This window comes from Rhinolophus hipposideros (genome assembly GCF_964194185.1).
Source record: "Rhinolophus hipposideros genome assembly, chromosome: 7".
NCBI classification, from domain to species: Eukaryota; Metazoa; Chordata; class Mammalia; order Chiroptera; family Rhinolophidae; genus Rhinolophus; species Rhinolophus hipposideros.
In genome coordinates, this window is record NC_138053.1 from 9,373,469 (window position 1) to 9,499,591 (window position 126,123).

General features: G+C 52.0%; 10 protein-coding genes across 21 annotated transcripts; 3 read left to right on the top strand and 7 right to left on the bottom strand.

The window, feature by feature from the left end:
• The first annotated feature begins 2,862 nt into the window (after positions 1-2,862).
• Positions 2,863-9,951, top strand: ACHE (acetylcholinesterase (Yt blood group)). Of its 5 annotated transcripts, none has more exons than XM_081053274.1 (5): positions 2,863-2,978; positions 5,732-6,818; positions 7,141-7,625; positions 8,408-8,577; positions 9,428-9,951. In XM_081053274.1, exons 2-5 carry the CDS (start codon positions 5,754-5,756, stop codon positions 9,547-9,549), a joined length of 1,842 nt encoding a protein of 613 aa, XP_080909400.1. In that variant the 5' UTR covers positions 2,863-2,978; positions 5,732-5,753; the 3' UTR covers positions 9,550-9,951. The 5 variants fall into 5 exon arrangements, with proteins under 5 accessions (XP_080909400.1, XP_080909397.1, XP_080909398.1 ...); XM_081053271.1 differs by lacking the exon at positions 2,863-2,978 and adding an exon at positions 4,030-4,157; XM_081053272.1 differs by lacking the exon at positions 2,863-2,978 and adding an exon at positions 4,040-4,157 and having other exon boundaries at positions 5,729-6,818.
• Positions 9,952-10,215: 264 nt separating this feature from the next.
• UFSP1 (UFM1 specific peptidase 1) lies at positions 10,216-10,848 on the top strand (the record flags this gene model as incomplete). Its single annotated transcript, XM_081053276.1, has 1 exon — positions 10,216-10,848. The coding sequence occupies one exon, from the start codon at positions 10,216-10,218 to the stop codon at positions 10,846-10,848; it is 633 nt and encodes a 210-aa protein (XP_080909402.1).
• Positions 10,849-11,033: 185 nt separating this feature from the next.
• SRRT (serrate, RNA effector molecule) lies at positions 11,034-22,457 on the bottom strand. 4 transcript variants are annotated; one of them, XM_081053269.1, is made up of 20 exons: positions 22,134-22,457; positions 21,736-21,895; positions 18,303-18,431; positions 17,938-18,084; positions 17,505-17,693; positions 15,477-15,646; positions 15,159-15,343; positions 14,862-14,960; positions 14,664-14,778; positions 14,312-14,469; positions 13,912-13,973; positions 13,717-13,795; positions 13,235-13,423; positions 12,730-12,903; positions 12,483-12,636; positions 12,172-12,365; positions 11,835-11,991; positions 11,551-11,640; positions 11,308-11,434; positions 11,034-11,222 (listed from the first exon to the last, which is right to left on the bottom strand). In XM_081053269.1, exons 2-20 carry the CDS (start codon positions 21,855-21,857, stop codon positions 11,147-11,149), a joined length of 2,616 nt encoding a protein of 871 aa, XP_080909395.1. In that variant the 5' UTR covers positions 21,858-21,895; positions 22,134-22,457; the 3' UTR covers positions 11,034-11,146. The 4 variants fall into 4 exon arrangements, with proteins under 4 accessions (XP_080909395.1, XP_080909393.1, XP_080909396.1 ...); XM_081053267.1 differs by having other exon boundaries at positions 11,551-11,652; XM_081053270.1 differs by having other exon boundaries at positions 22,271-22,399.
• A 1,196-nt stretch (positions 22,458-23,653) lies between these two features.
• TRIP6 (thyroid hormone receptor interactor 6) lies at positions 23,654-27,264 on the bottom strand. Of its 4 annotated transcripts, XM_081054546.1 has the most exons (10): positions 27,215-27,264; positions 27,019-27,130; positions 26,630-26,757; positions 26,413-26,538; positions 25,747-26,136; positions 25,329-25,422; positions 25,048-25,217; positions 24,409-24,587; positions 24,031-24,151; positions 23,654-23,918 (listed from the first exon to the last, which is right to left on the bottom strand). In XM_081054546.1, exons 2-10 carry the CDS (start codon positions 27,125-27,127, stop codon positions 23,787-23,789), a joined length of 1,449 nt encoding a protein of 482 aa, XP_080910672.1. In that variant the 5' UTR covers positions 27,128-27,130; positions 27,215-27,264; the 3' UTR covers positions 23,654-23,786. The 4 variants fall into 4 exon arrangements, 3 of the variants coding, with proteins under 3 accessions (XP_080910672.1, XP_080910671.1, XP_080910673.1); XR_013993706.1 differs by having other exon boundaries at positions 25,048-25,113; positions 26,630-27,254; XM_081054545.1 differs by having other exon boundaries at positions 26,630-27,254.
• Positions 27,265-27,586: 322 nt separating this feature from the next.
• On the bottom strand, positions 27,587-36,694 carry SLC12A9 (solute carrier family 12 member 9). 2 transcript variants are annotated; one of them, XM_081054544.1, is made up of 14 exons: positions 36,568-36,694; positions 35,651-35,969; positions 35,275-35,409; positions 34,668-34,799; positions 33,962-34,270; positions 33,200-33,307; positions 32,957-33,068; positions 32,298-32,455; positions 32,107-32,189; positions 31,813-31,937; positions 31,478-31,670; positions 31,133-31,307; positions 30,779-30,925; positions 27,587-28,866 (listed from the first exon to the last, which is right to left on the bottom strand). In XM_081054544.1, the coding sequence occupies exons 2-14, from the start codon at positions 35,829-35,831 to the stop codon at positions 27,977-27,979; spliced, it is 2,748 nt and encodes a 915-aa protein (XP_080910670.1). In that variant the 5' UTR covers positions 35,832-35,969; positions 36,568-36,694; the 3' UTR covers positions 27,587-27,976. The 2 variants fall into 2 exon arrangements, 1 of the variants encoding a protein (XP_080910670.1); XR_013993705.1 differs by lacking the exon at positions 36,568-36,694 and adding an exon at positions 29,126-29,305 and having other exon boundaries at positions 27,589-28,866; positions 35,651-35,945.
• A 12,261-nt stretch (positions 36,695-48,955) lies between these two features.
• On the top strand, positions 48,956-64,464 carry EPHB4 (EPH receptor B4). Its single transcript, XM_081053705.1, has 17 exons — positions 48,956-49,399; positions 52,113-52,183; positions 52,411-52,698; positions 53,352-53,748; positions 54,488-54,643; positions 54,816-55,148; positions 55,476-55,600; positions 55,993-56,158; positions 57,251-57,353; positions 57,561-57,625; positions 57,741-57,854; positions 57,953-58,200; positions 60,537-60,752; positions 61,028-61,177; positions 61,586-61,779; positions 61,963-62,118; positions 63,342-64,464. The coding sequence occupies exons 1-17, from the start codon at positions 49,348-49,350 to the stop codon at positions 63,469-63,471; spliced, it is 2,964 nt and encodes a 987-aa protein (XP_080909831.1). The 5' UTR covers positions 48,956-49,347; the 3' UTR covers positions 63,472-64,464.
• A 2,253-nt stretch (positions 64,465-66,717) lies between these two features.
• On the bottom strand, positions 66,718-98,810 carry ZAN (zonadhesin; the record flags this gene model as incomplete). The annotated part of the gene is given in 52 exon segments (XM_081052861.1): positions 66,718-66,758; positions 66,841-66,884; positions 66,978-67,015; positions 67,017-67,081; positions 67,905-67,956; positions 67,960-68,004; positions 68,008-68,045; positions 68,935-69,106; positions 69,181-69,264; positions 69,268-69,371; positions 69,811-69,950; positions 70,210-70,280; positions 70,282-70,321; positions 70,451-70,605; positions 71,118-71,177; positions 71,180-71,305; positions 71,308-71,348; positions 75,781-76,091; positions 76,442-76,566; positions 76,908-77,072; positions 77,169-77,416; positions 77,825-77,969; positions 78,202-78,410; positions 79,239-79,415; positions 79,733-79,824; positions 80,207-80,318; positions 80,623-80,803; positions 81,043-81,290; positions 81,586-81,727; positions 82,831-83,033; positions 83,733-83,902; positions 84,023-84,130; positions 84,442-84,585; positions 85,173-85,318; positions 85,561-85,685; positions 86,181-86,297; positions 86,465-86,606; positions 89,110-89,294; positions 89,993-90,604; positions 90,607-90,609; positions 91,090-91,174; positions 91,488-91,756; positions 92,267-92,413; positions 92,525-92,603; positions 92,776-92,867; positions 93,174-93,338; positions 95,652-95,804; positions 96,510-96,597; positions 96,751-97,022; positions 97,189-97,335; positions 97,803-97,855; positions 98,734-98,810. Coding segments are annotated over 52 exon segments (7,053 nt in total).
• Positions 98,811-102,572: 3,762 nt separating this feature from the next.
• On the bottom strand, positions 102,573-103,395 carry LOC308499422 (small ribosomal subunit protein eS1-like; the record flags this gene model as incomplete). Its single annotated transcript, XM_081052862.1, is given in 2 exon segments — positions 102,573-102,963; positions 102,965-103,395. Coding segments are annotated over 2 exon segments (807 nt in total). The 5' UTR covers positions 103,381-103,395.
• Positions 103,396-106,982: 3,587 nt separating this feature from the next.
• EPO (erythropoietin) lies at positions 106,983-108,815 on the bottom strand (the record flags this gene model as incomplete). The annotated part of the gene is made up of 5 exons (XM_081052863.1): positions 106,983-107,141; positions 107,316-107,495; positions 107,760-107,846; positions 108,116-108,255; positions 108,668-108,815. The coding sequence occupies 5 exons, from the start codon at positions 108,813-108,815 to the stop codon at positions 106,983-106,985; spliced, it is 714 nt and encodes a 237-aa protein (XP_080908989.1).
• Positions 108,816-118,247: 9,432 nt separating this feature from the next.
• POP7 (POP7 homolog, ribonuclease P/MRP subunit) lies at positions 118,248-119,444 on the bottom strand. The gene is made up of 2 exons (XM_081053724.1): positions 119,175-119,444; positions 118,248-118,926 (listed from the first exon to the last, which is right to left on the bottom strand). The coding sequence occupies exon 2, from the start codon at positions 118,914-118,916 to the stop codon at positions 118,494-118,496; it is 423 nt and encodes a 140-aa protein (XP_080909850.1). The 5' UTR covers positions 118,917-118,926; positions 119,175-119,444; the 3' UTR covers positions 118,248-118,493.
• Positions 119,445-126,123: the final 6,679 nt, after the last annotated feature.

The window sequence follows — 126,123 nt, forward strand, 5'->3', positions numbered from 1 at the left end:
CAGACAATGGCTGCCCCATATCTGCTCCCTCTTCTTCCTTAGTATTAGGACAGCCAAATTTTACATGAGTACCCAGTCATGCAGAACAAAAACTACATCTCTGAACCTCCTGCATAGCCAATTATAACCTTAGGTTTAAGTTCTGGCCAGTTGGATATAAGCGAAGGGCTGTGTGTGTGATTCCTTTTTCAGTCCTTCCTCCTTCCTGTTGGATGGAATGCAGATGTGATGGCTGATGCTCCAGCAGCTGCATTATACCATGAAGTTGAAAGTACATGCTGAAGATAGTTAAGTAACAAACTTCTGTGGAAAGGAACCTGGTCCGTGGCATCCAGGGCACCCTGCAAACCTTGCATGGCCAACTTCTGGGTCTCTTTTCTGTAAAAAATATATATATGTCTGTTATATTTCATTCAAGCCATTTTTGTTTGGTTTTCTGTCTGACATAGATGAACTGAATCCTAACCAATAAACAGAGGAGATGAGAATCTTTTTTATTGGCAGAGGTGGGGTAAGGACTGTAATAGAAGTAAGGGGTTCCATGTTGGCAAAAGTGGGAGACAGACATGCAAGAGAAGTAGGAATGTTCCCTGAATTGGCAGGACTGGTGGTCAAAGAAAGATTGATTTCTGGGTAAATAGACATGGAGAAGGAAGAAATGGAAGAATCCAGGACATCCCTGTAGTGATGGCTGGGGAGGGTGCGGTCACAGAGGATGTTGGGGAGGTTGGACTGTGCAGGGAAGTGTCATGGCGAGACAGGTGAGATCCCTGGGTTGACTAAGGTTGGGGAGAGGCTCAAAGTAAAAAGAGGAATTGTTCCTGGAAGTTGTATCCATTTTCAAGAATAAGCTCAAATCCTTGTCCATCTCCCTTCGTGGCCGGAAGTGTCCGTTAGCTCTTGTACCTTCTGACTGCCTATCACATCTCGTGTTGACCCACACAGTCTGTTGGTCCTCAGGACGTCAGTTTGGACTGACTGTGGGGGCACCTAGTCCAGCATTTCTCCCCATTTCTCCTCAGACCACCCTCATAGAACTGCCCTGATGACGTGGTAAAAATGCAGACTTCAGGACTCCACCCAACACCAATGGGATCAGTTCCTCTAAGGGGTCCCCCGTGATTCTGACATACACTCAAGTCAGGACCGCCAGTCCAGGGTTTACTCCAATGCACTGTGGATCTCCCGACACCTGCACCCTTTATGCTCAAATGGTCCCCTGCTCATTTACAAACTCTCTGAGATGGACACACAGTCTTCATGGTCCCCTCCACCCTCACAATCCTGGAATAACCTGCAGGCTGAGCACACACCCACCAGCACATCTCCCAAAGCCGCTCCAGCTGCAGAGCCCTAGCCTCCCGCAGCACCTGCCTCGCAGGCACAGGGCCTGTGTGCCCTAGGACTCCGTGCAGACTTGCAGATCCATCTGACTGGACACTGACCCCTCCCTGACCCAGGGTCTGGGGAAACACATCAGGGGCTCCAGGAGTAGGACACCCTCCTCAGATTCCAACCTATCCTGCTACTGGGCCTGCCTGCCCTTCCTCCCATCTCCTCAGGCCTGGGGAATGGGGAGGAGGGTACTGACATCAATGGCTACATTCTCTTCCTGCCCCAGATTCTTGACCATCTTTGGAAACTCCACTTCCCCTTCTCTCTCCTGTTCTGATTGGCTTCAGAACACTCCAAAAAATGATTGATTTCCAAAAAAAATGTCCTTAAAGAGGAGAACAATGCCCTTCTTTAGTCCTTCCTGCTGGCTGGAATGCAGATGTGATGGCTGCCTTCCCCTTACCTCCCACAGATCCCTCACTGGTACCGCCCTGCTGATGCCATCCCTAAGCAGGCAGGAACTGCTCTCCACTCCAGCCCCCGTAGACACATCTGGTCACTTTTTCTGGCTAAATCCACTAACCACAACCCAAATGAATATAGGGTCTGCCTCCCCGGGAGAGTCCAGCCAGCCTGGGTGTCCTATCCTTGGCTCCAGTGACAAGTCCTGCCTGAGATCGGCACTCGGAGTCTCTGCTGGGTCAGCTCCTAGAACACTCCATGCTCTCTCACCTTCTAAGCTATCTAAGCATCACTAATTCATGATAACCCGGGGCTATATAGGCTGTCCCCGCCCTATCTTCACGGTTCAGGTGTAGGGACTCCTCAGTGGAGACGTCAGGTAAGGCGCCCGTGTGGCACAGCTCCTTTGGAGGAGTGGCAGAGAGGCCACTCCCCCGATCACGACCAGGGTCTTTACAGGTCAAATATCCCTTCAGCCTTTGGCTGGGGGCAGGCCTCTGCTCATTCATAGTTGTTTTTCATCATTCTAATAATTCATAATTACCACGCTGGGAAGCCCGCGTCATTTCCTTTTCTCCCGCAGCTACACTGGCTGACTGTTCATTTTTCTGTTCTCCATTCCCACCCACAGACCTTATGCCTGCTCTTCAGGGAGCTGGACTGGGGACGTGGTCTGATCACTGGCGAGCCCTCCACCAGTGGAGCCCGGACGCTGAAAGCCGGAAGCAGGGAACCTCCGTGTCCGTGCAGGGGATTTGGGATGCCTGAAGAGTGGAGCGCGGAAAGCCGGAAACAAGGGGAAGAGATGGCGCGGGGTTAATCGCCCCTAACCCCTTCCCAGTCTCCGAGGCCGCTACCTTCTGCGCCACCTGGCGGCCGCCTCCCGCGACCGGAGAGCAGACTCCGCGCGGGTCCGCGGGCCTGCGGGCGCGCGAGAGCGCGGGCGGGAGGGCTGGGGGGCGCCCAGCTTGAAGAGCCAGGACTGCACGGCCCAGGGAGGGTCACGTCTCTGGATTCCGGCGGACCCCACGACCCTCACGAAGCCTCGAAACCTGGTGCCCTTGGGCCCTCACTGCGGCAGACGCGGTCCGAGACCCTGCGGGGCGCTCGGCAGCTGAGTGCACGTGCGCGTGCGCGCCCACCCCACGCAACGCCTCGCACCGCCGCGCGCGCGCACGCACGTATGTCCGCACGCTCTCCAGAGCCGCCGGGTACTCCACGCAGCGGGCTGCGGGCTCGCGAGCTCGCCGCCGGGATAGGGGTGGGGGGGGGTCCCTTGATGCGGTGCACTTGTGCGGGCACTGCTGCACACCTTTCCGCCCTCACCTCGGGCGTGAGACCCCGCGGCGGCCGCACATTCCCAAAGGTGATCCCCCAGAGGGCGGGACGTGGGGGGGTCCGTGCGAACCCGGCCCCTCGGAACTGGCTGGGGGCGCTGGGGCCAGGCCGCTCCCACCTGCCGGCCGCGGCGGCCAATGGGAGCCTGGCCTGGTGATGTCATGCCCCGGCCGGACCCTGGTGACGAAGTCCGAGGTCACCCGTCAGGGAACCAGAGATAACCTACCCGCGGGGGTTCCAGAAGTTTCCACTACGACAGCGGAGTGCGGCCTCGCACCGCAGCCTTTGGCTTGCCACCACTTTGGGCTTCCTTCTGGGATGTCCTCGAGTGACTTCTCCGGTCCCCTTCCTCTTTCAAGGCCCCCTTATTTCCACTCGTGATCTCATATTCACATCTTTATTCCCACAGGAGTGTCCCACGTCACCTTTTATCCACCAGTGCTGCCCGGACCTCTGAGGAGGTCCTCAGCTACACTGTCTTGTGCCGGTCCCTCAATGCCACCCCTGCTGTGTCGTGGCTAGGGATGCTAATTTATTCCGCACCCAGCCCCCACAGAAGCTGTCACTGTGTCCGAGTGTGTCCGTCCGTATGTGAATGTCGGTCGCTGCGTTTGGGGCGGTTACTGCAGGAGACCATCGGTCTGCGTTGTCTGTCTCCGGGGAATTCTGTCCGTCTATCACTGTGGGTGGCTGCCCTGCCGCTGCCGTTCTTTCGTTAGTGTCTGTCACCGCGTGTCTGTCCGTCTGTCGGCGTCTGTCACTGGCATCCGTCTGCGCTCCCGGGTCTCTACATCTCGGCTCCTAGGAAGGGAGACAGAGTGGAGGTGGCAGCCCGGGTCGGCGGGGAGGGGCGGGGGCGGAGACAGTGGGAGGGGGCGGGGGCGCCGTGTGGCCCGGAGTGGGTGTGTGCGGGGGGCCGAAGGCGGCGGCTGTCAGACTCGGCTCAGCCTGCGCTGGGGAACCTCGGCCGCCTCCAGCCCCCGGCGAGGCACGCGCGGCCCGGCCCGGCCCGGCTGCCTCAGGTGAGTCTCCCGCCCCTCCTGGGACCCTCCCTCGGCCCGTGGCCCATTCCGCGTCCGGCGGACGGTGCACTCCGGAGGGATCCAAGCCCCCAAACCGGACGCCCGCTGCGCCCCCGGGCCTGCCCAGCGACGCCCTCCACCGCCCCACACTCATCCTTAACTCTTCCCTCGCCGCCGCAGACTTTCGGTCGCCCGCATGGGAACCGGCACCCCGCAGGGCTGGCCGCCGCCTCTGTTCTCGATTGTCTGTGGGGACCCCGGAGCCCCCCTTCCCCCGCTCGTCCCCAAGTCTGGGGCCACTGGAAGATGCCCCCTGCTTGGGGCAGAACCCGGGCTGCGCAGGTTCCTGGAGCCCAGCTGGGCCCACCTGATCCCGCGACCCCAGCGCACCGGCGCAGCGCCCAGCCAAAGCCCCCTCCCAGGCCCAGGCGTCTCCTTTCCACAGGGACTCCGTCTCTATTTGGGGGCAAGGGGAGGCTCAGCGGAAGCCCTGAGTTATAATTAGCCCCACTCGGGTTTCCTAGTTAATCTCAGCACCACCACCACCACCACCCCAGCTCGGGGCACCGGGGACTGGGTGAGGGGTAACCGCCGCGAGAGGGGGTAGTTCCGACCCGGGGAATTTTGATCCCTTGGCTGGAGATGCCGGAACCGCAGCAGCTGCTGCCTCAAAATAGCGCCCCCGCCCCTGCAGCCGGGGATCTCTGGAGCTCCGGGAACACAAGCGTCCCGGCTCGCCCTTCAGACCCTTCCGCAATGCCTGCAAGCCCCCAGATCCCCGCCCCAAGTTCCCGGCTCCCGGACTCGGGGCGGCGGGCGCCGTCCTATTCTCGGTCTGTACTGCCCCCGTCTGGCGGCAACGTGCGTAGCAGCATCAGATGGATGGGGGGCTCGAGTCCTGGGGTCCAGGGCTAGCTAGGTCGTTTGCTGAGGCTAGGCGACTGGGATGCGCAGCTGACCGGCACTCGCGGGCACCAGCGCCTGTGCCACACAGTGGATGAGGCAGGACGGGGGGAGGGTGTGGAGTAGGCAGGATTTGGGGTGCCCCAGGACCTGCGGTTCCCACACCCTGAAAGCCCAAACCACCCCCAAGGGCCCTGGCCCTGACCAACGGAGGAGAGGCTTCTTCACTCCACCGAAAGCGCCCTCTTCGGCGCCTCCCGTCAGCGAGGGCCCGCCCCTGTCGGGTGGCCTGTACGTTGACTGCGGCCTCTAGTGCCGCTGCCCGCACTGCTTGCACTGGGCCCAACCCCGTCCACCCAGCTGAGGCAAGGAGGTGAGGGCGGTGGGCCCTCTGCGGGGCAGGGGAGGGAATTGCTTGGCAGGTCCCATCTCTGTACCCTACATTTGTCTGCTGGGTGTCTATGTGCCTGGTCTCTGACCCATTTTGCTTCTCCGTCTGCCTGTGTCCTTGTCTCTATGTCCATCTCCCTCCCTCTATTTGTCTCCTCCTCTCCACCAACCTGCCCCACCTCTCTGCAGCTCAGCGATAACCCCTGGGCAAGAATGTTACCTCATCTCCTCCCTCCTGGCAGCCTCAGGCCTTTACCCTCTGCCATTCTTTCTCCCAGCAGCTGCCTGCCTGCCCTGGCAGCCATGAGGCTCCAGTGGTGTCCTCTACACACTCCCTTCCCGATGGCCCCACTCCTCCTCCTCCTCTTCCTCCTGGGAGGAGGGGCAGAGGCTGAGCACCTGGAGGACCCAAAGCTTCGGGTGATGGTGCGTGGGGGCCAGCTGCAGGGCATCCGCCTGGAGGCCCCTGGGGGCCCTGTCTCTGCTTTTCTGGGCATCCCCTTCGCAGAGCCACCTGTGGGCTCCCGTCGTTTTCTGCCACCGGAGCCCAAGCAGCCCTGGTCAGGGGTGCTGGATGCCACCGCCTTCCAAAGTGTCTGCTACCAATACGTGGACACCTTGTACCCTGGCTTTGAGGGCAGCGAGATGTGGAACCCCAACCGTGAGCTGAGTGAGGACTGCCTCTACCTCAACGTGTGGACACCATACCCTCGGCCTACATCCCCCACCCCTGTCCTCGTCTGGATCTATGGGGGCGGCTTCTACAGTGGGGCCTCCTCCTTGGATGTTTATGATGGCCGCTTCCTGGCCCAGGCCGAAGGGACTGTGCTGGTATCCATGAACTACCGCGTGGGAGCCTTTGGCTTCCTGGCCCTGCCAGGGAGCCGGGAGGCCCCAGGCAATGTGGGTCTCCTTGATCAGAGGCTGGCCCTGCAGTGGGTGCAGGAGAATGTGGCAGCCTTTGGGGGGGACCCAATGTCAGTGACTGTGTTTGGGGAAAGTGCAGGTGCCGCCTCTGTGGGCATGCACCTGCTGTCCCCACCCAGCCGGGGCCTGTTCCACAGGGCTGTGCTGCAGAGCGGTGCACCCAATGGGCCCTGGGCCACAGTGAGCATGGGAGAGGCCCGCCGCAGGGCCACACTACTGGCCCGCCTCGTAGGCTGTCCCCCAGGTGGGGCTGGTAGCAATGACACAGAGTTGATTGCTTGCCTGCGGACACGACCAGCTCAGGACCTAGTGGATCACGAGTGGCATGTGCTGCCTCAGGAAAGCATCTTCCGCTTTTCTTTCGTGCCTGTAGTGGACGGAGACTTCCTCAGTGACACGCCCGAGGCCCTCATCAACACTGGAGACTTCCACGGCCTGCAGGTGACTAATGGCTGGAGGGGGTGAAGCTGGTTCTTCTAGGCCTGTTCTCCCACCCGCCCTCTCCCTGGGGTCCCAGACATGAGGGCTTCTCAAGGCCCACTCCCAAAGGCCCAGGTTTCTCTTCCTTGAGGGCTTGATCCCAGGGTGGCCAGTGGGACAGAGGAAAGTAAATGTGGGTGTATTTTCTCCTCCTCTCCATCCCCAATCTTGTACTCTTCCTTCATGGTTCTGGGTCTGTAACTGTTCATCTCTCTGGCTCTGTCTGTCCATCTGTTTCTGTCTGCCTGTCTGTCTGTGTCTCCCCCACCTCCTGTCCCCTCAGGTGCTGGTGGGTGTGGTGAAGGATGAGGGCTCCTATTTTCTGGTTTACGGGGCCCCAGGCTTCAGCAAAGACAACGAGTCTCTCATCAGCCGGGCCCAATTCCTGGCCGGGGTGCGGGTCGGGGTCCCCCAGGCAAGTGACCTGGCTGCCGAGGCTGTGGTCCTGCATTACACAGACTGGCTGCACCCTGAGGACCCGGCACGCCTGAGGGAGGCCATGAATGATGTGGTGGGCGACCACAACGTCGTGTGCCCTGTGGCCCAGCTGGCTGGGCGACTGGCTGCCCAGGGTGCTCGGGTCTATGCCTACATCTTTGACCACCGTGCGTCCACACTCCCCTGGCCCCTCTGGATGGGGGTGCCCCACGGCTACGAGATCGAGTTCATCTTTGGGCTCCCTCTGGAACCCTCGCTAAACTACACCGTCGAAGAGAGAGCCTTTGCCCAGCGAATGATGAGATACTGGGCCAACTTCGCCCGCACAGGGTCAGCAGTGCTGAGGGGAGGACGGCTTCAGGGAGCCAGGGAGGTGGGGGGGGGGGGGAAGAGAGGGGGAAACAAGCAGAGACAGTAAGGGCCAGAGAGAGCAGAGAGAGAGGGGAAAGTTCACAAAGGAGATAAAGGGGGAGAGAGAGAATGACAGGATACCAGAAGAGGAAAGGAGGAGGAGGGAAAGCAGGGTGGCAGCTCTTGAGAAGACAAGGACAGCAGCAGAGGGAGGCGAAGGAAAGAGATGGACAAGGAGAGACAGACAGAGGAGTTACCGTAGTAGTTCCATGCGTCAGCGGCAAAGCTGATCAGTTGGAGCAGGGATGATTTTATTGGCTGTGACATGCGCCCGTGGACACACGGAGAGTTTTACCTGTCTGAAGAAGGGGGGCAATAAATCCGGTATCGCATGGGCGTTGTCAGAAGTAAATGTGATGTTTTGTAGAGATAGGACTGAGCCCAGTTACAGAGTAAGGGCTCAATAAATCATCCGTTTTTTAAAATGAGAGAAACAAAGACGACGATGGAGTAGAAAAACAGAGAAAAGGAGAGGAGAGACAGAAAGGGAGGGCAGGAGGAAGGGGAAGACTCCGATGTTGAGGGATACTGGAGAAGATAAAGAAGGATTAAGCAGTGGGAGGGAGGGGATGGGGCTCCCCTTGGAGAGGAGAAGGCATGGAGTCTGGAAGCAGCCTGCCTCCTCCTCCTCTCTCTCCATTCCCCAGCCCCCAGGGCGGGGCAGGCTTGCGTGAGGCTGAGCCTTACCTTTCCTTCCGCAGGGACCCCAATGAACCCCAGGACCCCAAAGCCACGCAGTGGCCACCGTACACCGCGGGAGTGCAGCAGTACGTGAGCCTAAATCTGCGGCCGCTGGAGGTGAGGCGGGGTCTCCGCGCCCAGGCCTGCGCCTTCTGGAACGGCTTCCTACCCAAATTGCTCAGCGCCACCGGTACGCAGGGGGCAGGGGGCAGGGGCTTGGCGGAGGGGGAGGGGGACGGGGCGAGGAGAGAGAAAGGGGAGTGGAAGCCGGCGGGGTGTAACCCCTCTCTTCTCCCCACCAGCCTCGGAGGCTCCCAGCACCTGCCCAGGCCCCGCCCACGGGGAGGCTGCCCCGAGGCCCAGGCCCGGCCTTTCCCTACCCCTCCTACTCCTCCTCTCCCGGCTCCTGCAGCTGTGACCACGGCCTCTTACCCCTCCGGCCTCAGGGGACCCTCCTCTAAAGAGTGGTGGGACCAGGGGAGAAGGGCACCACTCAGGGATCTCCGACCCAGTGCCCCTTCCCTCCTCAAACCGAGAGACTCAAACTGGACAGGGAGTGGGGAGGAGTGACCTACAACCCGTCTCAGGGACCCACACGCCTTTGTTGTTTAAATAGAAATGCAAAAGCCAATTTTCTTTTTTTATAAAATTATTCCTTAGGGCCTGAGCCTGGAGTTTGGGGGGAGAGGGAAAACCCGGGCTAGATAGCACCTCCCAGAGGGGCTATAACCGTCAACCATTTCTGTCTCTTCTCTTTTCCCCGTAAACCTCCGGATGCTCCCCCTTCTGATGCCTTCCGTCCCCGTCTTCCGGTCATTTTCTCCCCCTCCCTCCTTCCCTGGCCCCGCCCCTACCCTCATCCTCCCTCTGGACTGTCGTCTTTCGCATGTTCTCCTGATCCTTTTTCCATCCCACGTGGCCTCCTATTTTCTCCTTGTATCCTCCTGCACTCACGCTCCCACCCCCCGTATCCGTTCCCTGACCTTCCCCGTGTCCTTCCCCCCCCCCACGCACCCACTTGCCGGGCGGCCTGGCCGCAGACACGCTGGACGAGGCGGAGCGCCAGTGGAAGGCCGAGTTCCACCGCTGGAGCTCCTACATGGTGCACTGGAAGAACCAGTTTGACCATTACAGCAAGCAGGATCGCTGTTCAGACCTGTGACCCAGGCGGGACCCCCACGTCCCGCCGCCCTGCCCGCCCCTCCCGGCCCACTAGCTGTATATACTATTTATCTAGGGGCTGGGATATAACCGAGGAGCCCTAGACCCTCCCCACCCCGACTTTGCCCCTGGGTTCCCGGTCCTCTGCATGTCTCGGCCGAGCCCCCTCCCCCGCGGTGCCTTCGCCCCTCTGGGCTGCCAATAAACTGTTACAGCCACAGGCGTGTACGCGACTGGGAAGCGGGGGTTGGACGGACTACCTAACCACTGGGCGGAGGGAACGGAAGGGCAGGCGCTGGAGCCCGCGGCCTGGCAGACTCTGAGCCGGGACGCCGCGCGCCCGCCCCTGCGTGGCGGAACTCGCGCCTGCGCAGAAGGGAGGTGCGGGCTGGCGGAGGGGCCCGCGGCGGTGCATTGTGGGAAGCCCGCGGGTCGGCGTAGCCTGCACGGTCCCCTCCTTCAGCTGCTGCCTGGTTCCCAGCAAGAAAGTCGCCAGGTCCTCTGTGCCTGTTCTGTCCGCAGCTAGCCCAAGATCCAGGGCCAAGAGTAAGCTCTGGAGCCTGAGTTCTCCCTGGAGTTTGCTCTGCGCCGCCAGGACGCAGCACCTGCCCGGCCTCGGCAACCTCCGCTCCAGCCGACCGCCCTGGATCTGCTGAAGGACGTCCACATGGGCCTTGCCCCACCCGGACGTGGCCCCGATCGCCTGGCTGTCCTCTCAGGTCACTACCTCTACTATCACTACGGTTGCGACGGCCTGGACGACCGAGGCTGGGGCTGCGGATACCGCACTCTACAGACTCTGTGCTCGTGGCCAGAGGGCAGGCCCGCGGGCGTGCCCGGGCTGGCCGCCGTGCAGACTGCCCTGGAGGACATGGGCGACAAACCTCCTGGGTTCCGGGGCTCCCGGAGCTGGATCGGCTGTGTGGAGGCCAGCCTCTGCCTCGACTACTTCGAAGGGCCCAGGGGGCGCCTATGCCATGTGCCCCGTGGAGCGGGGCTTCAGGGGGAACTGGAGAGGCTTTACTCCCACTTCGCAGGGGGTGGGGGTCCTGTAATGGTTGGGGGGGATGCAGATGCCCAGTCCAAGGCCTTGCTGGGGATCTGCCTGGGGCCAGGCACCGAAGCCTACGTCCTGGTATTAGACCCTCACTGCTGGGGTGCTCCGAAAAACCCCCGTGAACTACAGGCTGCTGGGTGGGTGGGCTGGCGAGAGGTAAGCACAGCCTTTGACCCCAACTCCTTCTACAACCTGTGTTTGACCAGCCGTAATTCGGAAAAGCAGGGGCAAGCCCTGGACTGAGGCCAAGATCCGAGCACTAAGACTGTCAGCTGCCCCTCCCCACCCGCACACACAGCTATCCTTTCTCTAAAGCAGAGGCTTAGAAGCTGGGCCTTTGACGTCAATAAAGGGGCAAGACTCAGCTAACCACTGCCTCAGCCAATGTTTGGGAGGATCTGCGGACATAATATATATTCAGTCAGGAGTCACTGTGGAAGTGTTTTTATTGGCAGTAGGGCTGGACATACAAAAACTTCTCAGAGCTGGGACAAGGCAGTCACAAGTATAGATGATCCCAAGAGTGAGGAAAGTAGATGGCTCAAAAGAAATCCACGTCATCTGGAGCATCCAGGTCACGGTATTCCACAATGGCCCGTGGGTCTCCACGGACCATCCTGTGAGATAAGAAAGAAGATGGGATGAGAGTTGGTCCCAGTCTGAAGAGGGCAAGAAAGCCTGGATATCTTAGCTCGTTCTTACCTGTTGCGAGGTTTCCCAGGATAACCTCCCTGGCCTCGGAAGGCATCATAGTTCCCTCGGCCAGCACCATAGGGGGCATGGGGATATGGAGGCCCTCCTGTGGGGACTGCAGGACGGACAGCACCAGCTGTGAAAAAGATCAGTGTCGAGTTGAACATCTATGACCTCAACTACACCTTGGCTGTTTTCTTTCTCCCAGCCCCTCACAACCACCAAGCCCTTTCAAGTCCCTCCTGTACTTACCTCCATAGCCCAAGATGGGGGGCCGGGGTTGACCATAGGGCATCAGGCCCTGGGGAGTCTGGTGTGGGTAGGGGAGTCCCGGAGTCAGGCCTGGGGGGAGTACAACACGAATAGGGACATGAATTACTGCGGGGGGGGGAGGGGGTTTGCAAACAACTGACTTAGGAATATGGCCTGAGAGTGGAGCAGACACTTTTTGCAGGGTGAAAGAGGATATAGAAACAGGAGTCCTTGCATAGTCAAGGAAGAGGGAGAGTGGTACACCCTCATGGAGCATATCTTACTCTGGGCAGGGCCAGGTGGCTGAGCTGGCTTGATCTCAGGCAGAGCTGGGCGCTTGGCATCAGTGAGAAAGTTGTTAAAAAATGCCACCTCCTTCTTCACTTCCTCAATTTTCTCTGCATGTTTGTTGAAGATATGTTTGCGTACAAACTCAGGGCCCTGGGTGGAGAGAGGAGAGGGTCAGAACAGAGCAAGCAGTTCCCTAATTCCACAGACCCCATCTGGAAGGATAATCACCTTCCCCTTCTACCAATCACAAATGAGCAGTATCCTGGAGGTAGATTCCTGGCTCCACCCCCTCCTCCCACCCATCTCACACACAACTCTAACATCTCAGACCTTGAATTTCTTGCCACTGAGAGGGCAAAGCCACTTATCCTTGCCCAGTTCCTGGGTGTTAGAGGTGACAAACTTTTCCACTTCCTGCTCAGGGTCTTTGCGACCCATCTTCTGGGCCTCTTCCTCTGATAGAGATTCCCGCACACTCAGCAGTGGAGTCAGCTTTTCCTCAAATGTCTTCTGCCACTCTAGTACTGTGGTTTGGGAACAGAGACAGACAGCAGGTTGGAGAAGGAATAAGCGAAGAGGGGACAGAGCACTGCTCCAGAGTAGAAAGGGGAACCAAAGGGGACTCAGCCAGGGGACCTCACCTTCTCCATGACTGATGCGGTTGGGTGGCATGGGCCCCCGAACATGGATGATGCCACATCGGTTGGGCATTTCATCCTCATTGGGATACTCGCATGTGTTATAATAATCCAGGGAATGCACAATGCGCAAATAGAGGAGGAGTTTGTCCAAAACCTGAGAGAAATGAGAAGCCGTGAGTTCACCACTCTTGCCCATTTACCGCTCCAAGCCAGGCTCTTGTTCATCACACACTGCTCTCACTGGCACCTTGATCAGCTTCTCATCCCGTTCCACGTTGATCTCTGCTGGGTTCCCTTCCTTAGGAGGCTCCTCAGGCGGGGGGCCCCCACTGCTCCCCAGTAGCTCCTCCTCCTCAGCACTCACTTCCTCTATCAGGTAGTCAGTGATATTCTTCAAGATTGGGTTCTGAGAAGGCAGACTCTGGTTGGGAGGGAGAAGAGAGACAAATGAGGCAGAGAAAGCGTCTCAGGGTAGGGAGCCTAAGAACCTCTTTTGAAAAGGCAAGGTGAGGGGGAAGGAATTCAAGGCTCACATGGTCCGTTACTGCTGCCTTAGGATTTATCTTCATGTTTATATTTGTTCTACCCTAACCCACAAATAATTATACCAGTCTGTTCTGCTGGAAGATAAAGGTGCTGCACAGAAAGGCCACGAGAAGGTGGGTATAAGGGGTCAATGCTACAGATCATGTAAGACCAGAGGTGCCCACAGCAGATGAGGGGATTAGCTGCTTTTTGAACAGTTCACTGACTGTTGGCAGAGGAGGTGTCCCAGGCTCGGAGGCCCAGAGCTGGGTCCTGTCATCCAGCGTATGGATCAGCTTGGCTGCCAGTTTGATGTCGTTGCGTACTATCTGCTTGTGTTGGGTAATGCCGTTAATATTGCGGACACGACGGGTCAGGTCTCTATTTACGCCAGGACTCAACTCACACTCCCGGAGCTGCAAGGAACAGAAAGCTTACCAACACACTTGCCCAAAAAGAAGCAACTCAAAGACTGGCCCTATGGAGAGCACCAGTGATTAAACTGGGAGCTCCCTGAGGACAGGAACCAGGTGTGGCCACCGTCATAGTCCCGGGACCTAGCCCAGAGACAACAGTCCAGTCCGCGTGGACAGACTGAATGGATGAACTGGGGCAGAATGAATAAAGCAATTCATGAAGAAAGGAATCAGAGGTTGTGTGGCGAGCCACACCTTTTCTTCCCCAAAACAGTCCCACTCCCAGCACTCACTCGGATATTCTGCAGGTTCCAGCAGATCTCTTTGATGTTAACACTGCGGTCAAATGTCACCCAGCCACGACGGAAAAACCTAAACAAGGAAGAAAACGTCAGCATCATCCTGGTGTTGAGGTGACGCTGGCCATTAACTTTCCCCTGCACCTTTTCTCCAAGGTATCCAAGGTCACACTGCACTCCATTCCTCACCTCCTCTCAGGCTGGGGCTCCGACAGGGCCACACGCATAAAGCCTGGATATCTTTTACAAAGCTGAAAAGCAGAGAAAGAAAAACCATTAGTGATTCAAAGGATTTACTCCTTCCTTCAATCCCCATGTCCTCAGAACCCTGAGGAGCTGCCTTTGAGTCTTTACTTGTACAAGGGAAAACCAACAAAGAACTTAACAATAACAGCACTTGAAAGCAAATGGTTCAACCAGGACCAACCCTCAAAAGGCACTGGCCCAGGGGGGGGAACCTATTAAAGAAACAGGAGTGTGTGTCATAAACAGTGCCTGTTTATCTTCTCCCCACCTCGCACCTCCCGACTCCACCCAAGGATGGAGCCGGAGTGTCATCGCTGCCCACAGTGCCATCTTCCCCACTCACAGAAATGATCTCAGCCCGGGAGATGTTGGGTGCGATATTGCGCATGAAGAGAGAGCAAGTCTTATGCAGGGGCCGGGGTTTACATTCTGGCCCTGGAACATCCTTGGGCTTCTCTCTTTCCTCTTCCTTAGGCTTCTCCTTTTCCTTGAGTGCTTCTTCTGTACAGGAAGTGGGGGGAGTTGATGAATTTTTATTGATTTTGGAGGAGAGGATAGAGAAGCTGTCAAACTCCCACCCCACCCCAACTGTGTCTCCCAAAAGGCCACCCTCCCGTGCATTTCACCAACCTCTCACTTCTCCCACTCCTGTTCAGTAGGAAGAGAATGGACTAGCAGCAGAAAATAAAACCTACCAGTCTCCTCCTTCTCCTCAGCTTGGCCACTCTCAGACTCTGACTCCGACTCGGACACGCTGCCTTCGTCAAAGCTGTCGTCACCACTGTGCTTCCTATTCCGCTTCTTGCTAGTCTGTGGGAGTCACGGCAAGAGGAGGTGAGCCGCATGACCAGGACCCTCGCCCTGACACTGACCCCATGCAAGAGATTCCCTACCTTTTTGGCTTCTTTCTCAGAGTCTTCTTTCTTCTCTTCCTTGTCCCCATCACCCTCAGATTTCTTCGTTTTGTCATCACTAGAACTGTCGTTTTCAGCCTACAGGTAGACGCAGTCACTGGGATGCCCATTCTCCCCACTTTGTTAGGGAGCCCCTCCCACCCTCCACAGCTGAGCCCAGAAGTTCACCTCTCCCACATCCAATACACAACCCTCTAGTTCCAGCTCCTGGGGACCCCACCACCAAAACAGCTGTCCTCCCCCCGGCCCCCCAGAGATCACAGGCAGCAGCCAGACCTGTTTGCCATCTTCCTTCTTGTCCTCCTTCTCATTGGCCTTGCGCTCTCCATCTACCAGGCCTGGCCCTGCCCGGCCTTCCTCTTTCTTGCTGGGTTCCCCAGGCTTTCCTGCCTGTTCTTCCTCTTCCTCCTGTTCCAGGATGCGTAGATCATTCTCTGTCCCTCCTTCCATCTTAATCACAGCTACCAACAAAGGGAACAGAGGTTAGAATCCAAGGGCCCTGGCCTTCAGCCTCTGGCTTTCTGTCATCCTACTTCTACTTCTCAACAAAGACCTTGGTCACCAGACACGCGCTGCCCCTCTCAGTCTACACACCTGCGTCCAGCATCTTGACAATGGCATCAGCTTTGTCTATGTCCAGGAGAAGATTATCAAACCAGCCACTCTCCATGAGGGACAGGAACACCCTCAGTCGGTTTTGCAGGGCCCCCCGGGCCTCCTGCCGACGCTTCCCCACCTCATCCGGGTGGTACTTAGACCGAAACCTATAAAGTGGGGAGGGAAAAGACAAAACAGTCACTGGAGGCCAGGGCCAGGACATGGGGAGGGGCCCAGGAAAATCAGGGCTTAGCCCCCATCCTCACACCCACAAAAAGTCATAAAAGCAGAGACTGGGAAGAGAGGTGCACCAGAACCACCCAATACCCCTAAAGGAACCAGAGGTTATGCTCTGAGATGATCTGGGGGAGAGTCAGGAACTAAGAGCTCTGGATTTGGGAAGAGTAGTGACTACGGGGAGGGGGGAGGCGGGGGCAGGAGGGACAGGGTTGGAGAGGCAAATTGATTGCCCTAAGTCTCTGGGAAACATTGACTTAAAAAAGTATAGTTTCCCAAAGCTTCTGAGGAAGGCTAAGGAAACAGTAGGCCCCAAAGAACCTCCCTCTCCTTGCCAACCCCAAACTAGTCATTAAAAGGACTGCTCCCACCAGCTCCCTCCATCCCTAGTTGGAAGACAGAGGGAGACCTGAAATGTACCAGATAGGAAAAGCCAAAAACGGCAAGATACCTTTCTTCCCCCCTTGGGAAGATAAGCAGATGGTTAAGGGACAGGGACAGACCACCAAAGGAGAACCTGAAATGCCCTTATAACCTTAGTTACTGCCCACAGGGAGAGCAAGAGGAGAGGGGTGGGGTGTTAGGGAGGAGCATGAAAAGAAAACATTTAAAATAGGACCTTGGGGGGAAAAAAACAGGAAATTAGGAGATGAGAAAAAGGAGAAAGTGTGAGAAAGTCCCAGATAGCAAAAACAAAGGGAAAAACTGAAGACCAGACAAGTGAAACTGGGAGGGAGGGAGGGTGGAAAACAGAGAAAAGAAGTGTTAGGCAGGGAGCAAGAACAGAGACAGGGAGAGAAAGGTACATGAGAGTAAGACAGAGGAAAAAAAGAAAGGGGGCAGTGAAAGACAGGACAGAACCGCAAGTTGAGCGTAAGAGGAAAGGAAAGCCGCAGGCATCACCTCCAGGATCTTTACCTTGGCCGCTTGGTCAAACAGAGCTCAAGATTTAACTAGCGTGCCCAGGGCCCATGCTGGCAGGTGGGCCACCGGCTGGCTCCTGGCTGGGGTGTCCCGGCCGGACGCCCCCCCCGCGGGACTCCGCGGTGGGGGCCCTGACTGACTAGCTGCCTGAGCGATCACATTCAGCTAAGCTGCTGCATTGTGCACAGCAGTGCCCTGCCTGTCTGCCTGGCCGGGGCAGCGCTGCTCAGCCCAGGGGCTCATGTATGATCTGGGTATGGTGGGGGTGGAGGTGGGTTTGCTCCGAGCTCCGTCGATGAGCGGGTGTAGTTCCCAGTTCTGGCTCTTTTCAAGGAGGAGGAGCAGAAAGAGGATGAGGAGGAGGAGGAGCAGGAAGGGGGGAAAAGATGGTTGATTAAAATTAAAACATCCACAAAAAAAAAAAAAACAAAAGAAAAAAAGATTAAAATTCTTTTTCTGTCAAATGACCCTGAGATCTTTGCTTTTCTTGTCTGAATTCACTCGTTGCTTTTGGGAGGATGCCATAGCCACACAGGGTCCCGGCGATCAGGGATGACAATGACCCAAATCCGGCAAATGGGAAGCAGTCTGTCTGCTGCCCCCAGGGAACAGGTGGCTCTGGCCAAGTGCTTGGAGGTGTCCCACTGACTGAGGACAGTGGGGAAGGGAGATGGGTAGGGGGCTGTGGCAGACGTTGAAGTGAGGAGGAGAATCCATCAGCCAATGCTGTTGTACTTCCCATCCCCCACCCCACAGGAAGTTCTGGATTGGGGAAAATGGGAAAAGGACAGGGCTGCAGGCTCCACTGGCGGGGCCAGGGGAAACATGCTAGAAAAAAGATAACAGGAAAGCAGGGGCACTCACCACTCCTCATCCTTATGAGCCAGGAAGAAATCCTGCATCTGCTGCCTTCGAAAATCCAGCTTGTAGTCATTATAGCGCTTAACTGCCTCTGTCTCATCCACAGAGTCATCCAACGATAGGAGAAACTCCTTAAAGGTCTTCATCACGGGTGGTGGCACACCCAAGTCAATCTCTGCGATGCTGCCCAGCCTGAGGGGGGCCCGGTCAGGAAGTCTTGGTTGTGGGGGAAGAGGGTGGGGGGATGGGGGGCCGAGGTAGCCAGCTGCCCCCTTTCTTTGCCCACATGGACATCACCCCAGGCACCACCTGCTACCACCCCCACCGGCACTCCTCTGTGTGCCTAACTCACTTCCTGCCAGTCTTCAGCAACCCCAATCCATCCCAAGCCCGCCAACTCCCTTCTCCGAAGAACCCTAGAACCCCAGGTCTTTACCTGGCCTGGATAGGTAGAACATGATGCTGCATGATGTGGACGTCTGGGTGGCCCCAGGGCTGAGGGGGGCCATAAGTTGGGCCCCCACCCCCCCCAGCATAAGGCATCTCATAGCCACTGTGGTATGGGTCAGAGCTGTGCTCATCCCTGAGGGTGGGGGACACAAAAGTCAGACAGAGGAGAGAATCATCTCTCCAGAACACGGAGGTCGGGACAGACGGAGGGGGGCATATGGAAAGTTATCTCTCACCCAAGGGTTTAAAGGGACAAAAAAAAATGGGTTTATAGGAAATTTGAGAAAAAGAAATGACAAAGAAAGTTCTCAGCAGAAATGAGGGAAGACAGAGAAACTGTTGCCATCTCACCAATCTCGCCTCATGCGCTTCTGCGGGGGGCTGAGCTCATGCCGGGGAGGAGAGAAGCGCTCCCGCCTATTCCGGTCATAGTCACGATATTCACCCCGACTGCGGCGCTCCCGACCACGGTCCCACTCTCTGGAGATGAGAACAAGTACCAGTAAATAAGACACACATGGCTATCCCAACGTCACACTCCTAGACAGGCCCTTTAGTCTGTGACTAAAAGGATAAAAGCCTAAAATTATAAAACTATTCTCTATATAGAAGAAGACTCATGCCTACTTCCATCACTTCAGCCATTACTCACAAACTGATGGCTCTCAACTCTGCCTCCTCCAGCCTGGCCTTTTTCCTGAGCACTAAGACCATGAACAATCCCCTACTAGACGGTCACTGTCACCTCAAATTCAACATGTCAGAATTTGGCCTATAATTTCCACCACTATGGGCCCAATTTGCTTTCCTCCTCCTATTTCCCATGTTCAGTATATCAACATATCACCTTGCAGCCAGTTATCAAGTGTCATCCTCACTACTATTTTGTTGTTGGCTTGTTAATCCTCTGCCTCAAAGCCTATCAAAGCTGCCCCCTTTGTCATCCCCCGGTCATTTCTCCTAAGCGTAACACTGGTTCTGCTTACCTACCTCTGGTCTCTTCGCCCTTCCCTATAGTCAAGTGATCTTTCTCAAACACAAATCTCATCATGCCATGCCCCTGCTTAAATACCAATGCATAACACTGTTCAAAACCTTGGTTCCCGGCTGTCATTCCAGGTTCTCTACCAGTCACCAGCCGCACCCATCCCCATCTCAAAACTGTTTAAATCCTTTGCTCTAAGCTAGTGGCTTTTCAAACTTTTGCATCTCAGAATCCCCTTACCCTCTTAAATATTACTGAAGATTAAAGAGTTTTTGTTTATGTGCGTTACATCTATCAATACTTACTGTATTCAAAGTAAGAACAGAAAAAATACCGATTCATTTTGAAGTTGTATATTAATGTGAATTACCCATTTTTATGAAAAATGGCTATTTTCCAAAAATATTTTAATGAGAAAAGTGGCCCTGTCTTTACAGTTACAATTTTATTTTTCAAGGTCTGGCTTAACAGAGACAACTGGATTCTCATATTTGCTTCTATAGTCAATCTGTTCTGATATGTTGTTTGGCTGAAAAATATGAAGAAACTCTGGCCTCACATTGATATGTAGTTGGGAATACTTTAATAGCATTTTCAGATAACTGAGAATATTCTTTGATACCAACCAAAACTTGAGAAGAGGTAGTTTCTGAAAGGCTGGTTGCACCATTGAATCTGAAACATATCAAAGAACATTCTGTACTCTGCTACATTAAAATCCATTGCTCTATTTTACTCTTTGAATGGATCTCGACACATCTGATTACATAATATCAAAATCATCATATTCATTAGTAGTACTATCTATCTCCTCAGAAAAGTCTTTAAGTAGTGGGCAGCTGTCAAGCTCATATTGGTAGATACAAGTTTTCCAAAATTTAGTTTTCACTAAAAAGTTCCACTTCCTCGTTGGCAACAAAACTGACAATTTTCCTTGAAGTAAAAGGTTCTCTAGTTTGTTTTCAAGAAAACGTCTGCCAAACTTAAAAAAAAAAAGACACGGGATATAAAGTATAGCACAGGGAACGTAGTTAATAATATTGTAGTAACTGTGTACGGTGTCAGTTGGGTAACATACTTATTGGGGTTACCACTTTATGAGATATATAAATGTCTAATCACTATGTTGTTTTGTATACCTGAAACTAATAAAATTTTTTAAAAAAGAAAAGAAAATGTCTGCCAAATACCCAAACAAGAACAACTGTTCTAACAGTCTTTCCTTCAGGTTTAAAAAAAAAAAAAAAAAAAAAAAAAGGCATCTCACACAACCACACACACATACAAAATACAAAAAAAACCCTGTTATTAAGCTCACTTCTCAATCCCACAAATACTCTTCCCAAAATAACCACGGTACTCCTATATGCAGAAGTGCTTTATGCATACTTCCCACTTGTCACGTGTATTAAAAAGATGTATATTCAAGAATCCAATTTAATAAAATGTTAACTTTTACTGCTTCATCAAGGACATTAAGTGAAACTAGCTTTTTTTTCTTCCTATTTGGTGCCACTGCCTTGATTTGTGCTAAGACTCCAGCAGTTTTACCCATCATTGCTACAGAACCATCAGTGCAAACGTCAATACTATCTTAGTGTTACTATAAGAAATAATTGTAACCTCACATACCCCTAGGCTCTGTGGACCACATTCTGAGAACCACTACTCATAAAAACTAGGATATGCACTCTTTTCTGCGCATGTTATAGCCACAGCTCAAAGCTGTTCACACCACTTGTGTCTAGGGAATTCCCACTCATCATTCCAAGTCATGCTATCCATCGCTCTCCTGTAGCTCTCCCCAGCACAACACTACTCTCCTCCCTTAAAAGATCTGTTCTCTCAACGCTTACCACCTTTATGATGATCTCTGATATACTCATTTGCAACATACACCCCAGGCTATTTTGCCCCCCAGACCGTAAGCTGCTCAAGGGCAGTAACTACGTCTTTCCCATCTCTAGAATTCAGAAAAGCACCTTTTCTTTTCTCTTAGAAAATACCAAGGAAAACAAAGTGCCACAGTCTCCACAATGAAGAGATACATTGACTTACAGACTGATTCACTAAATTCATTTTTCAAAACCATAATGAACGAATAAATGCTGTCACAATAAGTCACCGCAAACTTCTTTTTTGATAATCTGTTTCCCAATCAAGTCAATGCCAAACGCTCACTGATTAGGTATTTGTGACATCCCTTGTATTAAAAAAAAAAATCTTAAATTTGATAACTTTGTTTGAAGCCACATCAGATGCTTCTTAATGGAAACAACATAACTATAAATTAACTCAAGAATATCCCAGAAAAAAAAAAAAAGAAAAAGAAAAAGAATATCCCAGAAAGTTAACCACTAGCGGAATCAAACCTAATCCCATCCCTGTCAAACCCAACCATTACTGTCCACAGAACTTTCTGATTTTAGGCAAGACAAATTACAAGAAATTTAATCATATTCTGCCGGGGGGACTGGTCTGACAACGTCTCCAGTCAAGTCAATTCTCTAATATTCCTTTTTCTGAATCAAACTTTTTGAGGTATAATTTACAAACAATAAAGCGCACACATTTTAAGAACATTTCTAAATACTGCTTTTCTACACTCTTTCTTAGCTCTGTTGCTTTGATGGTCCCGATTATTTCAAAAATCTTCGGCGAACAGGTTGAATGCACCACATACAAGTTACGTAGGAGCGATTTCGGATGGTTCGCCTTAATGAAGCTGTCAGTGAGATGCAATGAGGGTGGAGTGCTACAGCATGAGACGGGGGACAAAAACGAGCCAAAGTGTCTCACCGGTCATTCCAATCGTCCCCTCGACGTCTTTCATCTCTTTCCCGCGAACGGTCATAGTCGCTGCGCTCTCTTCTAAACTTGTCCCTGCGCCTTCGATCGTACTCGTCATCACTGTCACCCATGGCGCGGTCTGAGGAGGCCTACAGCCCCGACGGGGTGGCTGAACAATGACGAGAGGAGTAAAAGGATCGCCCCTCCGACACGGCACACCCGCCTCCCCTCGCAAAGGCCAGCCATCCGCTATCCCCGCCATCCTAAGGCCTCTTCCCCTGCAGGTGGTCGGCCCAGACACTCTACTCGCCCCCCGGAGCCCCCCGCCCACCGCAGTCGGCCAGGGCGCGTCTCCCCCCCGCCCGCCCGCCCCAGCGGGGGCGCTCCAGGCTCCTCCCCTCCCCCACCTGAGAGGGGTCGCGGCCGTTAGTCTCGCGCCGGAGCTGCCTGGGTTCTCGGGGCGACCTGGGCCCGCCCCTTGCCTCGGGCACGCGATGAGGAACGCGCGGAGAGCGTGAAAGGGAGATGCAGGGCTCTCAGCTACCTGGCCAACGAAATGCAAAGAAAGTGGGATAGCGGAGGACGGGCTGTGGGCGCGCGCCTCTCGCGCTGCGCCTGCGTCACTCGCGGAAGGGCGCTTCCAACCACACACTTGAGCGGCCCTAACTAGAACTAAACCAAAGAGGGAAAGGCCGGCAGCACCGGAGGATGATGGGAAGGGACAGGGACCCGCAAGTCTCGCGAGCCTTTTGGGACGAGAAATGCGCCACCGAGAGTAAGTACGGAGGCCGGAGAGGACCAGGGGCAGCCTGAGGTGGGCGGTGGCGTCCTCTGAGAGTGAAGAACTTCCTCCGGCGGAGGTAGAAGGTCGCAGTTCCCCGGAAGTGTCCGGTTCTGAACCGGTTCGCATCCAGCTGTTGTGCCCTTCCACCTTGCTCCGGGCACCTCCGGACCTCAACCGGGGCCGTTCCCCCCTCTCCTCTCGCAGGGCAGGGGTTTGGGGAATGCGGGGTGTAGCGGGATAGAGGAACCATTTTAAAGTATTTCCCACCATTTTGTGCTCCCACCGGAGACCAGTCTTTATTGGTGCCTCGGTACGTGCTGCCTGCAAAACCCATTGTTCCTGCTCTAATTCTGCAAAGGACGTTCCTCTTGTAGGCAAAACTGGCAAATCTCAGCCTCATCCCCAACCAGTACTTCGGTAGATAACGGAGTAGGTCGAGGTCTCGATGAACAGGCAGTATCTGGTTTGCCCCAGATGAAATGCAGCGCCACCCCAGGTGTCACCCCAAGTCCTTGTTCAGTGAGTTGAGTCTGAAGGCGTCCTAGGAAACGCTGCCTCCCGGGAGCTGCTGCTGCCTTGCTCCCGGCACTGAGCGGAGGGCTGTCTTTATACCAAACGACACTGAAGGGCATACAGTCATTCCTTGGGCTCCGCAGGGATTTGGTTCCAGGATGCCCGGGGATACCAAATCCGCGGATGCCCAAGTCACTTACACAAGTGGTGTAGTATTTATATACGTACATATTCATATACGTACATCCTGTATGCTTTAAATCATCGCTGTATTACTTAAATACCTAATACAATGTAAGTGCTATGCTGTACTGTTTAGGGAATAACGACAAGGAAAAAAGTCTGTACCGTGTTCAGTACCAAGTGCAACCGTGGTAGGCCTAACTACGTAGTACACGTAAGACGAATGTAACTTTTTTTCTGAGTTATTTTCTATCCCCGGTTGATTGAACCCAGGACAGAGGACCAACTGCCAATAATTGGACCAGGGCTAAGAAGACCCAGGTTCTGCCACTTGGGAACCATGCAATCTGGGGAAGTCACTTCTCAGTTAAACATCCAGTCACAACAGGGATGCTTGTGTTGCCTGCTGTGAGACTCAGATGAGAATAACAGACTTGAAAGTGTTTTGTAAACTCTTGGGAGATTATTATTTCATGATTGGAGGAAGAGAAAACAGCATTTAGTGACAAAGTTGTAAAGGTAGATGTCAGGGAAGGTGGTCGATGAGAAGGAAGCACGCAGCAGTCGCTTCTAGGAAGACTCAGCAGTCAGTGGTGACGGTGGCTGAGAGCTCCTGGATGCGCCAGGCGCTGCAGGCCTTGCACAAGATGTGCCCATCCAGCGGATAGCATCCCTGACACTCACCCTCAGAGGAGAGTAGCAGCCCGCACTCCTGTTAAGAAAAAAGCAACAGCTTTCCATCAGGCCCAAACCCCTGGTTTCTACCATACCCAATATCCCCAGACCCCAAGAACCCCTGTAAACCCTTGCCCAGACCCCCTGACCTCGCACTTGTAACAGCCGATGTGAAAACTGCGATCCAGAGCAACAATTCGCACAGTCTCCTCCTGACCTGGCTCAGGCATGATGGCCCCACCACACACTGAGCATCGTGGAGCAAACTTCCTGGTGTAGAAGGGAACCAAGGTGGTTGTCAAGCCCCAGGTTTGGAGGGGACTCACAGAAGAGCCCAGAGAAGATGAGATGCGGAAGGGAACAGAAGAGCCCAGAGGTATGGTCTTGGATTTGGGGGAAGAGAGTGATGTTAATGAGAACAAGGCGTGACAAGGGTGAGAAACAGGAGAGGCTGGTACAGAAAGAAGAAATGAGGAAGACAGGAAAGGCCAGACATCCTGAGACAAAGGTGGGGGACCCAGCCTGACCTGTGGAAGTCCTCAATGCAGTGGATCTGGCTGGTGGCATCTACCGTGAAAGGGATGCCATCGAGGCCACGGTGGCACACCACACAAGTGAAGCAGCTAGGGTGATAGGCCTTCCCCATAGCCCGCAGGATCCGGTCCAGGATAGGTTGAGAACATGTGGAGCACTTCTCCAAAGTGGCCTGTTGGGAAGGAGGTCAGAAAGGTCAGGGGCTGGGGAGGCCCACAGCAGCCCTACAGGCATCCTGCCAGCCCACCCATCTGTTTATGCAGCCCCCTGCATGTGATTTAGTGAACGGTGGCCTTGTGCAGATCTGAGTGCAAATTCCAGCACTGCAGCTTCCTGAACAAGTCATTTAACTTCTCTGAGCTTCAATTTCCTTCAGTAGTAATATCTGCCTCACAGCATGTCGTGGGAACTGAACACACTCGTTTAACTCTAAAATAAATGCCTCACATTTGTAAGGGGCTGTTGTCCTTCCCCCCAGCAGCTGGTATTTAGCTACTTAATTCCTCCCTTCTTGTTTTAGTCCCCCAACTTTGAGCCCTCTTCCTCTTTGGGATTTGGACATCTAGTTCCCACCTTAGATGGAAGCCCCCTGCCGCCTCTGCTGATTCCAGCCTCCAGCCCCACCCACTCACCACATAGCAGCTCTCACAATATGCCCTCCTCTCCACGGCATAGAAGTGTTGGCCCCGAAGCTGGGCCTGGCACGTAGAACACACAAAGCAGCTAACATGAAAGATGCGGTCCAGGGCCACAACCCCGGCCCCATCCCCAACCACATCTTCTCCGCAGCCACCACACCGGCCTGGGGACAGGGAGGGACAGGGTCAACCTGCATAGGCCAGGAAGCCAGGTCTGCTATCCCTCTGTCTCTCCAGCCCCCGACCCTTTCCACCCACCCTCAGACTTAGCTCACCAAAGTACTCCCCACTGGGCGGGTGGCTCATGTCGTGCACCAGCTTCTTGGTCAGCCTCTCGAGCTCCTCCTCGGGAGGCTGGCTCAGGGAGACCTGGGAGGTGAGAATCAGAAGTTCAGCCCTACCTCTAGCTCTCGATGCTGTCAAAATACCTCAGTGTGACCAGGCAATTCCACCCAAAAAAGCTCTCGCTGAAGAACATGTCATCCCAGGGCCCAGGGGCATGTCTCGAGCTACTACTGTGCCACTCCAGCCCCCTACCTCCTACTTTTCCTGACCTGCCCCCACAGCCCCAGAGGGGTCCAGAGCTCTGGCACCCCTGACATCCGACAACCAGGACTTAAACATCACTCCCACCCCACCCAAACAGTGTCCAGTTGTCTGTGAGGACCCCAAATCTCAGTGCCTGGGGCTTACCTGAGGCCCATACCTGCCTCCTCTTCCTCCTCCTGCAGGGATGGAGACCCCAGCAGCCTCCTCTTTACCCCCGGGCCCTGGCTCTCGGTGGCTCCTATAGCCAGCCCCCCAGACTTCACTTCGGCCTGGGAGAGGAAAGTGGGGGCCCAGAAGGGGCCCAGAGGCCTGAGAGGCCCCCCGCCTGGGGGGGCCACAGCCTCTCACTGGCTGTGCCACCTTCACCTGCACAGGGAAGGCAGGGCCAGCGGGAGTGCTGGCTGTAGCATAGGAGGCTGGAGTGGGGCCCCCATAGGGGGACACTGGGAGCAGTGGGGGAGGAACACCACCTCCATTTGACTTCAGGGAGCCCAAGCCAGGGCGGTAAGCAGGGGGCTGAGAGGGCTCATAAGCCTGGGGAGAAATGCAGAGGAAAAGGAGTGAGGTGGCCCATTACAGGACACACACCTGTGAACACCCCAGCCCCACCCCATGTGTGTGGCCACCAGCTAAGGGCTGGTTTTTGACAAAGGCCCACCCTCGAGAAGCTGACAACCCAGAAGTTCTGGTGACCCAGCTCCTTCCATGCTGGTGTGTGTGTCACACAGAGAGGGAGGTGAAGTGGACGGACTGGACAGAGAAGGGACAGGGCTGAGAAAAGGAGGGCAGGGGCAGGACAGGGGGGGTCACCTGCCGGTCAGGCCTCCGAGGAGCATGACCACGACCCCCATCCAGCTCAGCCAGCATGCTGGTCAGGGAATCTATCTCAGCATCCAGACTTCCTGGGCGCTGGGCCCCCCTGTCTGGGGGGGGGCCCTAGGGATAGAGCAAAAGCAGGGAGAATGCAAATCACATGGCCTCCTCTCCCGCCCTGAATGCCCCCCAACCCCCCAATCCAGGTTCTCACCTGCGAGCGCTGGGGTGTTCCATGGCAACCCACCCAGGCTGGCCCCAGATCCTCGGGCCCCCCAGGGACCTGGTAACACTGCTCAGATGGGAGGGGGCAAAAATTGACCCTGGGGTGGGGCTGGAGTGCTGGGGTGAGGGAAGAGAGTGAAGGTGGGGATGGGGAAGGAGACAAGGGTGACACTTGTGGAGGACCCTCTCGGGTCCTTTTCTCCCCTTCCCCCCAGAACCTGGGGTCTGAGAATGTGGCAGGAGGCAGGGAGGGCCGAGAAAGGGCAGGGGCAGCTGATTTCCAGCCTGGCTTCGGGGAAGGGGCGGCAGGGAAAAGCTCGGCGGGAGGCAGGAGCCCGCTGGCGGGTGGTTTCCTCCAACGCACAGGGGTTGCCTTACCTGCTCCGTGAGCTGGCGGCGGCCCCAGGGCGCCTCGGGGGAGAGCTCGCCCCAGAGAGGCTCTGGCGGGCTCTGGCTGCTTCGGGGGGAGCCAGGTGGGCCCCGACATGGCCTAGAATGGGGGACTCCAGACAGCGCGTTCAGGGTCCCACGGAGCCCGAGGCCTCTGGACTTGACCCTTTCTTCGGTCGCTCACCTCGTTTAGGACTCCAGGAAAGAAACTTTTTCTGGCTTTTTTTCGCCTTCCTCCCTAATTTGGGGGACGGCCACGCCCCCGTGACGTCACCGCATTCCTGGGGGAGGGTCACGTGGCCCCCTAGGCCCTAAACCGCGTTCTTCCCCGGAGTCGGCCCCCTCCTGCCCAACAAGGAGGGCTTTCCACGGGAGCCCGTCTGAGGGGCCGTGGGCAGCTTCCATTTCCACGAATCCCCCCAGGCCCGCTCCCCAAGTCCTGCACGTGGCCACCTCGCCTCTGGGCCATTCCAGTGCTCCTCTTTCCCAAGTCCCCTTATACAGATGTCTCCCTCTTCCAGTCCCACCTATCCCATCAGTAGTGTTCAGCCAGCAGTAGTGTTTTGGTCGTTTATTGACATTCAGCAGTTAGAAAAATAAAACAACAAAAAACATCACAACCTCACTGGTCAGTGAGTCTGCTGGGCAAAGGGAGACTGAGGTAGCCTAGACTCACAAGCGGAGACCCAGCCCCCATCAAGGCACCAATTAAGGGAGGGAGGGGGCAGGGCTGACTCCCTCTCCTTTGTGGCAGGGACAGCTTCCCTGCATTAGTGCACCAGGACCCCTCTCCAAAAGTCAGAGAAGCCCCGGCCTAGGATCCCCGAATACCTCCACCTGGCTCTGTGTCCCACATGCAGGGCAGGCCCAAGGTGGCCCTTCCCCTCTTCATCCACTAATCAAAGTGGGCCACCAGACCTGGACACTCTACTTCAGGAATGGAGCATCAGAGATCAGTGCAAGTGACAGGGGTGACACCATGAATGAGCAGCGTGGGACCCAGATCTCGGCTCAGAATCTCCAGAAGTGCCAGGTAGCGAGGGTAGCGAGCAGGATCAGCAGGTGGCCGAGGCAGGTATAGGAAGGTGAGAGCAGTGGTGGGCCCCTCCCTGCCATCCCCACTCTCAGGGCCCCCAGGCACCCCTCCTCTGCCTCGCCCCTGCTGGGCCCGAACCAGGGCGTTGGCGCTGCATGCCAGGGCCTCTGCCTCAGCCTCTCCCCGCCTGCCGTTCACAAAGTCCCCTTCCTCCTCCTCCTCAGGCTCTCCAGAACCAGCCCCATCGCCCCATACCACCTCCTGCACCTCAGCCCGGATCCTCAATTGGCTCAGCAGGGCTCGGAGTCGCCCCTCGGCCGCCCCTGGGGCCTCTCGAGGCCCCAGACACAAGAAGATCCGTAGCCTGGCACTGTGCCAAGCAGGCACCATGCCCAAGATGGTTGCCATCTGCAGCAGGAAGAGACCGCAGACGTCCACATAGCCGGGCCCACCCCGGGGCCGCAGAAGGTTGAGGGGCCACACATCCACATGATGGGGCTGAGAGGTGCCCCCAGACCCCCGGCTTAGCCGTTCAGGGGGCAGGGCCCCACAGGCTCTCGCCAGAACCACATTCTTGTTCATCTTGAGGGCGTCCGCTACCGTGGCCACGTAGTCCTGGGGACTGAGAGCCCGGGGACTCCCAGGAGCCCGGGGTGGAGGGAACAGGGTGCTCAGGGCTGGGGACCCACCCTCCTGGGTGCCCTCAGCAGGCTCAGAGAAAGCTGGGTCTGTCAGGAAGTGGTCCTGAGGTGCAGCATCATCGTAGAAACCCAGGACCAACGTGTTCGGCTTCATGCCACCTGGGGACAGAGAGGGGGAGGTGGGAAGGAACCGACAGGAATCAGACTCACCAGCTAAGTTTTCACCATGCTATACACATCCACTCGTACACACTGATGGCAACATTGGGTATGACATTCATTCCCACTGTGCTTGGGCTCTTAAGACAACATTATGCATGTTTGCACGATGACTTTTAGTTTTCCCACGTTTGCATGCATTTATTTGACTTATCTCCATGATTAATCTCCCCTGTTTAAATAGGCAAAGAAAGTTCACCTTAAGATTCTTTTAACTAATGAGCACTTTTCGTGGCAGTAGGATGCCTTCAATCCAAGTTTCTAGCAGCACATCTTTTTCGTGATGGGAGATGAGAGTCAGACTCCACTGGGTAGGCCAGACCCCCTAATTAGTCAAGCTCATGGCCTCAATATCCAGGGAAACAGCACCCAGACCCTGCTGGCGGAGGATGAGAACTCAGGGTTGGGGCTGTTTCCCTAATGACGGCATGTCCAAAGCACGGCGCCCGGAGATCAGACAGCTAACATCTATCTGCACACTAACTAGGGGTCATGTCCTATTGAAAGCACTTCATGTTTTAAGTCATCTGATCCTTGAAGCAACACCATGAGGTAGGGACTATTTACTCAATTCCCTTTTACAGATAAGGAAACTGAGGCACAGAGCAGCAGTGAAGTCACCTGCCCAAAGGCTCATGGTTGGTAAATACTGGGGCGGCAGGTGCACACAATGTACCCAGCACTCGAGCCCATTCTCTGAGCCTCTGAGTTTGTATGTGTACCAATCACAACGCCCCAAGTCCCTGCCAACAGCTCCCGGTTTTTAATTTTTTGAACAACCAATATGGAATTGGATAATTTCTCCACCCCCTCAAGAGGGCAGACTATGCAGGAAGACTCTGAGACCTCTCCTTAGACCCTTTCTCTTAAAACAAATGGGTTACCAGGAGAATTTACTATTTAAAGGAAATCTCTTTCCTTTCATTTGAATCATTTTCCACAGAATAAATTTCATGAAAGTAGTGGTCTCTTGGCATACGTTTCCCCACAAAATGTGAGGTTGTGGAGAGACCAGGCCCTCAGCTGCTCCGGGGTCTATCTCATAATGCTTGATAACATCCCAAAACACCTTGGAACTCTAGCTGATCTTGCAGATTAAACTAATCACACCCCCTCCTGAGCATTTTCCAGGGTTCTCATTTACACCAGATAGGGCAATGTCCAACACTTGATCTTTACCCAGATTCTAAGTGGAGAAGGAAGCATACACTCAGAGAAGGGGCAGACACCTGTACCGGGATTAAGAAAGAAAGAGGTGGCTGAGCAAAGATTTGGAGGAAGCTGGGGTGCAAGACCGGAGGCCTCAGCACTAAGACAGCCACAAAGCTGGGCATCTTCCATTGCACCCAAAAGCATCAGCCTCATACACCCTCTGCATCTCTGCGGTCTCTGGGGCCATGTTACCCCACTCCATACTTCTCAGGCCTTTTCCAGGCCCAGCTGAAAGATCATCTCATCACAATACTTTTCCTGGCTGTATCAGTGCATAGTGGTCTTCCTTTCTCGGAACTTGAGTGGTTAGAAACCATAGGTCACAGATTTGATGGGGCAGCCCCCGGCTTCAAATAATTCTCCCATTATCCCCAGAAATACAACATACTCTGGAATCTGTGCTCCAATTTTTGGATCAGAAAAAAATAAGTGTCACCCCATCTCAAGTCCTTAAACATCTCTTCTGAGACCTGATCATACACTGTTATCTTTGGGTGCTATGTCTTATCTGCACTAAACTGAGGGTTTGGAGTTTGTAATCTGTGGTATAGTCTCTTGGGTGGTGGTGGGTTCACGGGTGTAGCAGAGACTGACAAGAGCCGCAAAGGAGGTAGAGGGGACCCAGGGGGGAGCAGCTTACCAAGACCCGAGATCCGCAGCAGGTGCTGAGCCCCCTGACGCACAGAGGGGGAGAGGGTGAGGTCCACGAAGGCCTTCACTTGAGCCCGGTCCACGAGACTCAGCCATGCCCCATATTGCGGCTGCACCGGGTCTGAGGGCAGGCAATCTGCAGAGAAGGAAAGCAGCAAATATGGGCCCAACTCATGGACTTTGTCCTAGAGTCCAAATCCCCAATGGGCAGAAGAAAAAGTTCTGGGAGGACTGAGTGCTGGTTGTAAGAGTCATCTGGGAAGAAGCGTGAAGTCTCTGGGACATAAAGAACACCAAGAGCTTCTGAGACTGACAGGGAAAGGAGGAATGGAGGGCAACTCACCAAGGTCTCCCAGGGTGACGTGACCCAGCACATAGAGGCCCCCTTTCTTGAGCTGGTTGGCCAACCTCAGCAGGGGCAGGGCACCCCGGGGGTTCCCCACCAGCAGCAGCAGCTGGGGCCGCCAGAACTTCACGTGCTCCTTCCGGACGTCCAGCCGGAGCAGGTATTTACGCACCTGGGGAGAGGGTAAGGTGGTGGGAAGGAAGGGCTTAAGTGGGCAGCCCCCACTCAACACCTCTCAGACAGGAACCCTAACTCTAGCCAAGAGAAAAAGAGGCCTCCTTGTAGGGTAGGTTTTCCCAGACTACCTCCTCCCCTCCCCACCCTCCTCCGAGCACCCCTGACCTGGTGGAAAAGCAAGGCCTGGCTGACATAGCCCCAGCTGCTGGGGCCGCCTCGAGCAGTGAGCAGGGCAGAAAGCAGGCCCATGAGCAGCAAGGAGCCGCCAGCAGCCCCGGGGCTGATGAGAAACATCATGAGCAGGCAGGAGGCCACCCCCAGCAAGCAGGTGTGCCAGGAGAACAGACTGAAGGTGGGGCTGTAGGTAAACAGAAGGAAGGACACTCAGGACCAGCTGAACACTAGGCCACCCCACTCCATTCCCAGCCTCACCCACCTTGGTCTGAGTTCTTCCCATTCCTCCCTCTTTTTCTGGGGCCATGGGCATCTTATTCTCTCACCGGAAGTTGGGGGCTGAGGCCCACTCCAGGCTCAGGCAGGACAGGTCCACCGCAGCATAGGCCACCAAATAGAAGACGGTGACCACTGCAGCCAGTGTGTTCAGCTTCCCAGCCAGGAGCACCAGCTGGACAAGGACCAAGAGGCTGGACATTGAGCCAACCCCCCACCAAATGCCAAAGCATCCTGCCTTTCAGTCACATCTCTCACCTAGAACCTAAGCCCTCCTGATCCTGTGAGCATAATCAGGAGGGGCTTAGGGTGAGGGGAAGGGCAGCTTAAAGAGGAAGGCTTACCTGTACTAGGCCCCATGAATAGAGCACGGCCCCCCAAGGGTTACCCCCTTGGGACACAACTTTGGCTGGTGCCAAGATCACTCCTGTGCAAACAGAAATACAACAGACCCATCAGCCTGGGCCAAGCAGAGACTGAGAAAGACACGGCGGGGCACGCTCAGAGCCCGGCACGGAGGCAGGGGACAGCGTACCAAAGAGGTCGTCCTGGGCCAGGGCGTGAAGGATGCGGGAGGCACCGATGAGGGAGCTCATGGAGGCTGAGAGCGCTGTGGCATAGATCCCGATCAACACCAGTGGGGGCCATAGGCTGATGGCGCGAAAGAACCCATAGTCCTCTTGCAGCAGGGTCCTACAGGGAGGGAAAGAGAAGGACAGGGAAAATAAGTGTACAGCCATCCAGGGGTCCTTGTGAGAACAGCGCTCATAACACGGCGTGAGGTTAAGAGCTATGCATTTTCAACTAACCCCAACACCCATCTCAAGGACCACAGTAATAGATCTAGTGTGCCAGGGGGATAGGCTTGGCATTCATTGGCTATCATTGGTCTGCTTTGGGTTTAATCACGTGATGGACATTCCCAACAGTACACACACAAGGAGCCAACTGTTTATGGAAATTGACTAGGAAGCCATTCTCTACCCCACCCCCAAAGCAAGTGCTTACAACAGTACCAGGCACGTGGCAAACGCTGGCTGCAGGCTATCTAGTACCACTTAGCCAGCCCTCCCATTGGCAGCAGCAGCTCCATGTCTCTCCCATGGAAGAAACAGTCCCCATTTTCCCTGTACCCCACGGGCATCTGCCCCCAAGCCTATGCTATCTTTGGTGATTTACCCCCTTCCCAGGCACCTGTCACAGGTGAAGCTGGAGAGGAAGAAAAGCAGGATGTAGATAAAGAAGGTGTAGGCAACAGCCACAATGGTCCCCAGAGGAATTGCCCGGCTGGGGTCCTTCAGCTCCCCTGGAGGGAGGTAAGCAGAGGGAGAAAGATCAGCCCTCCACCATCCCGTTCATCCATGAGCCCTCAGCACCCAGACTGAGGCAAGGGTGGCAGCCCAACACCCCCAAAAGGCAGCAGGCAGGGACTCTCACCAGACATGTTGGCCCCAGCCATGATGCCCGTGCAGCCATTAAAAAGGACGGCAAAGACGCCGGCAAAGGTCATCATGGTGCCTGTGGTGTAGTCCTTGGCATAACCAGCTGAGGAGGGATCATTCCCAGGGAGGAGAGGGTGTCAACATCCCTACTAGTGATCCAGGCATCTTGGCCCTGCCACCCGCTCCTCACATTCCATAATCCCCCTGCCTCCCCGACCCTCACTAAGACCCCATCCCTGACCCATCTCTAGCCCTAACTCAGCTCCTCGACACCTCTTTCTCCTGCATCCTCTGTTCCTCCCTCCCTCTCATTCGTGTTTCCTAAGATGCCTTCCCTCTGGCTCCTACCTGAATTCCCTGGCCCACCTCAGGCCACCTCCAGCTCCACCTGCTTCTGCCCTCCCCAGGCCATACTCTGGTCTTGCTCCTCTCGACTCCTCTGTGATTCTTGTGTACTTGAATCACATGGTCTATTATGCTATTTAATTATTTCCTGAATGTACATCTTATCTCTCCAACTACACAAGTTCCTCTAAGGCAGAGACTGTCTTGCGGTCACTCTTGTGCCTGCTGGGCCAAACACACAGCAGCCAACACACGCCAGACAGATTTTAGTTAAACTGCTCTTCTCTGAGGTCCAGACCTCCTACCCCTATTCTCTCTGACATCAGTTCTCATGCAGGGGTTCCTAGGGCCCAGCCCAGACACATGTCTGCTCCTCACCCCAAAAACCCCAACACCCCTGGGCTCAGCTCACCACCCAAGTTGGCCTTCAAGGTGCTGCTGTTGAAGCCGGTGAAGTGGCCAACCTGAGGCGGTAGGGACGAGCCATTGGGGCCAGGCCGAGGAGTCAAGGGAATGACCCTGGGCCCCACAGCCACAAAGCTGACCAGCACCGAGGCCAGGGAACCAGAGACAAGCAGGAATGTGAGGAAGGAGGCGCGGGCATAGAGGCCAGCCCCCAGTGTGCAGACCCCGCCCACCAGGCCCAGCAGCAGGGATCCGTAGAGCAGATTCCAGCCATAGCCCTGGGGTAGGACCCGGAGCCCACTGGACCCTGTGGCATCTGCAGAGGAAGGAACAGAGTTAGAAAACCAAGCCCTAATGTGGGACCCCAACCACGACTCAAAGCAGGAGAGATGCCCTCTTTGGCCCACCTGTCCTCAGAAAGGCCATCTTTCCTACTCCCCCACTCAACTGTACTCCAGCATGCTAGCCCTGCCTGGTGGGTACTACCAATCTTGCTGACGATTTTAGGGTTATTAGCCTGGCCTCTGTGACTAGATGGTAAGCTCCCTGTGGGCCAGGACATCTATCTACACATAGCTGGACACACAGTAAAAGCTTGAGAAAAGCAAACTAATGGGCCACTTTGCCCCTGTCCTGGAGAGGACGTCTCTCCCTCATGATCTCAGAATCCCAGACCCTGCCAACCCTTCCATAGCGGGCTGGGGAGCACGGACCAGCCCCGAAGACATCGATTACAGCCTCCACCAGCCCCAGCAGGGAGACAGCACAGCCACAGACATTAGCCAGGTAGAACATGAGGCCAATGCTGCCTCCGACCTCAGGCCCCAGGGTCCGGCTGATCATGACTAAAAGTGGAAGCAGAGGGTGAGCGTTAAGGAAAACGAAACTGAAATGGAGTGTGAGGAAGGGCCCTGGCACAAAGCACTCTGCAGCTGACCCTCCAGGTCTTGTTTCCCTGCACACACTCGGACTGTTCCCAGAGGCAATGTGTCCCAGCACAGCTACTCCCAAGCCATGTGGCTTGCACAAGTCCCTAATGCTCTTGAGTTCCAGTTTTCTCCTCTGTAAAATGAATGCAACTTAACTGATGAGACTGTTAGGAAAACCAAAGTGACAGCTGGAAGACACCTGGTAGACGGGAAAGTGGTACTATCATGTAAGGCCACGCTGGTCACCTTCCCCATACCAGCCTGTGGCAGAGCATTCATTAGAACTTGCCTTCCTTTTGCCCTGCCCCCCAGGGGATGCAGGGAGGGACCCCTTCCTCCTTTCTACACGACTGAAGAGCCCAGACCCCAATCCATCAATGTTAGAGGATACAGTAGGCTCCACCACCCCGCACAGCTCCATTGGTGGCAATGGCACATACAGAGAGGACGGTGAGTGCCAGGATGAAGTAGGCAACCAGGAGCATAGCCAAAGCCTGCAGCAGCCCAGCATGGCCCACTACGAACCCTGGGACAGGAATGGCAAAATAGGTCATTGGGGGCTCATCCCCCCACACTCCACACCTCCACACCCCACCCTACTGGTCACCAGTAACCTCCAAGCCAGAGCTGAAACCAGGCCACAGGGAGCTGCCCCCCCCCAAGCCCTTCATCCATCCACTTCTCCCAGGGCCCTTCCCCAACCTCATCCCAATCCCTCCACCCCCCACTGCACCCCCGGGGTAAGCCCGCCCCCCCAATCCACTCACCAATCCTCAGGAAGACAACTATACTGAACATAGACAGGACCGTGGGTACCACCACACCCAGGAAGGTGGACAGCTTCCGGGCTGATGTGCCTCCAGGCCCCCCGGCCCCATTGGCAGGGAAGGCAACCCCTTCCTCTCCCAGGAGCCGGTAGGCCAGCAGAGGAGAGTTCTCGCTGGCCATGGCCAAGAGCAGGTGGAGGAAACCAGCAATGGGTTATGAGGCCTGCACAGGAGAGTGTGCTGAATGGAAAGCAGGTCCACTGAGGCCCCCACAAAACACCTCTAAGCAAACACCCAGAAGACTCACCCAAAGGGAGAGCTGCAAGGAAGCACACACACACAAAGAGTTAGTGGGGGGGGGGTCACTGGTCCTGGCCACTGCCCAAACAATGGTAGAATTTAGTTATCAAGGCCCTTCCCAGCTCCTGTGGGCCACCCCTTCCCCCATGTCCCTGAGACTAGGGATGGCAGTGGCTCTGGAAAAAAGGCTTCTTAACTAATAGTAGAAGACAAAGCAAATCCCCCAAAAGGAAAGTGAGTTACAGGCAGGAAACCTTCCTCACCCCAGCAGTCCTGAGCTGCCCCCACCTAAGCTCCCCATGTAGTCACCTAAAGGGAACAAGAAACTTCCAAATCTTCCAACGCCCCACCCTCTGCCAACCCTCTCCCTCAAGCCATCTCAAATCAGCTCCTCCTCTTAGTCTCATCAGATGTCTCCCACCCACTCGAGGCTCCCCCCGAACACTACCAACCCAAACACAGCCTTCGACTAACAAAACAGAAACATAAGGTGGGTCCTCCTCCCCTGCACCGGTTCCTGCCCACTTTCTCCCGGGGCGGGTAGGAGGGGGCCGCGATCTCCTTCTCCCAGGCCAGGCGCACCCCCACATCCCGGGTGCGGCAGAGCGTTCACTTACCCCCCGGAGGACGCAGCCGCTTGAGGGTGATTTCTGAGAGCCTGAAGGGTCCGCTACCGGCGGAGGGGGCACCGGCACCGGAAAAGACAGCTGCGGCTACCGGGATGCCAGGCCCGGAGCCTGCCCCCCCAGCACACGCCCCATTGGTCCCCGGGCCCGGCCCCGCCCCGTGGGCGCGTCCGGGAAAACCCCGCCCTTCTCGGGGCTCTTGCGGTCGGTGAGTCTCCGGTTCCAGGTGCAGCCGGGATGTGGCCGGAGTTGCCCCCCAGGCGCCCATCTCCTGCTTGGTGGGGGCCACGGCTCCTACAGCACCCACCCATTACTCTGGTGCAAACAAGCGCCCGCCGCCCCGGCGGGACCCCACTCCGAGCTCGGAAGCGTCCGGAAGAGCCACTGTTGAAAGGGTTGTGTGGAGACCGATGCCGGCAGTCTGCAGGTGGGCGGGACCGCGACACCTGGCGCAGGTGTGTCACCGGGAACGCGGGGGCCTCGTCGGTCCACGCCTTCAGGAGTCCTACTCCTCCAGCCTCTCGAATCCCGGGAATATCCGCCGGGTCCTGGCCTCTCCTCACCCCGCCGACGCCCTCCCCTCGCGCCGGGTCCAGCCCACCAGCTGCGCTTTTTGCTTCCGCCACCAGAGGGAGCCATTGGCTGCTGATCTCCGCGAGCCTCGTTGGCGCAGGCCACTGTGCGTCCGCGCCTGTTTTCGTGCCTTCTCCCCTCCAGCAGAGATCACAGGATTTCTGAACTTGGGAGAGTAGGACCCCCTCTTCACTCTCTTCAGGTACCGGCAACATCAGCACCACCTGGCAACGTTTACTCATCTATAAACGGCATTAATTAGAACCTCCCGCATAAGGTTACACCGTGTTTCCCCTGGAAAATAAGACCTAGCCTGACAGCTCTAATGCGTCTTTTGGAGCAAAAATTAATGTAAGACCCGGTATTATATTATATCGTATCATATATATATTATATTATATATTTTTTTATTTATTGGGGTGACAATTGTTAGTGAAATTACATAGATTTCAGGTGTACAATTCTGTATTACATCATCTATAAATCCCACTGTGTGTTCACCACCCAGAGTCAGTTCTCCTTCCATCACCATATATTTGATCCCCCTTTACCCTCATCTTCCTCCCCCCACATATTATATTATATTATCATTTTATATTATATTGTATTATATCATATTATACCGGTCTTATATAAGACTCAGTCTTATAGTATAGTAAAATAAGACCCTGTCTTATATACAAATAAGACTGGTCTTATTTTCAGGGAAACGCGGTATGAGAATTCAACGAACTAATGAACACTTGAGAACAGTGCCGAAATGTTCAGTAAGTTATTATTTGCATACAGTACTACATTAAATATGCATAGCCACTCTGTGCGGTAAATACTGCCATTGTTTACATTTTTCATTAGGAAATTGAAGCTTGGAGAGCCTCAATACTAAATTCCTAACTTTCATACAGTCCTTTGTGGTTACACTGTCATTTGAGCCTCAGGAAATGAGCACCATTTTTCCTGCTACTGGTCTTTGTCTCTAGATCATCTGCAGCGTTTCCCTAGGAGAGGAAGGGGCTCCAACCAGCCCAAACTGGGCTTTGCCAGGGAGAAGTCTCATGAGCATTTTCAGTGGTCATCTCTGCTGCCCACAGCACGGAGTGTGGCTCCTGGATCTCTCCAACACCACTCCTGTCATAATTTTTGGTGATGTCAATATCCACATTGAGGAGACTTTCAGCACCCTGGGCTGGTCGATGCTTAAACTCCACTTCTGCATAGATCTCACCCTCCACCCTACCCAGTGGTTATGCCTAGACCTTATCCTTACCGATAACGGCAGGCCCTCCCTCTTTCTAGTCACCTCTCCTAGTAGGCCTATTGAGACAAAAATTAATCAGGCACTTGTTAAAACAGTAAGAAAGACTTTATTCAGGACTATTGCAACAGGTGTCAAGACTTTCACAGTAGGGGAGAGAGATGGAGCGCAACCCTCAAATGCAGCGAAGACAGCTAGGGATTTATACCTAACAAGCAGAATGAGGGGGTCAGTGAATGGGAAATGACTAAGAGGAAATACCAAGCTTAGGGAGATTCTAGCTAAACAGACTTAACAGGATTCTTGCTGAAGGCAGGCCAGAGTGGTCGGATATCAAGATATTAGATATCTCTCTAAATTGGACAAGGCAGGCCCAGCAAGGATTGGGGCCAAGATCAAGGCCTAGTCCAGAAGAGGATTCAGAGGAGCCTGACTGAAGTTTAATCAAAGAGAGGTCATGCCCTGACTCCAACAATCCTCCACTTCACTGAACCCCCAATCCATTGATCCTGACCTCTTTCCACTGTCCCCCACTCATTTCCCTTCTTACCCAACTTAAAGTTCATGGTCAGCGAAAGGCACTCCCTTACCCCTTTCTCACATTGTTACACTTCCTGACAAAACCACAACCCTGGTAAACACAATTTCCTACCCGAGCCTACCCAAGCAGCTGAATGTGGCTGGGGAAAACACCCAACCATGGCAGTCAATCTCATCTCAAATTCATGACTGTGAACCATAAGTGGGTCCTTAATGCTGCCCAGCATTCAGACAAGATTTCATCATCCATTTACTCTCCTATACTCTTAGATGACTGTTAAATTTTCACCCATCTCTTCAACTCTCCAATGCGTCCCCTACCATTCTAACTCTCAGCTCACTCCCTTGATTCCCAACTGAGAAAATCGAAGCCATCAGATGAGACTGAAAGCTCTTATCTACCCACCAGACTTTGCTCTGCCATCCCTCGTTACTAGGGGTAAACTGATCATGCTCCCAGCTAAGGTTAACCTACCACTAGATCCCATGTCATCATCTTGTTTTCCGTTCCCATTGGATCATTCCCATTTCCATACAAATATGCTCGTATGTCTAGTCTCAGGAAAAAAAAAAGATTTTCTTGACTCTACTACACCCCCATTATCATTCCATTTCTTTGTGGTTTCTTCTTGATAGTAAAACTTCTTCTATGAGCTGTCTATACTAGTCGTTTCCAATCCCCTCTGTTTCTTCTTAAACCCACTACACTTAGGCTTTCGCACTTCAGCAAAAGGGAAACTGCTCAAGTCACCAGTGACTTCCCCTTGGTCAATCTAAGGGTCATTGTTCAGCCCTCATTTTACTTAAGTACCAGCATCATTTGACATCTTCATCACTACCTTCTCCTCCAACACTTTCCTCATGTGGCTACTAGGACACCACACTCTCATGGATTTCCTCCTGCTTACACCCCTTCGCTGGTTCTTCCCCATCTCTCCTCTTAACTCAGGAGCACCCCTAGGTGTTGTTGGAGTAACAGCCAAGAGGCCACTGAGGACTGGAAGCTCAATCCTCAGACTTCACCATTTACATCCACTTTCTTGGTGATCTCACCTAATCTCATAGTTTTAAATGCTATCTCTATAATAGTGCCTCCAAGAGTGTATCTCCAGCCTAGATCTCTACTCTGAACTTCAGACTGTATGTCCAACAACATACTAACATCTCTGCTTGGACATCAAACGGGCAACTCAAACTTGGTATATCCAAAATCAAATGCCTAAACTTACCCCTACAAATTACTCCTTTTATGAGCCTCCCACCTTTCCAGCTGCTTAGGTCAAAACTCTTGGGGTTATGCTTGAATATTCTTCCTCACACCCAATATCCAATCCATCAGCAATTCCTGTGCCTCTACTTTTAAAATATAACCAGTATTAAACCACCTCTTACCACCCTAGTCCAAGCCCCCACCACCTCATACCTGTATTATTGCACTAGCCCCCTAAGTGGTTTCCTACTCTACCCTTTGCCCCTACAGTCTATTCTCATCAGAGCAATTAGAGTGATGCTATTAAAGCTAATATCAGTTCATGACATTTTTCAAAACTCTCCAATGGTCTCCCATTTTTCTCAGAGTAAAAGCCAAAGGCTCTTATACATAGGGTAACCATACTCACCTCTTGATTCACTGACTATATGCCTACTGCATGTAGGACTATTATGCCTATTGCCTTGGCATATGAGGCCTGACAATTAAGTTCACGGACTTGCCACCGTGCGCTTACATTGGCCGCATTGTACAAACAGCTCAGTAAGGTTTCACAACCTTGGTATATCAGTGTCTCACAGCTGTATTGGTGTCGACGTGTGGCGGTGTCTTGCTGGGTGGCGTTCATTATTGTTGCGTATTTTTGTGTGCCGTCCCAAGAATGTCTGAGCTTGAATAACAGCAACAAACAAACATTAAATTTCTTGTTAAACTCGGCAAGAGTGGAAGTGAAATCAAGGACATGTTAGTCCAAGTTTATGGGGATAATGCCATGAAGAAAACAGCAGGGTACAAAAGAATTAAATGGTTTTCTGAGGAGAGAGAAAGCGTCACAGATGAAGAGAGGTCAGGGTAGCCAATAATGAGCAGAACTGATGAAAACATTGCAAAAATTCCTCGAATTGTGCATCAAAATCGTCGACTGACTGTGAGAGCATAGCAGACTAAGTAAACATCGATAGACAAACAGTTATAAAATCTTAACGAAAATCTTGGCATGAGAAAGGTGTGTGCAAAAATGGTCCTGAAGGAGCTCTTGCATCATGATAATACACCAGCTCACACGGCACTGTCTGTGTGGGAGTTTATAGCCAGGAAACAAGTGTATTGGAACACCCTCCCTACTCACCTGATCTGGCCCCCAATGACTTCTTTCTTAACCTGAAGATAAAGGAAATATGGAAAGGAAGACAATGTGATGACATTCAGGACATCAAAGGTAATACGATGACAGCTCTGATGGCCATTCCAGAAAAAGAGTTCCAAAATTACTTTGAAGGGTGGACCAGGCGCTGGCATCAGTACATAGCATCCCAAGGGGAGTACTTGGAAGGTGACTGTAGTGATATTCAGCAATGAGGTAAGTAGCACTTTTTCTAGGATGAGTTCACTAACTTAATTGGCAGACCTCGTATTTATTAACAGCGTTTCCTTTGCTCAAACACAACCCAGAGTGGTCTATGTATGGTCAACCTACCCATGAAGCTGTACCCAATCTACAGCCCTCCTTCACCTCTGCTCATCTGCTCCCGCCCCACATGGCCTCTGGACAGGTTACCGAGAAATTGCTGTGGTTCACAGGGCAAGAGCCTCCTTTGTCTTCTGAACTCACATACTACCTTTAGTGAAATCTCCTTCACCAACCCCATTTAAAAATTGAGCCACACCTTGTTTCCCATGCCCTTTCCTATTTTTTTTCCTTAAAGCCCTTAACACCACCTAATATTTGTCCTTTACTTCTCTTTTTCATTGCCTCCTTCCAATATAAAGTTAAGCTCCAGAAATAGGAACTTTTGTTTTCTTCCCTGCTGTAGCTCCCAGGCTTTTTAGTCTCTGGCACTCAGGTGGCCCTTAACAACCATTCTTTGTGGGACTGCAGGAACCCTCTCCTACCAGGGACTTGCTCCTCACGTGACTTCAGTGGCCCCGCCCCGCCCCCTGGGAAGGGAAGATGGCGGCGCCCAGGATGGCCTCAGAGAGAGGGCAACCAACGAGAGGGCGCCGGCTCGCTAGAGCATCCACGCCGCCACCTATTCTGAGGTTGCGTCCTGGGAAGGCGCGAATTCTGGGGCTACGTGCTGGTCCTCCTCCCCACCATTTTTTAAGGAAAAAAAAAAAACAGCTAATCGTCAGACGTGGGTTGGTCAAACCTGCCTGCCGCCTCCCCACCGACTCAGATCCCTGGCGTGTAGGACCGAGGCTGTGGGATTCAGTATCTGCTTTTCCCCCTCCTGGTATTGGCTCCCGGGTCATGTTAGGTGATGTTGCAGTGTGCGTCCAGCCTTCAGTTCTAGGAATCCCCTAATACACACCTGATCCACCCCTCGTGGACAAGGTCGTCCAATTCGCCCAGCCCCAGGGTGCCCCACTCCGAGTTCAGGCCCTGAATGCTAAGTCCCTGGCGAGCCACCCTCCCCACCCCCACTGAGCTCCCCAGGATTGTCTAGTGAGTCCGGACCCCCCTCCCTCAGGCCCTGGGGCAGATGAGCCCTTGGCCACCGCCCCTACAATTTCCTGCAGACCCAGCAAACAAAAGGCTCGGGAAGAGAGGCGAGGCTATGCAGGGCGCCCTTCCTGCAGGAACAGCTGATGGAGCAAACTGGCCCAGAAGGGAGCGGAGGGGAGGGATAAAATTCCAAGGTTCCTGGAGGACCGCAGTGGGAGGCTAGACTCCTAGATCGCGGGGAGGTCGGGAGTCCAGGAAAGTGGATGTGGAGGGCCCAGACAGGACACCTGCTTTTGCTGGGCAATACCAGATGCCTACTGCCTTGGTGGGAGTGATGTCAACCTTAGGGAATGGAGGGGGTGGGGGGCACGGGTTCAGGTGAGCTCTCAGGCCTGAGGCTGGAATAGTGGGGGCTAGGAGAAGCCTGAAGCCCTGCGTCATCTCCTCTGGGACCCAACCTACAGCCCCCTGGCCTGACCTGCTACCCTCGGTGCTGGCCCCACCCAAGCCTGGCTTCCTGCTCCTCCCCAGGCACAGTTTTCCGTGCCAAGCTCCATGAGCCAGCCCCGGAGCTTCTTGTCCCTTCAGGACCCTGGTAGCCTAGCCCCCAGCCATGAATAGTCCTTCTTATATTCCCTCCTAGAGCCAATGCTCCTGCCCCATTCCTGTCAATGACACAATGGTAAGGGAAGGGCTATGTCCAGTGGGGGGGGGGGGGATGCTGGCATGGAGTGGGGGCTTGGCCTCATATCCTGTCAGGCTGCCAAGGGAAGAGAGGAAACAAAAGACTTCCCCCTGCTAGGACAATGAGCCTCCCACTACCTCTCCCACCCTTCCACCGCCCCGCCCCCCCCATCTCACCCTTTTAGCTCTGGCCCCCAGCCTCTTTGCCTCCCTTCTCTCCACCTCCTTGCCCTCTGGTAGCCTCGGCTTGTGCTGTGAGCTCTGCCCTTCCCCTTCCCTCTCTCCTATCAGCTCCCACTGATGCTTGCTCCCAGTCCTAGCTGTTTCAATTCTCTGCTCAGGATCCCTGCCTCTAACCCCAGCGCCAAGATAAGGGGCTGGATGGGCAAGGCTCTGGTGAATGTTAGGGGGTAAATCACACCTCTTTAATGGCTAGTGGAAAGTAGATACTGTATAAGAGAAAGGCTCCAGGTCAGAGGGAGGGAAATGCCCTCTGCCTGGCCTGGGTGAGAGAGGCAGAAGGAAAGGGCCTTAGAGGTGGGGCTGGAAGGCCATCTTGGGTGCTGAGCACAGTGGAAGAGCACCCTGGTGGAGTCAGGCGCACCTGTTGACTGCTGCTGAATGCATTGGACAGTTCACTTAACCTTCTAAGCCTGTCGTTTTTAAAGCAGATGCCTCTCTAACAAGGTTCTGATGATGGTTTAAATATGTTTGCTTAACAAAAAAGGTGAAGCAGTAAGATTTCCTTGTCTTCCCAATCTATATAGTCTCCATACCCTAATTCTCACTCCCCACAGCTTCCATCAGCACATATGCCCAAAACTCCAAAACCTGCATCTCCAAACAAAACGCTGTCTCCAAGCTCCAGACCTGAATGGTACACAGGGATCTCAAACTCAACATGCCCATCGTCTTCCTCCCCCATGCTCCATTTCACTAGCTCCTGTCTAGCTGCCAGAGTCTAAAACTTGAATCACGCTTGATTTCAGTCTCTCCCTCATCCACACAGCCTGGTTCCAAGTCCTGCCTATTCTGGCTACTTAACATCTCTTGAATCCTCCCTACAACACACACACACCTATGTGGGGTCAAGCCCTCACTGTCATTTGGAGAACTGCATTTAGTTTCTCTGCCTTTAGTCTTGATCCCTTTCAATCTATTCTCCAAAATTGTATAAGTGGGGTCTTTGTAGACAAATCCACCGATGTTGTTTCTTTGCCTAAAACCCTTTGGTGGCTCCCAAGGTATTCAGGACAAGGCCAGATTCCTGGAAGGTCCTGTAATGACTGAAGCTGGCTTTTGCTCACCTCTCCAGCTTGTCCACTGTCACTGTCCTTGCACTCTACACCCTGGCATTGTGAACTCTGGCAGCTCTGGAACAATCCACCATGTTCATGCTTTTGTATCTGCTCCTCCTTCTGCTTTTAAAGCAACCTTTCCTGCCAATCTCCTCTAGGACTCATTCAGACAGCATCATTTTCTCCAGAAAGCTCACCTTGACCCTGCAGACTGGATTAAGTATGCTTCCTTTCTAATCCCATAGGACCCTCTGTATGCCACCTTTTATGCTCAACATATAGTCTCGTATGTTAGGGGTTTCATGGCAATTTCTACCCCTGAGCTGTCAAGTCCTGGAAGGCAGAGGATGGACGACTTTGTGTCCTCAGTCCTGGCCCATAGTAAAATGTTCAGTAAATAATTGCTGAGTAAATTAAAGAATGACTAGTCAGTAAAGAATAGTTAACAAATATTTATTGAGTTTTTAGTATGGACCAGACCTGTACTGGATTTACATTATATGTTGAGTATATGTTGTACCTGATTTCATGAAACTTAGGGCCACACACAAGTAAATACATAATCACTAATAAATTAATAAAGGCTTTTATGTGCATGTCTATTACAACTTTGTATATGATGAGTTTAGGAAGATTTGTGGTAATCAGATGAGGTATGGATTCAGGTTTTATGAGTCCTGAAGTTTATACAATTTGGGGAACCCTCATTAAGAAAACAAAAACAAAATTATGAATATAAAATTAGGTATAAAAGTTAATATTTATTTAGATTGAGAAATCGCAACCAGTTGCAAATGTTAAGGTGACAAATACCGTATTACAAAAGCTAGATAAAATATTTGTAGTAAATAATTGCTCAATACACCTCTATAATACTTTCATGTCCTACCTTTTTCTTACATGTGTACTCTTTGACCACCTCTTTATATAATGATTTTGCATTATTACTTTCTATTCTCTCTATATCTCAGTCTTCCCTCTAGTGTGGCCAACTTAATTTTTTTCTTTCATTATTGAGAGATTATAAAGTCTCTTTTAGCTTTACAACTCATTACTGGTAAGGTCAAATTCCTTTCCTACAAGAGCTGTAAGATTTTAGGCCATTTCAAACGTTCTTGTGCTGTGACTCACCTTAAAAATTGTTTAAATTGATAGCATTCATTAACCAGGATGGTGGGAGGAGCCAGGCAGGTGAGGGGTGTTCAAGAGTAAATTTCATGAGCTTCTGGGTAAACTTAACTCTAGACTTGATAGGATCAAGTGGGCCAGACAGGGCCTGGGATATAGGAAGAGGAGTGACAATTTCTACAATTTATGGTGAAAAGAGATGATTTGTTGTTTAGTATATACAGGAAAAAGTCCTAACTTCAAGAATACTCCAAGCAACGGTAATGATGTGGCTAGCAAAAAGAAAAACCCTGCTAACAAATGACGAAACAAAACCTCATAGACACAGACAATAGTTTAGTGGTTACCAGAGGGTAAGGGGGATGGGGGGAGGGAGATGAGGGTAAGGGGGATCCAATATATGGTGATGGAAGGAGAACTGACTCGGGGTGGTGACCACATAATGTGATATACAGATGATGTATCACAGAATTGTATGCCTAAAATCTATGTAACTTTACTAACCATTGTCACTCCAATAAACTTTAATTTTTTTAAAAAAAGAAAGAAAAGCCTGCTAGCTGTTCAAGCGGTGCTCCACACAGGTACTGCCCTGGCAATGAGTGACAGCAGCATATTGATCATGGGCAGGAGGCGGGGTGACAGCCTAATATTACATTTGGGTTGGGAGGACAATGAAGTACCTTCAGAGCTCTAATAATGAGGAAAGCAGGGCCTGAGATTTGTTTGGGCCAATCCAGATAGCGGCATGGATGCTTATTTGTGTAATGTAGTTCAGTGGATACTGAATTAGTTTGCCTAGGAAGTGGTCCTGGGTGGTCAAAATGACCTCCTACTCACATGAGAGACCAAGGGTGATTCCTGAGCATTGCAGTGAAAATCTCAGATACCAGGCTGGCCCGGTGGCTCAGGTGGTTGGAGCTCCATGCTCCTAACACCAAAGGCTGCCGGTTCGATTCCCACATGGGCCAGTGGGCGCTCAACCACAAGGCTGCAGGTTGGTCTCCTTTACTTCCTCAAGGGATGGTGGGCTCTGCCCCCTGCTACTAACAATGGCAACTGGACCTGGAGCTGAGCAGCGCCCTCCACAACTAAGATTGAGAGAACTTGACTTGGAAAAAGTCCTGGAAGTCCACACTGTTCCCCAATAAAGTCCTGTTCCCCTCCCCCCCAAAAAAAGAAAAGAAAATCTCAGATACCATCTCCATGGAAAGGATTTCTACTAGGTTATAAAATCTTTGTTGTCAAATCTTGCAAACTAGCACAGTGATCACCTGCTACATAGTAGATACTCAATAAATGTTTCATTTTATTCATTCTTTTATTGGTATACACTGGGTACTAGAAACTGGATTACATGCTAGGGGAGCTGAGGACTCAATGATATGGGATTTTCTTACCTAAGGAGCTCTCTTCTCTCTAGCTGAGGGGGCCTGACTTTCAAGGGTCAGAAATACAGGGTTCAAATCTGCAGTGAGCTATTGATTATACCATTTCACCTCTCTGTCCCATCAGCCTCTCACTCCATCCTGCCTCATTTCTCTGCATCTGGGTCTCTCTCTACCATTCAGGCCTGCAACTTCCCCCCACTCCATAATGATGAATCATGAGTCATCCTTAATGATGCACTCCCCGCCCCCCCATGAGAAATTCAAGCAGAGCCCAGGAAAAGACAGAGACAGAAGGTTTAGAGGAGCGAATCCGTGAAAGCAGAGAAAGGTAGGGGTGGGAGGAATGTAATCTGCAGAAGCTGAATAAGGCAGACTGGACTTGGATCATGGAGGGAAGAGGGTATTCTCAGCCCCGGCCTGGTCTGCCTGGCTCCAGCCAAGCAGGCTGTTTCCTGCCCTCTGTGACCCCCCACCCCGGAGCAGGACCCAGGCAGGGCAACAAGGAAGAGCAGGGGTGTGGGGTGCACCTCTGTGGCAGGAAGATAAGTGAGCTGGGACAAGAGGTCATTGCAGGCCTGGCTGTCCTCTTTGGGGGTGGGTGGGGGGGTGGGGGGTAGGTTGGAGGTGCTTGGCAGCCCCCCAAGCATCAGGTACGCCTCCTTCCCTCTTTCTTGACTCCTTAACTCCTACAGACTCTGTCTCCCTTAAATATTTTCTGAGTTTAAGCTCTTTTCTTCCAGCTTGTCAACTAGAGGACTCCTGCAGCACCCTCCGTCCACCCCACGACCTACCTTAGGTACCCTGACATAGAAGCAGGTTGGTGGGAGGTGCCTCCCTTTCCTGGACCCTCCCCGCTAACTGATGGGATGGGGGTGGTGGTGTTGGCAATGAGAGGAAGAGCCCTCCCAGCCATCCCGAGGGCCCCCAGGAGCCAGACAGGAAACAGCCTCAGGAAAGACAGCAGAAACTCGGGCCCCAGCCCCAGCTCCAGGGTTCAGGGCTGTGGGCGGCGCAGAGCCCTCCCAAATGCTACAGAGAGAATGAGGAGGGTGATTTGGGAATCCACCCGTACGCCTCACTCTCTTGGACACACGTACCTTTTATTTACCTTTGCTTCCTAGACTTTTCTATACTTCTCCCTGTCTCTACCCAGTTGCTTCACTCTCTCCCCACATTTTTCAGCGCTAGGTTGAGCGCACAGTGGGTCCCCAATACTTAATGTTTGTTGAATGATTGTGTGAACGTTCGCTCCAGGATTCTCTAAGCTGAGATCGCTGCCCTGGGGCCCGCTGGGCCACCCTCCATCCTCAAAATCTTCCCCAAAACGCGGTCCCCTGCGCCAACTAGGGGTAGTGGGCGCAACCAGAAGAATCCGAAGTCCGCAGGAAAATGATTCGCACCTCTGTACCGCCCTTGGTGCTGCTCGGTGTGCTTCTCTGCTCCCTGGTGTCTGCCGGGTTCGGGCCTGCCCGGGGGTCTCTGGGCCCCGGCCCGGACACGCTCGGTCTCCGGCAGGGAGCACAGCCACTGTGCACGTCTGGGCGGTCCCCGGGCTCTGCGCCCACCGCCCCTCCCCCCTCTCCAAACTTTCTCCCAACTTCCCGACCAGCTCCACTCGGCGCCCCGCTCCGCTTCCCTCATGAATTATTCAGCAGCGCGCGTTCCAATCAGCGCGCCCGGGCCCCCTGACCGAGCCGGGGCTGGGGGAGGCTTCCCCCGCCCCCCGGGCGCCCCTCCCTCCCCGGCCAGGCGCCGCCCGGCCCAGTCCCAGCCCGGCCCAGCCCCAGCCGCCCGGCCCCGCTCCGCAGTCTCCCTCCCTCCCGCTCTGTCCCCGCTCGGGCTTCCACCCTCCCAGTCGGCGAGGAGTGCATTTGGCCCCGCGGCGCGAGCAGCGCCAGTCCAGGGAGGGGGGGAGACCGCGCGCGGCAGGCCCACCCCCAGCCAGCCAGGGCGGGACCCCGAGGCCCCGGAGGGACCCCTACTCCAGCCACGTCTCTCTCTGCGCCCGCCCAGCGCGTTCCCTGCGAGGACGCCCCGCGTCTGCCCGCCTTTGCGCGCGGCGGGGACGCGGGGCCACACCTGGGCGCCACTGCCCGGTACCGGGCGCGCCCTCATGGGCCCACTCTGAGACCCCAACCGAGAGTCACGCGCGGGGAGTCGACGTCTTCCCGCTCAAGGGGGTTCAGACCTGGGGGGGCTAGTGCCCCCCAAACTCGGATCCGATCCAACTGGAGTGAGGCGGCGCCATGGAGCTCCGGGCTCTGCTCTGCTGGGCTTCGCTCGCAGCCGCTTTAGAAGGTGAGTTTCCTTAGGGGCATCCCGCCACTCCTGGGACCCCCAAAGTTGGGCCTCGGAGTGGAGGGGCCGACCTCTCTCTACCCCAACTTCGGACCAATAGTGCTAGACCGGGCGGGGGGCGGGGAGGAGGCGGCCCAGCGGGGAGTGGAGTTTTCTTTTGTTTGGGAAAGAGATAGAGCAGGACTCCGTCCCGGGACGTGCCCCTGGCCCGACTCCCCACACTCTTACTCCTGACTCCAGGGACGCCCTTGGTAGCCTTTCCTTTTCTTCCTACTCCAATCTTCAAAACTCTCTCCAAAGTTTCTGTCCCTCTTCCCAACTCCGCCAAACAGGAGGAAAATTTTCTGGAAGAACAACTGCAGACAAGGCAGATCTTTGTGCTAGGCCGTAAACTGCCCCCCATCCCTCATTTCTTAGCATTCACACCTTGATGCTACAATTCCACACGCCTCTGTCAGGATGGTCACCTTCTGCACTCACTCTCCAAACCCCCAAATCTCTTCCAAAGCCACTGCCCCTGCGGCAAAGAGGCCCCCTTCGTGGTTCCCCCAGGCTGCACCCCAGCCCTTTAAATGCTTTCTAGACCCCAGCCCTGCCCAAGTGCTAGACAAGCTGGCATTCCTCCAACTCTGTAGGCCAGCAGAAACTGACCTGTGCAGCCCGTGTCACCCTAACTCAGCCAAACGACCACCTCCTAGTCTCTATAAATTTCTAATTTTTCTATATCCTCCTCCAAATGTTCCTTCATCTATGAATCTCTCCCCTCCCCTCACCCCCTAGAGGGGGATCCAAGAGCCCTATAAACCCTCCCCCTAACGGCCCTAATCTCCTTTCAATGAGCTGTCTTCTCCCCCCCCCTTCATCTCTTGGAATCAAAGGGGTCTCTGGGGAGGGGACCGTGAGGGGGCTGCTGAGTAGGAAAAATCAAAGGCAGTTAGAAACCCCTTTCCCCCAGGCTGGGCAGTGCTGCTCTGGGCTGGGGATCAAAGGCTGGGTGTAAGGAGAGGGGAGACTGGTCTGGCTCAGAGAAAGAAGGGTAAAGAACTGGGAGAGAGAAAGAAAAAGAAAGGCAGAGCAGAGAGAAAACCCACCAAGATGAAGTAGGATGAGAGGGAAGGAAAGATGCAAACAGGAAAAGGGAATCACTTATGATTCCTGTTACCGATGTGCTTTCCAAGCTCCAGGCCAGTGCTGCGGGCTTTATATTTCTTGGTTCCCATAGCCCTGGGGGTGGGAGGGACTGTTGTCCCATTTTACAGATGAGGAGCCTGAGGCTTAGAAGAGTTAAGTGATTTATCGAAGGCCACGTGTCCCAGTGAAGAGGAAAGATGAGAGACTGAAAAAGAAATGGGGGTGAACAGAGAGCTGGGGAGAGAGACGCGAGAGGCTAGGGAACTGACAGATCAAAGAGAGCTGGAGGAGGGGAGACCAAGATAGTGTGAGAGAAAGTGAGCTGCTCAGAGTGCCGGCGACTGCCCTAAAACAGAGACAGTGTGTAAATCGGAGACAGGAAAACACTATCCTGGCTGGAACAATGGAGGGTGGAGACGGCAACCTCTATCCACCCCTTTCCCAGAACCCGGGCATCCTGTCCCAAGCGTGCTGGGCTATCTCCCACCACCCATGGGGGCCAGGGCCTCACCTGGGGCTGGCTGGGGTCCTGCCTGATTCCTTGCCCTGATAGACATCCCTTGATCCCTGGGAGGAGGCTGCCCCATCTGCCTGCCTTCCCTTGTCTACAGCAGCCCCCAGGGGGGAGAGGGGGGCCTGGTCCCAGGTGTGCTGCCGGCTGCCTGGGGGTCCCCACGCTGCTCCTCTCAGGGCAAGCCCCCGGGCCCCCCACATTGCGATGGCCTCCAAGGGGATTCCCCTACCCTCCCTCCACTGCCTGGGCCTGTGCAGTTCTCCTAATCCCCCCTTTCCGCCACAGCCCTACCGCTCCCCCAACGCCCTTCCCCCAGGCCTAGCAGAGCCAGGTGTGTTCTCTCCCCCCCCCATACACACACCCCTAAAGTCTCCTCCCCTTTTCCCTCCCATAACCAAATCCAGATGTGAGGCCTCTCCTGGCAGGGACCAGGATGGGAGGGAACCCAAGCGTCCTGGCCTCCAGCACTTCCTCCTTTGACAGCAGCGAGCTAAAGGGGAGGGGGTGGGTGTCAAGGCTGGGCCTCAGGAGCTGAGCACCACCTTTCAGGATCTGTAGGACTAGAGTGTTGGGTCACCAATGGGGGTGGGGACGTGGAAGAGGAGTAGAGTTGGGGGCAGGGAGGCAGCAACTGGGATTGGGGAAGGGACTGGAGGCTGAGGCAGGCCGGTAGTGAGGGGTGTTCCCTTGCCTGCAGCCTTTTGCCCACCACAGGGTCAGGGCCAGGTCAGGGCTCTAGTTTAACCCTTTCTGAGCTGTTTGCTCTTCTCCCCTTCCAGTGTTTGCTTCTTTACCTCTAGAGCATAGCGTTCACCTGGACTAGACCTGGGAGTCCTGAGGGGGCAGCCTGAGACTGCCAGCTGTTAGGGGTGGGGTTGACATTCAGAGAAACAGGCCAGAAATGGGGGGGGTGCAGAGGGCAGGGCTCGCTTCCCTCCTCCTCTCTTGTCTCAGTCTGCCTGGCCCCTCCAGTTTGGAGCTGAGGACCCACCTGTCTCTGTTCCCAGGGATCTGGTCTTCCTGGTGTCTCCCCCAAGTGCTGATTGACTGTCTGTCTGTCTGTCTTAGAGACCCTACTGAACACAAAATTGGAAACTGCTGATTTGAAGTGGGTGACATTCCCTCAAGTGGACGGGCAGGTAAGAGCTGGGCCCATGGCTGGAGTTCAGGAGGGAAACTGAGGGATGAGGGGCGCCAATGCTAACTGTTTAACTGCCCTCCTAGATCACAGTAGTGGGAACGTGTGTCCTCTGAGCTCTTGCTCTCAGAGGTACCCTCCCTCAGTCCCTCCTGCTCATGACAAACACCTGCCTATTGACCTTCACCCCTTTCAGCAGCCCCCACTTTGACCTCTTTCTCCCCACAGTGGGAGGAGCTGAGCGGTCTGGATGAGGAGCAGCACAGCGTTAGGACCTACGAGGTGTGTGATATGAAGCGGGCCCCAGGCCTGGCCCACTGGCTGCGTACCGGCTGGGTCCCACGGCGAGGTGCTGTCCACGTTTATGCCACATTGCGCTTCACCATGCTTGAGTGCCTGTCCCTGCCCCGGGCTGGACGCTCCTGCAAGGAGACGTTTACCGTCTTCTACTTTGAGAGCGACGCTGACACGGCAACGGCCCTCACGCCAGCCTGGATGGAGAATCCCTACATCAAGGTACCCGGGCGCCTGAAGCTGGGGCAGGTTTGTGGTTTAGAGGCAACAGAGGGGAACATCCGAGGTGAACATCCAAGGGAAGAAGGTGGTCTGCTAGGTAGAACAGCAGCATGCAATTGGGCTGCCGGCCTGGCCCCAGGGGAGATCCCTCGGTCATTCTACTCCACTCTACTTGGGTCACCCTACATTTCCTCCTTTTTCCTACTACCCCTCACCCTAGAATGCCTTCTCTCTATCTTTTACCCACTTACTACTTGTCTTCTAAGTTCCAGCTCCAAGGTCTCCCCTGGGATGCCTTTGCTAAGGCGCCCCACCCTGGGGTCCCACGTGTGGTAGCATTTACCCCACTTTATAACTTATCTGTGTTACCTTCATTTCTGTTTCCTCGGCACTGAGTTCAGGACCTGGCATAGAGTAGGTGCTGATAAATGTGCGTGAACAGAAAGGGAGTACAGGACAGAGCCTAGACATATTGTAGGAGCACAGCAAGTATTCATGGACAATGTTGGGGCCTGCAGGAAAGTGTGGAGAGTTGGTTCTGGAACAGGAACCCAGAAGGTCAGGGAGAGGATGAGCTAGGAAGAAGAACACAGTCCCCTGGGTCCTTGGGGAGTGGAGGATAGCGACAGTGAGTCTCTTCTCCAACCTGGCAGGTGGACACAGTGGCTGCTGAGCACCTGACCCGGAAGCGCCCTGGGGCTGAGGCCACCGGGAAAGTGAATGTCAAGACGCTGCGTCTGGGCCCACTCACCAAAGCTGGCTTCTACCTGGCTTTCCAGGACCAGGGTGCCTGCATGGCCCTGCTGTCCCTGCACCTCTTCTACAAGAAGTGCGCCCAGCTGACTGTGAACCTCACCCGCTTCTCGGAGACTGTGCCTCGTGAGCTTGTGGTGCCTGTGGCAGGGATCTGCGTGGCTGATGCCGTCCCAGCCCCTGGCCCCAGTCCCAGCCTCTACTGCCGGGAGGACGGCCAGTGGGCCGAGCAGCCAGTCACTGGCTGCAGCTGTGCTCCTGGATTTGAGGCTGCCGAGGGGAATACCAGGTGCCGAGGTGAGGGTTGACATGTCCCTCATAAAGCATTGGCCATCCATGTGGGGATGGACCCTATTCTTGGATCCACTTCTTAAATTTCCATTTTGAACACTCTTTGCTCTCCTGGGCACTCTGTTCCTGGAGGGCCTTTTTTCATCCATTCCCTGCCCCACTCCTGTGCCCCCCAGCACAGTTCTGAGCCCTTTCTCTCTTCCTCACTCTCTCCTAACTACATCCACTCCTTTCTGGACATGGGAAGTTGCCCAGGGATCCAGGACTGTCCTCAGATATGGGGACCTTGTTGGGCTCAGAGGACAAAGGCATCTCTATTCTTGTTCATTGTGGTTCCTGGGTATTTTCACAGCCCATTATGACAGATGAGGCAAGAATGTCAAATACTGTGTTTGCTCCTCACCACTTCAGTATTATCATGGCTGTTACATTGGCTGCTATATCTTGTTAACAAAGAAGCGCACACATTTCTATGCCCCAGACTTTTCTTCATACTTTGATCATTGTATTTCAACTTACTTGGTTTCCTTTGTAATCCTGTGTATTTTGTGGTGTGCATTTAAAATCATTCTGAGCAAGGGTCTGGGGTGGTGTCAGGGTTGATCCCTGATCTGGAGAAGGTCATCCCCTCTTATTAGAGGTGAGGTTTCTGAACTCCTCCTGTCCTGCTTCCCCCTTTGTACTTCATCCAACCTTAAGAGCATGTTTTTGATGCATGTTTTGATGAATGCTTTATCTCTCTCAGCCTGTGCCCAGGGCACCTTCAAGCCCTTATCTGGGGAGGGGTCCTGCCAGCCATGCCCAGCCAATAGCCACTCCAACGCCATCAGCGCACCTTTCTGCCAGTGCCGCCTTGGGTACTTCCGGGCCAACACCGACCCCCAGGGTTCGCCCTGTACCAGTAAGTGACCAGTGACCCGTGGGGTAGACCCCCACCCTAGCCCCTATCCTCCCAGGCCTTCTCTTGCCCCTGGCCTGCTGCTGCCCAGCCAAGTCAGTATGGCTGCCCATCTGTCCCACTGCCCAACCCTTGCATCTGCTCCACCTCTGTCTGACTCTCTGGTCTCTTGCAGCCCCTCCGTCCGCTCCGAGAAGCGTGGTTCCCCGCCTGAATGGTTCTTCTCTGCGCCTGGAGTGGAGTGCCCCCCTCGAGTCAGGTGGCCGAGAGGACCTCACCTATGCGCTCCGCTGTCGCGAGTGCCGTCCTGGAGGGTCCTGCACACCCTGTGGAGGAGACCTGACCTTTGACCCTGGCCCCCGGGACCTGGTGGAGCCCTGGGTGGCAATTCGTGGGCTTCGTCCTGACTTCACCTACACCTTCGAGGTCGCTGCCTTGAATGGGGTATCCTCCTTAGCCACTGGGCCGGTCCCATTTGAGGCTGTGAATGTCACCACTGACCGTGAGGGTGAGACTGGAGGCTGAGGGCAGCCCATGGTCGGATGGGAGAGATGTTGGTGGGAGAAGCCAGCAAGGCCTGAAGGAATAAAAGGCAGAGGCTGTGGAGTGGGATCCCCAAGAAGTATGGAGGCTCAGGGCGTTGGGGGCAAAAGACAGAAAGAGAGTGAAAAAGCTGCAAAGGCAGGCTGGAGAGTTGGGATGGGGCAGAAAGAGCCAGAAGGAATTCTTGAAACAGCTGAAGGACCAAGACAAGTGTAGCCAGCAGAAAAGTTGGGAAAGGTAAGGGACAGACTTGCCATGCAGAAGAACCCCCAACACACCCTGTCTCTCACAGTGCCGCCCCCGGTGTCTGACATCCGAGTGACGCGGTCATCACCCAGTAGCTTGAGCCTGGCATGGGCTGTTCCCCGGGCACCCAGTGGAGCAGTGCTGGATTACGAGGTCAAGTACCACGAGAAGGTGAGACCAGGCCCTGCCCCCGGGGGTGGGGATGGGCAGGGGGACATGCTCTGTGGGTAGGACACTTGAATTGCAGGCACTCGAATTTCAGCTCTGCCACTTACTAGCTGTGTGACCTTGGACCAGCCCTTTCGTATCTCTAAGCTCAGTGTCCCCATGTGTAAAATAGTTGTAATGGTACTAACCCCACAGAGTTGCTGCCAGGATTGAATGAGACAATGGATACAAAATGCTCAGCGCAGTACACATTAGTGATCACAGAGGCCTCACCCGCCACGCTGCAGCACCGAGATGCCAGTGATGGGGGCGCAGGGCGGGAGGACGTGGGAAGAGCATTGGAAACGGGGGGGGGGGGGGGGCTCGACTTATGCCCAGCCCCTCCTCCTGGACAGGGTGCAGAGGGCCCCAGCAGTGTGCGGTTCCTGAAGACGTCAGAAAACCGGGCAGAGCTGCGGGGGCTGAAGCGAGGAGCTAGCTACCTGGTCCAGGTGCGGGCGCGCTCTGAGGCTGGCTACGGACCCTTCGGCCAGGAGCACCATAGCCAGACCCAGCTGGATGGTGAGCCTGGGAAGCAGGCATTGGGTGGGCAGTGCTGCCCCTGAAGGAGCCCCAAAATCACACCCTCATGCTCCTCTTCAGCTCAACCTCAAGGCATTTTGGCCTGGTGAGGAGAGCATAGGATGCAGAAACCCAAATCAGCATCTCGGTGTGAAGACCTGCTCAGCGGCCTTCCAGTTGTGTGACCTTTAGCAAAAACGACTCCTGAGCCCCAGCTCTCATCCAAAAAAAATGAAAATATAAGGTCTGTCTCACAGGGCTCCAAGGATTAAATGAGGTGACACCCATTAGTTGTAATATGCTGGCCCCGTGGCTTTCTAAACCTTTCGATTTTTTTTAAACAGTTTTGTTGACTTAAGATTCACATACCATACAACTCACCCATTTAAAGTGCACAATTCATTGGCTTTTAATATATTCACAGAGTTGTGCCACCATCACCACAATTAATTTTAGAACATTTCAGTACTCCCAAAAAAGACCCCATACCCTTTCCATCACTACCCAACCCCAACAAATACTAATCTACTTTCTGTCTCTGGATCAGCCTATTTTGGACGTTTCATACAAATGGAATCATATAATAGGTGGTCTTTGGTGACTGGCTTCTTTCACTTGCTGTGTTTTCAAGGTTCATCCATGTTGTAGCATGTATTAGTGCTTCATTTCTATTATGGCTAAAAAATATTTCACTGTGTGGCTGTAGCATATTTTATTTATCTATTCATCCATTGATGGACATCTGGGTTTTTTCCACTTTAGGGCTATTTAACCCTTTCATTTTTATTTAGCCTTTGGAATCTTTTGTTCAAATGGGACTTTTTGTGGTCACCAGAATCTATAACAGAACAAGGTCAAACCCACTCTGGCAGTAATAAGGCTGGGAAACTTCCTCCCTTGCCCTGGGGGGTCCTAGAGGGGCCCACGGCCTGCGGAAAGCAGTTTGAAATCCACTGTGCTTCCCCAACCCCGGCTCTCCTTTGTCTTCCCCCACTTGCCACACTGTTCTCGGGAACCACAGCTCATCCACGAGGCTGGTGCAGGGCCCCCAGGGGTGGTCGGATTCTCCTGATCATGTTTTTTCTCCCCCAGAGAATGAGAGCTGGCGGGAGCAGCTGGCCCTGATTGCAGGCACTGCGGTCGTGGGTGTGGTGTTGGTGCTGGTGGTCATCGTCATCGCCGTTCTCTGCCTCAGGTGAGGGCTCCAGGCACCTGGAGGCCCCTGGGAAACCTGTATGGATGGCCACTTGCCCTCTTGCTCCAGGGCAAGCCTCCCTCAATGCCCCAGGAGCCTGTTTTCACTTGGAACTGTCTCCTATCCCTGCTTCTCTCTTCCCGTCCTGTCCCTTTTGGGAACATAGATATGTGACTCGGTTTACCTTTTCTTCCCCATTGACTACAGGAAGCAGAGCAGTGGGAGAGAAGCTGAATACTCAGACAAACACGGACAGTATCTCATCGGGCACGGTGGGTAGGCCTATCCTGTAGGAAACAGGACTGGGGCAAGGATGTGAGCCAAGAATTAAGGGTATCTGAATACAGGGGAAGTTACTTGGCTAACGGGCCCTGAATGATTCCTCAGGTACTAAGGTCTACATTGACCCCTTCACTTACGAAGACCCTAATGAGGCTGTAAGGGAATTTGCAAAAGAGATTGACGTCTCCTATGTCAAGATTGAAGAGGTGATTGGCGCAGGTGAGAGGAAAGATCCCTGGGTACCCGGGAGGGGAATAGGGTGGGCAGGGAAGGCAGGGCCAGACCAGGAAGGCGGACCCTTGGCATCCTTCCTATAGGCGAGTTTGGGGAGGTGTGCCGGGGGCGGCTCAAGGCCCCAGGGAAGAAGGAGAGCTGTGTGGCCATCAAGACCCTGAAGGGCGGCTACACGGAGCGGCAGCGGCGGGAGTTCCTGAGCGAGGCCTCCATCATGGGCCAGTTCGAGCACCCCAACATCATCCGTCTGGAGGGAGTGGTCACCAACAGTGTACCCGTCATGATCCTCACTGAGTTTATGGAGAACGGTGCCCTGGACTCCTTCCTGCGGGTGAGCCCCCCTGCCCCCAGACTTTCGCATCCACCTGTCCTCCCCCAGCGCAGCAAAGGAGCTCAGACCCAGGACAGACAACGGATCCCACATCACTTCCCCCTGCCCTTAATTCTGCCTTCAGAAAATAATGAGTCCCTGGGACTGGCCCTTCCTTAGGCCATGGGTGGAACTGACCTCTGTGAGGCACGTGACCCTGTCATATAAGGGGTCATCATCCGTCCTTTTGACAAATATTTCCCGAGTGCCTCCTTGTGCACCAGCCGCTATCCTCAGCCCCGGGAATAAACCATGAACATCTCCTCTGCTCTGGGGGAGCTGGCATTGTAGTGGGGGAGGCTGAAAATTAGCAAGTAAACAAGCTTTTATAAAAAGTAAACAGGCAGTTTCAGATATGAAAACAAACAGGATCATGGGAAAGTGGCTGGTGGTGAGGGAAAAGAGCTTATTTTATTTTTGCCACTTTAACAGGCTTTACTGAATTTTATTATTTTGTTAACTTTACGATGCATTTTTTTTTTAAATCAAAACATTTTCTTACAAAGCAAAATAACAGTGCATTTGATAAAGTTACAATTCCTTGGTATTCTCTAATGCCCAGTCGATATCCACATTTCCCCAGTTGTCCCCAAAATCTCCCTTACTGCTGGTTTATCCAAACCACCATCCAGTTCAGGATCAATCTTTTTTGAGCGTCTTCCAAATCCAGGAGAGTCCCTTGTCATGACCGTGACATTTTGATGAGCTGGACTATTTGTCCCCTTGGATGTCTCATCTTGTGGATTTATCAGCTTCTTCCCTATGGGGTCACTTAGCTTGTTTCTCTGTATTCCCTGTAAGAGAAGCTATGTCTAATATTTTGATATACTCAAAATTAAACGTTGGTAGCCAGCCTACATTGAGGGTGCTGTGAACGTCACATGGCACCTCATCAGGAGACACAGGCCACCTGGCTCTCACCATGAGTGATGCTGAGGTTGACCTGGAGTAGTGAGATGACCTGACCCTCCCTGTGGTCACTGGCGGCTGTTCCCTGACAAATCCCGTGCAGGGAGGGGAAGGGGCTGTATGTTAGAAGTGATGACATTTGGGTAGATGGGAAAGAGCCAGCCTTGAGAAGATAGGGAGAGAAGTGTGTTGGGGGCAGAGAGTAGAGACCAGGGTGGGCAGGAACTTGGCGTGTTCAAGAGGCAGGAAGGCAGGTGAGGCTGAACCCAAAGAGCAGAGGAGCCATAGTGGAGCCTAATGTAGCTAGTGGCCTGGACACATGGGCCTTGTGGCCTTTGTCAGGAATTTGTATTTGATTAGAAGTTCGAGAGGAAGACGTTGGAAGGATTTCAGTAGGCATGTGAAGTGATTCAAGGAGATTCCTTGGATGGGTGCTGGGGCACAGAAGCGGAAGGAAGCCAGGAACCAATGAGGAGACTGGCAGTCATTCAGGCCATGAGGGTTGCAGTGGGGTTCAGAGAAATGGTTGGATTGGGGATATATTTTGGGAGCAGGGCCAGCAGAATTTGCTAATGGATTGTAAGTGGAGGGTGAGGGAGAGAAAGGAAGGAATCACGGAGGCTCTAGGTCTATATCCTGAGTATCTGGCAAGTGGTGTTTTCATGAACTGAGATTCAAGGCCTGGGGTAGGTGCAGGCTTAGAGGATGGATTCAGAATTAAGTTTTTGGACTCTGTGTCCCTGGTCCTGCAGGGCTGCCAAGAGTCCCCTGCATGCTAACTGAATCCAGAAGATGTGATTAGTTAACCATCCATGACTGGTTGGCTTACCTGGTAAGAGCAAACTGTAAAGGTCAAGGTCAAGATTTAGACCTGGTTTTGGTTCTCTGGTTACTTAGATCATACCCAGATTCCTCACTGTTCTCTCAGTTGGTCCAAGAAGGCTGAGCATGATTTTGGCTGGATCAGCAGAAAAGCATCTCCACCAGACAGATAGCTCAGAGCACACTATTGTCAGAACTCTGTTGCTGTTGAATAAAAAGAACACATTAGATCAAAAGCATTTGTTGAGTATTTTCTGGGTGTAAAGCCTCATACTAGGTTAAATGAAAGACAAATTGTTAAATCTGTCCTTACAATCTAATTAAGAGACTGAATGCATATATTTGAAACAGGAACAGTTATAAGCATTGTGTCATTAGAGTATAGTAAGAACTCAGAGAACTTAGGGTAAGAGAAGGTAGGAGGGCATCTGGGAAGTCTATGGGCCTGCTTTACAGGTGAGTGTGAGATGGGTCTGGAAGTGCCAAGTGCGATTCAGAAGGTGGAAGAAGGGAGAATGGAGGGTGACCTGTCCTAACCATGCCCCTCTCCCTTGTCTGGTCTCCAGCTGAACGACGGACAGTTCACCGTCATCCAGCTGGTGGGCATGTTACGGGGCATTGCCTCAGGCATGCGGTACCTTGCTGAGATGAGCTACGTCCACCGAGACCTGGCTGCACGCAATATCCTGGTCAACAGCAACCTGGTCTGCAAGGTTTCTGACTTCGGCCTGTCCCGATTCCTGGAGGAGAACTCTTCCGACCCCACCTACACAAGCTCTCTGGTGAGGCTGGAGGACTGACATAGGAACGAGGAAGATTGGAAAGGTGGGAGGATGGGGGTTTGACAGGTCTGATCCAGGGACAGGATGTAGGAGCAGACCACAGAGGGGGTGGTCAGCTTAGAGAACTCAATTTCTGAGCGTCCAGGAAAAGAATGGAGTTGGGAAGCTGGACCCAGAAAGAAAAAAGGCTTGAGCTGGGGGAAAAGTGAAGGCCAGGGTCAGAGTGCCTGGGTCCTGTGAGACCCTCAGCTCATCTTTGCTTTCCTCATCTTCAGGGAGGAAAGATTCCCATCCGATGGACAGCCCCTGAGGCCATTGCCTTCCGGAAGTTCACATCTGCCAGTGATGCCTGGAGCTACGGGATTGTGATGTGGGAGGTCATGTCATTTGGGGAACGGCCATACTGGGATATGAGTAATCAGGATGTAAGTGTCCCACAGTCCTACGAAGCTTTCTTGGAATGGCCTCACCTGGGATATGGGGTGGTGTTCCCAGAGAACTCATCGCTGCTGTTTCCTTGAGATGATGGGGGTGGCACAAAGAAGAGTTAGTTGATCTTTGTACCTCAGAGTTTGATACAACATGTCTGGTCACAGAAAGGCACAGGGATGGAGGGCCAGTTGGGAGGTTACACATCTGGACCATAGCCCAAGTGCTGCTGGGGCGTTGAGCCACAGCCAACCTGGGCCCTACCCAGAAAGACCCCATATTTACCATTCGGGGGGGCTGTAGCACTCATCCCAACATCTGTTTGGGATGTTGCCATTTCCTTGGGGTCCTTTGGCATCTTCATTCTCCCTGGACATCCTCACCCAGTGCTTCTGTCATTCCAGGTGATCAATGCCATTGAACAGGACTATCGGCTGCCTCCTCCCCCAGACTGCCCCACATCCCTGCACCAGCTCATGCTGGACTGTTGGCAGAAGGACCGGAATGCACGGCCCCGCTTCCCCCAGGTGGTCAGCGCCCTCGACAAGATGATCCGGAACCCTGCCAGCCTCAAAATTGTAGCCAGGGAGAATGGCGGGTGAGAATGGGCCCTTCTTCCTACACTCCGCCACCCCTACACCCGAGAACCTCCCTTTCCCCCCAAAAGTACCTGCCCCTTTTGGTGTGGATTGTCCCTGTCTGCCTCTCCAAAGCTGGGCTCAGCGTCTCCCCCCAACACGGCCCTGGTACTCAGTCCATTCTCCCCATCCTTGCCTCCTAGGGCCTCACACCCACTCCTGGATCAGCGGCAGCCCCACTACTCAGCTTTTGGCTCTGTGGGTGAGTGGCTTCGAGCCATCAAGATGGGACGATATGAAGAAAGTTTTGCGGCTGCTGGGTTTGGCTCCTTCGAGCTGGTCAGCCAAATCTCTGCTGAGTAAGTCGTGGCAGGAGCTGAAGATGGGGGTCAGAGCCAAGCAGTCAGAGGGGCACCCGGGGATCTGAATCTGGCCCACAGATTCAGCAGGGGCCTTTGGGATCAGCTCCTGGTATCAATTGTTTTCTAGAGTCCCCCCAAAGCAATAATAGCTGCTGGGGCCGACAGCCCAGGGAATCTTCCAGGCCAGCTGTGCCCGCCTCACCCCCTTGCACCATCTCACCCCTGGGCCATCTTGCTCTCCGCCTGGCAATCTGTATCTATCTTTGTGCATCAATCTGCATTCCAGACCCGCTCTCACATTAACAATGTGTCAACTCTGGATGTTTTCCCACCCATAAAAGGAGAAGATTGGACTAGGTTTTGGAGAACCTTTCCAGCTTTAATGTTAAATGGTTTTATGGTTCCAGTGCTTCCCAAACAGTTTTTCCCTAGTTGGCCTCTCTCTGGTACTTCTTTCTGCCTTCCCACTTCACTCCCAAGGCCTCTCCTGGCCCTAGATTTGCATAACAGAAATAGAAGGAATAGAAACCTGGAACCAGGGTCCAGGAAACCCTCTCCTTGGTGGGGCAGGTCACAGGCCAGTCTGCTCCACTGGACCGGGGTGCTCTCCTCGCAAACTGTTCAGCCTCGCCTTGACACAGGTTCTTGCTCTCCATTTCCCACCTCTTCTTTTTTTTTCTTATCTCAGTCTCCAGGCGTCAGGATGGAGTGGGGGGAGGCAGTTTGTTTTCCCCCCTCCCCTCCCTTTCCTCTCCACCCAGCCCTTCCTCTCTCTGGCCTTTTCCTTCTGACTTCTCCTTTCTTCTCTAAAGCAATCTGTGCAGCCCCTTCCCCCAACCTCACTTTGTGGGCTTTTCTCTCTCTTTCCTCCTCCCCTTCTCCGGTTCTCCGCCTTAATCCTTGCTGGGGCATCCAAGCTGCAGCCCCTACCTCCCGCCTCTCTGCCTCTCTACCCAGCCCCCTCGGCCCTGGCCTGCGGGATACCTAGCCCCAACCCCTACTGCGGCTGCGCAGGAGGACTGCGGCCTGGCTCGTAAATCCTCCGGAAACTACCCGGCAACTATGACGAATGCTTCACTCCCACACTGGCCTTCCTGATTGGCTGACAGTTCGGAGGCAGTGACCAGGTTTCTGCCGCTAAACTAGGAGAGCTGCCGCTAAGCTAGGAGAGCTGCCGCAAGAGCTCGGTGGCCTCACCTTGCTCTCCGTTCTTCCCCCAGGGACCTGCTCCGAATTGGAGTCACTCTGGCAGGACACCAGAAGAAAATCCTGGCCAGTGTCCAGCACATGAAGTCCCAAGCCAAACCTGGAGCATCGGGTGGGTCGGGAGCACCAGCCCCCCAGTACTGACCTGCATCTCCTCGCCTGGCCCCACAGCTCTGGAGCTGCTGGAATTCCAACGCCGGGGACACAGCTCTCCTTTTTTGGACAGAGTCGGGTGGGGTCCCAAGAGGCCCCATCCCTGCGCCTCACTGGATTGCACTTTGAACCCATGGGGGTGGGGAGCTGGCAATTTGGAGAGACAGGATTTGGGGATTCTGACATGTGGGAGGGTAGAAATAACATGCCCCCCAGGTGAGGAACCCCACACCAAGAGTGTGGGATCCCTTCCCTCAGGATTGGGTATGACCAGAGGGAGAGGAAGGACTCCTAATTTGTCGACTTCCCAGGGGTGGTTGGATGCAATCCCCACAGACTCCCTCTGATCCCCAATTAGGGCCCCTGGGTGCCCCTCCTCACCTTGAAGGGCCACAGCCCTGCAGACCTTGCAGACCAAAGAGAAGAGGGTAACAAGCCTGTGAGCTCGGGAGTGGAGCGCCGCGGCAGGAGGCAGGAAGGGGTGTCATGCATGGCTCAGTGACAGAATCATTGGACTTGGATGTCCCAACCTTGCTGCTGTCTCCACCGAACTCAGTTTTCCCTTGTAAATGCCCCCCCCCCATCAGCTGCCTTCATATTGAAGGTTTTTGAGTTTTATTTTTTGTTTTTGGTCTTATTTTTCCTTCCCTTCCCACCCCCGTTTTTGTTTTTTGTTTTGTTTTTCTACCATCTTTGTCATAACTTTGTGTTGGAGGGGACCTGTTTCATTATCGCCTCCTTTGCCCACATTGAAACAGGAACCCATCCTTGTGTCTATTTCCAGAAGAGTGCCTTGGTCACGCCATAAGCCCCTGACATTTCCCTGCCCCACTAGGTACCCCCAAGCTGTGTCCATGAGGGGGTGTGGGGGGGTGAGGTGGTGGTGGAAACCAGAGACAGACACCGGTGCTTGGAGGGGTTCTTAAATTATATTTAAAACAATTTCTTTTTTTGTATAAATAAAAAAAAAGGGAAGTGTCACATCTCTGAGTGTGATTGGGAGTGGGGCATGGAATAGACTTCTAAGGAGAGTGGAGTCTAGGTATGGAGGGGTGGGAGGTCTAGAGACAAGGCTGTGGGGGGCTGGGTGCTTAGTTCCCAGCCCCAGAGTGTGTTTGAGGTGGTGGGGTGCGGGCAGTAGGAGATGAGTCATTGGCAGCTGCTTCTAACGCTCCAGATGGCTCTGCCAACAGCCTGGGGCACCTCCGGGGTGGGGCTGCCCCCTCACTCCTCTGCCCTGGGTTCCCTAGGCTTGGGAAGGGGCTGTGTGAGGCAGGAGAGGCCTTGAGCTCAGCTCTGCCCTACAGCCCCCAGAAGTGTGTGTGGGGGGCATCCACTGGGGTGGGGGTCCAATCAGATGAAGGAGACAGATGCAGACCAGATGTTGACAGCTGAGGTTGGTTTAAAGGCAACGAGGGGGAGAATGTCTGCATTGGCAGTGGGGGAGGGTCAGAGAGCTGAGGTGGAGGACGAGGCCTCCCACATACGTACACAGGCTGGGCTGGGTCCGGAGGACAATTCCCCCTTTCAAGATGCTGCCCAGGCAGGTTTTTGCAGCCTCTTGGGAAGGGGAGGGGGAAACCACCTGAGTTACTTCCCCTCACTTCTCCCTCTGAAACAGGAAGATGAAGACGGGTGTGTGTGTGGGGGGTCAATCCCCATTGTCTTTTTCACCATCTTCTGTTTCCTTCTTTGCCCCAATCTGCCTTCCTTCTGGGACACCTGCAGGGGCAGCCCCAGATGGGGCCAGTTTTATTTAGCTGGAGCAGCCCTGCCATTTCTGTATCTCATTTGCCCCCTGTTGTTGTGTTGGGGTTGGTGCAGGGCCCTAAATCACAGCCTCTTCCCTTCCTAGCCCTGGAAGCCTCAGGCAGTAATCCCATCCCCAATTTCCTACCCATACAAGCCTCTGGAGTCCCTAATACTCTGGTCCCCTCCCTTGATTACATATTGACTATATTTTGTGCCGCCAAGAGGGGGAGGGAGGGACTGTCTTGCTAAGAATGGAGGGGGTCTGTGTCCAGAAGGAGGAAGTCTATCTGGAGGATGCCTACCCAGGCTACCCACTTCCCCTGCCAACCAGACATCGGGGCTAGAGAACGTGACCATAGCTGGCCAGGGGAGGAACAGGTCAAGCGAGCAGGGCATAGATGAAGAACACACAAAGGATTAAAGACCAGGTGAGGGTCTGGTCAGATCTGCAGCAGGAAGCCCCACAATACCAGGTTCAAGCATGGCCATCCCCGCTCTAGAACCCCTGAGCCTGCCTGCCACTCCCAGCTTGAGTGTGAGCTCTTCCCCCCAGCTAAGGGGAAGGGTGGCTTAGCCAGTGTCACCCCTCCCTCCCCAGAGTCCTTTCCCCACCCAGGTTAGGTCTCACTTCCTTAAAAGAAGGTGGCTGGTCATCTTGGAGGATAAGCAGAGTAAAGATACCTTTTTAGAACCCAGAGTGGTACCTGATTTGGCATCCTCAACCCAAATCCTCTGTCCTTTGGGGCCCTGCCTCCCCCAGGCCTCCCCCACCCATTCAGTTGACAGCCTTCCTTCTTAGAATTCAAACAAATTGTCCCAGCCCCTTCAAATAAAGACCTGCCCAGTGGGAGGCACCAGGTAGGGGAAGGGTCAGAATGTTTGCCCTTTGACCTCAGACTGAGGTGAGCAGGTCACTCCTACTGGGTTGGAACTCTAGACTTCTGAGCTAGAGGTCCCAGACCTCACCGGCATTTGCCATCCTAATGTTTAGGCCCTTTTGGGAAATGGATGCGAACAGAAGGTGGGCCAGTTCACCCTTTGGAAAAAGCCACATTCCCCATCCTTAGCCTCTGCCCAGTGACTTGTCTCATCATTAGAAATGTCAGACACCTCAGAATCACCTTTCACTACTCCTGATGGGGAGCACAGAGGCCAAATCCTCTGAGAAAGAGGATTCTTTCTTTTTTCTTGAAAGGGGAAAGGGAGAAAAGTGGTCTTTTCTCCTGTATTCCAGAAGCCAGAGGGCTGACCACCCACTCCCATGTGGCTTTGCCTAAGGGACAGAACCTGTCACCTCCTCAAGACCTCCCCTCTGGACATTTTGTGGGGCACTGAGCCCCAGGCCCCCCACACACCTGTCTCCCTCATACCAGTATTTCTCCCCGCAAAACCCACCTCACAGACCTTTCCTCCACCATGATCCTGTGGAAATTCACATTTCAAAAATAAATTCTTTTATTTTATCTCTCCTTTTTTGAGGACAGTTCAAAACTGAGGGACTTTGAAGGCAGGCTCTGGAACAAAGTCTGAAGAGAATGCGAGAAAACCTGTGTTAGAGGCAGACAACTCCCAGAGCCCCACATTCTGGGCAGTGGAGTTGGTTCTTACCTGTGTCTGCCAGCCTGTCTCTGTTCTGGCTCTGCATTTTCTCCCTAGGGGGCGGTGGGGAACAGAGAGGGTCAGTGCCCACTGCCCATGTTCACTCCCCCCAGCCGCCCCTCCTCATTTCCTCTCCCAGAACTCACCTCTTCCTCCTCTTCCTGGAAGCATATTCTTGGGTCAGTTGCCAGCACTATGACCACCCCAGGCACCAGCATTCCCAACAGGATGGCCACAAAGTTGGACACTTCTGGGATGGGATAGGAAGGGGGTGGGGGAGGAGATTCTCCCTTTGGTCTTCAGTTGCCATCCTTAGGGGAACGAATCCTCCTAAATTCCTGATGGTGGCTGGTTCTCCCTCCAGCTGGCTGTCAGCCCCAGGGGCTCCAAGGTCTAGTGCCACCCCCCAGGAACATTTTCTATTTCTGGGAACACAACTCCATAAGCCTTTTAGGGGGATGGTCATCCAGTTGGTCCCCTGGAGTCCAGAGCATCACCTTGACCAATGCTTCTCAGAGAGGTACCCTAGAATCATTTCCATCAGTCACTTGGGAGCTTGTTAAAAAATACAGATTTCTGGGCCTACTTTAGACCTGCCAAATCTGAATCTCTGGCGGTGAGTCCCAGAATGAAAGTATTAAACAAGCCACCCACCCTGCCCCAATCTTAGGTAATTGGAGAACCACGGGCCCAGAGGCTCAAGGGAATTGTAGTTTTGGATGGGGAAAAACACTAAAAGGTCCTAGAGTGATACAAGAGGAGAAACAACAGTGAGGGTGAGGCATATAGATCTCAGAAGACAGCTAGAGTTCAGAGAGAAGATTCAAGAGATGGGCACAGGGATTCCGAGTAGCTGAGAACTCTTGTCCTGCTAATCTGTAGGGGTCATGTTATAATATTATATATTATTATATATTCTATAATATAGATTACATTAATACTACATTACCCATCTGTTATATATCTATAACACATATCGATTAGATGTGAACATTATATACATGGAATAATGCTGTGGCAGTTGTTGGTGGGGAAGGGGCTATGAGATACACAGCCTGGGATGAAGTTCTTACCTGGCTTTTTGGAAAATGGCGCATCCTCAGGCCCTGTGCAGAGGTCTCTCCCCTAACCAAGTTCACACTCACAGGTGAAGTGGGTGCCCAGCTCCTGACATCACCCATCATTCTGACAGGGGTTCCGTAGACACAGGCTTTCTATGAGGATGGAGAGAGTTGCGGGGGGGTGGGTTCTGGGAGGACACCCACAGTCAGGGAGAGGGGAATGGGACCCCAGGGAATAAAGCAGCAGCTTCCGTTCCTGGCTCTGTACTCACTAGCCCTGGGCTCTGGGGAAACTGTTCACCCTCTCTGAACTCCATTTTTCTTACCTATAAAATGGGGAGACTGGGGCCGGACTGGTGGCTCATGCGGTTAGAGCTCTATGTTCCTAACTCCAAAGGCTGCCGGTTCGATTCCCACATGGGCCAGTGGGCTCTAAGATTGAACACAGCACCTTGAGCTGAGCTGCCCCTGAGCTCCTGGATGGCTCAGTTGGTTGGAGCATGTCCTCTCAACCACAAGGTTGCCGGTTCGACTCCCTCAAGGGATGGTGGGCTGCGTCTCCTGCAACTAGAAAACGGCAATTGGACCTGGAGCTGAGCTGCGCCCTCCACAACTAAGACTGAAAGGACAACAACTTGACTTGGAAAAAAAAAAAAACAACAACACGTCCTGGAAGTACACACTGTTCCCCAATAAAATCCTGTTCCCCTTCCCCAATAAAATCTTTAAAAAAAAAAATGGGGAGACTATACTTGCCACCTGGTGCTGAATAAGGACTAAAGGAGATCATGGAAGCTGATGATTAGAAAAGGCTCTAGCGCAATGCTCAGCAGGTGGTGGAAGCTCAGGACACATCACATCCCTACCCTTTGCCTCTCCCCAAAAAGGAAGGGACTGAGTGAGAAAGAGCAGGATTAAATGGCACAACCTTTCTGACATCAAGACGGAGGAGTCCCAGGCATAGGACTGGGAGGGACAGCCCTCTGTCCAGGGAACTACAAGGTATGGAGGCAGCTTAAAGCCAAGGGGCGGTCTAGCTCACCTCGCAAGCAGCCACGAGTGGGGTTCCCCAGGGTGCAGGTCTCCCCAGCACTGCAGCTGAAGAGCTCACAGAGCAGGACCTCTGAGCTGCCACAGGTGCAGCGCTGAGAGTAATCCTCTGTCACAAAGCTGTCACCCCGCTGGAAAGGGGAGAAGGGACCAGGAGGAGAAGGTCTGGTTTTCCTTCCTTAGCTGGCTCTCCCTCTGCACCTCTGTTCCCCAGATCCTCCTCTCTGACGTGGTACTAGATGCCATTGTTGGTGCAGCCGCAGAGGACCAGGGGAAGGCTCCAAGCTCCACTATAGACGTAGCCTGGGAGGCTGGTATAGCCTTACACACAGGGACCCTCGCAGTCCTCAGGGGTTGCCAGGGTGGCACAGGAGGCGGAACAGGGTGTCATACAGCTCTGATAGACAGTATTGGCTGGACAGGCCAAGGCTGAGGGCACAGAGTCACAGTCAGAAGGTGGCCAGGGTGGGGCCGGTCTAACAGATGTGGGGTGTGTGGGGCTGGAGGAGGACCAAAGTCACCCATAGAACACAGATCAGTATAGGCAGGTAGCCAAATAGTAGACTGGCTCTGAGTGTCTCTTTGTCTGTGATGTGAAAGCACGGGAAGGAACTAGAGAAGGAAAGATAGGCATTGGTGACAAGCAGTGGGATGGAGTGATGGGGTGGAGATGAGGCTTCCCAGGCAGAAGCGGAGAGGGCTTAGGTTGGAAGGACACTGACATGGTGAGAATCGAGGACTCCATAGTGAGAATCAGGGAACCCAGACAGGAAGCCCCTCGTGGGGCAATGGTAGTGGCACACAGCTGAGCGGGGGTACAAATGGCTGGGGGTCAGGAGCCCGCTGTGGGGGAAGGGCAATGCCTCACCACAGTGGCTGTGGCCGCACCAGCTGGCCAAGGTGATGCCTGCCTCCTGGCAGATCATGGCATACCCACCGAGGACCTGGCAGCGCAGCTCTTCCTGCTCTTTGGGGTCCTGCGTGACACACATATCAAACACACAGTACCTGGGGGAGCAGCGGGGACAGTGGGGGTTGTCAGAGGTGGAGAGGAAGAGGCAAGGACACCTAACCCTGCAGAAAAGGACCTGGAAACCCCAGCAAAAGGACATCAGGCTGTGTGTGTGTGTGTGGGGGGGGCTGTCGGGGGGCGGGGTCAGAAGGAACCGAGGCCACAGAGAGAGAGGTGAGCCAAACAGCACAAATCAGAGATGGGCAGAAGAATCCAGAGAAAGGCAATTCACAGTGTCCTGAGCTCCTGACTCACTTCTGGAAGGGCTCTGGAGCCACAGTCTGGTGACAGGCAGCAAAGGGGCGCTGGGGGTCCACCAGCACCCTTACATGCCTGGGTGCTGGTGATGAGCTCCAGCTCATCATGACTTGCAGGTGGCCACAGAACAGGGGAGAGCCAGAATGAGAACCCGAGCTGACTACCTGCCTGAGCTCGGCCCCTTCTCTCTCCAGAGCTTCGCTGCCTCAGGCCCTCTGGCCTCTCTCCATCTCCTCACATGCCTCCCTTACTGTCAGGGGAACATCTGCCATTGCCATTGGAGTTGGGCTGGCAGTAGAAGCCAGAGGGGCAGGTGAAGGGTCGGCACTGAATGGCTCCTGCTCTGCAGGTACAGCTCTGGGTGCAGGCACTGGAGAGCCAGGTCTTTTCCGCCTGTGAAAGCCACAGGAAGAACAAGGGAATGTTGAAGGAAGTGCCAGTTCTCCTTCCTTTTACCCCTTCAGCCAAGCCAGCTGTCTGAATGGCTTAATTGGCATAGGCCACTGGCAGTTCTGGCGTCATCCACATGCTTGTGTCTCTGTACCGCCCTCTAGAGGCATTGTGCTTGGTTTACACATATTGTTCAAGAGGTACTACTGGGCCGATCTTACAGAAGAGGAAACCGAGGTAGCAGGTTCACTGAGTGGTACCATCAGGATTAAAACCCAGGCCGTGCTCCTCCACCACACTGTGCCGCATCTCAGGAATTTGGATTCTTCAAATCCAAATCCAAACCATGTACCCCCAGCCCCAGCCTGGCTGGAGACCACCATGCCCTGTCACCATCTTTCACACCCCAGGCAAGGCCAGCCATCTGGGTGCCCCAGGCTGATAGAGGCTGAGGAAAGGAGAAAATGCCATCCTCAAGGTGTGCTGTCCTCAACCTTCTTCTGCCCCCCACTTACGGGGACGGAGCCACCCTGGGCATCCCTGCAGTTGCCCATCCCTGCAGTTGAGTCCGGAGCTCACCTTGTTGCTCACTGAGCACATAGTAGTAACCAGGCTGACAAATGCAGCCCTCCTTGCAGGTGGAGGGGACTTTGGTATCCTTGCACTGGCCTTGCAGGTCCCAGCAGGAAGGTGAGCAGGGGGGGAAACACAGGTCCTGTAGGTGCTGTGGGTGGGGCATTCCAGAGCTGGGGAGGGATGTAGGTGGGGGTAAAGACTTAGTGAGTAAAGGCCAGGCCCTGAGGAAGAAGAGTGGCTCTCCCAGTTCATCTGGGAGACAAAGGTCAGCCAATAGCCGCTGCATGACCTAGATCAATATGGTCAGTAAATGTGTGGCATGCATGTATGTACGAAGTGTAACAAAAGCACAGAGGAGGGAGCTACTCTCTTTTGAAGGAGTTAAATAAAGCTCTTTAGGCAACAGTAGTTGTCAACAAATAAAAATGGCATCCACCGTGTGCAGGAAGTCACTCAGCGTAGGGACTGCGTAGGGATAGCTTCAGAAGGACTGTGACCAGCATGGCCACATATGGCTTTGGCCCAGAGCCCCAGCCCACCACCCACCTGCACCTGGTGGGTCCTGTGGTCCTGTGGGGTGCAGCAGTACAAGGACAGGAAGAGTTTGAAACATAAAGATGTCTGTTCTCCATAAGTTAATTTATACATTTAATATGATCCCATAAAATACACCAAAAGGATTGTTTTGTTTTTTAATAGGACAAGATTATATTCAAGTGGAGAAGATGATATAAACAAATCAGAAAAGCCAGGAAGACTCTAAAAAAAAAAGAAAAAAAGAAAGCAGTGGGTACTGATTGTCAGAAATTAAAACACATTTTAAACTCTCAATGATCACAACATTGTGTTATTGTAAGTGGAGAGAGATGGAACAAAGGAAGGGGAGAAAAAGCCCAGACAGGGACCCAAATCCATATGGAAATTTAGTATAGGATAAATTGTGGCATTTCAGTCAGTGGGAAAAGAGAGACTAGTCATTAATGTTGGAAAAAAATAAAAACAAAGTTGGTTCATATCTTATACTACACACCGGGATAAATCCAGATGGGTCAAACATTTGAATATTAAAAATAATGAAACCACAAAAATTACTAGAGCAAAACATGGGCAAATTCTTTTTTAACTTCAGAGTGGGAAAGGCATTTGTAAATTTGACTCAATGCAGAAAACATAAAACAAAGACTAATATCTTCAAACACACACACACGACGGTCGGATAATTAAGTTTGTGAACTCATCCTAGAAAAAGTGCTATTTACCTCATTGCTGAATATCACTACGGTCACCTTCGAAATACTTCCTTTGGGAAACTACGCACTGACGCCAGCACCTAGTCCACCCTTCAAAGCAATTTTGGAACTCTTTTTCTGAAATGGCCATCAGAGCTGTCGTCATATTACCCTTCATGTCCTAAATGTCATCAAAATGTCTTCCTTTCAATATTTCCTTTGTCTTCAGGTAAAGAAAGAAGACATTGGGGGCCAGATCAGGTGAGTAGGGAGGGTGTTCCAATACAGTTATTTGTTTACTGGCTAAAAACTCCCTCACAGACAGTGCCCTGTGAGCTGGTGTATTGTCGTGATGCAAGAGCCATGAATTATTGGCAAAAAGTTCAGGTTGTCTAACTTTTTCTCGCAGCATTTTCAGCACTTCCAAATAGTCAACTTGGTTAACTGTTTGTCCAGTTGGCACAAATTCATGGTACAAATTCTGATATCAAAAAAAGGTTAGCATCATCGTTGCAACAAGTTCTCGAACTTAACTCATACACTAATAAAGAACACTCTCTGTAATAGATAAAGAACTCCTATAAAATATTTTGAAAAGATCAACAACCCAGAGGAAAAATTGTGACTGTCTGAACAGATAGTTCACCGAAAGGGAAATTCAAATGGCTCCAAACATATGAAAGAATGTACAACCTCACTCATGACAGGGAAATGCAAATTAAGACTCTTTTTATTTGTCCCTTATCATATTCGCAAAAATCCAAAAGTAAAAGTGTTCGTGAGGCTATGGGGAAATGGACACTTTCATTCGTTGTTCGTGAGAATATAAATTCCTCACTCCCTGTGGCAACATCTTTCAAAAGTACAAGTGGACACAGTCCTTGACTCAACAATTCCACTTCTAGGAATTCATCCTACAAGTAGTGACACACACATAGAAAATCAGAACTGCATAAGGTTATCCACTGCAGCAATGTTTGCCATAACAAAAGATTGGAAACGGGCTGGCCCGGTGGCTCAGGCGGTTGGAGTTCCATGCACCTAACTCCGAAGGCTGCCGGTTTGATTCCCACATGGGCCAGTGGGCTCTCAACCACCGGGTTGCCAGTTCAACAACTCGAGTCCCGCAAGGGATGGTGGGCAGCGCCCCCTGCAACTAAGATTGAACACGGCACCTTGAGCTGAGCTGCCGCTGAGCTCCCGGATGGCTCAATTGGTTGGAGCGTGTCCTCTCAACCACAAGGTTGCCGGTTCGACTCCCACAAGGGATGGTGGGCTCTGCCCCCTGCAACTAGCAATGGCAACTGGACCTGGAGCTGAGCTGCACCCTCCACAACTAAGATTGAAAGGACACCAACTTGACTTGGAAAAGTCCTGGAAGTACACACTGTTCCCGAATAAAGTCCGGTTCCCCCTCACCAATAAAACCTTTAAAAAAAGAAGATTGGAAACAACTAGAAAGTCCAATAAATTATGATAAAAGAATTATGATATAATAATGGAATATTATGCAGACACAAAAGAGAAGGAGACATGGTTTTCTGACACATGGAAGAGAATATCTGATGTGGAAGGATCTCCAAGATAGATTGTCAAGTGAAAAAAAAAAAAAGTGCAAAACACTGTGTCTCAAATGCTGTTTGTATAAGAAGAAAAGGAAAATAAATTTGTATTTGTTTGTATGTGCACAAATAAAAGACCTCTGGAAAAATACTCAGGTACTTGTAAGAGCAGGCTGAGAACTGGGCCCATGGTGTCAGGGTGGGAGGGAGACTTTTCTCTGGGACTCTCTTAATACTTTTAAAGTTTCTGAACCATTCCAAAATGGAATTAGGTAGTGGAGACAGTTGCAGAACTTTGTGAAGATCCTAAAAACCAATGACTTGTATATGAGGTCTGACAATTAAGTTCACAAACTTGCCACCGTGCGCTGACATTGGCAGCACTGTACAAACAGCTTGGTAAAGTTTCATAACTTTGGTATATCAGTGTCTCACAGCTGTGTTCATGACGACGTGTGGCGGTGTCTTGCTGAGTGGCGTTCATTATTATTGTTGCGTGTTTTTGTGTGCCATTGCGAGAACGTCTGAGCTTGAATTAGAGCAATGAACAAGCACTAAATTTCTTGTTAAACTTGGCAAGAGTGGAACTGAAATCAGAGACATGTTAGTCCAAGTTTATGGGGATAATGCCATGAAGAAAACTGCAGTGCACAAATGAATTAAATGTTTTTCTGAGGGGAGAGAAAGCGTCACTGATGAAGAGAGATCAGAGCAGCCAGTAATGAGCAGAACTGACCAAAACATTGCAAAAATTCCTCGAATTGTGCATCAAAATCACTGGCTGACTGTGGGAAGCATAGCAGACCAAGTAAACTTCAATAGAGAAATAATTAGAAAAATCTTAATTGAAAATCTTGGCATGAAAAAGGTGTGTGCAAAAATGGCCCCAAAGGAGCTCTTGCATCGCAGCAATGCACCAGCTCACACGGCACTGTCTGTGAGGGAGTTTTTAGCCACTAAAAAAGTAACTGTATTGGAACACCCTCCCTACTCACCTTATCTGGCCCCCAGTGACTTCTTTCTTTACCTGAAGATAAAGGAAATATTGAGAGGAAGACATTTTGATGACATTCAGGACATGAAGGGTAATATGACGACAGCTCTGATGGCCATTCCAGAAAGAGAGTTCCAACATTCTTTGAAGGGTGGACTAGGCGCTGGTGTCAGTGCATAGCTTCCCAAGGGGAGGACTTTGAAGGTGACCGTAGTGATATTCAGCAATGAGGTATGTAGCACATTTTCTAGGATGAGTTTGCGAACTTCACTGTCAGACGTAACTGTGCTTTTAAAAGGGTGAATATTATGGTATGTGACTAATAAACTTTGTTTTTAATTTAAAGGAAAGTGCTAAAGAAGGATGTCTAGAAGTCTGCCAGGAGGGAAGAACTTTCCAGGTGCAGGGAGCATAAAAGGAGCAAAAGGTGTGGAAAAGCAAGGCCTGTAGGGGGTATGGGGTCCTTTTGTGCAGGTAATGGCAGGCGCACAGGAGAGAGGTGAGAGGAGAGGCTGGGACAGTGTGCAAGATATCATACATCTCAGACAGCAGCATGGACTCAATCTTTCGGGCAACAGCCATGCAGAGGAGTGGCCAATCACATGTCCTTTGGAAAGACAGTGTTGGAGCAGAAGCAGATGAGCAGCAGCCTGTGATGTCCTGGCGGTAGGGGTACTGGCTAAGAGTCTATTGTAAACAATGCACGTCAGAGACAGCGAGGTCAGACATACGTCGCAAGAGGAAAAGAGAAAAGGGCAGATCCACAGACAGAAACAGGGTTTGGGAACTATTTGGGGTAACTATAGGGGACACTCACGACAGAAACTGCTGTTTCTCCAGATTGGGGGCTTGAGTCCCTGGGCCTGGCAGGCAGCTCCAAAGGCTTGCAGAGACTCACAGAGGGCATGGTTTAGGCCTCCAGACTCACAGAGGTTATGTGCACAGCCGAGCAGGAAGGGCTTAAGGGCCACACGAGTAGCACACTTAGCCCAGGCCAGAGCTTGGAAGGCCACTTGGCATTGCTCCTGGGCTCTCACTAGGTCAGTTGGCCTGCAGTTTGCATTCCTCTTCCCCTGCTGTTCTGTTTTGGTCTTCGTTTGGTCACCTTTTTGGTCATCTTGTTGGCAACTGGGAAGGAAGGGAAAGGAATCATCACAGGGACCGCCACTGCCCCATTTATGAAAATGATTTGGCGCTCCCAAATGCCCCTGAAGACATCTTTTGTCTTCACTGGGAAGCTGGTCTGAGCTCTGGCCACCTTCCATGCAGCCTCGGTCTCCTTCCACATTTCAGAGCCAAGAAAAGAAGACTCTCATATTTCCTCAAATGGGTTCCCAGAGCCCAGAAGCCAGCACTGGTCAGGTTACACACGTAAAGGATAACAGAGCACTTCGATCTCCCCACCACAGGTGTGCCACATGGTCTAGAATCCCAACTCATGTTCCTATGAAAAGGCAGAGTCTTCGGGGACCAATTACTTTGGATCGGCCTCCTTATCTTGCCAACTATCCACAAATTCAATGTCATTCTGGGCTAGTTCATCACTGGGCATTGTTAGTTCATCCTCTTCCTCTCCGTTGAAGTTCCCACACATGCCACAGACCTGGGTGGGCAGAGGGGAGTCTTAGCATGGGGTGGGGGTGGGGGTAAGGTGCAGGGTAAGGGGAGGGGGTGAGGCAGGAAAGAACTTCTCTCTTTTTTTTTTTTTTTTAAGGAGGGCGCAGCTCACAGTGGCCCATGTGGGGATTGAACCGGCAACCTTGTTTTTATCAGCACCATGCTCTAACCAACTGAGCTGGCTAACCAACTCAGCCACCCCGGGAGAGCACTTCTCATTGGCTTCCCCTTTTCCACTCTAAAGAGAAAGGTATACGCTGCATCACACTCCTGTTCTAGGGTGTATGGGGCCCCACCCCTAGGAGGAGAGCCAGGTATTTTCCTCACCTTTCCATAATAGGCTCTAGGGAGTTTGATCTCCAAGAACCCACTGCCATCAAACTTGACTTGCAGCCCAATGTGAATGCTGAGCACAGTGTAGACCCCACGGGCAGAGATGCTGACACCCCGGATCTGGCTGGTCGAGGGGAGGGTGACCTGTTTGCCGTTGATCTACAGAGGAGGCGAGGGCCGGTGAGTAAGAAGAAGGACCAGAGCCCCGTCCCCAGAGCTCACTTCCTTTATCCCTGCTCATGCCGCCCAGCTCACCAGCACACGGTGGCCCTTTTTCAGGGTGACCAGGGAATCAAAGACGTCAATGTTGACCTGGTAGAGGTAGAAAGTGGGGGTTTGGCCTTCGCTTTTCCCGTTCTTGACACTGATCTTGAAGAAGGGCAGGTCCATGGTGGAGTGGCACGTTTTCACCAGGACGTAAGTACAGGTGCTCCTGATGGCATGGTGACTGCCATCAAAGCTCACAGAGTGGGAGTTGTCCGAGACCCGGCACACGCCCATACCTGCAGGAAACAGGTGCCTGAGGAGTGCCCAACCTCCAGCAAGAAAAGGCGTTCTCCCCACCTTCAAGGAAAGGATGTGAAGGTGAGGGGCCTCCAAAGGGAAGGAAGACTAAAAGAAAAGTATCAAGGCAGAAGGACCAGGCCAATGTGAGGCTTGGGTATAGAGCAGGTATTATTCTGCCAGGGAGAGACTTTTAATATCCCATCTACACAGTTCACGGCCACTACAGGAAAACCATGAGTGACCCAAAGAGCCCTTCCTGATAGACAGTGTAGTGGTCATTGTTCCTTGCCAGAAGCTCTTCGGTACAGCAGGACCATGAACCCGAGTGCTACGGACAGAAGTGAGGACCGTGAGGGGGAATTGCAGAGCTGTGGGGTCTTCCTCCATACTCAGTGGCCTCCTACCTGCGGCCCGGCAGCGTATCAACCCATCCAGGGGCCAGCACATCTGGTTAGGCTTGCAGGAGGTTTGGAGGCAGGAGATGTTGTTATAGGTAGAACAGGTGCAGAGCCTGGAGCAGGTGCTGTCCGTGTACCAGCTCTCCCCGACCTGTGGGGTGTGGACATGCAACAGAAACCTGAAGTCAGAGGTGGACTGGGCCTCCCCCAACCCTGATCCCTCTATGAGGCCTGCTTCACTCAGTGATCGCCTCCATCACTACCCTCTGTCAGCCGCTTGGCTTCTGACTTTGCTCCTCAGCCCCAGCACTGGCCCACTCTGCCCCTTCACCAACTCATAGAGCTGGAAAGGGCAGGGCATGCCTTGCGGTCTGGCCTCTCACCGGGTAGTAGGAGCCCCCTGGGTCGGTACAGCCGCACTGGCTGAGGGGCACGCAGGAGGTTCCACTCAGGACGTGGCCTTTCTGGCACTCGCAACCCTCGGCACAGGGCAGTGAGGCTGGGCAGTCTCGTGGGGTGTTTAGGCTGAGACAGGTGGCTGGGCAGGGGTTGGCACAGGGGCTGTAGCTGCTGCCAGATGGGCACTTCAAAGCTAAGAAGAAACCCGTGGTAGGAAGGGCTGAGTGATTTTCAGCTCCCTGACCTTGGGTCATCAGGAATTCCTGGGAATATCCATCAGATGAATGGATAAGCAAAATGGGGTTCATTCATACAATGGAATATGATTCAGTCTTAAAAAAAAAAAAAAGGAAATTCTGGCACACACTATAACACGCATGAACCTTGAGGACATTATGCTAAGTGAAACAAGCCAATCACAAAAAGACAAAGACTGTCTGATTCCACCTATAGGTGGTCCCCAGAGTATTCCGATTCATAGAGACAGAGAGAATGGTGGGTGCCTGAGGCAGGAGTGGGGGAGGGGGGAGTTAGTGTTAAATGGGAACAGAGTTTCAGTTTGGGAAGATGAAAAAGTTCTGGAGATGATGGTGGTGATGGTTGCACAACAACATGAGAGTGCTTAATGCTCTAGAACTGGACACTCAAAAATCTTTAACATGGGAAATTTTGTGTTATGCATATTTGACCACAATTTTTTTTTTAAAGAGTTCCTGGGAAAGACAGGAAGAAAGGAACAGAGCTGGCCTAGGTAAGAGGGAAAAGAGGCAGCAGCCAAATGAAAGTGGAACTTTTTGGTGAGGTGAGAATCAGAGGAAGGAGGCTCCCAGGAAAGGGAGACAAGTAGAGGAGGGGGTTGGGCTTGGAGAGACTGGAGAGTGAGAACGGAGGAGGTGCCATGTGGTGTCTGAGGGCCAGGCTGGGGAGGGAAGAGGCGAAGAGCAGAATTTAGGGAAAGGAGGGGAGGACAGGGTTTGGAGGGACTCTTCCAGGCTGTGGGAGGGATGGTCAGGTCACTCACGGCAGAAGGTACTATTCCGCCAGACAGGGGTCTGGCTGGCATGGGCACACAGGGATGCGTAGGCCTGCAGAGAGCGGCAGAGGGTCAGGGCGTCACCTTTGGTCCCACACTGGCCATGCACACAACTGGCGAAGCTGGAGTGCGGGGGTACCACCCCATGGCACTTGGAGAAGGGTCCTGGAGGGTGAAACCACGGGAGTGTGAGAGAAGAGAGGAAGCCTGGGAAGGGAGCAGAACCAGGCAGCTACTTGAGGCAAATGTGACATCCATTTCCATCAAAACCTGTATTTCCTGAGAATCGACGGCCTGAGATGCAACAAAGGGCTGATCCATCAGGCTCCCAAGAAGGTGCACGCTGCTTCTGTGTTTCCATCTGCCTTCCTCCTGACTTTTCATCTATTTCATGTTTCACTCTTCCTCCCTCCCTTAGAGTACCCCTCCTCTATCTCCTATCCTGGGGGAGGAGAAAAGGACCAGCAGGGGATGAGGCATACCCAGAGGGTTCATTAAGATGTCACAGTTATTCCTGGTGTCTGCCACTTGGTTCCCCTGGCACCTGGGAGGCTTGCCACCAGCAATAAAACAGCTAAACAAAAAGAGGGGGAAGGGATAGGAATTTAGGGTTGGAGGAACCTTCCCAAAAACTGAAACAAAAGTGGAAAGAAACAGGGAGGCGAATAAGGACAGGAAAAAAGAATAAGGTGGTGCCCTCAAATAGAAAGGTCAGAAGACGCAGCAGGAAGGAGGAAAGTTAGATCTCAGGACAGACTGCCCAAAAGTGTTCTCCAAAGAGACAGATCAGTGAGCATGGGGGAAATCAGCAGGCAGGGGCAAGAGAGGTCAGAACAACCTTTCATCAACTCCAGCCTCCGAGAGACTGGGGACACAGAGGACATCAGCAGGCTGCCCACTGAGGCTCCTCCCCAGATCCCTCTCCCCAGGCCTGGAGCCCCCCATTCCTGGCTCACCCAGGTTCAGAGTACTCATTTGACTTCCAAGCGGCCCCCAGTTGGATGGAGTTGCCTGCAGCCTTTTTATCTGGTTTCAGATTGTCATCTAAGCTGTTGTTGTTGTAGTTCCCTGGAGGAAGGGGCAGTTAACAGAGGCCACAGCTGGTGCCCTGCTGGCAGCCCCAGCCCCAGGACAGCACCATCCTTCCTCCAAGAGGTTCCCTCACTCTGCACTCCAGACACCAAGATTAACCCTTTCTTTTCTTCACCTTGGGTGGGCTTCCCTTAACACTCACCCTCACACACCCATCACCCTCTACCCATGAACCTGTGGACAAGCACTTAGGACACCTAATTAGGTGTGTGTCTGAGCAGGACCAGGGCAGACTCCTGCGCATTATCCCGGCTTTGCCCACAGGTGCCCAGGAACTCACCGCACAACCCACAGAGCCGGCCAGCATAGGTGGAGGGCACAGTCACTTCGACCAGGTGGTTCCCATCATAACGAACTTGAAGTCCAAAATTCGTGTAGAGGAGGATAAAGGAGCCACTGGGCCTCATGCTTAGCCGACCTCGTGCAGACCACACAGGCAGGGCCACCCGGCGACCATTCAGCTACAAAGGCAGGGAGAACATGGTAGGGAAAGGCGTTAGGAACAAGGGCAAAAGCAGGGCCAAGACCAGGGAGCAGAAGAGGGTGGCAGGTGTGTTTCAGGAACCGGGGCTGAGCCTGTTGCGGGCAACCCCCGGGTGCTCTAGAAGCCAGACGGGCGGGCCTGCGGGCAAAGAGGGGCAGAGCAGAGGTGCAGAGTCGGCCGGGGTGTGGGGCCCAGGAGGGAGGTGGAGGCACGTACCACGACCTTGCGGCCTTTGATCAGCGAGATTTTGAGGTTGAAGACCCGTACGTGGACGGCTTTCACGTAGGAGACCTCCAAGTTCCCACCTTGGAACTCGTTGGTGGCGCTCACAACAAAGTAGTTCTCGAGGGACCTCGACCAGCAAGGCTGGGTCAGGGTGTAGCTGCAGGTGCCCATGAAGTGGTGCAGGGCTCCGTCAAACGTCAGGTAGTGGGGGTCCCCTGAGACAGTGCAGGTGGCAGACCCTGGGGAGGAGGAGACGGAGTTCACAGCACACTGATCCTGAGCTGCCATCTTGGCAAGCCCATGTTGGGGTGGTGCCCATGGCTTCTCGGGTGATCAGCTTGTCTTGGAGAGGTCAAGGACAGGAACTGCCCCAACTCTCTGGGCCCTTAAAGACACTGCTCCAGCTCTGAGCAACTGCCTCCTAGCCCCTGGCTATGCCCCCGCTCTGTGGGGAGCCTGCTGTAAGGCAAGGCTATGCTCTTGTTTAAGGTCACATGGGCAGTCCCCCGGCTCACCTTCCACCTGACAGCTCACCCTGGGCATGGCAGCCATACATGCCATCCTGCCAACCACAGACCTCCTGGGCCTGGCACCTCCACAGCACACAGCGAAGTTTGTTGTTGCCCTCACAGGTACAGAGCTGTCGGCAGCCTGGCTTGAACCACTGCTGCCCTGCCTGGGGGACAAAAGGAAGGAAGCAAAAGAGGTTATTCCCAGGTCTAACTATCAGCCCAGTGCTGTTCAGATCAGCAGCCTGCTCACGGGAGGCATTCCTGTTTCCCAACGCTCTAGGCTTAGTTGCAAAAGTCCGGTATTCACTCAATTCCATCATGTGTTTGTTCCTTCACTGTTTCAACAGATACTTATGTCTGCATTGCGCCAGCATTAAGGATTCAGTAATGACCCAGATGGATGATATCCCTGACGTAAGAGAACTCACAACCCCAATGGGGGCAGCAAACAAGTATACTGATAGATTATATGCTCCAACACAATATACACCCAAAGAAGACGAGCAGGGCACCTAGTAAGAGTTTCCTGCCATCAACACCAATAGTAAGAGTTTAGAGGGATGTTTTCTAACTTTGCCTGTCAGGAAGGCTTCAAGGAGGAGGCAGCATTTCAACAGGGCCTCAGAGGTGGTGAAGGATTCCAACAGGCATGGATGGCTGGGTGGCTGGAGGCACAGTAGGGTGAGAGGGGCTATAAGGAAGGTGAAATTGCGAGGAGAGCAAGGCACAGACAAAGAGCATTCAGAAGGTCTGGAACGGGGGCCGAGGGGAGGAGAGCCAAGTGGGCCTCAGGTGGTATAAGGCTTTGACGGACAGCAGTGCCATTCCCAGGACTTGGGTGACGGACAGGCAAAGAAGGAAGTGAGAAGGACCACAGATGAGGGTCTAGCTCCAAATGCTGCCTCTGAGAAGACTATGAAGACACGGGCGAAGGAGGAAGACAAACTGCTTCAGGAGAAAGGGACCCTTGGTAGGAGAGAAGCTGGTGTTTAGAAAGAGTGAGGAGAGACACAGCTGTAAGAAAATGACTCAGGGACATGAAGGGTAGGGAAAATGGGAGGGGAGAGAAGCAGAGGTCTTAGACGGCCAGGCAGTAACTGTTAGGATTCCATCCCCGTCTGCATGAAAAGTACTAAAGCTGAAGAAAGAAGACGGGAAAGGAGATCTGAGCCAGAATTTCCCTAATCCCAGGCCTACAGGCCCTGGCTTTCCCTGAGCCTTCTCTCTTGCGGCAGATCCCAGAGGAGTCCCAGGCCTAGCGACTCACCATGAAGTAGCTGCCTGTGGAATCAAGGCACCCACACTGGGACCGGGGGACGCACTGGAGACCACTGAGGACAAAGCCGGGGTTGCACTCGCAGCCCTCCACACATCGGTCCTGGCAGGACATGCCAGAGAACCTGGAATGGCACGTGTCGGGGCACAGCTTGGCACAAATGGTATACTTGCTGTTGGGTGGGCAGGCCAGAGCTGGTAGAGAGAAAAGCACAGGTGAGAAGGGTGTGAGGCAGGCAGGAGACAAGAGACAGAAGGTCAATAGCTAGTTCGTAGCCCAAAGTTCAGAAGGCCCACAGCTAGAGGCTTCTGCCCCATGTTGGGAGGAGAGGGAGTGGGAGAAGCACGACTGACAAGCTCAGCTTCCACTCTGGGCCTGGAGGAGCAGCCTGCAGGGAGCTAGCAAGAGGCAGGTCCCGCGAGCAGACTAATCCCAGAACCTCACTAGCGCTGCTGTGTAGGCATGCCTAAGGTGAGCGGTCAGGGTGGAAGGAGAGTGGGGGGACCACATGTGTGGCCTCAATCAGGGCTTGGCCCTGCCCTAAAGCAGGCTCCGCGGAGAGCTAGGCCATGACCAGCAGCTGCGCGGCAGTCATGGTACAACCCCCCAAACTTGAGTCTGTGTTATGTGTGGGTAGGGCAACCGGTCAGGTGGGCAACTGCCCACAGGCATTGCTCTGCACAGCCTCAGGCAGCTGGGAAGGCTTTCTGAGTTTGCAAGTGACTGTGATTTTTTTCAGTGGATATTTCTGACTGCAGATTTCCCCATCCGTGTGTGAAAGCGAAGGGGTTCAGTCGGGAGCCCCCAAGCGCGTGCTAACACTCTTGGATGCCAGCCCTCTGCTTCCATCTGTGTCTGAAGGAACGGCCCCCCTGTTTCTCGGCCCAACTCACGGCAGAACTGGGGTCCTCTCCAGGGCTCCACCACATAGCCAGCATCCTGGCAGGCCTCGGTCAAGGCTGCCATGTGGGCACACAGCACCTGCTGTAGCCCTTGGGAGTTACACATGTCAAATACGCAGTTGTCAAAGAAGAAAGGGGCCATGAGATGAGGCAGGCATGCCCTGTGGAAACAGGCCAGATCAGAGGGACCCAGAGGGCAGAACCTCCTGGCTGTCCCCCAACCCCACATCAAAGGACCCCATGATGGGCTCGTGCCTCCCCATCATGTCCACCCTTCATACTCAAAGGCTCCAGGGGACACCACGAGCCGTCCACAGAATTCTGGCCCCGACAGAGTATTCTGCAAGGCTGAGTCACAAGATGGAGGACTTGTCTTGTTCTCCTGGCACCTAGAAGAGACTCACCCCAAATGCCCTAAGGGCCAGGACTCACCTCCATCCGGCCCCTACCCCAGCAATTTCCCCACTCTCAGCAACCCCTAGTGGAGAACATTTGAATACCAAACCCAAAACCTCCTGCTCAGAATCTCACGAGGACCATTGATGGTAGGGGTGAACGCGCGGGTAAATGAGTTCATGAACTTGGCTGGGACAGAGGTGAGGGCATGCAGAAGAGGAGAGAGGAGAACAGGGGTGACGTGGGTCCGGGTGCTTGTTCTTAGAAGGGTCAAGGGAGTGGGAGGGCAGAGACAGAGACTCACTCCTCTTCCTCATCCTCTGTGGTCTGCCAGCTATTGCCCAGCTCTTCCTCATCTCGTGCTGGTCTGCCATCGGGCTTCTGGTTGTCATTGCTACTGTCACCGTCATAGTTGCCACAGAAACCACAGAGTTTGCTAGAGTAGGTGCTGTGGGGCCGGGTGAGGAGGAAAGAAGGGTCCTCATCTGAGGGTCCACAGCAGAAGGTGGTGAGTGAGGTGGGCAGGGGAGTAAGACGTGCAAACTCCAAACAAGGGTTCCACACCACGTGCCAGGCACACAAGGACCTCGCAGCCCTCACCCCCAAGCCATCTTTACAGTCTCCCCTTCTTCTGCTCACACGCCATCTTCCAGCCATAATAAACCTCTTGCTGACCCTAAGACATTCCAGTTTTTTCTTGCCTTTGCTGTTCACTACTTCTACAAAGTCTTTCTTTCCCTGAAAGCCACTCTTCCTTGAAGACTGGGATCCAGTGACCACTCTTGTGAAAGCTTCCGCAGCCCATTAGTGACTCCTTCTAGTACATTCCCAAAGCGTTGTGTTATATATCCTACTATTATCACTCTGCCGTGAAAGCATTTCCTCCTGTCTCCTCATCCAAAGGGAGGCCTGCTAGTTCCTACCCAGACTGATAATTAGTACCTGGAATGGAAGAAGAAGGGGATGGCAGGGTCCTGGGAGAGGAAGGGGCAGAGCAGGAGAAGTGGCAGCTGCCTCACTGGGTTGCCCCCTTACCTGGGCACACTCATGAACAGCTGCTGGTCACCATCCCATCTCACACGCAACCCGAACGCAGTCTGCAGCTCCACAAATCGTCCACTTGGAGCCAGGAAGATGCCTTTAGAAGGTATGGCTGGGAGGGTGACTTGTTGACCCCCAACCTGGAAGGTGGGGCCAAGAAAAGAGACAGACAGGTCCGAGAGTCAGGAAGACCCCCAACAGACTCCTGCATCAACTCTGGAGAGCAATCCAAAACACTCTTCAATTGGAGGGCTCCGGAGCCTGTCCCTGGGAGGGTCTGGTGGCTGCAGGAGCTGGCCATGACAAGGCCGAGGCCGCCTACAGGACCTGCCAAAGCCAAGGCTCACGGCCCCAGCAGGGCTAAGCAGAAAACGGGGCTCACCAGCGTGCGCCTGCCCCTGAGCAGCGTGATGGTGGTCTCAGGGAGTCTCACGTAGACTTTGCTCAGGCAAGACACACCTTCCTGTCCTCGCTCCTCATTCTTCACTGCCACCCTGAAGAAGGGCTCTGGGTGGGGAGAGGGGTGAAGAGCACCCAGGGGCTCATTCAACAAGCATTTCTGAATGCCCACTGAGGGGGCGTCCATACCTGGCATTGTGAGGATAAAGGGCCACAGAGACACCAGCTCTGCAGTTCAGGAGGAAAGCCAGGACCCAGATGTGACTGTCTGCCTCTTCCAGAACAGTCTGTCACAGTATGCCGACAATCCGTCTCCCTTCAATGGACTGAAATGTCCTCTAGGGCAGGCACTTATGTTACTTCTCTCATCCCTTTATTGCGACTATGCCACCGGGCCTCTCAATAAAATCTGGCCAAGGAAGCAACTGATAAAGAGAAGTGTCTTAAAGTGCATTTTTACTGGTAGTCTGCTCCTGGGAAAGTCCTGCTTCTGGGGTGGACATGTCAACCCTTACTTTACTTGCCCTTCTCATCTGCTCCCATGCCCAGCTCTTTTGACCTCAGACCCAAGGCCCAGGACGTAGGGCATGTCCAGGACCCTACCTGTCAAGTTGCCACAGGGTTGGGCCAAGATGTAGGTGCATTTGCCCATGAAGCTAAAATGTTTCCCGTCAAAGGTGAGATAATGAGGGTCGCCATAGACACAGCAGGTGGCAGTGCCTGCTGAAGGGAGAAAGGGAGACCATGTGAAAGTGGTTCACCAGGCCAGGTCCCACCCACCCAGTGGCCTGTCCCAGCTCCTCTGGTCAAGGGAGGGATTGGGACCCTGGTGTCACACCCACTCTGACAGGCTGGCAGGTGGGAACAACATGAGGGGAGGGTCTCACCATAGGGGTGACATCTGTACTGCCCGTTCTTCAGCTGGCATACAGTGTGTGTCCCACACTGAGAGGTCTGGCACTCCATCCGACTTCCAGGCCAGCAATGGCATCGTTCTGTGCAATTAAGGCTAAACCACTCTGCCCCAGGCTGAGAGCAAGGGGTCAGGGGTAACAACACTATAATTCTTGATCGGATTCTGTCATCCCATGCTATAGCCCTTCTCCTCCACTGTGCCTGCAGACCTAAGCTTGCTCATACTCTTCTTCCGCCCCCTACCAGATGGTCCTGCCTACCACAGGACATTTGCACATGATGTTCTCTCATCCTGGAATGCTCTTCCTTCTCTCTTTCTAAATCATTCCTATGCAACCAGCAGTTTCAGTTCAAGGGACACACTTTCTCAGGAAGACTTTCCAGACCTCCCTGATGAGTTCATCTTCATACCTCTGGGTACCTTTCTTTCCCAAGACTTACTACAATTTCACCTTTATATTTATTTGGGGGATTATTTGATTATAAGCCCTTGTGAGGAACCATGTCCATCTTAACTCACTATCTTAGCCCCAACACATAGCACAGTGCCCAGCAGAAATACTTGCTGAATGAAAGCGTGAACTAAGACCCATGTGTCCCTCAGAATCTAACAGCATTTGGAGAACAAGGACCATGCCTTGTTCACAGTGACCCCAATGCTGGGGAGGGGGGGAGTTCAAGATACTCAACAAACATTTGTTGAAAGCATAAGTGAACATATAATAGGTTCATACGTGTCTCCCAGGGCAGGGAAGAGATGTTTGATGCTGACAGCTATAACAGATGTTTCTCCCCAGGCTGCGGCTGTACTAATCCTGACACTAACGCAGGGACACCCAGGAGACTGGTTAAGGGGGGTAGGGTGGGGAGGAAGTGGCCCCTGAAGAGACAAAAAGGAACTCTGACAACCACAGGGAAGAACACTCGGAGCTGAGAAGAGGCAGTGGACACTAATGAAGAGCTTACTGCACTGTGAATTAATAGGTTGCATATGACAGTTATCATAAATTGCTAATAATAGTACTAATTAACATTTATTAAGTAATTGGTCTGTGTCAGGATCTAATTTCATCTTCACAACTGTCTTATGAGGTAGAAAATTTTATTGTGCACATTTTATAGATATGGAAACAAATTTGAGGAGGTAAAGAACCTTGCCCAAGGGCACCCAGCAAAAGTGCTAGAGCCAGGATTCAAGCTCAGATTGGCCTGACTCTAGGGCAGTTCCAATACAGGGGCCAGAAGCCACATGGGCTCACTGAGCTCTTGAAATGTAGCCGGTCCAAATTCAGATATGCTGTAAGTGTACAATACACACTGGGTTTTGAAGACTTAGTATGAAAAAAAATGTAAATGATTTCATTAGTAACTATTGATTACATGTTGAAATTATAATATTTGGGATTGAATAGATTATTGGAATTAGTTTAACCTGTTTCCTTTTTTTTTATTTAAATGTGACTATTAGGAAACGTAAAATGGCGTGTGTCTTGCATGCTGTCCCTTTTGGATAGTGCTGGCCCAGAGTCTGTACCCTTTCGAGCCTCTGCTCTTGCTGAATCTCCCCAGGAGGGGACCAGTGAGGGGAGACAAGAACAGTAACTCCTTACTTTTGACCTATTCTATCAGGATTTGCAAGTTCCTTTGGAAGAAGATTCTGGAAAACTGTATTCTGTCCTGAACACGCCTGAAGCTCTACTCAGCATCCAGGGCTCTCTATATACCCAGGGACTCCCAACTTTCCTCAGAATGGAGATGAGGGCTCTGCACCACCTCATTGGTCTGCTCAAGGCTACCAGTATGTGACAGAAAAGTATGTTAATATTGAGACTGTTAGGGGCACAGGCCACGGGATGATGGAAACTTCTACACAGCCTACCATCATGTCTGGTCACAGTGGGTGTTTAACAAATATTTATTGTATGAACGGAGATGACAATCAAAACCACACACTGGGGCTGACCCGGTGGCTCAGACGGTTGGAGCTCCATGCTCCTAACTCCAAGGGCTGCAGGTTCGATTCCCACATGGGCCATTGGGCTCTCAACTACAAGGTTGCGGTTCAACTCCTCGAGTCCCGCAAGGGATGGTGGGCTCCGCCCCTTGCAACTAAGATTGAACATGGCACCTTGAGCTGGGCTGCTGCTGAGCTCCTGGATGGCTCAGTCATTTAGAGCACCACCTCTCAACCACAAGGTTGCAGGTTTGGCTCCTGCAAGGGATGGTGGGCTGCGCCCCCTGCAACTAGCAAAGGCAATTGGACCTGGAGCTGAGCTGCGCCCTCCACAACTAAGATTGAAAGTTCAACAACTTGAAGCTGAAAGGCACTCTCCACAACTAAGATTGAAAGGACAACAACTTGACTTGGAAAAAAGTCCTGGAAGCACACACTGTTCCCCAATAAAGTCCTGTTCCCCTTCCCCGGTCCCCCCCCCCAAGAAAAAAAACCACACACTGAACGGATGACTCCACCACTGTGTAACCACTGCTTGTGAGCTGACCCTTTGGGACTGTACCATGAATCCAAATCCACCTCACCCAGGGAGCAGAGGGAACCGGAATCCTGGCGTTCCTTGCAGTCTCCCACAGGTTGATCTGGGCTTCCTCGTACTCTTACCTTGTAGTAATTATTGTTGTAGAAGCAGTTGCAGGAAGAGGCATTGATGCAGTGGGAGTCATTAAACAAAAAGCCAGAATTGCAGACACAGCCGGGCTTGCAGAGGAGCTCACAGTTGGGCTTGGGATTCTGGCAGGATGCCGGGCAGGCGCAGGTTTCATAGTGGGCATTTGGGGGGCAGCCTGCTAAAGGGAAAACAGCCTCCATCAAGTCTCCACTCTCAGCTTTTCTCAGGGAGACTTCCTGCCTTTCCACTACACCCACACTCAAGTTCTCTGAGAAGCAGGCCCATATTACTCAGCCAGAAAAGGGAATGGAGTCCTGAAACAAACTACAACATGGATGAATCTTGAAAACGTTACGCTAAGTGAAAGAAGCCAGTCACAAAAGGACAAATATTGTATGATTCCATTTGTATGAAACGCCTAGAACAAGTAAATCCATAGAGACAGAAAGTAGATTAGTGATTGCAAGGGATTGGGGGGTTGGGAGGAACGGGGAGTGACTGCTAAAGGGTGCAGGGTTTCTTTGGGGGGTGATGAAAATATTCTGGAATTAGAAAGTGATGATGTTTGCACCATCTTGCGAATATACTAAAACCACTCAATTGTACCTATAAAAGGATGTATTTACAGTATATGAGTTGTATCGCAATTTAAAAAATAGTAAGAAGTAAGCCTGTTTGGTTCTCAACTACCCCGACCTACCCGTGCCCTGCTATCACTCTCACTCACGGTAGTCAGTCCTCATGATTTCTTCCAATGTCACCATGTCTGATTCATCTCTCCTCTGAGACTGAGTTTTCTACTAGAAACATCCCTTTCCCAAATTCTCTCTCCTAGTCACTCTCTTCCTTTCAGCTCTTTGTCCAATAATTGCATACCTGAAGTGGATCTAGGGGTTGCAGTGGTAGCGAGGGTCACCGTGATCATGGAGGTGCTTGGAGCACTAGGAGCTGTCACCAAGACTGTAGGCCCAGTGGGTACAAGTGTGGGGTTGGGCTGGGGTGTCGTAGGCGCTATAGACCTTTCAATGGGGACAGTCAGTGTTTCAGTGGGGATGGTGGGCTTTTCAATGAGGACAGTGGGTTTTTCAGTGGGGACAGGGTTTTTTGTGGGGACGGTGGGCTCTTCAGGTGGGACAGTGGGTTTTTCTGTGGGGACTGTGGGTTTTTCAATGGGAACAGTAAGCTTTTCAGTGGAAATGGTGGGCTTTTCTGTGAAGAAGGTGGATTTTTCTGTGGGGATGTTGTGCGTTTTTGTGGGGACTCTAGGCTTTTCCGTGGGGATAGTGGATATTTCATTGGAGACAGTGGGTTTTACTGTGGGAGCCATAGGTTTTTTTGTGGGCAACATGGGCTTTTCTGTGGGGATGGTGGCTATTTCACTGGGAACAGTGGGTTTTTCTGTGGGGATCATAGGTTTTGCTGTGGAGACAAGGGTTTCAGAATGACCAGTAGGGGGAACTGGAGATTTGGAAGGAAGTACTGTTGGTAAGGTCCTGCAAAGAAAAAAATCCCTGGAGTTTCGTTAAAATCATACCACCACCTTCTTCACTCACATCTAATTGGAGTGGGTGGGATCAAAGGGGTAACTTATTCGCATCCCTCCTTCGACTCCCAACCCCACCTTCACTCAATAAACACTCAATAACCTCTGTTCCTAATACATATCAGATATTGTGCCAGGTACAGGAAACACAACATGAATAGAATATTGGTCCTCCCTTCAGGATCACTGTTCACTAGGTAAGGGGTGCTGGATACCGCCACAGAAATTCATGGCGTCAAAGTCACATTCATTCAAACAAGCATACTGATGGGGCCGGGATGGCTGAGGTGGGCAGAATACAGGAAACAACACTGTCTGAGAACTCAGGTACAAGAGAGGACATGCATTTAAAGAAGTACATATAGAGAAGCCCAAGAAATGGTCATCACAGAGCCTGGCCCCCTTTCTGGGGTCTTGGGTTTTGTCTTACCTCGACAGGTCCCGTGATTGACCAAGATGAAACCCACAGCAACGACAAAGGCAGTGCTGGTACCCCTAACGGCCTCAAGTATCAGCTGAAGGTAACACGGAAGGGAGAGAAAAAAGAGAAATGAAAGTGAATCCCTGGCCCCTCGGCAACTCTGCCAGGCATAGAGTCTGTCCACTGCCAAAATGTCACCTTGTTCCAGTCTCAGCAGTCCAACTCTGTCCCTGTCCCTTTTCTGGAGCCAGAGAGCCTTCTCGGAAACTCCAAGTTCATTTCTGCTCTGTTCCCCTTCTAGCGTCTCATCTCCTCAGCCCCGGTTCTGCTCCTGGATACCAGGCATTGTGTCCCTCTTACCATGCCCCACGCAGACACTTACAGGGCCCACTCTCCCTGTCTCTTACCTGCATGGGCTGTTGGTGTCCTGAAGGGATGGTGATGGAGGCATTCAGCCAGTCAGGCCTCTGAGACCCAACGCGTTGCCAGAGAGAAGTTGGGGAATTGCCTGCAGGACTCGCCAGCAGGAGCTTCAGCTTAGTGCCCTCTCCAAGGCCATGCATGTGGTAGGCAAATTCCACACAGACCGCACCCGGGGCACAGAAGGGCCGGCTCACCAGTCTGAAAGACTGGCCTGCCTGGGAGAACCTGTCAGCTTCAAGGTAGATATAGTTACCTGGGCAAAAGAAAGAAATGGGCAAGATGAGAAACCTCCACAGGACAAGTCTAATGCTGCTTTCTTTAGCAATACTTATTTTCCAAATGGGGATTTCATGCAAACACCCAAACTTCCCACATTGTAACATTTTGTTCTCTTTTGTTTGCTCATTTTGGACTTTTCTAACTGAATATGGCAGGATCAGAAAGAAAGGGAAAACAGAACCAGCTACCCAGATTCCGTTGTTGGCTATACTAATGATGTCTTGAATGAAAACAAGGCCGTGGATTTTGAAGCCTTGAACTCAATGAAGTGAGATGCCTAGGTTTTCTGGGGGTTTCAGTGACCCCACAGCCATAAGAATCCTCAACTCACTCTACCTCTGTCATATTCACAGCTCTGGCCCCTTGGGACTTCCCAATAAACACTTCACCACCTCCAACCTCTTCTACCAATCACACCAGCCAGCACCCTAGTTGGGAGTAGATTCAGGAATTTGTTGGCTTGAGGGGCCCTCAATCTCCTCACCTCTGTTAAGGGACCTTCCAAAGGGCCCTATTCCCTGGGTGGGCATATTTTGACTCCACCAGGTCCAGTGTCCGCCATGGACTGATGTCTGGGCCCAGCCACAGAAGGGCCGGGCAGCCTCTTCAAAGTCACACTGAGGAAAGCTCTCTAGGGCATAAAAATGGGAGACTTGAGGAATTTTGGCCCTGCTCTCTATTCCTCCTCCATCCTACCCCTCTGATTCTGAGAAATCTGGGCCTCCCAGGGCCTTGCTCTCACCCTCACAGGGAGCAATGCTGACTGCATCCACTGCCACAGCTGGTTCTGGGATCTTTCCAAACACACCCACCATGGTAAACTGAAGAGAGAGGGAGAGGGGGCCAGGAGTGAGAAAACAGCCCAAACCCCCAACCCCCTTCCGATTTTTTTCTGTTCAGAGACAGGGCACCTGGCTCTTAGTGTCCAGATCCATTTCAACATTGGGGTTGCCTACCACGGACAAGGAAACCTGACCTCTGGCTCCTCTGTACCTGAATCTGTCCCTGGCCTGTGTAATTGGCAGAAACAGGCTGCCAGTTGGGTCCAGATTGTCCTGAGAAAAGTTTGTGTTTCCGGGTACTGCCTGCAGTGGAAGGAATCCGAGGACGTGAGATTAAGAGGCCTAGAAACTGACTTCAAACCTGTACTCAGAAGGACGAGTAGAAAAGGGACTACCTGGAATGTATTCTCCTCCTCCAAATGCAAGCACATCTTTCTCTCCAACCTCCTGGCACTTTATTTTCCAGAACCCAGTGCCCTGCCGGCTCCCAACTCCACTCCGTGGAATAATCTTACATTTAGCCCAGATTTCCCTAGACCCGTATCTCCCCCATCAACCCAATCCTGGAAGATGAGCCTCATGTAAATCCCATGACTTCACCACTCTCACCTAAGACGGAAGCATAGATGGTGAGGGCTGCGCCGGGAGACCGGCCATGGAGGGTGTAGTGGAAAGACAGGCTCAGACAGCCTGATGACTGGCTCAGGGGACTAAGGAGAACAGATTTCTGCATTGGTTTTGCATTCTTAGGGTCCAGGAGCATGTAGAAGCCGCCTGTGGAGGAAAAGGTCAGTAAGATGGGGTGGCCGAAATATGGCTCAGGGATAGGGCCTGAGGGGAGGGCAGGGGCCCCAACAGCTGCCTAGCACAGCCAGCGCTGAGGTGGGCCTCCACCCGTTTCATGACTGGCCGACGTCTTCAGTTCTTCCAGAAGTGTTTGGTAGCGCTGGGTAAGGACATGCGTGTCACCCTATGAAAAGTGGCATCCTCTCAGATGGAGCAGCAACAATCAGAACCTTATCCTTTGTGCTCTGACTTTTTAAGTCCCCCAGAGTCATGTCCTCTTCCTTTTCTCGTCCCACTGTACACAGCCATCTCACACAAACTGGTGAGAGAGGTCTGGTCTGACACAGATGAGCAGGTGTCTCCCCACTCCATCTTTGCCACCAGTTCAGGCAGCCAATCAGCATGGATCTCGTTCCAGGGCGCAACTAGTAGTAGTAGCAAGTGGCTGAGGTGGGGGGGGGGGGGTTTGTGGTGGAATACAAGCAGCCACTGAGAGTGAGCATGTGCGCATGCGCAAGCCGAGTCGCAGTGGAAGGTGGAAGCGAGAGGAGAGAGCTGAAGAGGAGGAGAATGAGAGGGAGTGGGAGAGAGGAGAAAGAGAAGAAACAAGGAAGGAGGAGGGAAAGAGAAGGAAAGGATATGGTAAGTGGTGAAAGAGAAAGGAAGGAGTGGCGATACTAGGACATCTGAGAAATGGGAAAGAAGTGGGAGAAAAAGCAAGGAAATGTGTAAAATACATAATTAAGTGAGAAAGATGGTAAAAGTTAGAGAGAGAGAAAATTAAAACAATAACAACAACAACAACACTTACTGAAACTGCTGGGCATGGGATACGGTATTAAACGCGGCCGGGGAGGGGGCGGGCAGGGCACAGAGACAGGCTGGCCCTGCCCTGCTCTCGGCGGCGTGTAGGGGTGGGGCTTAGAATGAAGGTGAGTGGGGTTTCCCCTCTAAAAAGCAAATCTCAGGCAGCAGGAAAGCCCAGAGGAGGGATAACATGGAGTTAGATGAGGGCAGAAAGGGCTGTGTAGGGAAAGGGAAAGCCGGAGAAAAAGAGAAAGGAAAAAAAATGAAAATAGGTGGAAGGAAGGGAAAGAGAAGAAAGAAGTGGTAGAAACTCGGAGGGGAAATTAGGGAGTATAATCTTCTGTTTGACTTGTGAAGCTTGGCATGGCATGCACTCAGTAACGGCTGGAAGTGTATGTGGTGTGGAGCAGATTGAGAGCAGAGGTGGCTTCTCTGGGGGAGAGAAAAGGAGCCCAAGGCGGGGGTGAGGAGAGAAGGAATAGAAGGAGGGAGGGAAGAATGGGGTCAACTGTAGGAAGAAGAAGAAAAGAGCCAAGAGCACAGGGAGGTAATGGAAAAGTAGCTAGGGATAGACATAGGTGAAACAGATAAGAAAGAAAGAGTATCTCCTGGATTATTGCAAAAGCCTCTTAAATGGCCTCCCTGCGTCTGCCTTTGCCCCTTTCCTTCAGTAGATTCTCAACACAAAAACTAGGTGATCCTTTTAAACGTAAGTCCGTAAGTCCGATCAAGTCACTCCTCTGCTCCACATCTGCAGACCCCCTATCTGTGCAGAATTAAAGCCACAGTCCTGACAATGGCCTTCAAGGCTCCACGTCATCAGTCCCTCCTAGGGCCCACCGGAGATCATTCTCTCCATCCCAACCACATGGCTTATACTTCAGTAGCCCCCCAGCCCCGGCTCCCACCAGCCCACTGGTAGTTCAGGGCTTTTGCATGTTCTACCCCTTGAAATTTTCATGCCTCACTCCCTTACCTCCTCCAAGTTTATGTTCATATGTGACCGGAATGAGCATAAACCCTGACCGCCCTGTTTAAAACATACAGCACCCCCTTGCACTCCCAATCCCCTTACTTTGTTCAACTTTTTTATTTTTCTGACAGCTCTGCTCACCTTATAACTGTATCACTTACTTTATTGTTTCAGGACCTGTCTCCCCTTGGCTTCCTGCTGCTCCTTGTCTGTTTTGTAGGCTGCTATATCCTAAGTGCCTGGGACAAAACCTGGCACTTGTAGGTACTCAGTAAATATTTGTTGGATGAATGAGGAAGAAAGGTGCTGGATTTTCCAGGTAGGGCTTGTAGGGTGGCAGTGGGGGGAGCTGGCTGGGTGCATGGAATTTGTTTTCTGCCAGGTAACTCTACCTGATAGAGATTTGAGGTTGCTGGGGTTCAACCCAGACCATCCCAAGTTGTTATTGTAGGGTTCAGGCAAACATCATAAACTCCTGTGAGGCCACTAAAAGCCCAGAAAGGTGTGTGGCCATTACTCACTCCCGGGGTTGGAGAAGTCATTCTCAGGCCCCACGTTTGGCATCCCCGACGACCCCTTCTTCTGGACCCACTTGGCCCCAGAAAGCGTCGGGATCCAACTCCAGCCACAGAGATCATTTGGAGTGTCGAAGCTGCACATTTGCATTTTACAGACTGAGGGGAAAGAAAGGAGGGAGGAGTTAGCTTTTCTTAAGAGGAGGCAGCTCTGAAAAGCATGCATCAGTCTGGAGACAGAATTCTGAGTCCCAATCTGGGTCCTACTAAGAGCCATGGAGGGCTTTCAGGCCAGCTACAGTCCCACTCCCTAGCAGCTGGTTCCTGGCACAGATTACTTAAACCGCCCAAGCCTCAGTTTCCTCACCTCTAAACTGGGAATAACAGTATCCACGTAAGGGAAACATCTAGCACAGTGCCTGTGCTTGAGAAGTGTCAGTTTCTTACACCCAGTTTCTGAGATCTTCCTTCCCTTGAATTTGCTCCCCTCAAATCTCGGACATCAGCTTAGTGGGCTAATTTTGGATGGATCTAGGTAGTAGCCAGGGTGACCAGACGTCCAGGTTTGCCTGGGATTGAGGGTTCCCTGAGATGCAGGACTGTCAGTGCTAAACTACAGACAGCCCAGGGCAAACCGGCGTGGTTGGCCAGGCCACTCTAAGACAGGTATCACCACAATTCTGTTCAAAGAGAACCTCATTTTAGATGTGGCTTCTTCAGGAGTCAAAGGTACAGGATGGGAGGGTAGAGGGAAGCAAGTAGCCTCCGCTCTTTAAGAAACCAGGGGCATGGTTCATGAGCGACTCCTGCCTCCCGGGGCAGATGGTGAGGCTGGGGAGGAAAGCGGAAGAAGGACAGGCTCACCCTGATTGCAGGAGCCATGGTAGACAGCGATGGCGTCCAGAGAGATGTCCAGGTAAGCAGTGCTGCCCCTCACTCCTTCAAACATCAGCTGTGGGAGGGAGGACGGACCACCGACCCGTTAGCCCCTTTGCTTCAGGCTCCCAGTTTCCTGCCTGAATTCAGATGGCCCAGTCCCACCCCCTCCCAGGCCCCCCAACACTCAGATTCCCACTGGGGGCCTAGGCTCTGCCCTCGGCCTCACCCGGCTGGGCAGGGTGTGCCCCATGGGCACAGTGACAGCGGTAGGCATCCAGGAGAGGCTCTGGGTGTTAATGTGTTTCCAGAGCAGGTGGGAGTGCTTGTGCTTGGTGCTCCTGAACAGCAGCAGTTTGAGCTGGGCACCCCGTGACAGCCCAAACATGTGGTAGGCGAAGTGTACGCACAGGGGACCTTGCTTCCATATGGGGGGGCTGCGCAGGCGGGCCACCCCACCCGGGGGGAAGGTGCTGGAGTCCATGTGCAGGTAGTAGCCCTCTGAGGAGGAAGAGCTTAGGACGGTGAGGTCCTGCCATCCCCAAGCGCTTGCCCCTACCCCTTTCCCAGAGCCCAGGACCCACTCCCAGCTGCCTCCCTGCTCCCTCCACCCAGGTCTGCCTGTGCCCACCTCTCAGCTGCCTCCCTAAACCTTAGGCTTCCTTACCTCCATTGGGGTACCCCCCGGGGGGTCTGGTACTGCCAGTGTGGGAAGGCCCACTGGCTCGAGTCCAGTCCCCGTCATCTGTGGACACTTGTGTCCAATCACAGAAGGGTTTGGAGTTGTCCTCAAAATTACACTGGGTGATAATGGCTGGGAAGAAAAGGCCACCAGGAGAGGGTAGAGGGCCAGCGGTGGAGCCAAATTGGAGGGGGAAGGGGTTAGCGGGACTGCTAAGCTTAGAGAAGGAGGCCATTAAAACTAGAGTCCAGAACAGAAACTGGGGAAAGATAATCTGAGAAACAAGTCATCTCTTAGGAGAAATTCAGGGCAGGAGAGGGGTGAGGTGGGATGTCTAGGTCTGGGGTCGCAAACTGAGGTCCCTGGGGCTGGAATTAGAGGGCAGGCAGGCTTTGGGCAGCACACACTTTGTTGTTGTAAATTTGAATGGGAATCTTTTAGGCAGGGCTTGTCGTCAACTCTTCCACAATTCCCTCCATCCTCTGTCATCTAATGGTTGCCCTTCACACATTTATTTCATGATTATGCCATCGCCTAGCCCTGAGGGCACGTGGGTGGAGAGGGAGAGAAGCTCCGAGTAGCCCTGCTTTCCAACTCACCGTTGTCTCTAGAGCTGCGGGCGACTGGCTTCCAGTCTGGAGGCTTCTCTTTCCTTGAGATTAATTTGGAGAAAGAACAAAATGTAATACTTGTCATTATCAAGAATTATAAGCTTCAATGACTATGAGCTCACCTGAAGTTTTCATCTCTCCCCGAAAAAATGTCTTCCCTGAATGTTCCTCACATCCCTGCCAGAACCCTCCATCCCTCTATGCCCTGGCTATCAAGCATGGTTGAGTCTCAGGTGAGGAGGAACCAGTTTACTTCCTGGGGAATCTCCTTCCTTCACTAGAGGTCTTCTTATCCTAAAGCTTAAGTTTCCCCTGTAGAGTAGGGACCATATGGATGCCACATTGTAGGTGTGCGTTGGAGGTGGTATTGCCCCAGCTGCATGCAACTGAACACAGAGATGATTAACAAACGGACAGCACCTCCTCACCTTACAAATTCCACAGAAAAGGTGCTGCCCCTCCTCAGGTGGCATGGACCACATCAACCAGCCCTTAGTTTTAGTTGTTCAAGTTCTACTTGTTCACATCCCCGCAAACAAGCTCCAGGACACTGAGCTATCCATCATTTCTTGCTGCCTCCTACTTGAAGTCTCTCCTCTCTGCTCAGTGTGCCCTAGATTTTGTCCATTTTCCGAGGACTCGACCTCTCTCTCCTCCCCTGCCATCCTCAGACCTGTCTCCCCAGCTTTGCACCTCTTCCCTCTTTCCTCACAGTTTGGCTCTGTCCTGCTCCCACTGAACTCTCTCACTCCCCTAAGTTCCAGACTCTCAGCCTTATGGGGCTCCCTCCATTTCTGTTCATCCTCCTCTTCGCATCCCAGTGGGCTGTGCCTGTCATCACTAGCCTGTTTGCTCCCTCCAACTTTGCCCCTCACTCTTCCTCAGAGCCACCCCCAATTGCTCCCTGAGCCCAACTTACCAGACAGGGGCAGGTAGATGGCCCTGGGCCCAGGCAGCCGCCACCAGCAGCACCAGAGTCCAGATTGGAGGAGCCATGCGGGACTTCAAAGGAGGTTCTCAGAGAGGGGAAGGCAGAGTGAGGAGCCCAGGCCACTTAGACACCACTGACCCTCCACTCTGGACATACTTCCAAGGATGCCATGAAAACTGGACAATCGGAGAACTGGATACAAAATCTATGCGGGCTGAAATTTAAAATCCATTAGTAGAGTTAAAAATCAAAATTGAGAGGAATGAAATGATAGCGAGAGAGAAGGAAAGCAAGAGAGAAAAACAAGAGAAAGAGACTAGAGAATCAGTCCAGGAAGTCTAACATTCAACGAAAAGAGTTCAAAAAAAGAGAACACACACACACACACAATTACTTAAGAAAAACTACATAAGAAGAGTTCCCAGAACTGAAACATGAGTCTCTTGATTAAAAGGGGTCAAGTATGATGAATGCAAAGTGACCCATGAAAGGCATGTCATAAAATTTCAGAATATCAGGGGTGAAAGGAAGATCCTAAACACTTTCAGACAGAAAAAAGCAGGTCATATTAAGGATCAGAAATCAGCATGGTGTCGGACCTTTCAATAGCAACCATGGATTCTAAGAGGCAGCAGAACATTGCAGAATTCCAACAGAAAATAATTTCAAACCTAAAATTCTATAGCTGGCAACAGTGTCCAAAGGCGACTGGAAGGTCTAGTGAAGTGAGGTCTGAAATACTTATTGGCAAAGAATTGAAAAAGACAAGTCACAGGAAGAAATACAACCATCCAATAAATATTGGAAAAGATGTTCTACTTCACTAGAAATGCTGACCAAACGATCCCTGTTATACTGACAACAATTTAAAAGTTTGATGCCATTGAGTGTTGGCCAGGATGCAGGTAGAAATACTCAAATGCATTGTTGATAAGACTGTATGTTGGTGAAAACTTCTTAGAAGGTAATTTGACAATGACCATTAAACTTCCAAATGTGCATATCTTTGTCCCAGCATTACCTTTCTTTCTAAAGTACTACTTGATAATATGATACTGTCAGCGTTTATTCCTGACTTAAAAAAGAAAAAAAAAAAGGAATCCATGGATTCCAAAGGTGGAAAGAGCACCTAGAGATATGTTAAATGAAAGAGGTGAGTCACAGAAAAAGAATTATAGGGTAATCCCATTGATGTGAACTCCCAGAACAAAGGTATGTGTTTACATACATAATCAGGTCAAGGTGTAGAGATGGAACTAGCAGGACACAGCAAGCTGTTCACAGTGGTGACCTCTGGAAAGGGGTCGGCAGGGTTTTCATGTCTTCTACATATTGACGCATCCAGGCGTTCCTGTGTATAAATATGGTTTGTCTTTGAGAGATCTTTGAGGGGCCTGGTTGGGAGGAAGCCAGACTGAGGAGGGAGAGGAAGTTGAAGAATGGGATCCCAAGAAGAGGCGGGGACAATGTTTTAAAGCGGTTCGGCCATCTAAAGGAGGCTTCGAGAGTAGGTGCAGAAGTTGGGACAAAGTAGGATCTTTTCAAGATAAGAGAAATTTGAGCCTCTGTAAATGCTCATAGGAAGGGTGCAACAGCCAGAGAGAGATGAGAAAAGGGCTCCTGGGAAGGTGGGAGGGAAAAATTTAAAATACAGACAACAGGAGGTACAAGCAGCTCTGTGAAGAGAATGGGGAGGGGGCTATGCAGACACATGTTTAGTGGTTTCTGTTTCATCTGTAAAGTAGGAGGCAAATGGAGAAGGTTCTGGTCATAGGAAGCCCTCTCAGACGACCTTCACGCCAGTCCTGCCCACAACCAGCTCATCCCCACCTTCCTGCTTGCTCTAATGCCAGCCCTGTATCTTCCATTGCACCCGTTCCACCTTTCAACACATTTTATAATGGCGTTAATACTTCACTCCGACCTGCATTCCTCTGGTGGGCAGAAAGATCAGTGCTTGGTAGGGAGAGTGTGGAAGGAGTCCCTGACCCGGGTTACTGGTGACAGGAAGGGAAGGGAGCTGGTTAGGGAAGACTTCTGCAGGAAGTGACACCTGAGGGACTTCCTCACAGACAGAGATGGTAATTAGGCAAAGAAGTTGGGAGGGTGCATTCCAGGAAGAGGAAATGTTCCAAGCTTGGAGAGAGCAGTGACACTTTTGGAGAATGGCTGTGTGTGTGTGTGTGTGTGTGTGTGTGTGTGTGTGTGTGTGTGTGTAAGACTGGGAGAAGGCAGGGGCCCTGCATTGGAGACCTAGAATACCATAGATGTGAGGAGACACCAAAAGGTTTTAAGCAGCAGGAGCGACTCGATCCTGGGGAGCTGGTATGGACCAAAGAGAGGCTGGTTGGCACTAGGGAGACAGAAGAGGAGGTTGTGGAGGGTGAGAGATGCGGTGTGGATGGACGTTAATGTCGAGGCTGCAGGAGTGGGGCTGTGAGTGGATCAATAGCTTTCCAGGAGCCGGGAACAGCAATGGTTGCAGACTAACCTAACCAAATGTCATGTCTTGTTTATAGCAAAGATACTGTCCTCAATGTCCGTGTGTGGGAACGAAGTCACTGCTGAGCATGAAAGCATGGTGCTGACAGCCCCACGCGGTGTCCTGCCCAGTTCCTCATTCTGTCAGCAAACCCTTGGGGGCTGTTGGGAGCATCCAAATAGGGGGTCCCACCCCAGCCAGAGCAGCTCCTTTTACCAGTTTCATAGATGGTAATTCTACAGAAGACTGCAGCTGAAAGGACAGTTTTGCTGCTTTAAAAAACCCCATTGACTCTCCTTGTACACACAGAGCTGTATCTAGGCTGGAGGGCTGGCCCACAGTGAGCTGAGCTATCGTGAGTCCAGATTTCCTGGTTGTTGTTCTTTGTTGTTTTGTTTTTCAGGAGGGTGCAGCTCCCCAGTGGCCAATACAGAGATTAGACCGGCAACCTTGGTACTACCAGCACCGCGCTGTAACCAACTGAGCTAACCGGCCACCCCAAACAACCCCTACTTTCAAATCTATGTTTAGGGTGCCGGGCAAGTGACAGTGATGCCTGGGCAGGTCATTCTCCTGGGCTGTCAAGGAGGGGATGGCTCAGCCTAGCACCAGGCGTCTAAGAGGGAATTCTGCAAGTCCCTTTGCAGCCAGCAGGAGTCCTCCTGCCTATCGAGTAACAGCAGGGCCCATGCTGGGGTTACACCCAGGGAAAGAGGGATCCTGTGCCCCTTTACTTCAAAGCTGGTGATATAAAGGACGCCCATCCCAAACCCTGGTCTACCCTTCCTCCAGACCAGGTTGGCAGAGCAATTAATGAAAGGACCGAGTCAGGAAATGGTTAACCTGGGGAAGAGTAGCAGAAGCCAATTGATCCACAGCGCCTCCTGGTTGGGCAATAAGTCCTCTGAAAGCTGCTTTTCCTGACCTCCCTTTGGCGCCACAGAGCTAGACAGTCACAGCTTCCAACCTGCTTGGATGTGGGGGTTGGGAGCTCAAGGCAGGATAGGAAGGAATGGAGGGTGGTGGTGGAAGGGAACCATTGGGCTCTGCATTTTGGGGAGTCAGGAAAGCGCAAGGCCCCAGATGATTTGTCATCCGACAGGACTGGCAGCTACAGGAATAAATATGAGATACCCTTGACTATGGAAGACCCCTGGGAATTACTCCAGAAAACTGGAATCAGTCCTGGCTTCACTGTGTGTCGTTGGGCACTTTGCATACCCTCTCTGGACCTCCGTTTACTCATCTGTAATGTGGAGAGGATAAACTTAATACAGCCAACTTTTTTTTTTTCAGAAACAAAACATCAACAGGGCTTTATTTGTCACCATGAAAAGTGGGATTTTTAAACAGATTCTTGGACTGGATTCTTAAACAGATATCTTGGATATCCATCAGCTCGTTCAACTTTAGCACCTGTCTCATCCCCAGTAGCTTTTCCAGAGCTGTTACCTTCACCATGAAGCTCCATGAGTTTTCCCAATTCAAACTTGGGCTTCTTCAGCATTTTGACTTTTCTAACAAAGACGTCATGGAAAGCATAAATAGATTGGCAAGCCTTTTCAATGTCTTTTCCAATGCTATCGGGAATCAATTTAGTGACCACTTCTTTCAAGTCATTTGTCTGCACCTCTCGGGCCATGATTTCCATCATCTTCTTCCTGATTTGGCGGACCTGTTGATGCTGAGCATAAGAAGTCTTCCGAATCTGATTGTTGCGTTTTTTTGTAAAACCAACAGAACAGACGAAGCAAATAACCATCGGTAGTCTTGACATCAACATGAGCTTCAATCATGGTCTGCCATTTTTTGACCAGGGAGCACATTTTGTCACGGGTAAGATCCATGCCATGGAAATTAGTCAGGCAGTTTTTGCCCTGAACATCCTCAGTAATTAACTTGAATTTCCTAAATGCAACTTCATCATTCTGCAGACCAGTTAGGCTCACTTCAAAAACACGACCCTTGAGACCATCAGATGCAATTTTGGTTCCTTGTGTTCTTGTGACTAGCATTTTCCCAATATTTCTTATATTGAACATAGCCGGTGCTTTCCCATCATACCAATCTTTCTTAGAAAATGGGTCAACCACTTTTTTCCTGGCTCCTTTCTTGCTGCCTTTCGTAAGGCGCTTATTCTTACCGACCGCCATGGTGCTGCTCAGAGAGCCAAAAAGGGGCCAACGTTTTTTAAAAATAAGAAATTACGTGTGGGTCACATCACTTTTTTAATAATCAGTTTTTAAAAGTCAAGGAGGGAGATTATAGGCATTTGGGCATGACTCACATAAGTTGGGAACCCATACCGTTGTCTGTTTTTCTGTTGCCAACAGTCTTTCATAATGTCACAGTTTTATGATGGAATTTTAGAAGTATTATCCTTGACCAGCTGGAAATAATATAGTTAACTTTCAGCTTAGATTCCAATGTCTAAGAGACCCCGTTTAGCTAACTCAACTCCAGCAACAGTCACCTGCTGTGGTGAGACTTGTAGACAGTAGTTCCAGAAAAATCCTACGCAGCCTGTGAGCTAGGGTAAGTGCTTTTGGTCAGCCTAATGTTCAGACCCAGGGAGAGGATTTATGCCAGTAGTACCCAAGGCCAAAAGGCTGCAGTCAAGGTGGGAGCTGGGGCTGCAGGAGGTGGCTGAGTCGGCCCATAATGTTGGGAGGCTGAGTGGTAGGTATCTTCTCCCTATCCAGGGAGGAAGTGGGAGCCTGAGGCAGAGGATGGAGTGGGAAGGAGTTGGTAGTGGGAGCTGGACATGCCTAATGCCTCTTTCCTTTCTCCATTCTCTCCCTCTATTCTCCTCTTCCCAATGGTCTGTGCTTCAGTTAGAAGAGGGACCCAGACTCAGAGAATCTGGCTTCTGGTCCTGGGCCTTCCTCTCAGTGTCTTATGATCTGGGCAAACCCCATAATATCTCTGGACTTCAGTTTCCTCTTCTGCAAAGTGGGGCTCCTCTGCCTTCCCTGCCTTCTTCATGGGGTTAGGACAGCAAACGAGAGATGCCCAGGAAAGCACTTTATAAATCGCAAAGTACTCTACAAACAGAAGGCATCTCCATTAAACAACGATTGAACCCACCCACTCAATTGGACTTGCTGGCTCCTGTCCCACCAGAAAGTCAGAAGAGCTCCATTACTTAGCTTCTGGAACTCAGTTTTAGTTTCCTGTCGGACAGACGGAGGTGATACCTATTGTCCTCCTGTTTCCTGGAGCTGTGGTGAGAATCACAGCAGCTCATGTAGTTTCATGTGTTGTCAATCATAGTAATAATAGTACAGAAGAAAGTTCACGCTCCTGGCCTGCATTTGAAGAGCCTCCGAAATCTAGCAATGCCCTCCTTGCAGTTCTGTGCTTCTGCATAGGGACTCTGGCCGTCACCAGGTTCTTCACACCCCAGGCCTCTGGGTACCCCACATCTCAGCACTCAAGTAATATACCAGGCTGACTATGATTAAATCTTTTCACCCCTGGGGACTGCCTGCTATGGGAGGACACTGGGCTGTGAGTAGCATGACTATCATTTCACATTTCCTAGCATTTAGTGCCAAGGTACACAGTTGGCACTCCACAAATGAGGAATGAATGAATTATTTTCAATGTTCTTAACATATTTGCCCATCACACCTAGCCCAGGTCATACAGCTCCGGTTCCATTAACTACTTTTGTTGTTGCTGTTTAATTGAAAGCAGTAAGAAGTTTGAAGAGAAGCTGAGTGTCAGTAGCCCGAAATTCTAGGGGGAAAAGAGCCAGGGGATGTGTAGGCAGTGACTCAGGCTAAAAAAGTGGTGGACAAGGCTTTGGGGTTATGAGTCCTAAATCTCAAGTTCAGGTTCTAGCTGTCGTTTATTATCTGGATTCCTTGGACTTGAGAACAAATATCTTAGCTTCAATTTCACCAGTAAGAAAGAGAGATTCCTTCCTTACTCGTTCAGAACAGTGGGGCAAGAACCAGATGCCATATATGGAAACCACTGTACAAATTTTTATTGAAATGTGCGAGGTCAGAACCCTAAGGGTTCTATTGCTTTCGGATTTCTCTAGCATTTCCTAATAGAGCCTGAAGAAGGCACTATAGCCCAGGAGCTGGGTTGGCCAGGGAGAAAATTCATGTGTGGGTCCACCCCTCCCCTGCCTCCTCCCACCACAGCTTCACCCCTCCCCATACACACGTATAGTTGACAAATAGCCTCCAACCCCACAACCTGTCCATAATTTTTCCTGCTGCAGATGACAGGCAAAACATTCTCTCCCTTTTGCATGTTTGCAGGGTGCAGGCTGACTTCTCTAGTTTTGTGATATAAGTGGAAAGACTGATCACCACATACATGTTCGTGGCCAGGACTGGGATCCCGATAGTTTTCTGACCTCTTTTGCCATTAGCACAGATCTCTCTTGGGCACTGCTTTGCCCCTGGAAGCATTATTTCTGGGAAGGAATTTGAAGTTGGTTGTCAGAGTAAATGGTCAGATTAGAAGCAGGAGTGAAGGTTGAGTTAGTTTGTTCTGTGTCCCCCATCCCAGGGGAGCAGGGAACAGGTACGGATTTTGTGGAGGAATGAGCAGAAGAGGAAAGGGGCGAGTGTTGAGGGAATTCCTGCTGCCTTGGCCTTGGGCAAGGTACTGTACTTGTTCATCTATAAAATGGGAATGACGGCAGTTACTTTCTCATAGAGCTGCATGAGGAGTGAAGAATAAGGTCATAGAAGTGAGCTACCTAGAGAAGCAGTGGGCACTGTGCTCAATGAGTCGGCTGTCTGGGAAGGTGGCTCCTCTGCACGGCTGTCTGCTGCCCCTTCTGCAAGTCGCAGGGTAGAGCATTAATGGTGACCATCCCTAGACACGGAAAGAGGTCAGTTGGATTTCTAAGGCGTTTGTGTGCTGACGTGGCAAAGGTGGATGCTGGGAATGTGGCATTGGCTGAAGGGGTTACAGAGAAGAGGCAGAAAGAAGAAACGTTGGTAGCTGCCTACTGAGGAATAGCCTTGATTGGAGCCACCTTATTGACCATTGTGGGTAGAGCCTGTGGCCTCAGGCCGAGTGGGTCAAGAGGTCAGACAGGCCATGGGAGGCAGCACGTAGGGCCTGACCCCCTCCACCTCTGGTTTCCCAGGCCTGCTGCCTGCTGCCCGGATGGGGTAAGAGCCAGGGAAGTGGGGGGCTCCCAGGAAAACAAAAAGCCAAGAGCCATGTGGTTTCAGTTCTTGCCAGTGAGATTGAAAAATACACAAAACTTGAACCCTGTGAGAGCCGGGGGCCAGCCCCCATCCCATCTTCACAGCTCCCACCACCTTCATTGTCCAGGGGGCTCTTTCTGTCATGGAGTCCCCATGAGACCTGGAGAATTCATGGTTTGCCCCCTAAATTCTCCAGTCCATCCTGTCCCTGCTTGGTAGGTAAAAAGAGAAGTACTTTCCCTCCAGCTTGTCCTGGCATGACAGTTCTGCTGAACACCTAGGTGAGTTCAGTGTCTCCCCAGCGTGGCGCAATCCCGTTTAAGCCGATCTCCTCTGAATTCTTCCAGTTTCAGGGTCCCAGACTGGCCCTGTGACATCCTTAAATAAGAGTTGAGCTCTGAACAGTTCCTCTGGCCTCTGAGATGTCACCACTGGCCCTGGAGTGTCCGTGGAACAGGCTGGCACTGAGCTGAGCGCCCCTTGATGGGGGTTGGGAGTGGTGGTGTGGAAGGCGTGGCGTGGGCAGTGGTGGTGAGTGAGGTGGTGGGTGTGTCTGGGGTGGGAGCACCTGGTCACCTGTCCCCTCTCCTGCAGGCCTCCCCTGTGTACAGCTTCAGCTTTCCTCGCAGGAAATTGGAGTAGATTCGGAAAAGTTTGCACAAAGTATCAACAGTGAATGTTCGGAGTGGAGCAGGAGAGGCTGTTGCAGCTGGAAGGGCGATGGCTTCCTTCTGCCAAGGAGAGAACAGAAGGTTACTGCTCTGCCAGGGACCCTAGAGGAAGATGGGGTTTGGAATAGAACTGGAGGGGGCATGAGGAAAGCCTCAGAATTTCTTGGCAGAACCCTTCTTCCATTTTACAGAAAGGGCAAACGGTGTGAGAGAGGGTCTACTCCTCCTACACACCTGGGCTCCCAGCGCCCGAAGTAGGGAAGTGAGGCTTCGCAGACTACTGATGGCTTTGTCCACATGCAGCTGCAGGGTCTCAGATGGCTGGGAGGAGTTGGCCAATAGGGCCTGGCCCCGCAGGATGGCTTCTGAGAGCAGGGCCAGGCCCTGCCAGACGTCCACAGCCTGCTGCTCAACCTAAAGGGAACAGAGACTTGAAGGCATGCAGCCCAAGCCAGCCCCTTCCTCCCTCTCAGCAGCCCCAAGCACCTAGCTGAGCAAACAGCAGGCGTGCAATAAGATTTGTGGAGTGAATTAATGAATGAACGAATGAATGAATGAACATTCCATTCAGCCCTCATCTTTACTGCTCCTTTTCTGCTCTCTCTCTAGCATTCTCCCTCCCACCCTATCAGGCTCTCAAAATAAGACTCTCCAAGAAGAAGGAAAAAAGGAACTCACCTCCATCCTCTTCCAGGCATAGAAGTTAACCTTGGTGTCTGGGACGGTGATATTCTCATGGAAGCTGCAACCTTCCCCACAGCCCATCTGAAATGCACAACACTGTGAGTCAGGGTGCCCAAGAGCTCCTGGCCCGGCAGCCGACAGGCCATAGGTCCCAGCTTTGCCTCTTACCTAACTTACAGGTGTGGGTTAGAGGCTACCAGTTTTATCATTTTTACTGGGGGCTCTGGCTTCGCACCTCCGCCCCTCAACCAAGTGCCAGGTTGGAAGGAATCCCGCTTCCTAGATCTCGGAGGAGACCCCTGGACCCCTGAGAGGGAGTTCTGTGCAATGTCCTAGGGAGGAGGCCTCACCGTGACATTTTCAGCCTCCTTGGCCTCTAGGATGTACCTCTCCAGGACTCGGCTGTCACAGATGAGGTGTTGGGGGGCGCCCAGAACTGGGAGGCCCAGAGGAAGCAGCAAGGACAGCAGGAGCAACACGGCAGAAAATTCTAAAAAAAAAAGAGCCAGGCCGGGTGTGAGGCGGAGAGGGGAGGAGAAGGGTTGGTTTGGAGGGGCAGGTTCACACTTTCCGCTCCTCGCTGGGGCCAGTCCTCCCCCCCCCCCAACCTTCCAAGCGCTCAGGTTCTGCCTCCTTTGCCTTCATTCAATCGCTACAGTGCACACCCCACCCCCCAGCTACCGGCTCCACTTCTCGGGGCCAAACTTCAATCCTGTTGTGACAGAGGCTTTCCCTCTCGAAGATCCTGGTGGTTGCTCCAGCGCCCAGGTATCAACTACCTCCCCACCCGCATAGCAGCCCTTCTTTTCCCTAAATCCCCAAACTTCGTCCCCGTCTCCAGGTCACATGCCGCCTTTCTCAGGGACTCCCCGAGACCGGGTCCCACGTGGAGGCTGCCCCACCCCCCCTGGCCCTGCCGGGGTCCTCGGCAACTCGCGGGTCCTTGAACCCAGCCACCTCGGGGCCAACAGCCCTAGCGGCAAATCCCTTCTCAAACACCGCCCGGGGCGGGAACTCCCCGGCGGGAGAGCACTCACCGCGCACCTCCATCTCCGCGCCCTGCCCAGACGCTCAGCGACCGGGGGCTCCCCCGGCGCCCTCGTCCCGAGCCCTCATCCCGGGAAGCTCAGCAGGGCAGGGCCTCCCCACGGGCCGGAGGAGGGGGCTACCGTCCAGGGGCCGCCGAGCCGTGGGTCGGGACCAGCGAGCGCAGGGCCAGGGTCCGGGAGTACGCGAGGTGACCAGCCGGCGTTGGCCCAGGGACTGCGGCTGCGGCCGGGGGTCGGGGCTGTTATCAGCATGTGTGCGTGCGTGTGCGGGGGTGGGGGAGCCGTGTGCGTGAGGGGTCGCCGGAGGGGGGCCAGAGGGTCAGAGCAGGGGGAAGGACGCCTGGGTCGCGGGCTCGCCGGGGCGGGAGCGGTCCGCGGTAGGCACGTGTGCAGGGACGCCCGTCTGCCCGCCAGAGCCGGGGTTGCGGAGGTGTAGCTGGCTGCGCACTGGCAGGTTGGGCGGAACGCCTGCGCCTGGGAGAGGAGAGCCACTCTGAGAAAGGCTGGCGGCGTCCCGGTCTTGGGCGGGGGCTCAGAGCTGCGAGTGCCTGCGTTCCTGCGAGGCCGGGGGGTCGGAAAGCCAGTAAGGTGGCAAGGGCCAGTCAGTTGCCTTCCTTCTCACATGTTCTGTACTTGTTCTAGAACCAGTGTTGTTCACGCTGAGGAATTTGATGGGGGCACACGGAGCAAGAAATGTGGGGTGTCTTCTCTCCCCCATACACACTGCTCACTTTCTAGGACACTGAAAACCCAGGAATTTAACATTTACGGCACAAAGCACATGATACGCTGTGCAAGACACACATGCACTTTGACATCTGTTTCTTTGACCTGTGATATAGGCTAGCTTGCAAGGTAGAATTCTTACAAACTCTGAAATAGAGCTAACCCCCAGAGTGATGGCAGTTTGGATTTGCAGCTAAGCTTTTGTGGTTTCTGGAAAGCCCTGAGGCAGGGGGACAAGCTCCCCAGAGCAGGTATGCAAAGCTGGCTGATTCAAACCTCGGAAAGCAGCCTTAGCCCCTGAGCCTCAGTGTCCTTATCTGTCAAATGGGTGTGATGAAAACACCAGTCTCACCTCACACAGATTTCATAAGACAGCAAAGTCCTATAAATACAGGTGGTTATATATATTCCTTTACTCCCAACCCTATCCCATATTAGCGATATTTCATTCATGTGTTCAGTGCCTTCTTTGTGCAAGACACTTGACTACACACTTTGCAGGACAAAAAGATGTGGAGACCTAGTTCCTGCCTCCTGGAGCTTGTAGTTTACTATAGAAATAAGACGTATACATCTTTGTGTGTAACAAAGACTGGAGTGCACAGAGCTAAGCTGTAAGAGTTTGGAAGAGGGAGAACTCCTCTATCTGGGGGAATCAAGGAAGCTTTGATGAGGGAGGTGGCAGTGAGCTTAGCCTTGAAGGGTGGGTAGCAGAGATGTGAGGTGGGTGAGGGAGGCCAATTCAGCAAAGTGAAGGAGGGTCAGGTGTGTTTGGGTGGAGACTGCAGGGAAGAAAGAGGTAGAGATCAAGCCAGAGTGCTGGTTAGGGAGGGGTCAGGTTGGGGGGGGGGTCCTGGAATCCACTGAGAAATTTGGGTTTTGTTTGGAAAGAGTGGGAAATGTTCATTCATTCAAGAAATATTTGTTTCTTCAAGAAATGAATATTCATTTCATATATATATGTACACACACACACACATATATACACATACACTCTTGGCCAGAACCTGGGGATAGAGCAGTGAATACAACAGACAAGAATGCCTGCTCTGGTAGAACTGATATTCTAGTGGCGAGGCAGCCCATAAACACAAACATGAATAAAACTAGAGGGTCTCCGAAGGCAAAGAGGACTAAGAACAGGCATGGAAGGGGCCCAGGAGTGTTGGAAGAGTTTGCAGTCTTATATCAGACAGGCAGGGATGCATGCTGAGAAGGTGACCTGAACGAAGACCTCACTGAGGTGAGGGAGGGAGCCGTGGGGTGCCGGGAAGCATGATCAAAGAGATGTTCAGAAAGATGAATGGAGAGGCTGCTGTGTTTCTAGTAGAAAGTAATGAGGGCCTGACTGTCTCAGCCCCTACTCCCCTACCCTCCGCTCACCTCCAGCCTACTCTGGGGGCCCTCCCTGAACCTGGGATATCGGTCTGCATGCCCCATTATGCCTTCTCGTCCTAGCTTCCCTCCCAGCACCAGGCAGGCTCCCAGCCTTTCTTGGCCCTCAGATTCTGGTTCTGCTCCCTTCCCAGATCCCAGCTGTGGAACAAGCACACACACACTCACGTCCACACACGTCCACACATGCGTTCTGTCCTGACCCCCCACACCCCCCAGGCTCTGCTCTCCCAGTTCTCTGACTCCTGCGTCACTGCCCTGACCTGACCATGACGAGGAGACCAGGGACAGATGGGGAGGAGTGTAGACACAGCCCAGGAGAGGGAGGAGGGAAGGAGCCTCTCTGTGATGTGGGACCTGCCCCTCCCTCCCCTCTGACAGCAACTTGTCAGAGGCGCCTAGGCCCCTACCTTAGAGAAAGGAAGGAAAATAGGCCTTGAGCACAGCCCGTAAGTGCTAGGGCCTGCGGGTGCTGGCTCATCCCCTGGCTTTTGGAAAGAGCTATGATTGCAGCTTGGGTGAGAGGGTAGAGGAGAGGGTCTTGTTCCACCCCACACCAAATCTCTAAACTGTGTAATCCTGCTAAAGGGGCAGGGGCTAGTTTGGAGCCCAACTTCAACCCAGGTGCTCTTGGTTACTGCCCAGCAGTATCTGCCCTCATCAGGGGACCCTGAGGAGCAGGAAGAAATCAGGAAGCTAAGGTACCTGCAGCTCCCCCTCCAATGCCCACCCCCCCCTGCCCAGTGCCCCCTCCATCTGCCTGCTTATATTCCTCTGACATGGTGTTGACCCAGTCCTAGCACCACTGCAGGGGGCCTACTCATTGACTCCTCCAGTTAATTCCCAACTCTGTTGCTAGATGAACTTTCCCATTGAATAGCCTCTTTTGAGTCACTCCCCTGAGCAGGAGCCTGCAATGGCTCCCTGTTGCCTCAGAACTAAAACCCTCTGTGTCTGTCACCCACCTACCTCTCCAGCCTATTCCCCCACTTTGCTCATTACCTCTCCCTCCATCACTCGAGCTCAGTTAGATGGCTTGCAGCTTCCTCTCCTTTGCTCACTCCGTGCCTTCTACCCAGATCAGCCAGCCTCCCACACTCTCTTGCCTTTTCCTCAAAGCCCAAACCCAAGCATTACCTGCTCTATGAAACCTTCCCTGACCCCCAGCAGGAAGTTGTCTCCTTCCTCTGTGCTGCCATTTTTACACATCTTACATGCCTCTCAACTGTCAAGGGTGAGCACTGCACAACTCCAGGGGGTGTCATTCATGTAGACTTTGATGGGAATGGTACCCTCTGGAGTCATGTAGCACAGGTGCCCCATTAATCGGAGAAGAGAGCGAAAGACAGTGTTAACAGGTCTTGTTCACCTTAGTACCCACCAGGCACCCAGCACGTTTCCTGTTTATGGTCATCACTCATGTCTGACTTCCATTATGTCCCCAAACACTTCAGCCAGAGATTGACCTAGAGGAGGGAAGTAATCCATTCATCTTTAGAGTGGTGCTTGCTGAAGCCATGCCTGGACAACCTAGCTCCGGGATCATGGGGACTTACAAGGCCTTCCTCTACTTCCTGAGCAGGCAGCCACTGAGGCAGGGTCTGAAAAGGGACAGTTGTTACCAGAGGATGGCGGGGGTGGAGGCAGGCTGTGTTCCATGGAGTCTTCCTGGCAGCCAATTCAAATTGAAAATCCAAGGAGAAGCAAATTTACAGCCCCCCTGAGCTGTCCCAGACCCCAGGCAGCACGAAGTCCCAGCTGCCTTGAGTCGGGCTGGGGATGAGGGGGGCCTCTGGGCCTCTCCTCCCTCCTCTCCAAGCAGTGGCTTCTTGGCTTGACTTGGGAGTTCAGCCAGTGGCCCAGAAGACCTTCTGTGCTAGGAAGTGAGGTGGCCGGGGATCTTGGAGGATGGGGTGGAGGAGCGCTTCCTGACCCTGGGGGAACTGGGAAGGGAGCAAGAATGCTGGAGAAGGGATTCCTGCTGGGTAACCAAAGAAAAGTCCTGTGCAAAGGTCAATTTGGAGAAATTGAGGCAAGGCCTGTTTTCTTGGCTACAGAGTAGCCGGGAGAACCAGATCTAGGTTACTGTTCTCAGCAAGCAGCTCTGTGGCCAGGGGTCTAAAGGGGTTGTCCAGTAAACAGGGACACTAGGTTTGTGGCCTGAGCACTTAGTAGCACCTGATTTGGGCAAGTGACTTTAGCTCTGAGCCTTGTTTCTGTAGAATGGGGGTGGTGAAAGTGATTGTAATCGCTTCCCAGGGCTGTTGTGGGATTATATAATACCTGGTGGAGGGTGATCAATGAATGCTAGGTGTTATTCCTACACTGCTTTATTATCCCTGCTATTTGTCTTCACTTTGGAAACCTGGACACCAAACCTCCACCATTTTCTTTGGCCTTCCTCCAGCATCTTCCATTGTTCCCTCTGGGGAGCTAGGCACAGGTTCATGGCACCTTTTCTCTGGTATTGTAGCTGTCCCACCAAGTAGCTCACTGGAAGAAGTCATGAGAATAGTGGGGTGTGGACAGAAGTATCTCTGGGTGTACACATTGACTGCACTTTGGAGAAACTTGCCCCTGAACATAACTGAGCGAAACTGCATTATTATAGGAGTTGGAGGTGGGTTAAGACACAGATATCAAGACAAGTCTCAAATTTAGTTAATTCAAAGTGTGGGCCCAACCAGAGATTTCTTGCACCATCAGTGAGGGTCTCCAGAGAAGCCTAAAGACCTTGGACGGAATGAAGACTTTGGGCCCATCCTAGACAAGCGTTACAGGGCCACCTTCTTTGGTCACTTATCTCTTGAACCCCCAAAAGGTTTGGTCCTTGAAGCGGGGCTCCCAGAGCAATGATACCTCCACCTTGAGCTCCAGAACCAGTCTAGATTTCTATGAAAAGTGTCAGCCCACATTTCCAGCTCACAAGTATCACTGAATATTCCTAAGCTCCTTCCCTTATCACCCATCCTATATCAGAAGATGGAGCTGCTGAATTCTGGCCAATTCAGAGTAACTTTCCTATCCAAACAAAAATAATATGAGAAAGTCCTAATTGAAACAAAACACTACTGAAAATATCAATGAGAATAATGTTTTTCTCCCACGAAACGTCTTTGCACGTGTACAATTGTGAATACAAAAGTGTCATTTTGTATTGGGGTACGGGGACTTTTTAAGAATTTTGCATGGACTCTACTGAGCAGTCCTATAGGCTCTTCCTATTTGAAGGAATAGAGACCAAGAGCTACCCAAGGGAAGTTTATAGTAGCCTTAAACATACTTAAACATCCAAATCTAGCAAATTATTTACCCAAATTGTCCATGGTTCACTGAGAACTGGCGGATTACAGGAGCCTATTGTTTGACACCATAGGCATTCCCGATCTGTATATATGAGCCCTTCTGCTCATGTCTTATTTCATGAACCTGCAAATAATGTTAGTACTTTCAGGAAAGCATATTTTTCTTGCAGTAAACAACATTCATAGACTAAGTTGGACGGGACCTAGGAGATCTGGTGAAGGGGAAGTTCCACCCTCCGCTTGCATATTTCCAGCGACGAGACATTTGATGTTCTCCAAGGGAGCAGAGGCTTGTTATGGAGTAGACAGAAAGCTGTCCTTCTGCGCATCCGTCCATTCACTTGTCACTCCATTCACTTGTCGGATATTTGTTACTGGATTGGGCAATGAAATCACTTCTTCTCTTTGAGGTTACCTCATCAGTTTGATAACTAACTTCCCTGATCACCCCACCTAGAGAACAGAACAGACTTCGTAAAAAAATTAACTTTTTCTTATTACAAAAACAATAGGTGGGGCCGGCCTGGTGACTCAAGTGGTTGGAGCGCCCGTGCTCCTAACGCCGCCAAAAGCCACCGGTTCGATTTCCACATGGGCCAGTGAGCTGCACCCTCTACAGCTAAGATTGTGAACAAGGACTCTCCGTGGAGCTGGGCTGCTGTGAGCAGCCGGAGGTTGGCGTGAGCTGCTGCGGACTGCTGTGGGCTGATGAGTGCTGCCAGGAACCGCCGGCAGCCAGGGTGAGTGGCCGGCAGCCTCATGAGTGGCTGGCAGCCGGCAGCCGGCGAGAGCTGCCGTGAGCTGCTGTGAGCAGACAACCTACGACCAGCGACCGACCTCCTCAGCTGGGGGGAGTGCAAGGCTCATAATACCAGCATGGGCCAGGGAGCTGGGTCCTACACAACTAGCCTGAGAAACAACAACTTGAACCAGAGTGGCGGGGGCGGGGATAGGCGAAAGAAGGCGGGGAACCCAACAATATGTGATCATTGAAAAAGTAGAAAAGATGGCTAAACAAACAAACAAATAAAAAAACCCCATAAATTAAAAAGCACCCATAATGCCATTTGGGAGACGGAGTCTTAAGTGGCCATTTTCACAGACTTCTTTCTTGGTGGAATAAGCTTTGCCTCACTCCAAATCTCTGTGCTGCTGGACATCTGTTCCCTAAGGAACTACATTCCACACATTCTTCTAGTCCAACTTCTCCAAGGGTTCAAGGGTGTGTGGAACATACCATTTTTCCTCCAACTCTTGACCATGCACCAGGCACTCACCTGGCACATAATATGGGGACCTTCACAGGAGCATTACCAGCCTCTCCAAAACCAGTTCATGTGTCCTGAGGGCCTGTCTTCTTCCCTGTCAGGCAAGCCACAAAGCCTGACAGAACTAACTCAGCTTTGTGATTCAAACACATACAAATCACCTTCCTCCCCCTCTCCCATCTTTAGCAAGACCCCCCAAACCATTCCTTAGCAAAATGGCTCTTATGAACAAGAGCAACCCTTACTATTTATTGAGCCCTTACTAATGCCAAGACAGCTCCAAGCACTATGCAAATTATTTGTCTTTTAAGTCTATCTGTCCTGCTTCCTGTTGGACGTTAGAGGACCAATGGTTTGCACCTCTCCAGGAAGGCCTGGTGCCTAACACAAACCACTACAACTGATGGGTGCTGAGCTGTGGCTGATGAGCAAATGTCTACACCTGCCTCCAAGATAAGTTTTTGAATTCTGGCTTCTGAGGATGTTTTTGAAGTAGGAGGTTATTAGGCACTCATTGTGGGCTCTGCGGCTGTTGAGTAAAAAGAAGTGAGGGGAACTGCATTTGGACATACCTTCTGCCCCCACCACTCTCCCATTTCTCAAGTTTTGATGGAAGACACTTCAGAGAGCCAGTAGATGGGGGGCAAGGGGGAGGGTGTTGGACAGAGGCTGTTCTCAACCTCTCTTCTGACTTCCCTACAGAAAGAATGAAGTTCCCTACCCCGAGCACCACTCCTGGACTCCAGTAGATGCCCTTCCCTTCACCACCTACCTGTCCCCACACACTCAAGGGTGCGCCCCACCTTCTCTTTTCCTTCAGTGGCAATGTCTAGGGGCTGTTCATGTAAACGTGCCACTTAGCAAAGCCGCCCTGGCAAGCTGTGAGAGAACATGGAGTAGAAACAACAAACAAATAGACTGGGAGACATAGCTGCCAAAACAAACGCAAAAGGGATGCCTGCCACCACCTCAGCTGGGACCAGGCCAGGAGCACAGAGACAAGAACACATACGTGCAGGGAGACACATAGTTCCATCCAGATCCCTGACAGCTTCCCACTCTGCTACTGGGGGCTCCAGGGCAAGGGAGACTTGCAGTCAAGGTTGACAGGGGAATGGGGGGCAGTGGGTATGTGATAGGAATGTCTCCCATCATGTCTCTGCAGTCTCCTGCTTTCTAACCACGCTGAGTGACTCTCCAACCCCCAAACACGCCTTGCCTATTCATGAATCCCCTTTGTGTATACCAATCCCTCTGCCAGATATGCCCTTTCCCCTCTTTCTTGCCTGGCAAACTATTAATCCTCCAAAATCCAGGTCAAAGGTGAAATGATCTTAGACTCAGGAAGTTAGCCATTTCCTTCTCCACATTTCCATATCATGGCTATTACTTCTTATGTATCTTCTTCACTCACAAAAACTGTGTACCACCTTCCCAATTAAATGATGAGCTCCTTGAAGGCAGGGGCCATTTTATACTCATCTTTGTATCCCCAGGGCCCAACCCAGGCCTTGGCACACAATAGGTACTCAGCACGTTTAGTTATCTGAATGAGGCATTAGTCCTTCTGTAAGGAGTGTGCTTCTTGAGTTGCTGGCAGTCACTCACCCAGTTCCAAAGTCCCTCATCAATAGGAATACTCAAGCCAGAAGGGACTTTGGATAAAGAAGGCTGATTTTCAGAACCCAAACCAAACTACCTTCAAGCAAACTAGAGCAAAATTCTGTTACTAACCTTTAAATCAGACTTGCAAAATTGTGACCTCAACCAAAGTAAAAAACACAATTTACATCATAACTAGTACACGTGTGTATATACACCGTGTTTCCCCGAAAATAAGACCTAACCAGAAAATAAGACCTAGCATGCTTTTTCAGGATGACATCTTCTGAACATAAGCCCTAATGCGTCTTTTGGAGCAAACTTTAATATAAGATCTGGTCTTATTTTCAGGGAAACACGATGTACATATATATCACATATATATATATATGATATATATATATATGGTAATGTTGGCATTTTTTCAGTTATCAATGGGTGGATATACCATTTAAGTTAAACGTGTTTTTACTTGCTTTTTAAAAGGCTAAATTGATTTCAAGACCCACAAATGGGTCAACATCCACTTTGTTTATCTAGCTTGATAAACATGAGAAATCAGATCCTTCTACAAATACCTCAGAAAGATTTATTATCTGTATGCCCAGTAATTCAGAGGGGAGTTTCCTTTTCCACTAGAGCAGCCCAACCAGAAGGGTCTGAAGGGATCTGACCATAGCTGCTTAGAACAGTTTGGGCCCTGCAGGACCAGGAAGCAAACGAAGCTGTGTGTCAGTCCCTACCACAGAGCCTGACACAAAGGAGGCCCCCGTCTTTGCTTCCCTCGTCCTTAAACCCTCACCTTTCCTGTGATTGGAAACTGCCACCAGAACCTGATTTCTGAGCATACAACTATCCCAGCTGCATTCAGCAGGTGAGAGTGTACATCTTATCCATCCAGCCTGCCTCTGAGAGGACAAGAAATTTTAAAGCAAACATTGGGTTGTCAGGCTTCTGCATTATACTAGTTTGTTTTATGTTACACTGTCCATAGTACAATCTATTCTCTGTGAAGGCAGGAAATACTTGGGTTCCCTTCCTGCACCTAAATACTTGTCAAGTTTCCTACTCTCCTTTCCAGGTACGCACACTTTACACAGGGGAGAGGCAGTGGAAGTGGGGTGGCTGGGCACTAACACAACTTGATACTTTTTATTGTCTAGGACAATGGTTACAGACCACAAAGATTCAGGAAGACCCGCTGCTAGGGTCCAATAAGAGATATACTCCCCCTCTTAATTCAGTCCTTTGGGCTATGAGGCGACAGGCTTTTTCTTAAGTGGATCTGGTAGATGATCTACGACAGTACTCAGTACAAGGAGAGTCACATCTCTGCCTAGCTGTGTGAGAGTGGGTGGACAAAGTAAGCCAGTCTCATTTTAGTTACTTGGGTGTGACCCTGAAGACTCGGATGTGGATAGCAGAGTTGTTGCGGATGCGGGTCAGTGGTTCTCGCGTATCAGTCTCTGGTTCCAGCTCATCAACAAGCTCCACTGTGGAGGTGTTGGCAGCCACCTGCAAGGACCCGAAGCTACCTGCCTGCAGCTGCAGGGCAATGTTGATGGCGCGGTTGATGGCCAGGCCCAAGCCATGAATGTAGATCTCAGTGCATGCGTTCTGACCCCGTGTCCCTCCATCCAGCAGCTTTTGGCAGCGGGCCAGCTGGGCCTTAAAGTCAGTCTTCATGTTGACATAAATATCATTGGGCCTCCGGGGCAGGCGGTGAGGCAGTCGCTTCCGAAGAGTGTACTCCACCGGATCCAGCTCAGCCTCGACGGCCCCGCGGGGCTCTCGGTTTTCTGCCATGCAGCGTGCCCTAGCACGAGAAAGGGACGAGATCAACGAGGGGTGACAAGGGACTTCACTTCCTTCCCACCCATTTCCTGCCCAAAGGGTGCAGCCGGGAAGGGGTGCACTTGACGTCCCTTTTCCCTTCCAGCCTCAATCCCCGCCCACTCACCTCAAGCTCCCACAGCTTCCCCCACCCCCAGTTCTTATTCATTCATCGCCTCGCCCCAACTTCAGGCCCCTCCACCACCCCTTCCCTGGCTCTTCCGCGCCTACTCTCTCCGGTCCACCGTGGCCTCCACGCGCACGCGGCCCGCTCCCCTGCCAGGACACTCAAGCGTTGCGCTGACTGGCCCGAATTGGGGGCGTTGCCCGCGACCTTCGGGCCCCAGGAAGGGAAGAGAAGGGGCGCGCAACGAGAATGCCCGGTCACAGGCGGCTCCGCACTCCTGAAAGGACTGCAGAGTGCGCACGCGCGCCGGTCCCTCCGCCAGGCCCCTGCGACCCGCGAATCGCCTCCCAGCCTCCGTTCTCCCCGCCCCTTTCCCGAGCGATGGCACAATCGCGCGAGGTGCTTGGGTAACGCGAGGCTTCCGGGGCCGATGGAATCTACAACGTGTACGCCTCGGAGGCGGAGCGCGGAGGCAGGGGACAAGTACCAAGTCAAAGTGGGGGAGGATCTAGGAGGGTCAGCTTTCCTAGGCCAGTCCAAGTTCCTGGCCCACGGAGGGGTCCTGTGGGATGGGGGGGGGGTGTGGGGGGGCCGTGGAGGTGAAGCGACTATTCTAGGGGCGTGGAAGATGTGGGCGAGGGTCTTGTAAAGATAGCAGGGAGGGCGGCGAGTTCAGGACAACGTGATCGCGAAGGACCCTGAAGGCAAGTCCGGACTCCCGCGTCCATCGCAGTTCCTCTGGTCGGAGGAGGCGTGGCAGTTGGCAGAGCTGACCTCATGCCCAAGGTCCCTGTGGCCCACGCACGGAGGTGGGCATCGAGTGGCGAGGTCTGGCCCTCAGCGGAGGACAGCATCCTGGGACTCCCCTGCAGTTCACGGAGAGCTGCCCCTCTCCCCTGCCTCTTGCCTGATTGACCCCAGGCTTGCCCTTGGGGCCCCAAGCCGTGAGGCCCGGTTTCACTGCTCCCTGGGGGTACGCTGACCTACCCACAGCCCTCAGCTACCACTCACCACCAGTTCTCCAGCTGTGGCCAGCCACCCGGGAGCGGGCACGTGCGCCCCCTAGCGGGCAGGGCAAGGCGGCGCAGGGGTCGGGGGAGGGAGGGTCGTGGCTCCTTCAGGCCAGGTATCCTCTGCCTGGGGAGGGGCTTCTCTGTTTAGATTGGTGTAGCTTCTGGAGAGTTCTCTTCAGAAATGCGTTAGCCCTGCATTGGGGACCTCAAACTACTCTCCGCTTGACTTTTACCCATCACTCAAATGGGGATAATTCCTGTCTTGTCCCAGAGTTATGAAGCATAATCTATATAACCTTGTAAACAGGAAGCCTACACGAGTTGGTATTTTTATGGTCCCCAGACCCCTCTCTAGATGCCTAGGGTGCAGTCTATAACCTCATATAACTGGAGGTTAGAAAGAGGTCAGGTTCCTGACAATTTAAATCCCATAGTTCTTTTAGCTTCAGATTCTTAGCCACAAGTTTGGGGGCATATAGCTGGGGCTAGGAGAAAGGCTGGCTACAACCCTATACTGCCTGAGAAGTGACACCTCAGCTAAGGTTTTCTTAATTTTTTTTTTTATTATTATTGGGGAATGTTGGGGAACAGTATGTTTTTCCAGGGCCCATCAGTTCCAAGTCAAGTTGTCCTTCAATCTAGTTGTGGAGGGCGCAGCTCAGCTCTAAGTCCAGTCGCCGTTTTCAATCTTTAGTTACAGGGGGGCGCAGCCCACCATGCCATGCGGGAATTGAACGGGCAACCTTGCTAAGAGCTTGGCACTCTAACCGTTCAACTGTGCCATCCGGCCGCTCCTCAGTTGAGTTTTAATGGATAAACTGGAGTCCTTCAGGGAACCAAAGAGTATTCCGGAAACACTGAATAGTATATTTACAAGAAGGGAAGCATAATCTAAGCTTACACCTCAAGGAACTAGAAAAAGAAGAGTCAACTAAAGCCAAACCAAGAAAATGGGAGGAAATAATAAAGAGCAAAAATATCAATGAAATTGAACATAGAAAAACAACAAAGAAACTCAAAGCAAAGGCTGGCTCTTTGAAAAGATAGATAAAATTGATTTAGCAAGACTGGCAAAAAAGAGAGGACAAGAGAAAGAAGATTCAAATTGTGATTATCAGAAATGAAGGGATGGCACTAAAGATCCCGTACACTGAAAAATACTAAGAGAATAATACAGACAACTCTACATACATTAATTTGACAACTTAGGTAAAACAGACCAATTCCTAGAAAACCACAACCAAACCCAAGATGAAATAGATAATCTGAATAGTCCTGTAACTATGAAAGTAAATAATAGTCTTTTAAAAACCTTTAGAAAAAGAAATATCTAGGTCAGATGGTTTCACTGGTGAATTCTACCAGATGGAGAAATAACACAAATGCTACACAATCTTTTCCAGAAAACAGTAGGAAGGAATGTTTTCCAACCAATTTTATGAGGTCAAAACCAAAGACAATAGAAAAGAAGAAAACTACAGACTAACACCTCCCATGAATAAAGAGGCAAAAATCCTCAATAAAATGTTAGCAAATTTAATCCAGCAACATAGTAGACACTCTTTATCAACAGTTTCACCTTCTGCGGTTTTAATTAAGTGGTCAACTGTAGTATGAAAATATTACATGGAACATTTCAGAAATAATTCATAAGTTTTAAATTGCGCGCCACTATGAATAGTGTGATGAAATCTTGCCTTCCTCTTCTGTCCCTTGAGGGATGTGAATCATCCCTTTGTCCAGCATATCCACACTATATACACTATCCACCCATTAGTTACTTAGTAGCCATCTTGATTATCAAATTAGCTGTCAAGGACTGCAGTGCTTGTGTCAAGGTAACTCTTACTTTACTCAATGGCTCCAAAGGGCAAGAGTAGTGATGCTGGCAATTCAGATATGCCAAAGAGAAGCTGTAAAGTGCTTCCTTTAAGTGAAAACGTATGTATGTACAGGAAAACCATAGTATATACAGGATTCAATAATATCTGTAGTTTCGGGTATCACTGGGGGTGTTGGAATGTATCTCCGCAGATAAGTGGGGAATACTGTATATAAAAGAATTACACACCATGACTAAATAGAGCTGATTTCAAAGATTCTTCAATATAAGAAAGCCAATCAGTATTATCTACCATATTAACAGTCTAAAGAAAATTCACATGATCATATCAGACTGATGTAGAAAAACGAACATAATTTAGCACCCTTTTATGATAAAAACTCTAAGCAAAAAAAGAATAGAAGGAACATCTTCAACCTGATAAAGAGCATCTACAAAAAATCTGCAGCTACCATTATACTTAATGATAAAAGACTGGCCACCTTGCTTTTAAAATCAGGAATAAGGCAAGAATGTCTTGTCTCACCAACCACTTTTATTGTTGGAAGTACCAGACAGAGCAATAAGGCAAGAAAAAGATACAGATTGTATTTCTATATACTGGCAATAAACAATTGGATACGAATTTAAAATACAATACCATTTATAATCACCCCAGAAATGGGGGGAGGTGGGAGAAATACTTACGTATTTCTCTTACGTATTTCTAATAAAACATGTACAAAATCTACATGCTGAAAACTACAAAATACTGATGAAAGAAATCAAAGAAGATCTAAGTAAATACAAAGATACACAATGTCCATGTATTAGAAGATTCAACATAGTAAAGATACCAATTGTCTCCTAATCTCTAGCTTTAATGCAATTCCTATGAAAAGCCCAGCAAGAATTTTTTCAAATACAAACAAGTTTATTGTAAAATTTATATGGAAAGGCAAGAAAAGTTAAAGCAATTTTGAAAAAAAAAATTATATCACTTGATTTTAACTTACTGTATAAACACAGTATCAAGACAGGGTGGTAACTGCCAAGGGATAGACACAAAAATCAGTAAAATGGAAAGGAGGACCCAGAAATACATTCACACAAGTACAGCCAGCTGATTTTTGACAATGATGCAAAAACAGTTGAATGGGGAAAGAACAAGTCTTTTCAGCAAGTGGTGCTAAAGCAAGTGGACAAATAGGCAAAGAACTAAACCTCAACCCCATGCAAAAAATCAACACAAAATGGATGGTAAATCTAAACATAAAATGTAAAACTATAAAACTTTTAGAGGAAAACATCTTTATGACATAGGGTCAGGTGAAGTGTTCTTAAATACAACCTCAAATGCACAATCCATTAGAGAAAAAAATTGATAAATTGTACTTCATCAAAATTAAAAACCTTTACTCTGTGAAAAACCACATTAATAGGATGAAATAAAAGCCACAAACTAGGAGAAAACGTTTGCAAATCATGTATCTGACAAAGAGCTTGTAACCAGAACATATAAAAAACTCTCTAAACTCAAAAGTTAAAAAACAAACCCAGTTAGAAAATGGGAAAAAGTCTTGAACAGACACTTTAGCAAAGGGGGTATAAGTATGGCAAACAAGCAGATAAGATGCTCAGTATTCTTAGCCATTACAAATGCAAATTAAAACCATGACAACCACTACACACCTATTAGAATATCCAAAATAAAAAATGTTGACAATAACACGTGCTGACAAGAATGCAGAGAAAATGCATGTCTCATACACTGCTGTAGAACTAACTGTTAAATGGTACAGCCACTCTGGAAAAGTTGGGCAGTTTCTTCCAATACTAAAAATATACTCACCATATGACCCAGCAAGAACACTCCTAGGCGTTTAAAACCTGTACACACGTGTCCATAGCAGTTTTATTTATTGATAAAAGTGAACTGGTATCTTAAAATGCTTACCCAATACCAGTTCACTTTTATCATTATAATAGCCTAAACTGGAAACAACCCAGGTGTTTTTCGGCAGGTGAATGGTTAAACAAACTGTGATACATCCACACCATGGAATACTATTCAGCAATGAAGGTGGGATCAAGGAGCCGTTAGATGGAATACGGGTGACATCATAGAATACCGTGCTAAGCAGCTCAGTTTCGTGTGGAAGGCAAACAACATGAGCAAGATAGTGTGACCAGTGGAGGGAATGTACAGGATTTGGTGGACCGCCAAGGAAGAAGAGCCAATATGACCTTGGGGGATCCAAGGTTTTCTAAAGGAAGCAATGGCTAATGAGACAGGAATGCGCAGCAGTGGGGTTCCTATCCTGTGTGGTCCCTCCTGCTACAACGGAGAGGTTTAGAAGGACTATGCCCTGGGACATAGGGGAGAAGAGGAGTAACAGCTTGTAAGGTAGGAGGAAACCCAGGATGGAAGCCAGGGGAAGAAAGCAGTTCCTGGAGGAGGGAGTGGTGTCATGCTGCTCAGAAGCCACACATGATAACGGGCCGGTGGCTTTAGCAATGTGGCGGTCGGTCATTGGTGACCTGACAAGCAGTTACATTTGGTCGACCACCAAAGAACTTGGCACACGGCAGAAACTAATTCTGAATGACATACATTAATTTTAAGGTCCACTTTGTCTAATAATTAACAATAAGCACAGTTTATGAACTATCATTCCATTACTCAAGTTGTGTGTCTTTTCATGATGTCTAAAATGTTTTCCATACTTTGACATCCAGATAAATGTAAAGGTTCACAATTTAGGTGGGTGAACCAAGCTCTGTAACAAACTGATTTCACACTAAAGATGGTCCTTATCTTTTCACATTTCATTGAAGGTAAACACCCCAGAGGAATCTGCCATTAAGAAAAAAGGCAGAGCTTGGCTGTTTGGTCTTGAGACCTCCCTTTCATCTAGATTTATCATCTAACCAAATTTCTTTTAGTTCCAAAGCTTCTAAGTTTAAAACAACACAGACCAAGACATTTTACAGCATAGCACTTGAATAAACAAAAATATTTTAGGTCCAAGTGATTTCTATTTTTTTTCTTTAATCCTGTATGAGAGATTCAGTCTGATATCATAGTTTCCTTTCTCACAGAGGGCATTTATGCGATTCATTTCCAGTGTCAGCATCAGCAGGGTACCCACTTCACAGTTGGGGGACATTATTACTTGCCCAGGGTCACAAGCTGGACACCTGGAACCATGGGTTATCACTCTTAATTTTCTACCTTCTCCTTGATTTAGTGCATCTAGTGGGTGCTACTTTCAGAACAAACACATTTTCATGATAGCATTCTAGGCCCTCAACTGAGTTTCACTTCACTTCTCATCCAACTAGCAATCCAGATCGTCTTCCATCAGCCTGGATTGTTACTATTCTCAAAGGGATGCCCACTTTTCCTAAATCTATCCAAATCCTTCCCTTCCTTCCAGCTCAGCACAAACCACCGTCCCCAACATTTTCCAATCCACAGAGGTCCCCTCCCCCATTATCCCTGCACCATTTCTCCACCGTAATTTACAATCTCACATTCGCCAATTAATAAGTAAAACATGCTAAGACCGCACTCATTCAGAAGTTAGACTACTGGTAATTTCAACTACCCAGAATACAATCTAGCGAAGTTAAAAAAACAAAAACAACGAAAGCTTTTGAGTAAGAAAAAACAGCTGTCATAAGCTTATGAGCTTTATTCTAGGAGAATTCTGACCCAAGATTAGATTCTGTTGATACATTGTCATACAGCGTTAACAATCTGAATATTGTGGACCCTGTGGAACCACAAGCCCCTTTTAGCTAACATATATGGAGTGCTTGTCCTGTGCCAAGCACTGTGTTAAGTATTTTACCATACAATCCAGAGAGGAGAGCGATTAACGAACTTGCCCAAGGCCACTGTTGGTAATGGAAAGAAGCACAGAGGCCGTTGCTTTAAACAATTGCATTTTTCGGCTTGTAAGCAAGCAGCTTGACTGACAACACTGAGGCAGGAATCAAGACTGCAAGAAAGTCAGCAGAACTGCAAAAAAAAAAGGACACTAAAACTACAAGTGCTTAGAAGCCTGGGGGATACTCCGTGCGGGAACAAAAGGCTTTGCTTCTAGTAGCTCCTAAGGGCCGCACTCTGTTACGGCACAACACAGGGGACTCAAGTTCCAAGTCTGAACTTAACTTTCCCTGTCTTGAGGATTATTTTGTATTTGGTAACAG

Bases quoted from the DNA above. Each gene is read 5' to 3' on its own strand.
- ACHE (XM_081053274.1), top strand. From the start codon at position 5,754: ATGAGGCTCCAGTGGTGTCCTCTACACACTCCCTTCCCGATGGCCCCA. The intron at 7,626-8,407 runs GTCAGCAGTGCT...TTCCTTCCGCAG, and splicing joins GCCAACTTCGCCCGCACAGG to GGACCCCAATGAACCCCAGG. The intron at 8,578-9,427 runs GTACGCAGGGGG...GCCTGGCCGCAG, and splicing joins CAAATTGCTCAGCGCCACCG to ACACGCTGGACGAGGCGGAG.
- POP7 (XM_081053724.1), bottom strand. From the start codon at position 118,916: ATGGCAGAAAACCGAGAGCCCCGCGGGGCCGTCGAGGCTGAGCTGGAT.
- TRIP6 (XM_081054545.1), bottom strand. From the start codon at position 27,127: ATGTCGGGGCCCACCTGGCTCCCCCCGAAGCAGCCAGAGCCCGCCAGA. The intron at 26,539-26,629 runs GTGAGAACCTGG...CTCTATCCCTAG, and splicing joins GAACACCCCAGCGCTCGCAG to GGCCCCCCCCCAGACAGGGG. The intron at 26,137-26,412 runs GTGACCCCCCCT...ATTTCTCCCCAG, and splicing joins CTCGGAGGCCTGACCGGCAG to GCTTATGAGCCCTCTCAGCC.
- SLC12A9 (XM_081054544.1), bottom strand. From the start codon at position 35,831: ATGGCCAGCGAGAACTCTCCTCTGCTGGCCTACCGGCTCCTGGGAGAG. The intron at 32,456-32,956 runs GTGCCTGGGAAG...CCCTCCCTGTAG, and splicing joins TCCAGCTTCACCTGTGACAG to GACCCTGCTGCAAGAGGACT. The intron at 31,938-32,106 runs GTAAGCCTTCCT...GTCCTTGTCCAG, and splicing joins ATTCATGGGGCCTAGTACAG to CTGGTGCTCCTGGCTGGGAA.
- SRRT (XM_081053267.1), bottom strand. From the start codon at position 21,857: ATGGGTGACAGTGATGACGAGTACGATCGAAGGCGCAGGGACAAGTTT. The intron at 14,961-15,158 runs GTCTGGCTGCTG...GTCTACCTGTAG, and splicing joins AGAAGGAAGATGGCAAACAG to GCTGAAAACGACAGTTCTAG. The intron at 11,653-11,834 runs GTAAGATATGCT...CTATTCGTGTTG, and splicing joins GCCACCTGGCCCTGCCCAGA to TACTCCCCCCAGGCCTGACT.
- EPHB4 (XM_081053705.1), top strand. From the start codon at position 49,348: ATGGAGCTCCGGGCTCTGCTCTGCTGGGCTTCGCTCGCAGCCGCTTTA. The intron at 52,699-53,351 runs GTACCCGGGCGC...CCAACCTGGCAG, and splicing joins TGGAGAATCCCTACATCAAG to GTGGACACAGTGGCTGCTGA. The intron at 62,119-63,341 runs GTAAGTCGTGGC...TTCTTCCCCCAG, and splicing joins GTCAGCCAAATCTCTGCTGA to GGACCTGCTCCGAATTGGAG.